Consider the following 130,000-nt stretch of genomic DNA (forward strand, 5'->3'; position numbering starts at 1 on the left):
ATTTTTCTAATTTCTGAGTTACGATTTAATTGTGTCATGTTATGCAAATCATCAACAAAATTCTCACGGATATATGGTGGTAGTTTTCTTTTCAGTTGATTGACCATTATTTCTTTTCACTTATCGAATTCTGTAATCTTACTACCATTTTATTCCACTCATGATAAAAATTAAAAATGGTTTAACTAAAAACGCGAAATCTCGCCAAGGCTACTTTGCTCACACTATACTAAAACTATAACCCTAAACAAATTTGGCGAAACCTTTCAGCTGAGAATAAAAGGAATAAAGTAAATTCTTTCTCGGTTATTCAGTTTGTTCTACGATAATATATTCAAGAAAATATTTTGCATACTGTCCATTCCAACTAAATGCTGCTGTAAAATATGGTAAGTTTAATTAATTTAAGATTAAAAAAAACCCCATATTCTTACAAATTCATACAAAACAATAATTTTTTTTACCTGGTATAACGTTATCCAAGTTTGCTAATCCAGAGTTTTCTGGTGTTAACGCGCTTTCACGATTTCTCAATCAAATCACTTTTTAGAGGGAAATAATGAAAACTAACATTATTTTGAGGAGCTCGAACACTTTCTGTTGCTGAAAGCAATCCAAGACACATCGAATGCGTTAATAAATACTCAGAACAAACTGCCTATGTTTAAGTCAACAGACATACGTGGAACGCAACGTGGCAATGTTTTAGTTTCATTTGCAGTTTTGTAAATCACCGCAAGGTAGCGTATTCGAGCGCTGGAGTTATGAATTGTTCTGATCTGGATATTTTTTTTTAAATTTATATTTTAGCAATGGAAAATACAGTATATTTTTATAATCGAGGATTTTTCGAAATTTATATTTTAAAAATTAAAAATTGTATAAGCATTTAGGTATGTTTATAACTAAAGCACAGCGAATTAAAATATAATTGCAATTACTTATATTTATAGCATTGAAACCTTGCGACTTTATTTGCCACACCTATTACATACACAGGGAATTTTGTAAATCAACAACCCCAAAGCCTGGAGGAAGCAATTTGTTGCTGTCAAAGATTATTCATTCATGATCAAGTCATTCATTGAATCCCTTGTGTCCATCTTGGTATGAAGAAACGTTCCCCTGCTGCTTGGTTCGAACAAGCGCAGAAGAGCGTTACGCTTGACCCAACGCCATTGGTGTACATGTACCCTCTGTAACATGTTAAATTTTACAGAATGAAGGTGAGAGAATGGCCAGTCTGGAAGTAGCAGCACCTATTGAGGTTCAAAACTACTTTAAATATAAAACGTTAGAATTTTTTTTACATAAAAATGAGAAAATCCACAAATTTTTCTTCGAAACTAAAAAAAGGGGGCCCTAGGGGCACGTGTTAATATTCATGGATTGACTTAAAATTTTGCAGGGTTCATTTATTTGTATAATGGAACAAGTTTAGGGGGCGTCGCGTAAAATATCGCGTAATATATATATATATATATATATATATATATATATATATATATATATATATATATATATATATATATATATATATATATATATATATATATATATACAATAAGAAAGATAGGTTGTAAAGATAGAATCGTAATAGGTTGTCGTCTGCGTATTTCTCGTGATGTTAATGGTATGGAAATGATCGGAAATATTATCTCAATGATTTAAAATTTTTAACTGTTGCCATCTAATGTTTGTTAACAAATAAAATATTTGTAATTAATTCAAGCAAGGCTTTTAAAATAACTTTTAATTTTCGCTCTTCACTTTGCTTTTGCAATAATTCAGACATTGGGATGGTCGCCAAGTTTTTCCATGTGTAATTTTGTTTTTGTTGGGAATATTGCTTCCTCGTCAAGCATGGGGAGGGATCAGAAAAAAAAAGAAAAATATAGAAGAAAGTTTCGTGATGGCCACAACATACTAGTTTTCGTTTGTAAAAACCTCGCTGGCGTCTTAAATTCTAATTTATTTAATTTATTTATTTATTATTTTTTGTGATGAAAATTTTCTAGTTGAGGTACTCAATTACTGTTCATTTGAATTTAAAGTTTTTGTACTAGAAATAAAGAACGTTTTCAAATTTTTAAGAGAAAAAAAAAATCTCGTATGTAACGTTGCACTACATTTCGTATAGTTGTACGTCTGATGATGGTGATGGCCTGAGAAATTTTCATTGCATATTGTAATCACTTAAATTGGAAAAGGAAATATACAGGGACCATGGGGATGCAAGGTTTATAAGCCAACTGATCTGCTGCTGGTGCTGTAAAAACAATGCTAGAAACCATATATTATTCCGCAGTGAATTTATTCGGGGTTGAATTCCATTGCTTAGATTAGACAAATTAAAATTGCGCAATAAAATTATTAGGATATCGTCTTTAATTTTAAAAGCTTAAAAAGAAGTCTTGAGAAGTACCCTATTGAAGAAATTCTCCCAATTGCCCGTTTTTCTTGTTAAACATACGGAGTCTTTCAAATAGATATTCAAAGTATTTCAAATGTGGAATGGTCAGTTTTTATACCTCTTCGTAAAGTCCCTGCAATTTGTAAAAAAAAATTCCAAATGCCTGTTGATTGATTTTTTGAAATAGTTGAATTTATTAATTTTTTCCAGTTTCACAATCAACATGTCAATCTACATTAATTTGCGTTCCTGGTTTTCATGAGCAAATCATGCGTTAATAGAAGCGTTTTCGTTGATTCTCTGTGGAGGTGGCAAACAAAAAAAGTCTTCTTAACCAGTGTCCACTTTATTCAAAACTTTTGCCTTTAATTTTTATATCGTTTGACATTGAACGATAGGCATATTATTTCTGCTGACGCTCTCCTTACAATATGTCGTCACAGACATTTTTTTTTTAAATGTTTGCCATAAAACAATAGGATCTAATAGTTGACATAAAAGTTAAAATAGTTGTAAACAATTCTCTGAGTTTAGGAGCGGAGTCAGAACGTTGCATGTATCAACTAAGGTTAGTTTCCAAGGTTTGTCGTCGTCTGTAAGATAGAGTCCTTTACATGGTGCTTGATAGGTTGGCAGGATCATTAACTGTCAAACGACATTTTTAACTATATAGGACCACGAAAATATTCCAAATGAATTCTTATGTGACAAAAATCCGCAGGGATAGTAGGAAGTATATTGTATATTCTACTAAAAGGTGAGACTTGTGTGATCAATCCCGGGATGTCTTCCAACCTCTTGCACTCGTTTTCTTCACAAAATTTCCGTTTTTCACATGCCTCTACTTTTTTTTTTTTTTTTTTTTTTGGCAATTTCTTTCTGAAAGGGTATTTGTGAGCTATATTATTTTATTGCATCGTATTTAAGTGCTTATATGAAATACGGTCATCATGAAGAATAGTTCTCCAAACAACTTTTTTCCCCTCTTCTTTGTCAATTCTTTACTGTCTTTTTTTTTTTTTTTTGCTTTAACTCTTAAATTTGAAAGTATTGTTATTATGTGCAATTACTCTTTCAGTTGAGCATTTTCTAAACTAAATGTACTGAATTGAATTCATTACCAGATGTTTCTCATTTCGATTTTAGTATGAATAAAAAACCTTAAAAGATAGCCCGAAATTCATGCAAAATATACATTTTTTAGAAACACGGATTATTGTCAATGAAATACACCGCCAGTTCAGTCATTTCCAGCCGAAGACTGCAGTTTCGTGCTTATTAGCACTCATCAGCCCGACATAGGAAAGTGACTGAGCTGGAGATGGAAAAACCTCTTAAGGAAGCCAAGAGTGCCAAACAAACTGCCAAACCGCCCATTAATGGGCGGTAATTTACTGAATGCCTTGCCTTCAATCTTCGAGTTGAACCGAACAATTACTTCGGTCACTCGTCTGGTCTGTGCTAATTCTGTATTAGCTACCAGTTTGTTTGGCACTCTTGACTTCCTTAAGAGGTTTTTCCATCTGCAGCTCAGTCACTTTCCTATGCCGGGCTGATGAGTGCTAATAAGCACAAAACTGCAGTCCTCGGCTGGAAATGACTGAACTGGCGGTGTATTTCATGCATTTCTGCTTTAGCCCTGGCTAATGGGCGGTAATTTACTGTATATACGGATTATTATCGTCTATCTGCACTACTTGAATTCAAAAACTAATTTGCCTAAAGCGAATCTCGGTTATATTTCATTTAAATAACTTTTGACAAATGAACATTCTGCGATCCTAAATGGTTTTCAATATCAAAGGCTAACAGAATGCTTTATACCATATTTACTGCAATCATATACACTTCATATACATGTATTGTTTGACCACGGATTGTATGTAATTCGGCAATCTGCCAAGTAAAGACGATTCCATCTGAATGAATCGAGCAGGGGCGAAGGGAAAATAACGTTGGGATTTAACAAAGGGGGGGGGCCTTTGATGCACGAGCTTTATAATGTCACTAATTCCCTTTATTTTATTTTTGAGAATGCATTTATTGTATTCTCAAAAATAAAATAAAGGGAAACAAAAATAGTTACCATGGAAACAACAAAAAGAACATACAATATTTTCATTTCGTTCAGGAACGTAAAAGCAAAACGGTAAGCTGAAAACTTTGTTGTGAATAAATAAATCAATAATAATTTTTGCCGTGAGAATATAGATCAAATATACTTTAGATTTAAAAAATGTTGCTGTGAGCAAATTTTCATTTTTACAAAACTAAGGCTAAATAATAGAGAGGCAAAAGTGCACATTTAAAAGAAACCAACTAACATCCCCATAAACTAATAGATACCTCCATTTCCGCCTGTAAACCAGATATTAGCCTCTCCATGTAATCGATGGTCAGACAGTAAGGCACTCTCATACTCCCACCGCGATTTTTTATTTCACGTGTTCCCATCAGTGAGCTGGTTCCCATACCTCAGCATTCAGTCCGAACAGAGCAGAGCCTTTATCCATTCTGTCACTGCGGACGTGGGGCAATCGAGGCTAGTAGCGAAGACAAATTATTGGTTTAAAAAAATAGTATATGTACAGATATGCAATTATTTATAGCCTATGTCACTCAGTAAGAATGCACCTTTCAGAACCTAAAAGAATTTTTAAATAGTTACAATGGTTCCGGAGATTACCTCGAACATATAAACATACCAAAATCCGCTCTCTTTATAATATTAGTATAGATGTAATCATCTTTGAGTGTCACCCGGTGCGGCCCTCCTCTCCCGCTAGTGGCAGATTGGTTGAAGAAATTGGCCCTGGCATTAGGAAATGTTGCGGCCCCATAGCTCTTATAGATATTCAATTTTACCTAACGATTGGGATATCACTTAAATATGAGGAAATTATTCTTAAAAATTAAATATGTTTCATTTAAATAAAATTTACCAGATAGGAACATTTTCTGCGCTTTAATGGTAAACAAATTGATACAGTATTAGCTAAACCTTATTTTGGAGGAAAATGTAATTGTAATTGTCCATTTAAGTATTTTTTTAATGCCCGGAACCTTGATTCAATATTTCCGTAATGATAACAACGTTTAGCTAGTATGTCCTTTTCTGCAGTCATTAGAAGTGACTCTTAAATTGTCCTATTCTATGGAACTGATCTAGCGATGTTCATTGGTGAAAAGCTAGGGCCGTCTTAGAACGTGATGGATCCCTCGGTACAAACATGCACTACTGGGCCCTATCATACAAATTCCCTTTTTTATACTGGCATATCTTGACGACCCCCAGACTCGATGCGAGGCCAAAAACCGGGTGGGTACGAGTTTGGAAGCCCTTTAATTATTTCAAACGCATGTATCAATACAAAGAGAGAGTGGAGTGTTAGCTTTATGGCTTGTGGGAGTCATTAATTATTAGCAATATAAATTTACCGAAAGATGAATTTTGTGTCAGAAATTTGGGGTTTCAGGGAAGAAGCCGGGGGAAATTTTCGAAATTGTTGTCTTAAAAACTCAATTTTAGACGATATTTAATGGTGTTAGGGGAGCGGAGGTTCAAGGTTTCTCCCGCGGCAATTTTTCGTAAGTAGAAATCCAAAAACAGAATTTTAAATTATTTTAGAGTACGGAAGGGAAAGGGGATCCGGGGGCTCTCCCCCGGAATTAAAAAAAAAAAAATAGCTCTGAAACCGCAGTTTTGAAAGATCTTTGGTGATGTTAAAATAGGAGAGATTGCAAGGCCATCCACCAGAAAATTTTCAAATTGAAGTCTTAAAAACCTTCTTTGGTAAAGACTAAGCCACCGGCAACTACTCGAAAGTTAAGTACCAAAAACGAAATTTTGACCGACCTTCAGTGAAGTTAGAAAAATGAGTTTTCGGCAGGCTCATCCCAGAAAATTTTCAAAATTGAAGCACTAAAAACGAGATTTAAAACGTTCTTTACTGATGATGCCGAGAGAGAGGAGGAGGCGGGGCACTTTCCCCAGAAAATTTTTGATATTGTCAGTTTAAAAACGCAGTTTCAGACGGTTTTTCGGTTTGGGAATGTTAAAAAAATGGAAAGGTTCGAGTACTTCCCCCAGCAAATTTTCGAAACCGGAATTCCATAAACGCAACTGTTGACGATCTTCGATGATGTTATGGCGGAAGTGTTATCGGCTGATCTCTTATAACATTATTCAAAATTGAAGCCCAAAAATTTAACTTTTAGGCGATCTTCGATGATGTTAGAGGGAGGAAAGGTTCTGGAGACCACCGGAATTCTTTCGACATTGAAATCCAAAAGACAAAATCCTAAAGACGAAATGACGGATAGGGTTTATTTCTGGGTCAGTGGTGACGGTGGGAGCGCTATTCTGGGAGCATTTCGAAATCGAAGTCCCAAATGCGCAACTGCAATAGGACATTTTTAATGGCGTTAGGGGAAGGGATGAAGTTCGGGAATTTCTCCTAGGTGTTACTTAGCACTAGAAAGACTGAAAATTGCCATATACCTAAAAAGACTGGAGGGACCAGTGAGGAACCATCCTGATTTTCAAGTAAATTCTAAGTAAAGTTTTCTGGAATGAGTCCATATGCCCTACACATACACTCTAATGACTAAATAAGAACTGAATGCATATTAATTTCTGTGATGTTGTCTCTACCCGAAACAATGTCAAGTGTTAGTTTCTCTTTCGAAGAGCGATTCCTGCAGTTTAACTGGTGGACGGTCAGCTGTATTTCGCATTTAGAATTACATCAAACGGCAAACACAGCAAGATAAAAGTAAAACTGGAATAAATAACACTTTTTTATGCTACAATAAGTAGGAGAAAGGAAAATATTCTCGTTTTGTATTACAAAATACCTCAGGGGCCACTAATCCCATCAGTCTTTCAAGTTTTTAGGTTCAATATTCACGTTTCTATGAGATTAATGACAAAATGATTAAATAAGCAGTCAAATGCAATCATATTATGAAAAGTCAGAAAGTTCATTAGTTAGTTATTGTTCCATTTACTGAACAGTAAACCAAGCGTGGTGTCACACAGGCCCTCTTTCGGCTATCTAGTGACCAAAGTTCCAAAAACGCACTTCTGGGCTAAGTTTGGTGACGTAAAAGGATGGGATAAGCTTTGGGAATCCCTGCACTTTTCCTTCATGACTACGTCCCTGTCTTTTGTTCATTTATTTATGTCATTAATAAGAAATAATGTGGAAAACCCAACAACAGTTTTCTTTTCTGAAAGCATTTGACCTTAGACTTTTCATAGTAAAATTTTCATTTAGAAGCCTAATATTTTATTTGTTTGAAATACAAATGTCAGCAGCGCCAGTAAAAGAACTTTTAAAATGTTGAACTGATGAGGTACTTTAATACGATACCTTGATCTCCCCAACTTTATCTTATTTTAAATGCCACTTCTTTATAACGTTTTGTTTTGCTTTCAATTTTTACATTTAAACACTTAGGATTACTGATATGAATATTTATTGTAACACTACTATTTATTGCATTGTATTTTCAATTTTTTCCTTATTTAAAACATATTTCGGCTCTCCGTGTATTTTTCTCCACTTGGCTGTGATTGATATTTTTTTATTATTAAAAAGGATTAAATTTGTAAATATGTGTACTGCCCTTAAGAAGTTTCCATGTTTCATTAACTTATTTTCTTTTTAAACGGAAGGGCCGCGACCCGAAACCGTGAGTTTGTACAACGTACAGAATACTTTATTTTTTGTCAAAAAATGTTCGGATCGCGACCTTTGCTTTGATAATCTTAACAATGCAGAATCTTTCTTACTCCTCAATGATATTTTAAGATTGCTGTTTTTTTTTTTTTTTTTTTTGTAATTTTAGGGGGGGAAAATAATTTTTGTCACTTTTATTCTTATTGCTATAAACAGGGTCGCAGAGAGCAAAAGCGGGTCCGATGTTATTTTTTTCACAGGGCCCCTTCTGCACTTTTTACCATTAAGATATTTTACCCTCTGCACAAGTTCAATTCCGAGCCGGGCCCTTGTTCTCCAAGCTGACATGACCTCTCGTCGGCCCTTGTTGTAAGTTCCATTGTATAGCAATTGTGAATGGTCAATCTTCTATCTATACATATCTTCTATACATATCTTCTATACATATAATAAAATAAGATGTTTGTGTGTGTGTGTGTGGCGCGCATCCCGGGAAAACGGTAAGGCCTAGAAAGATAAAATTTGGTATACAAGTGTAGTTTTTGCTGAAGTTTTGCACCTCGGGCTTCGATTTTTGATATTTTAATTAGAAAAAAAGTTATTTAATGTTTTATGTGATTTTTAGCACTTTTTAGTACTTTTAACCTCACAGACCCCGAACCAATCGCGCCAGACAAATATTTTTGGTACTATGGTGTCGGAAATTTAATTTTAAATATGATGAACGAAAAATTTTGAAGATAGAGCAATTTTTGTATTTTTTATGAATTTTTGAAAAAACCTTTAATTTGCATGTTTTCCAGGGTTTTATTTTTTTCTAATATCATCCTGCGAAAAGTATCAAAGCCTCATTTCTGAAATTTAAGTTGGTAATAGTAAAAACATTTCTCCCTCTTCAAAAGAAAAAAGTTCTTAAAAATACGCAATAGTTTTTTTTTTTTTACAATTTTTTTAATGCTGAACACATCATGTCCTTTCACGCATCAGTCGAAAAAAGCGTTCTTCAATCATTTATGCCTGTGACGTCACTACTTGAGTTTCGATTCGATATTTACGATGGAATCTTAATCGCAAGCAATGTTAATCTTTTTTTTTTTTTTTTTTTTTACTATATAGCTTACTTCTACATTTTCTGACGTGATGACCACGTGTTTTTTCGGCAACGCTTGCTTTTTTTTCTTTCCTTTTTTTTGTTTTATTTAGGGATTGCATTTATTTCTTCTTCCATCCCCCCCCCCCCCCCAAGCTGGACCGTTCGCTGTATCTATATTACGTTACATTTCATAGTTGTGCGCATTAATTCAATAAAAACAGCGAGATTTTTTTTATCTTTGTCAAACGCTACTTTTTGCACACTACGGGGAGTTTGAGGTTTTTTTTTTTTTTTTTGCTCTACTTAAATTTAAAAAAAAAAAGCGGTTTTTTGAGTGTTCTTTGTTTTTATTAGGAAAAGGGTGAGGAGGTCAAAATAAATAGAGATGGATAAGAAAATGTAGAGATAGATTGTAAAGGTAGATAGCCGCCGAAGGCGCCAATCTTGGCGTAAAAATGTGAATGGCACAAAAAAAAAGATAGAGATGGATTGAGTAATACTGCTGCCAAATTTATTTAAACAACCGCCGAAGGCGGCAAACTTGAAGTAAAAAGGTAAATGACAAGTTAACCAAACAGCCGCCGTAGGTGGCTGCTTGCACATTGGGTGTCAATGTCCCCCTCCCTCCTCCACATACAACATGACTTTGAAAAAACAATGCTTTCACATAAAAGTGGAAGTGCTTTTTGTTATTTTTCGACAAAATTTGCATGAAGAGTACGTCGTTTGTGTCTCCCCTCCCCCTCCTTTAAAAATATTTCAAACGACGAAACTGGAGACAGATCTAGAAAATATTTTATTCAAATTATTAATGATATAGATAGATATAGATTGATTGACAAAGACACGAAATTTATTTAAGCAGCCGCCGAAGACGGCAACATTGACGTAAAAAACGAATGATAATACTGATTTATAGATAAAAACATTGATTAATGTCGTCGCTAATTTGTTTAAGCAGTCGCCGAAGGCGGCACCCCTGAGGTAAAAAGGCGAATGGCGTAAAAAGGCGGACCAGCTGGTCGCCGCAGGCGGCTAGTAATAAAATAAGATGTTTGTGTGTGTGTGTGTGTGTGTGTGTGTGTTTGTGGCGCGCATCCCAGAAAAACGGTAAGGCCCAGAAAGATGAAATTTGGTATACAGGTGCAGTTTTTGCTGAAAAAGTGCACCTCGGGCTTCGATTTTTGATATTTTTATTAGAAAAAAAGTTATTTATTGTTTTATGCGTTTTTTTGCACTTTTTAGTACTTTTTAGCTCACAGACCCCGAACCAATCGCACCACACAAATATTTTTTTTACTATAATGTAGGAAATTTAGTTTTAAATATGATGATTGAAAAAATTTTGAAGATAGAGCAATTTTTGTATTTTTTATTGATTTTTGAAAAAACCTTTATTTTACATTTTTTTGGGTTTAGTTTCTTTCGAAACCCATCCTGCAACAAGTATTGAACCCTCAATTCTAAAATTTTAGTTGGTAATAGTAAAAACATTCCGCCCCCTTTAGAAGAAAAAAGTTTTGAAAAATACGCAATAGTTTTTTTTTTTTACAATTTTTTTAATGGCAGAACACAACGCGCGCTGTTCGCTTGCCGGCTGAGTTCCGAGTTTACCTCATCACGTGATCCAACTGAAATCGTTTACCTTCTCTTCACCTTTTTTTTTTTTTTTTTTCTTTTTGCAAGCGCTACTTTTTGAACACTACGGGGAACAAAGAGCTTTTATTTTTGAGGGCTATTTTGATTAAATAAATAAAGTCCGCGATTTTTTGCATGATCTTCGTTTCTGTTACGAATTGGCGGTTAGGTTAGGTAGATACAGAGATAGATAGAGGTTGAGTGGACAAAAAATGTTTTTGTTTTCGAATTAGTGCTTATATAAATAAAAAAAAGATTGTACTGTCAGGAGGTAGATATGCGCAGATCGTATAGATTGATAAACAAATATAGAGTTCGATATAGCAGATGGACAGCAAGAAAGAGGCATGTCCGTCATTTAAGGAATTTCAACGGGGTGTCAGTGCACCCCTCCCCACACACACCATGACTTTGAAAAAACAATGCTTTCACATAAAAGTGGAAGTGCTTTTTGTTATTTTTCGACAAAATTTGCATGAAGAGTACGTCGTACCCCCTCCTTTAAAAATATTCCAAACGACGGAACTGGAGATAGATCTAGAAAATATTTTATTCAAACTACTAATGATACAGCCACGAAATTTGTTTAAGCAGCCGCCGAAGGCGGCAACATCGGTGTTAAAAGGCGAATGATAATATTGAGAAAAAAGAGAAAAACATTGATTAATACCGTCGCTAAATTGTCTAAGCAGCCGCCGAAGGCGGCAACTCTGGCGCAAAAAGGCGAATGGCGTAAAAAGGCGGACCAGCTGGTCGCCGCAGGCGGCTAGTAATAAAATAAGATGTGTGTGTGTGTGTGTGTGTGTGTGTGTGTGTGTGTGGCGCGCATCCCGGGAAAACGGTAAGGCCTAGAAAGATGAAATTTGGTATACTGGTGCAGTTTTTGCTGAAGATGTGCACCTCGGGCTTCGATTTTTGATATTTTAATTAGAAAAAAAGTTATTTTATGTTTTATGCGTTTTTTTGCACTTTTTAGTATTTTTTACCTCACAGACCCCGAACCAATCGCACCACACAAATATTTTTTGTACTATAGTGTAGAAAATTTAATTTTAAATAGGATGAAGGAAAAAAATTTGAAGATAGAGCAATTTTTGTTTTTTTATAAATTTTTGAAAAAACCTTTATTTCGCATTTTTTCTGGGTTTAGTTTTTTTCGAAACCCATCCTGCAAAACGTCTTGTGCCCTCAATTCCAAAATTTTAGTTGGTAATAGTAAAAACATTCCGCCCCCTTCAGAAGAAAAAAGTTTTTAAAAATACGCAAAAGTTTTTTTTTTTTTACAATTTTTTAAATGCAGAACACGACGCGACCTGTAAGCATTTCCGGCTGAGTTCCGCACTTCCTCATCACGTGACCTAACTGAAATCGTTTGCTTTCTCTTCACTTTTTTTTTTTTTTTTTAACGTTCAGACATTTCTTAGATCTTTATTTTTCCAACTTTTTTTTTTTTCTGGACTGTTTGCTACATTTATTTTTGGTCAAATATTTTTGTGCATTTTAATTCAATAAAAGCGGTGATTTTTTTGAACTTTTGCAAGCGCTGATTTTTGGACACTACAGGGAACATAGAGCCTTTTTTTACGTGTAATTTTAAGTAAATAAATAAAGCCCGCGGTTTTTTAGCATGATTTTTGTAGGGATTGGTGGTTATGTTTGGTAGATAGAAAGATGATATTAAGTGGGCAAAAAATGTTTTTTTTTTTTTTTTTTTTTTTTTTACATATAAAGGATTGTTAATTACTATCAGAGGTAGATATGCTTGGATCGTATAGATAGATAGATAGAGAGAAAGAAAGGTGGACAAATATAGAGGTGGATACAGTAGATGGACAGTAAGAAATAGAGGAACTTCAACGGGGGATCAATAGCCCCCTCCCTCACACACCATGACTTTGAAAAAACAATGCTTTCACATAAAAGTGGAAAGGCTTTTTGTTATTTTCCGACAAAATTTGCATGAACAGTATGCCTTTTGTGCCTCTCCTCCCTCCCCCCCCCCAGGACGTTTTTCCAAGGTAATATCGCTGGTTTTTCTAAACATTCGATTTTGGTTTATCAGACGGACCGCATCGGGACGGGATCAATTTAATCCCAGTCACTTTTTTTTTTTTTTTTTGAATTTCAATAAAATCGATGATTTTTATACTTTTGCAAACTGCAGGTACCACAGAGATACCATTTTTTGTGCTATTTTAAAAAATAAGTAAGCGCGCTTTTTTTTTTTTGCATGATTTTCTTTTTGTTAGGGAATAAGGTTGGAGGTTAGATAAAAATAAATAGAGATAGAAATTGCCATCAAGAGGTAAATTTGCATGGATCTGGAGAATGATATATCTACAGGTCGATAGACACCGAGAGACAGACAGGCCCGTTATTTAAAGAAAAACAACGGGGTGGGGTGGAGGGGGTTTCAAAGCCCCCCCCCCCCGCTATTACGATTTGAAAATATAATTCCTAACGACGGAACTGGAGATATATCTAGAAAATATTTTATTCAAACTACTAATGTTATAGATAGATATAGATTGATTGATACTGCCACGAAATTTATTTAAGCAGCCGCCGAAGGCGGCAACATTGGCGTAAAAAGGCGAATGATAATATTGATACATAAAGAAAAACATTGATTAATACCGTCACTAAATTGTCCAAGCAGCCGCCGAAGTTGGCAATCCTGGCGCAAAAAGGCGGACCAGCTGGTCGCCGAAGGCGGCTAGTTTTAAATACAGTGAAACCTCCCTTAACGGACACTCCCGAATAACGGACACCTCTAATTAACGGACATTTTTGCAAGTCCCAGTCCCTCAATATAGGCCATTCCATGTAATTCACTCTGAATAACGGACACTCCGAATAACGGACAGTTATATCACAAAAAATTTCCCTTGCGACCGTAGCACTTCCGTTTTTTTTTTCTTTTCACAGAATATCTTAGTAACTGCTTGCCTTACAAAGCTTTTCATCCTCCACAACTGATATCCCCCCCCCCCGTCATTTCCTTATCAATGTTTCTTGGAATTAAAAGGGTGGTAATGGGCAGAGGCAGCGATTGGGGCTTAAAAGTTGGAGGCAGAAAAAAAAAAAAGAACTAAAAGACATGGTACTTTTTGCGAACAGCAAAAAATGAAATAGAAAAAAAAAAGTCATACTTTTGTTACGGCTAGTTTTGAGAGTAATAAAGCAGATAAGTGAAAATTGATGTCAGTCTAACAATTAACGTACGTTTTTCTTAAGATTTCAATGAATTTTGTACACAATAACTATTTAAAAGCTAACATAAAAAAGAGGAAACTGGGTGTTTTTTCTAACTGGGGCTCTCGGGAGATGCAATTGAGCGTACCGGCGCCGGTAGTAGTCAGCTGTATGGCGCCGTGGTTTCGTTGGGTTGTTTAATTTTTAGATAAGAAAAAGATTTGCCCACATTCAAGGTCATATTGCCAACTGTCAATCATGCAATAGTGATACTCGAAATAAATAAATTAACCATAAAAAGTAGAGAATTTTCGGAAGTACTGAAATACAGTAAAGAATTGAAAACATTTTTCCTGAGCAAAGGGGACACTGAAGGACTTGCTAAGGTAAATGATTTAAATATTTATATTGAGAAACAGGCTTGTAATGCAAAAAAAAAAAGAGATGTCAAACTGTTTTAACAGATTACTTTAATTGATTAAATGCTTTTTAAGACAAGTGTTTGCTGTCAGTGTACCTTTATTAAGAAAAAACAGATTAATTACACTTGACGTAAAATGTAGTAAACCTTTCGCAATTATTTCGATTGTGTTCTACAAAGTGCACAACAGTCCATTTTGAAAAAGGTAAATTAAGTAGTTCCTCCTAATAGCGGACACCTCCCAATAACGGACAAAACTTCTCGTCCCTTGACTGTCCGCTATTAGGAGGTTTCACTGTAAATTAAGTAGTTCCTCCTAATAGCGGACACCTCCCAATAACGGACAAAACTTCTAGTCCCTTGACTGTCCGCTATTAGGAGGTTTCACTGTATGATGAATGAAAAAAATTTGAAGGTGAGCAATCTTTGTATTTTTTACGAATTTTTGAAAAAACCTTTAATTTGCATTTTTTCCCGGGTTTTACTTTTTTCTAATATCATCCTGCGAGAAGTATCAAAGCCCCATTTCTAAAATTTAAGTTGGTAATAGTAAAAACATTTCGCCCTCTTCAGAAGAAAAAAGTTCTTAAAAATACGCAATAGTTTTTTTTTAACAATTTTTTTTAATGCTGTACACATTATGTCTCTCCACGCATCGGTCGAAAAAAAAAGCGTTCTTCAATCTTTTATGCCTCTGACGTCACTACTTGGATTTCGATTCGATATGAGGCATCGAATCTTAATCGCTAAATTGTTATTGGAGGAACGAATTTTCTTTGCTTTATGTCAAGCTGTGCGTTTAAATTCTTGTGTTTTTTTATTAGCGATGTTCTGAAGTTGGCCATGCTGTGACTTCGTCATTGCTAAAGCTAAGATTTTGATCATAAATATCTTTGATTATTAATATTAAAAACTGAATGCACTTTTTGTTTCATTAATTTTTTTATTTGGTTTCAGTCGATACATTGTTGTTGTAATATAATTCAGCTCTTTTTCTTTTAGCGGTTTGGTACAACAATTTGTTCTATAATGTGAATGAAAGTTTTTTTTTTTTTTTGAATTTCAATCGAATAGGTAGATAGATATACATTGAGTGTACAAAAAATTTTTTTTTTCTGTTCTCGAATTAATACTTTTTTTCTTTGAAAAAAGATTGTTAATTACTATCAGAGGTAAATTTCCATGGATCTAGAGAAAGATTAATCTACAGGTCGATGTACAGCGAGAGTTAGACAGACCCCGTTATTTAAAGAACAACAACGGGGGTTGGGGGGGGGGGGCGCCGCTGCGATTTGAAAACATTGTTAATTACTGTCAGAGGTAGATACGCATAGATCGTATAGATAGATAGATAGACAAATGCAGAGGTCGATATAGTAGATGGAGAGCAAGAGACATGCCCGTTATTTAAGGAACTTCAACGGGGTGTCAATGCCCCTCCCCCACACACACCATGACTTTGAAAAAACAATGTTTTCAAGTAAAAGTGGAAGTGTTTTTTGTTATTTTTCGACAAAATTTGCATGAAGTGCAAGCAGTTTATGTCTCTCCTCCCCCTCCTTTAAAAATATTCCAAACGACGGAACTGGAGATAGATCTAGAAAATATTTTATTTAAATTAATAATGATATAGATATAGACCGATTGATACCGCCACGAAACTTATTTAAGCAGCCGCCGAAGGCAGCAACACTGGCGTAAAAAAGGCAGATGATAATAATGATATATAGAGAAAAACATTGATTAATACCGTCGCTAAATTGTCTAAGCAGCCGCCGAAGACGGCAACCCTGGCGTAAAAAGGCGACCAGCTGGTCCGCCTTTTTACGCCAGGCGGCTAGTCATAAATAAAAGAGTCAAAGACGAAAAGTATTTTAACATTTAAGGACCACTAAGGTTTCCCTCTTTTTTTAATTAATTAATTAATTTTTTTTATTACACCACTAAAAGAACATAGACGGCCTCATTTCAGAAGCTCCCCCACTCTTCTTCGCGACGGCCCTGCCTCCCTCCAGCCACAAGCCCATCTGTAAAAAGAAGCTGGAAAGGATTCCAAACACATAAAAAACATCAAAATTTACATTTTGTTGTTAGTAGAGAGGCCTGAAAGACTTTACTGTTAGTTGATCGGCCCAAAACATGACCGGCCCACCGGGCATGTGCCTGGCCGCCCGCCGCCGCCGGCTGTATCCGCTCTGTCTCCCGCTACCGATTACAAAGTACCTTTTTCAACTCAAGATATGTGAGCTTTTGAATGGAATGCATGACTTCGCATCCATTTACTTTCATCTTTTTGCATTGAAAAAACAGGCTCATTGTAATCTCAAAACTTGTCTTCCATATTTTTCACTAACTTGCGCTTTTAGCACTTCTTTATAATATAACTAGCAGTACCCGCACAGCGATGCCCGTGCTAAAAATGTAATGGAAGTCCGTTGAATAAAAAAACCCGACGCCCCCTCCTCCTCCGATGTGAAATGATCATTTTTCTTTGTATAAAATGCGTGCACACCTTTTCAAAAAAAAAAAAAAAACCTATTAAAGTTTCTTTGGGATTTAAAACTTTTGGTCAAATCATTAAATTAGATTTACAGTTGCTTTAAAACTCTATTTAGCGAGTGAAACGGTTTTTACTGCAATTTAAAATGATTCGCCAATAATAATAATAAAAAAAAAGACATCAAATAATATCTTTCTAATGCAAAAATAGTTCCGCAACTCTATTGTTTATCGCCAAACTCGCCCAGCAACCACGCTATGATAATCCATCTGTCTAACAGGGAAAAAAAACATCCCGTGGAACATTTAAAAATCATCGTCAGAAAAAAAGAAGAGAACGTCGTACATTTCACTCGGATAAAAACAAATCAAAAGTTTCTTTTCTTTCAAAACAAATCGCGAAAACAATGAATTACATTTACGGTTGCTTTGAAACAATAATCCTACACTGAACCCTGCTCAGCGCCTAACGCGCCAGGCGACCACGCTACCGGAACCCAGCCCTTTTGCGAGTGAAGCGGATGTTTTTTCTTTGGCAATAATAAATGATTGGCCAAACAAACAAAAAAGTATAAAATCACATTAACAGTAGCTTTCAAATCTTTATATATTAAGAGCTGTGTTGCTCGGCTTTGCCCGGTCTACCTTGAGAATAAAAATTGCGTCAAGTGACATATATTCAACAATCGGGATTAAATAAAAAAAAAACGCTATGCAAAATTACCCTTCCAAACAATAACGGCAGATATTAAAATACTGTTAAGAAATTAAAATGTGAAAAATGGATTTTAAAAGCGTAACCATGGAAACACGAAATAAAATGAGTTCAAGAAATTAAATGCAAAATAAGGAAAGAAACAATGGATTCAAAAAGCGTAACCGAGGAAACGCGAAAGTAAAATGGTTGACAACCTGAATCAAAATGACATTTTCCGAAATTGATTTAAAAACGCTTGTAACTTTTTTTCCTTTGAAGATAGAAGCTATGTTTTTCGGCCACATGTCAAGGGAGATCTGGAGTAAAAAATGTCGCTTTTTCAAATGGTGTCAAAAAGAAAACTGTGGGATAATTCCTTCACTTTTTATTGATAGATTGAAGAAAGTAGTACATAAATTTTAGCTAAGCCTAAAAAAGTTCGAGCTAAAAACGCAAATTACTCCCGCCGTAATTGAGTTAGAGCATTTAAACAAATTGTTTAGAACGTGGAAAATTCTACCCTTTTGCATATTAATATATAATATTAATATGTGCAAGTAATTTTTCACTCCCATATATGGGAATTTATATGAAATTTGAGCCTAAATTGGAATAAAAAAAGAACTATTTATCGGATTTTTTCGAATTATATCCTATGTCACTCAGTAAGAAAGCACCTTTCATATAGTGGAGGAATTTTTCAAATAGGTGCAGTGGTTCTGGAGATTACTTCCAACATATAAACACACAAAAATCCGCCCTCTCTTTTTATAATACTAGTATAGATGAATTTCTTTCTGGTGCTGGAATCTGTTAATTCGTATCTGGCATGATTTGTTTTTTATACCTTGTATATATTTTGTAAAGCTTAAACAAGCAAGTTCAGTTCAAAAAAAAAAACTTACATCGTGATGCATCGCTACATCGCAATGTAAGGTTGGCGATGCATCACGATGTAGAAATTCCTACATCGCCCAGCCATAAGTAGAACTAAGGATTTCAAGCTGTTGAGAACTAAAGGGTTATTTTCTTTTAAATGATAAAAACTTCTTAAATTACATACATAATTTTAAAAAATATTCAAGAAAACTAAATTAACAAAAACTGCATAGTTGTAAAATTATTACTAAATGAAATACACAAACTGGGAACAGAAAATTATGTTAAGTGTTAAAAAGTCCCCCCTCACCATCCCAATCAACACATTTTAATTCAATAATAAAAATAACAACTGAAAATGAACATAAGAAACTCATGAAATCTTTTAATAATCAATTCCGTAATACCAATTTCTTTTTACAGATGCAAAATTTCCAGCACTAAACATAGGTGCAAATGAAAACTTTTTTTTTGTTTAAAGTAAGTCAAGTAGAATAAAGAAATAGGATAAGAGACATGTATGATTTTAACAATTTACAAAAGCATTGGACGACTAAATCTGACTTTTGTATGCAAATATTTTCACTTGCAACAGTTCCATAATGTACAAATAATAACAAATTTCAACAAATCATTAAAATTATTAATGACACAAATAAGGAAAACAATAAAATAACAAATGCTTATGTATTAGCATAACTTAGTTGGCACAATGCCTTAATGTTTTGACAGCACAGATCCCCCGCAGCTTTTTTCCAAAAAAAAAAAAATGTAGGGGAAAAAAACAAAAAGAGTTCAAAAGCAATACAGTAAGAGAAAGAAAAGGGTTATGTAAAAAGATAGGAAATGAATGATAAACATTTGGAGAAAAAATTGCAAAAGTAAAAATGAATCAAATTTAAAGCAATCAGTTCAACGTTCTAGTTCACTAGCAAATTTTATTGTTAATAAAGTTGTTAATTTTCTTTTCTCTGGCACAGCAAACACAATAACATATATCTTAACTTGTAAGACGTCAGAGAAAGTTGGTAGTTATTAAAGTTTAGATGCAGATGGATTCAAATTTTGGGTACTAGAAACAGTTTACTCGGTCATAAAAACAAAAACACGGGGGTTTTAAGAAATGTCTTACAATGTAAAAATAGCAGGTTCAAGTTAAAACAGCCCTGTACCAGGGTTGCTTTACTGTGTGCAAAGTTAATTCTACAAAAAAAAAAAAAAAACTTTTCATTTCATTTTAATAAAATATTCTGATTTGTATTTAAAAAAAAAGAGAAATTTTTATGAAAATAATCGATTGAATTTCTTTGTTTATCATTCAATCGACCCAATAATGGTCAACTATGAGAAATTTAGTAACAAAATTAAGGTTAAATAACACTAAATTATTGATATTGTAAAAATTTGAATAAGCCAATTAATGGTAGAATGTGCTATACCTTGAAACTTCAAAATATTTGAAACATTTAACTGATGCATTAAAATATAAATTTCAAACACAGTATGAAATTTTTGGCAAAGTATGTTTTCATTGTGGGTATGCTTCTAAAAAGTTAGCAAGGACGTAGTAAGGGAATGTGGAGCAAAATGAAATGATTAAGATGTCTGAGTTTTTTCAAAATGAACAAATCAGAAAATTGTTTTGAACATTACAGTACATAAAGAAAGAACATTGTATTTTATAATAGAACTTTTGTTGAAACAGTATTTTTTATTTTTGGCAACAAATTTGATTCTTCAAAAAAAAGTGGAAAACTTTTTTGTTTCACTTTTTTTTATGGGGCAAAGTGAAAAATAAAATATTTTTCTAATGAAATGTTTTCTATTCGACTATAAAACATATGAAATACACCGCCAGCTCAGTCATTTCCAGCCGAGGACTGCAGTTTCGTGCTTATTAGCACTCATCAGCCCGGCATAGGATAGTGACCGAGCTGGAGATGGAAAACCTCTTAAGGAAGTCAAGAGTGCCAAACAAACTGGTAGCTAATATAGAATTAGTGCTGACCAGATGAGCGACCGAAGCAACGGTTCGGTTCAACCACTGCTTTGGTCGCTTGTCTGGTCAGCATAAACTCTATATTATCTACCAGTTTGTTTGGCACTCTTGGCTTCCTTAAGAGGTTTTCCATCTCCAGCTCAGTCACTATCTATGCCCGGTTGATGAGTGCTAATAAGCACAAAACTGCAGTCCTCGGCTGGAAATGACTGAGCTGGTGGTGTATTTCATGTATTTCTGTTTTAGCCCTGGCTAATGGGTTGTAATTTACTGAATATAAAACATATTTTTGATCAAAATAATCAGTAAATAAAAAGTTGAATGAATTGATGAAAAGATAATGAAACAACAAACAAATAATGAAGAAAAATAAATGAACAAGTAAAAGAGTCACTGAATAAGAAAATAAGTGAATGAATGAATAAATATAGGTGAATTACTAAAAAAAGGAATGCAAATGAATTAATAAACGAAAATGTAAGTGGTTTATATTAAATGATTGAGTGAGTAAATGAAACCAACTATTTCACATTGCCCCATCCACTTTGCCTCGTATGTATTTGACTAACTGTACAATTTATTTAAAATACAAACAAGCTTAATATTAACTAAATTAATACTGCATTGAATACTAGGTCTCAATTAATAGTTAAAATGTTATTAACAAGAACTTTATCATTTTATAGTAACAAAAATAATTTTTGACTTGCACAAAATATTACAATATAAGTACCAATTTTTTTTAATTGCCTCTATTACTAAATGCTTTAATCTTCGACGGTATTTTTTACCTGACTGGAATAGATTACATATGACACTACATAGTTAAACTAACACCAGATAGGTGGAGTTCACCTTTTCACTTTGCCCCACTCTTTCACTTTGCCCCATGTTCCCCAACTTTTAAAAGTTGAATGTTATAAAAATTCAGTTAAAGTTCCAGAGAACTTAATCTTCTCAAATCTATTTTGGAAACCAAACTAAATCCAGCAGCACAACAGCCCCTGGGGGTCAAGGCCTAGACATTCTGGATGGAGCTATAAAAAAAAAAAAAGAATAAACAACATAAAATTTTAAGTGCTGTGCCAAAGGGGAAGAAATATGGAAAAGTAGAGAAAAAAAGGTAAGAGCAAAAACATAGAAACTCTGTGAGGTCTGGCTACATTTGAACTGTTTCTCTTTTTAAATTCAAACAAAAAAGTATAAAAATTAAACAAACCGTTCAAACTGGTAAGTCTTCCAGTACTGACAAGATATGCAAATTACAGTAGGCTCTCTGTTTAACGACGCTCTATTTAACGACTTTCTATATTTAAAGACGGCTTTTCACGGTCCCAGATAGTTCACTAGTGTTAAAAGCATTCTACTTAAGGACGCTTTCTACTTAAGGACGATTTTTTGTGGTTCCTTGAAAGTCGTTAAACAAAGAGCCAACTGTGTAGGCCTTGACAGAATCATGTTATCATGTAGAAGCCCTCGTTAAAATTTTTAAACGAAAAACAGAGCCAAACTGTTTTAGCTGGTACGGTCGCCAGAATTTGTAAGCCTTACCAGGATCATTTCCTTAGGTATAAACTGTCCTTAAAATTCTTAGACAAAAAATGGCTAACTGAAAAGAACTTTACAAACTTGCTCAAGAAACTTGAAACACTTTACTGAGCTACTTACTTAAAAAAATTTACAAACTTGAAAAAAAAAATTTGCTAGAATTGGCAGATTTTTTTAAACCTTACTGGAATTGGTAAAAGTTGGGGCCAGAGTCGTTCTGACAGGAGGTCATGGGAGGACACTGTCACCACCCAAAAAATTCCTTTTCTGCAAACTTTGTTTGACGGTTTGGAAATTTTGAATAGTTATTTTCTTCTTTCTTATGCCTCTCACCGCTTTTCATTAAACGAAGGCATGCGTGCTTGCTCATATTTTATCATTCAGTAAAATTTAGAATTTTTGTTTGATAATTTGAGGACTCTCTCTTCCCCTTTCAAAAACTTTTGCTGGGTGCCCATGACTGGGATAGTAAGTGAGTACCAAATAAAATTCAAAAAACAAGAGAAGTAAAATATATTGCATACACATGCCTCACAGTTACAATCAGCCCCATTTGAAATACAAAAGATTATGACCTCCTCGTATCTAGAGTTTTCATTGTAACAATGTACAATCTTCTTAAGTTTAGTCAACTTATACAGAAAACATTATCCACTTTGACAATGTATTACAAAAAAATAAATAATAATAAAAATACATATTTAACAAACACTTAACTGCAGACAGAGCCCGACTAAGATTTTCGAGGATACTGGGCACAAAATTCCTTTGGTGCACTTTCCCCTTACTTTTACTTTACATTAATATATTTTTTTAATACTCGAGTATTTACAGCATCCCAGCTAAATGTGGTAATGTCTTACATCGCATTATAGTTTAAATTAATGTGTGACATTGTGTCTAACTTATGCCTAGTTGCAATAGAACATAAATATCAAGAATATTTCATTTTTGCATTTAAAATGCAATAAAATATAATATTAAGCCTGGAGTGGCTTTGGGGTTTCTGAAAGAAATTGTAGCTTTAAGTAGATTTTTTTAAAAATACTAATAACTTGCTATAGTGCAATTTCAATTTGTTAAATTTTTTAAAAACTTTAGTTACAGATCTGGTGCCCTCCAAATATTGGTGCCCTGGGTCTGTACCCCATATGCCCATTCCTAAATGGCCCTGACTGCAGAAAAAAAAAACAATTTATAAAATAAAAATTTATAAAATAAGAAAAACAATGTTGCAAACATACTGCATACATTGGATTCAGGTGTACAAGGAACCCCTTCATCAATGGATAAAGATTAGAAATCATGTAATAATTTTACACAAGTCATGAAATACAGAATTTTGCTATTGCTTAAATACTGACATAAAAATAAGGGGGAAATATAATAATGGAATATTTCTGTAATATTTTACTCAAACATTACAGAAATATTCAACTATTATATTATTCCATCACATAAAGTGCAGTTTGGACATAAAATTTAAAATGACTGCACATTTTACCTAAAAGTTTATCATTTTGCAATATAATTTACAGCACATATTGCAATTACATTTGAAAGAACAAAAATGACAAATGAAATAAAAACAATGAAAAAATGCAAAAAAAAAGTGTAGACTGCAAGCTGTCATGAATATGGAAGGGGAAACTATGTATTCACTATTCTTAGAGGTTCGTGAACTTTATGCATAAGCATTGCTCAGTTCAATATACTTTTGTAAAAAAAATGTTACATTTTAATCATGAAATAATCTGCATATGAAGCAGCATGACTAGCTTACACTCATAAAAATGGACTTCTGCATTGTTAACAATATATATGTACATATTGTGAGAATTTATAGCCTCATATTAATTTTATTCATGTAAAATTGAAATAACAAGTCTTTTTTTTTTCATAATATTGACCAAAAAAAAAGTGTTTGAACATGCAATTATGAACATAATTTAAAATAATGAAAAAACATGAAATTTACATACATTGTTTAAAACAGAGGTCTCGCAACTTTTTTTACTCAAGGGACTCATTGCAAATTTTTAAAGGTGAGGCGGGCAACAATCCAACAATAGTAGTTCAAATAGTTTCATTAGCGTTGCCCTCCATACACAGTGACCGATACAAGGAGGGGGACAGGGTGTCATGAACCCCTACATGCCCACAAAAAAACCTGCAAACATAGTTGAATGTTTGCTTGAAAAAATATAAAAAGCTTGTTCAAAACCATGTGAAAAAGATTTTTTTTTAATTCAAAATTTTTTGAGCATTACATGATGGGGTGGATACAAGGAAGGAGGGTTGTCATGCAGATAGCGACCTCCGCCCCCCCCCCCCCAGAATCTGCAAAATTTCATTGTAATTGTATAAGGTTCATTGCATTTGAGTAGTGAAAATGACTGCTTGAAGAAAAAAAAAACCTGAGCGGAACCATAAGAAAAAAGAAATAATTTTTGAATTCCTCTTTTTTTATGGCATAACATGTCATTTGCTATTGATATATAACTTTGCTTGAGAGTCTTTCTACAGCACTGTTTTCAGGTGTCAGAAAACTAAATAAACAAAGAAGTGTCTGCCGCCCGATAGCTTTTATGCAACAAATTTAATGGACGAATATTCCCAGAGCTGTAAGGTATCACTTCAATTGATAAAACATTTGATTTTGTAATTATGTTTTATGTAAAGTTTCTGTAAATTAGTATTCCTTTCTGTTGTGATTTTTAGACAGTTTCATTTTTGTTCGTGCTGAGTTTATTTGTAAATGTGCTATGAATAGTTAATTAGTTTAAATCAGTAATTTGGATTTTGTGTCGTGCAAGAAATGTAAAATTTTAGCTTTGTGTCAGCGCAAAACCTCGTTCACGAGGTAAAGTAAGAAATAACAACGTCAAAAAAGCATAAATTGCAGATTACTGCAGACATGTGTTTCGGCAATTCGTGTTCAATGCAAAAGGTAATGAGCTCATGGACGAAAAGACATCCAACAAAAGCAACGAACTAGATAAGCAAACAGTTTAAAAGATGAAAATAGCGGATTAGCCAAACACCAATGGGAAAATTAAAAATCAATAAAGAACCAATAGGAATGCAAAAAAAAAAAAAAAAAAGGGGGCAGGAGCTCTCTCAGAGGTACAGTAAAGCCCAAAGAAAGAATTCAATTGGGCAAAGATAAAGCAAAGCTTAAAAAAAAAGAAAATGTCAATAACCGTGAACCGCAAGGAAGGAAAAGCTGAATGGAAGAAAAAAAAACAGGAAATAAACAAAATAAAATTTTCGGAAAAGGAAGAAATAAAGATAAATAGAAGAAAAGGGGGAAAAGGTCAACCATGACAAAAAAAGTTAAAAATAAACAAAGCAAGATAGATAAAAATGAATGGGAAAACAAAAAAGTATGATTTTCGTAAATTATTAGATGGAAACTGCTGTAAAAAAACGTGTTTTGTAAGAAAAGGACTACCTATAACAAAAACTGAAGTTTTCGGTCGACAAAATGTTCTTTTTTTGAAAAGTTGAAAAAAAAACTGATGAACCCAAGTCCGATGGAAACAGATTCCGAGTTAATGTATCAGACTCTAAAACTGCGACATTCTGGTTCACCTCCGATTTTTCTACAACTGAAAAGAATCAATCTGTGAGTATTTATCAATATCTGAATTATATTCATAAAATATTTAATTTTTAATATTCGCCGCATTTTTAAGTAAAGTTTTAATAGTTTATTTCTGCATACAAGATACATGTGTCGAATGAAATGCACCTTCTTTACGGAGATATCACTACATAAAATGTAAAAAAAGGGCAGTGACCGTCGTAAGAAGCTATTATCTTAATGTTTATTTTATTGGTGTCTGCCATCTGATCGCTTTTTATGCAACAAATTTATTCAATGAGAGTAATTTGCAAACTATTTCTGGAGTTGCAGGCATCGTTTCAATTAGTTAAACATTTGAGTGTGTAAATATTTTTTCTGCGAAGTCTCTGAATTATTTCTTTCTGATGTGATTTTTAGACAGTTTCGTTTTTGTTCGTGCTGAGTTTATTTGAAAAGGTGCTGTAAATAGTTTAAATCAATGCTTGGGATTTTGTGTTGTACAAGAAATGTAAAATTTTAGTTTCGTATTTGCGTGAAACCTCATTATAAGAGGATTCCTGAAAATTAACCCCTTGGGTTAGACAGGAACTGTACTGAAAAAAGCCGTGTTTTGTCAGAAAGGGACTACCTATCACAAAAACAATGAAGCTTTTGGGTGACAAAACATTGTTGTCTTTTTTTTTTTTGCAATGTTAAAAAAAAAACTGTTGAACCCAAATCCGATGGAAACATATCCCAAGTTACTGCATCAGACTCTGAGACTAGGACGACCACGTGCAAAACCGATTTTTTTACAACCAAAAAGAATCAGCCAGTGAGTATTGATCAATATCTAAATTACATTCATAAAATACAGTGAACTATGTTTAGCACGAAAACGCTTAACATAAAAAATCGGTTTACACAAACTGCGCACTTAAATATAAATCTTTTAACATGAAATTCGTTTAAAATGAAAAAAAATTCCGGTCCTTTCAGCTTCGTGTTAAACGTTTTCCACTGTATTATACTTTTAATTAGATTTTCGCCACATTTTTAAGTGAAGTTTCAATAGTATATTTCTGCATACAAGAAAGATGTGTCATAATCAGATATATGAATGAAATGAACCTTCTTTAAGGAGATATCAGTACATAAAATATAAAAAAGAGCAAAGACCATTGTAAGAAGCTATTATCTTAATATTTATTTTATTATAATTAATGTGCAATAACTTTTTAGTTACGTCAGTTAGTTATTGTTTAATCACAACTTTTATGCTATACAATTCTTCATTTCAGGCCCAGATCTATAATCCATCTGTGTTCCACTACAAATATCAATGAGCCCTATAAGTTTTTTCAACTCGTATCTGAGATGCCCATTTTATTCAAAGTCGCTATGTAAATTTGAACGGGATTAAAACTTTTTTAGCACAAATTCTAAGTTCACCGTTAGAACAGAAAATATCATACTATCCCTTCACGGCTTTTACAAGGGGAATCAGAGAGGTCAAACCAAGTGATTTACTTTAATTATTATTTTAATTACATGTAAACCAAATTAAAGAAAATTGCCTTACATGAGACTACATAATCTATGGTTGACGTTTCAGAAAATTTGAGGCTAACAACGCATTCTAAAACCTGAATAATATTTTGAAAAAAAAAACTTTAAAAATGGCGATTTCAATAATTTTTGTATGCAATTTTGAATTTTTTACAGTGGAGAGGGGATTTTCTCATAGTTTTTGAAAATTTCAGAGTGTCTTCAAAAAATTTTACTTGAGTCCACTCTCACTCCCTAGTCATGATCCCTCCCCCCCCCAAAAAAAAAATAAATAAATAAAATAAAATCCTTTATCCGCCCATACTCATACATCCACAACTTTTTTTTTTGAATAAGCGCTCAGTAACATGGGTGCAGCCAGCTTTCACGTTAGGGAGAGGCAAGCCAAGGTCCAACATGATGACAGCTTTAGCTACCTCCTTATGCCAAAAGATAGATACCAAAAGTTATAAGTCTATAAAAGTTTCAGGCTGTCTTTGAATCAGAAGAGGGGCAGAGGTGGATTCGGAAAATTTTCCAAATTGAAGTCTTAGAAACGCAATTTTAGTCAATCTTTGGTGGTGTTGCAGATGCTCGGGGGAATTGATTTCACAGTCCAACTGAAGAGAAATTTCCAAAATTCACATTTTTTGGCAAATTTAGCAAATTGAAGGGATAGAGGGGTTGTGATTCCCTCCCCCAATTATTTTTCAAAAATGAAATCAACTTTAAGTTATCTTCGGAGACGTCAAAGGCTTTCCCCCCTTGAAAATTAGTTTTAGAATTTGTGATCCTACAGAAATGAAAATTCAGATGTTCTCTTTGGAAACTTTTTGGAAATGAAGTCTTTTACTCTTATGTTGAGACCATCAGGAAGGGCTTGGCAACTATTCCCCGAAATCGTTAGAAATTCGTCCAGAATTTTTTTGAAATTGAAGTCTCAGAAATGCAATTTTAAACTGTCTTTCTTATAAGTTGGAGACCCCTGGTTCAAAAAATAAGTTTTCTCGAAAAAAGTGACCACTTATTTTTTTAAGCCCACCAACCAAAGTTCCTAATTTTTATTTTAAGGACCAATGAGCTCTTTCTTATGTTATTGAATTAGCGATTCGGAAATACTAAAATATTCCGTGAATTTTTAACAAATTTTATCAGAATTTTGCAATAAGAAAAACGGGCTGATTCTTTAAAATTTAAAAGCAGGGCCGTATACATGGGAGGGGAGTCTTAGAGTGTCGTCGTCGTCCTCCCCCCCCCCCCAAAAAAAAAGTTTGGTTTTGACATTTAAATGTTTGTTTATATTTAAAAATTTCCAAAAAATATTGTTCCAAAACTCAAATGTCTTTCATATGTATATTAATTGCATAAAACGCTTTCATAATAGATAACCCCGACGACTTGAATATTAGCACAAATAGCGGAAAGTTTTGCATGAAAGATTTTAAACCCTTCCCAAAATTATTTTCTGGTTACGGCCCTGTTTAAAAGTGATCTCAAATAGAGACAACTGGAAAGAGAGTAAGGAAATATTACTTATGTTGCAAAGATTACAATAAAATATTTATCAACTTATTTCTAGAAATTAAATAACCTTTCGAAATTAAACCTAAACTGAAACAGTAAACTTTTAATATTAATTTTATAATTATGTTATTACATATTGCAATAAGAAATACACTGCTTTTATATATAATTCCATTAAAAGCTGGAAATTTTCAAATTATACCCCTTCAACCTGGCAATCAGGTTCCATTAATTTTATGTTGTTCAATGAGGGAAACTTTACTTTAGAAAGAAGCTTTTCTGTCATTAACTCAAATTTTCTTTCCAATATTTAAAATTGTTAGAAACAAGGCTTTATCACGTTTGACATGATAAACAGAATTATTGTATATCCTTAAGGCCATAGCAGGGATTGGAGTGGAAAGATGAAAGAAATAAGGACATAACTTTGACAAAATTTTAGAACAACTCGAATATTAACAGACACAAACACCGCTACTTTGAGCAGATGTTTTATTTTTATCAACTGCATTATAGATCAATTCTCAACCCCGAGAAAAAGCCATGTAGGGTTATTGCTCCCCTTTCCTGTTTTAAAAAATGCTATAATATGTTCCTAAAGTCTGAAAATAAAAATTAATAAGTAGAACAAGTTATTTTTATAAGAATTTCAAACCCTGATTTTTTTTAAAGCAGATAGTTATGAAATGAGATGACCAACCGACAGATGTAGTATAACTAGATGTACAACGTCATAGCAACAGCCACTGGCGGCAATTGGACGTTGGGAACTTGAAGTAAATGGGCAAAAAGCATAGCCAACCCACTGAGCCGCAACGCTTTTTGCATCTTATCAGGTGATTGCAAAAATTGCTTGCACACATACATTTTTTGGTTGCTTGCTTGTCTACAAGAAAGGCTTGATTGCCCATGGAGCTGTTTTTTATTGTACTACATCTATGAGATAAACCAATAATTCTGGTAAATCTAAGGTTATCTTCCCGTCCAAGGCAGATGAAAACCAAGACACACATAGAACCTTAAAAGACTGTCTTTCTAAACCACTTGCACTCTGAAAAAAATTCACACATGCCAAGTACAAAATCAGCCAGAAAAATTCTGGATAGACCACAGCCTGTAAGATTAGAAATAATACTTCCAGGGAAAATTGCTTTACGAAACAGTTTTATGACTCTTTGAAGTGAGAGAGCACAGGGCAATTGCTCATGCAGTAACCAAGCTCAGCCAGATGATTTCATTCTAGAAATTTCTAGAAGTAGCCTGTCATCTTGCAATCAAAATCTAAATTTACACTCAACGGCAAGATGCAAATGATAAAAATTTAAAATGAAATTTGAAAAATAAAAACGATTTTCTTCTCCACATACTTGCAGAGCATCGTACCATCAACAATAAAATAATGATACCAAACTGAAATTATTGCTTCAATGATCAAAAACAGCAACAGTAAGAAATTATAACACAACCAATCCATTTCTGATATGGAGCTGTAAAATGTCTATTTCACAAAATCGACGACACCGTCGGCTCAAATGAAGTAAACATAGAAGATTCTTTATGGTAGAAATTATTTCTTGATACTGTGTATGAAATTCCAGCATAGAGTCACAGCGATGAACACTTCATCACTCCAATAAATCTAAAAGCAAAAACATAGTTTCATTATTTCAATAAAAGTTAAAAAGTGTAAGAGTGACAAACACTGCCATGGGAAGGTAAAGGGAGCACAGATCTGCAGAAATGAGTTTTTGAGATATTTGAAGAAACATGTTTTGGATTCCAACACTAACAATAGGGAAATGTTAGAATTTTAAGATTTTTTCTGCTTTATTTTCAGTGGAAACTAAATAAGGAAGACAGTACAATAAAGTTAAAGAACAATAGATGACTTAAGTACAATTTAAAAAAAAATTAAAAAGTTGCAGATACTGCACTTTACTTTCCCACAGCAGAATAATTGTCAGTAGTGGACAAATCTGTTTGTTCTGAGAGTGAAAAAAAAGTGAGTAACATCATTTTGAAGTCAGTCTTTATCACTACCATCAAATCTAACAGCTACAAGAAATTTTAGTAGAGCATTGATTAATGCTAAAAACATTTTTCCCCCCTCAATTACTTATCAAGAATCTAAAAGTAAGAAAGAAATCATTGATTTTAAGCAAATGTAATATTTTCTGAGATTTTATCAATTCTAAGAAGGTGGTAGAAGTATAAGATATTAACCGGTTCATTAAATATTTTAGTAGGACACTGATTATTATCAACGAAAGCTTTGATAATGGCCACTGAAGTACACCTTCAGTACATACAGGAAATTGAGTTATACACCAGCCCACTGCATGCAGATTATGCAAGCCACCGTAGGCTGCGAGGCTGATACTGCGCCACAGGTAGCATGAAGGAAACAAAGTCCCCAATGTATACCGCTAAAGGCAGTGTACACCAGCCTGTTATAGACAGTTTGCATGAGCTGCTAAAAGCAGCTAGTATACTAGATATATATGTATCAGCAGTGTTTGAGAAATTCCCTAAAAAATCAATGTGCCAGAAAGAAAAGTAAGGAGCCAGTTTTTATCTTTCAAAACTTCTAAATTAGATTGTAATTGTAATATGATTTAGTGGTTTAGATCATTGAGTAAAAAATTAACAATATCTGTATATGAAAATATTAAGGTACAATATTCCTCAAAAAAATAACACTATTATTGAAGGAGATGGTGCTTATAAATAATTAAAACATTTATTTAAAACTAATAATGAATTTTAAAAAATACCCATAGGTATGTGTTTAAAAAAAAAATAAGAATCATGGTTTTTCATCCTTCAGAAAGTAGCCAGGATTTAAATTTTCAATTCCTGAAATTCACTGACATAAGTATGTTTAGTCTTTACTAATAATAAAGCTGAAAGTCTCTCTGTCTGTCAGGATCTCTGTGACGCGCATAGCGCCTAGATCGTTTGGCCGATTTTCATGAAATTTGGCAAAGTTAGTTTATAGCATGGGGGTGTGCACCTCAAAGCGATTTTTCAAAAATTCGATGTGATTCTTTTTCTATTCCAATTTTAAGAACAAAATTGTCATAAGATGGATGAGTAAATTACGAAATTATCATACCGTGGAACCGTAACATGGGCACAGGTCAATTGACAAGAAAATTCACCATACATTATTTGTAAATGTACAGGCGAACCATAAGACCTTTGAATTTTCTATTACGGGCAAAGCCATGCGGGTACCACTAGTGGAAAATAAAAGTGCCAAAGCTGACTTCACATATATTGTCAAGTTTTTTTTAAAATCTTTTTTTATTTCATTTAGTACATTAATGGGTGCAAATGGTCACAAAACAATCCTAATCAATTCTCATCTATTTTGGTTTAAACCCTTAGAGTGGTCAGAAGATTCTTGTGCCTAAACTTTTGTTGAAATTATATTTACTGGAATGACAATAAACGACACTTGGAACAATAGGAAAAAATAACACAAAAAATTTGTTTTTAGATTAGATTTCAACAGAGCGCCGAGTAGCACTCTCTGCATCACGATTTAAGCTATAAATATACAAGTAAATAAATTCTTCTGGAGTTTTTAATGGTTGGAAAGCTTTTTGCCTTGTCTTCAAGCGAGAGGGACCACATAATAATGGTGCAGTTGAAGCTACTGCTAAAAGTATATGGGTATCGTAAAACATCTCATCCTCAAACTTTTAGCAACCACAGCGGAAAATATAGGCAACCCGGTGACTAGCTCATTCCAAATTATTCATATCGAATCCATTTAAAAATGGCTTAATTTATTTCAAAGCACTGAGAGAAATTTTAAAAACAAAAGCTGGTCTCACTTTTCATTGAGAAATGAGTGAGTATGAAACCATGAAATTCACTAAAAGAATGTGTAGCAGTCAACAAGAATGATGATTAAAAATGAATGAACTTACCACAGATTTTCGACTCAAGAAAAAAAAGAAACAGTAATCCACTGGATTACGTCTCAATGAGTCTACTGCGCTCCTCATCTAAATTCCGTCTGTGGATTCGGGGAGAGGAGGCACCGCCGATGATGGGCAAGTTCCTGGATCTGGACATCATCCTTTCAAAACCACTTGAACTAAAACAAATCAGACAAATTTCATAAAAATTTGCCTTCTGGGTACGTACACTATTTGCAGACTAAAATTTAGCACTTTTAAGGATTTCCCAATACTCTTCGAGGCAAAAATCAAGAATGAGAAACTAGTGTCATAGCGAGAAATTTTTAGGGGGGGGGGGGGGGTCATATGAAATTTTTCAAAATTAAAGGCCAAAAAGCCCAACTTTTAGGCACTTGCATGTGTGTTCATAGACATAATTTTGCTGCTTGGGGGGGGGGGGGTCACCCTATTCCTCCTCTCATTGTCTATGCCACTGTGGGGAACAAATAAAATAAACAAAACTTAATCAAATAAACATTACACTACAAGTCAGAAAGATAGATTTAAAACTTTAACTACCAGTATTCTAACAATAATGAAAGAACTTTATATTTGACACTAAAAAATATTAGATAGAATTGATATGCTGAGATAAAACATGAAAAATATAACTGAAACCTTAGTTATAAAGAAACTTTAAAAAAAAAATCAGTAAAACAGATTTTGGTGAGGCAGGTAAGACTATTTTGTTTATCTTCGAGAGACCAATTTTTAAAGGTACACATAAAATGTGAAACTTCAACTACCTCCACTAATATTACAAATGTGAAAGTGAATTCGTATGTTACACTTTCAAACTTGAACTACTCGACTAATCAACCCGTGATTTTGCATACTCCTTGTCAGAAGAACAGAAAAAGACACCTTATCCAGAGAAAAAAGTATTAAGATTTCTATTCTAATTTTAAAGAATATGACAAATTTGAGAGCATGTCATGGAAGAAATGTCATAAGTCTTCAATTTTTTTTCAGTATATAAAAGATCTAAAAAATTTTATACAATGAGCTTTATCCCCAAGTTTGAGAAATAATTGGATTAAAGTTTTTTATTTATTTATTCATTTAACTTTTTTTTTATTGACTTAAATAACGAAGTGTTTTTCCACAAGCCATGTAGTCATTTTGTCGCCAAAAGGATGTACTTTACTGAAAAGTAACGCATGAATATTCTTTTTTAATTTCATCCAAGAGTCAGCATAAACTACTGTTTTGTGCCTTTCCAAAAAAATTAGCTCACTGTGTTGTGTGCAATAGATTCAATGTAATTTGGAATTTAATTGCAACCATTTAGAAAACTCAAAAAAAAAAGTTGCTTTTACAGAATTATTATTTAAGTTCTGCAACTGTAACCTATTGAGAACAAGTAGTTTATTAATAGAAATATAAAGTATGAGCTTTGTTCAGAACTTATAACAGCTAAAATCTAGAGAAAATTTTTACCACTGAGTTTTCTCAACAATTTACATGCAACACGCATGCTACACAAAAGCTAATGAGATTAAACTCACAAAAATTGCAGAATGTATTACCAAAAAAAAAGAACTCTATGCTCCCAAAATTTCAGGGATCCAGTACAAATAAATTTTCTGCAAGTTTAGCCTAAACATGGCAATTTGCTTCACAAAGCTGTCCCTCCATTTTGGAGCCCTTTATTTCAGGGATCCCCTTGGGATTTGGATCCAGGAAACTGAAAATTTGCATAGGTTAGTTTGAAAGACAAGGATATATATCTGTGAAAGTTCATCAAAAATGAAAATGGTTGGGTGGGGTGATTTGAAAAATTAGATCAGTTGACATTTAATGACTCATAAGCAAATGTTTAGCACTTTAGTTACCATAGTGATACGTTAAAATTATGAAATAATTTTTTTAGTAATTTAGATAAAAATATAAATAAAACAAGTTTTAAAGAAGCTTTTTGAACTCCAAGTGAATTGATTATTTCAGAAAGGGCGTAAGTCCTACGAAAATCCATTGGACTTACACCCTTTCTGAAATAATCGATTCAAGTATGTTTTTCAGTTTAGAATGAACTAAATTAAATAAGGAAATAATCCATTCGATTAAAAATGCAGGATTGCACTTAAAAACATGTAAATTTTTATTTCTCCTTCAAGGATGCTAAAGAAATCCATTATTCAATTTTTGCATGCCTTAGCCATAGCTCCTTAAAAAATTCCATGTAAAAATTCAACATTTGCCAAAATTTCAGGTTTGTAGCTAAATATTTCCTCATTGCTAAATGCAATTTACAAATTTAATCACAACTTTTTATTTTGGTGTAGCTGTTATACCTGGATAGTAGGGTGGGCCGAAATAAGCCGAAAAAAAAAAATTTTTTTTTCAAAATCAATTTTTGGATAGCACACAAAAGTTGCGTAGTGAGCTAGTTAGCACTAACAAAAAATTTCTTGGATTATTAAAAAATATCTAGCTGGTGCTATTTGACACTAAAAAACCGAAAAAAAAAGAGAAATAAATTTTTGTCGAAATTTTTTTTAAAAAACTAAATTAAAAACATTTTGCTGGAATGCACGGAAAATGTTATACAATGAGCCAGTTCGAGTCCATAAAATGTTTCATTGATTTTAATGAGTATTTAACCGCTCCTTTCCAACATCAAAAAGTGGAGGAAAATGAAAAAATATTGAATTTCTTTAAAAGCCAATGTGAAAATTATTTTTCAAAATTAAATCATAGACGAATTAATTAAATAGCACTATTAATCATAGTAATTATTATCACACAATAGTATCATACATTTTCAGACATATGTTCCACTGTAAAGGTCTTTTGAGATATGTCTCAAGTAAACGAATTACTCCACCTTTCCATCCCGTATTTACATTTGTTCCGTCACATCCAATAACCGATAAGTTAAGCAAGCTCATATTATACTTTTTTGCAAAGCCTATAATACCTTGTGAAATTTCTTTTGCACTTTCACCAACTGTTAGTGATAAATGACCGATGTACTTGCTACCTGGTTCTTCTATCAGTGCTACATGTGCTTCAGATGCTAATTTTTGATGGCCTTTTTTTTTTTTTTTTTTTGAAGGGTGTCATCTTTGCGGCCGTCAAAATACAAACTCTTTATAGCTGCCCCTTTAACTGCTCTTAAATCCCTTTCTCTTAGCTCGCTCCTTTTTTTATCTACTTCCCTACTTACTTTGTTTTTATCAACTATATATTTCTGTTTTGTTTAGGAGAAACTAAGTCGAAATCAGTGAGAACTGCTGTAGCAATTTTAGCCACTGCTTTATTTGAAGCGCCAGTTAGATTTGCTGCTAAGCTGTATGAGGCATAGAAAGTCTCATTTGACTTGTCGTTGTTGATGGCACATCAGTTCGCTTACGTTTTCTTGAAAGCGGATAATTCAATTTAAAACCGTCATCTGTATTTTCTGTGCTTTCTCCTGATTCAAGGTCTGCTTCAGGTTCATTTAATGTAAGATGACTTTCTAAACCCTCAATCCACTTGTGCTGGGTACTGATATGTCTTTCTTATCCAAAGTAATACTTGTTTCAATTTTCTGGCATCTTTTTTCTCTTTTTCGTAGTTTCTGGGTTGTTACCTTATCCACTTTTCCAATAGCCATTTTTCTTACTGTCCTTTGATCAATTAGAAATTGTTTTCTCTATCAGGGACTTTTGCTTTTTTTCTGCAATTGCACGAATATAAATCTGCGCATTTGCAGGCACAAATGTCAAACAAAGTCGTAGCCTCTGCTTTAAATTTGCCTAGCTTTGATTGTAAAAGTTGTGTCTTTATATTCTTAGCATTTTTTGCTGCGCTATTATGTTTAGAATAATAAGATAAAATCATGGTAATCATTCTCCTTATCAAAACGGGAAGGGAAGCACGCTCCCAAATATCAATAACTTTTTTTGCAACTACAGCGGCCACACTTGCAGAAGACTGCTTACTTCCTTCTCCCTTTATTTGCATTCTAGTGATTTGATAACATCTGATAATATCCTCATATGTTGGAAGAAATAAAGCGTCGGGAGAAGACAAATCTTTTCCAGGTCCAAATAGAACACTACTTGTGCTTGCTCGCGTTACTTTCTTTTTCGCCCGTTTCTCCATATATCATGTTGTATACCAAAACAAAGATAATAATGCAATGACATTCGAATTTCTCTTTAACACGTTCTGCAGTGAACAATCGAATGCATAGAATTTCGTTCTGACTGAAGCGCAGAGAGCAGCTGGCTGGGAAACTTTTCTTTCCCCAAAGATGGACATTGGACACAAGAGAGGACCCCTTTAATTGCTTAACTCCCAGCTGTGGAGGTGTAGAATTACAGCGTCATAAAGTCAAGAGGAAGAAATGGCTTGAGAAAAAGAAGAATATTTGCGTTGAATTCATTGGCCAGTTTAAAGGACTTCAGAGGATTCACATTTTTTTAATACTCAAGGGTCAAACATATATAAAATAGTTATAAAATAATCTTAAGAATAATAGAAGCAGTTGAGCACCGTTGATTATCCAGGAGAAACAATTGGAACCGAAGATTAAAAAATTAGCATCTTATGTAACTATTTTTTATTTGAGTGCATGCATTTTTTAAAATTGGCATACAAATGTTGCATAAATTGGTTGAATTTTCACTGTTTTTTCTCAGTAACGTATTGCGTAACATTTCACTATTTACTTATTTTGAAACTTTTTTTTTTTTTTTTTCACTTTTCCCATGTTTCAGTCTTAAAGGAGTGTAGCTAAATATTCTACGAAATGTATAAAAGTCTTTGAGGATTTCAACTAATTCACTGACAGATACTTCTAATGTTTGCTGAAACTAGCTTCAAACTTTTATTTTTGACTCCCCCCCCCCCTTTTTCTTTTTGAAAAAAAGTGCATTTTTGCCCGTTTTTTCAGTTTTTCAAGGTCAAATAGCGCCGGCTAAATATTAAACAAATTCAGCAAAATTTTTTATGGGTAATAGCGGATCCATATACCAACTTTTCCGTACTATCCAAAAACAGATTTCCAAAAAAAGTTTTTTCGGCCCACCCTACTGGATAGTTTTGTCTTTATCTTCTGTTGGAGATTAAGGATGATTTTCAAAGGCATTGACATATTAGGTTCGACACAATTTTTAAAAAAAAATTATTATAAACATTAAAACTTTCTTAGGTTCAAATTCCTCACTAATTATAGCTTTCTAACTAGGTGATTATTTGTGAGTTGATTTGCTTAGATTTTAGAAATTCCAAAACAATTATTGGCAAGTCACCCTGTTTCTCATGAGTGTTACCTTTATAAAACATTCTGTAATTTCTTTTGTAAAAATAAATAATCAAACCAATCTTGATTAAATTATCTGAAATACTCAGTAATAAGTAAAATGGAAATATATTTACTTATTCAAAACATTTTAAGTATATTTGTATAATTTTTTTCTCGTGAGTGTTACTTTGTTTCCTAAATAAAGGGTAAAGTTTACAATAAAAATATAGTAAATTGAGCATTAAATATTTTCATTGCAATTACCATTTATAGCTAAAAAAATTTCAACAATGAAACCAATTTTCAAAACTTAAAGAAAAAGTTTATTAATACGAAAACACTCATGAGAGATGGAACACTCATGACAGATGGACTCATGCAGTAATTCATTGCAGAGTTATAGCTTTAATTCCTCTACAATATGTAGTTATTTGAATACCATATTGTCGCCTCAGAGCAACACTAAGACATCTAATCCCAGGAATAATACTAAGATATCCTACTGTTACTCTCAAGCAACGATATCGTAGGAATTCTAGTTTTTCCTGAACAACGCACAAATTTCATTTTTGCAAAAATTAGCTTTGTGTCAGTGTTCACTCTTCAGTTTTTAATAAATGTGAATTTATTATATATATGCATGTGAAAAAATATAACTCTGTGATAAAGGTCTAAGTTAAAGGTAACGCAATATCCATAACTATATATCTACTTATCATTTGGGACTCTTATCATGAATGTTACTCCCTTCTCATGAATGTTACCTGTTTAAGTAACGCTCATGAGATTTTAGAAGAATTCTTAGCTAGAATAAATTCTATCGGTGTTTTTGAAAATGTAATTAGGTCTCTTGTTTCCTCTACAAAAAATACACTACTGCATAACTATATTTCTATGCTTAAAAAATATTACAAAAAATGGGTAACACTCATGAGAGATGATTAAAATACGCTTAACATTGAATTGCACATTTTAATATACAACAAATAAGAAATAAATATATCCATTTTTAGAATTACATATGCTATGAAAAAACAAATCTGGCTTCCCTAACATAGTTACTAACTACAATAAAAAAATATTTTGAACGTAAAAAATATTTCCCCGGGGAAACACTCATGAGTTGTACTTAAGGACACAAACTGCATTGAAATTTTAAAATGTTAGAGAAGCAGTTTAGTAAAATCAATTTCAACTGTGTTTAACTAAAAAACACACTCCTGTTTGTGAAAATTGCAATACCATGAAGGAAGCATCATAGTTGAATGAAATTTAATACACAGTTAAGTGGTAATAGTACAAATAAATGATTACATTTTCAAACCAGACAAACAATAAAAAGAGATAGAAATTAGTATTTTGTGTGGCACCACGCACCGCAATAAGAACTGCTACACGACTCTGTATGGAGTGAAACAAAGTTTGAATATCTGCCTGCGGAAGAGTATTCCATATTGTTTGTATGCACAACCAAAGTTCGTCTGTCGAAGCAACAGGACGAAGATCACGAGCGAGACGCCGCCCAACGAAATCCCACACATGTTCAATCGGTGACATATCCAAGGAATATGCAGGTCAAGGAAGAAGCTGTACCTGCTGCGAATCAAGGTAGTATTTGACAGTCCTGGCGACACGTGGACGGCACTATCCTGCTGGAATACAGCCCCTGGCAATTCTTGCAGGAAAGGAATAGCTTGGGGCTGTAAAACTTTGTTTATGTATCGGGTACTGTACAAATTGCCCACAATTCGTAGCAATTGTGATTGTCCATGATATGCTATGGCACCCCAGACCATAACTCCGGATGTTCGTCCACTGCGGCGTTTGATAATGCACTCCGCAATGTGCCGTTCATGGGCATAGCGCCTGACACGAAAATTCGGCCATCATGGTGCCACAAATTGAAGCGGGATTCGTCAAAAAAGACGACCTGCTGCCAATCAGCAGGCCAGCTCCTATGCACATTGGCCCATTGTAGCCACAGGCGGCGATGGTTTTGCATGAGAGGAATCCTGTATAAAGGAATCCTTGCACGCAGCCCATGCTGCAGCAGACGTCTCCGAATTGATGAAGCGCACAATGAAACACCTGTAGCTGTTGGCATCTGTGCTGGCAATTGTCTAGAAGAAGCTGTGTGGTTCGTCAGCGCCATACGCACCAACCCTCGTCCATCCACTGCTTCCAAACACGCATGATTGTGCTGCTGTTATGCTGTACACGAGCTGCTACTGCACGATAAGACAATCCAGCTTCTTGGAGATCGACGTTTAAACTCCAAAATTTGTTCAAATTTCGCTTTCTTTCATCGAAGGGGCATAGTAAAGATTCAGTTAACGTTTACTCTAGCATATAACCACCGATAATCATACACGCCTCGCTACAGCCGTCTATTTATATTTCCGGTTCGATACGCCGTTCATAGGGCGCTGCTCAAGCATGCGCTACCGGTCTGCAATTCTAATCATTTGCATATCATGCCCTACTTTACATTTCCTTCAACTTTAAGTGCACTCGCATAAGTCCTTCTTGGTGTTGCAATTTTCACAAACAGGAGTGTATTACTTCGTTCTTTACTGCACAAAAATAAAAAAGCTGCTTGAAAGCATACAAATAAGATAAAGTTTATGCAAACTTTTGAGTCAGGACAAAGAAATTTCCATTACTACCTAACTAAAGTAATAGAAAAGGCTTATACATTAACAACCATGAAAAACGGTACTGAATGCAATGAATTTAATGTAAAACAATGCTTCGTAGTCAATGCTTCTGCAATGCCAAAAAAAAAAATTATCAACATTAAATCGAACGGAAAAAGTCAGAACACCAAACCGTCAATCGTTCTAAAAATCACCCCTAAACAAAAATGCTAAAAAATGAGTGGGAGTTAAGGTTTACTCACAGCAGTTGGAGAATGTCTTTTCTTTTTTCTTTTAAATCAAGAATCTTATCTAGTTCAGATTTTCCGCCACTAAAGAATTAAAAAAATACTATTACTTTCAATTACAGCAGCATAGGTTTTTAATGCTGCTGTCATCTCTTTTGCTTTGTGCTTAAAAGCCAAGTTAATGACTTTAATTTTTAATGCAAGACATTTTTAGCTTTCTCTCCTTCCATAAATGTTATGAAATTTGGCGGTTCTTAACATGACTCATAAGACAATCACATTTCAAATTCCACTTAACTTTCTACAGTAATATTTACTCAGGAGCATACAAAATAAAAGATACAGAAAGTTTAACTACAGGGGATGAAAATTAGAAAAATTAAAAAATAAGTTAAATAAAATAAATAAAAGCTACACTGCTTTATCCCAGTTATTTTAAATACTGTATACTTGGGCATTGCAAATACATTTGAATAAAGTACAAAAAAAAAAAAAAGCACAGCAAGTTTGCATTTTGATCAAGTTTTTTTTTTTTCCCCAAATGATTTTAATCACCACTGCTTTAGTAACAACTAAATTTTCACAATCAATGTAGATATAACTCTGTAAGAAAATGTTAATTGCATCCAGTCTACATACTTTACATTTTGGTAGCGTGTTACTCATCTGTCAGGTAATCACAGTCAACCCAAAAGAAAGTTTTCATTCTCAATCTTGCTTTAGTGTACTTCCTTTTAAAGGGTTCACACTAGCGTGTGGAACTGCTCGATTCCCGCAATATTTTCCCAAATCCTACTCAACAAAAATCAACTCGGAAATCAAAAATCCTTTTGAACTTAGTTCACCACAAAAATTCCACTTAATATTTTAGTCAAGGCTGGAAATCCCATCTTGGATTCTCCCTAGCACAAACTTTCTGCCTTAGATAATTTATTTTTCATTATTTTATTAATATAAGAGTTAAAAAGAAAGGATAATAAATAAATTTAAGTTGTTTTAAACTTTAAATCACAAAAATTTTGAAGTAGGATACACATCATGAAATCACAATGTCCATCAGATTATAAATATTATAATATATAAGACATACCATTTTTGGTGTTTTAATGGGACAAAACATCTTCTAACGTTGCTGAAGAGTTTCATTCAGTTGCAATCACTTATGTCCAACAATAATGGAATAATGATATGAATGTCTAGGTTGACTGCTATATTATGAATAGAGTCATTCAGAGTAACTGAGCTGCAATTTCTCTATTTTAAACTGTCCTACTCATATTCTGATAGTTAAATTGTTCCTGTCGGTGTAAAATAGAAGAAACACTTCTAAACTATTGTATAGTTGCTTAAAATTAAGAAATATTAACTAATATATCCATCTAAAATGAATTATTAGTATGGCACAAAGCTATCGTGCCATTTAGGGTATCTTTGAGCTATGTTGAAAATGAGACGCAAATTTTTGCCTTCGGGGACATTCATAAATAATGTCATGCTTTGAGGGGGGATAGATGCTGTGAAATTGTGAGCTTAGGAAAAGGGGGGAGGTTGTAACAAGAAATGAGACATCACACATTTTGGTTGAAATTAAAATATCTTTTATAACAATGTTTGTGTAATGTAGAGTGACATGTGACAAGAGAAGGAGACAAGGTGTAAGTAGGCAAGGTGAAGAATGACATTTTTTGGGGGAGGGGGCAAAAAGGTTGAAAAAAGTGGGACAACACCAATGGACAGCCCCTTTCAAGCTTAATCAAAATCTTCCAACAAAAATAACTGCAAATCATGGTTTGTGGAATAAAAGATATGGTAACATACTTGTTGAGACTTTCGGCTTCTTCGATGCTCTCTGGTAGCTGCCTGTTATGTGTTTCGGGAAGAGCTAGGGCCAAGAATCCAGAAATGATGGAAGCAGCACCAAAAATGATCATTGGTAGTGGACTGTACAATTTCCTCTGAAATAAAACAAATAGTACTGTGAAAGTTTGCAACCGTTTAGCAAAACTTTTAGTACCGAAAGGAAAAAGTTTATGTGTCATCATTCATAGATTTTTTATAATGCACACATTAAGACAATATGTTTTGGATTTTTTCCGATTTTGGAATTACATACTTCTTCTAACCAACGAACCAGTGAAAATTTGTGAAAAATTTTGTGGAACAATAACTTTTTTTTAGAAAAAAAAAAACTTTGCTAGGTATCAAAGAACTGTTACATCAGTAGTTAGTTGTTACTTAACAATCCTTATATATTATTTCTGTTGCCAGTTTTTCATTCCTACGCGGGATTTTCCTCATTTCTTTATCGATTTCTTTGTCTTATCCCTCATTTTAAAGCTTATCATGCTGGCTAATGATGAAAAATCGACCCATGGTCTATAAATAGTTTGTTCTGTCAAAAAGAAACCTGTTTTAAAGCACCGTACTGAGATTTTCGATTAAATTTATAAGTTTAACTTGCGCTATGCCTGTCAATTGAACCCCTTTTAATGCTTAACAAGTGGATATACACCGCATCCCATGTTTTTTCTCAGAAAATGTTTTATGATTTTTTGAAAGTGACCTTATCGCCCATGGCATGCATGTAAAATGAAAATGTCTAACAGTTTCACTCACTGAAATTCTGATTACATTAATGCTAAATAGATAGGATAATAGTGTACTTTATCAGCAACAACTAAAATCTTACTGACTTTTATTAATATACGTGTAGCAAACCACTTTTGATGACCCAGTCAATTCGTCTTTGTGTGTGACAGTGTGTAATTATAGAACAGCCTTTGGTGACCATCTGACTTTGTTATATAAATAAATTTTTCTGCTAATTAGGGCGTAAATTGCTATGGGAACTGATCTTCCATACTTCCTCGTTTACTTCACTCAAATTTTTGTATTTTTGATCGAATTCAGATCACTTAAGCATTAGGGGGGTTTGCAAATAACTGTGCTGTGAGGTAATGACCACGAAATAGTAGTGACGGCAAATTGTGCATCATAGCTTGCAACAGTGGTTAACATAAAGGGTCAAAAAGAAAATTACATACAATCGAATTGATGCTTATAGTAATAAACAAAGTAAAACTGTTTTGGTATTTTCCAGGGATGATGTTTTACTTCATTTGGAAAAAATTAAAGAGACTAAGGCTCCGAGACTAGATAATATTTATCCAAAAATTTTAGTAGAATGTGCAGAGGAATTAGCAGATGTAATTGTAAATATTTTCAATGCTTCTTATAACTCGGGGACAGTGCCAGAGGATTGGAAGTTGGCTAACATTACACCACTCTTCAAGAAAGGGTCTAAAAACAGTGTGGGAAATTATAGACCTGTGAGTCTAACTTCGATGGTTTGCAAAATTTTTGAAACATTGATAAAAATTAAGATAAAATTTTTTTTAGAGACTAATAATCTATCGAGTAGTTTTCAGTACGGTTTCAGGAAAGGTAAATCTTGTGCAACTAATTTATTACATTTCTATGACAAAGTTACCATGACTTTAAACAATAAGAAGCCTGTAGATGTTGTTTACATTGATTTTCAAAGAGCTTTCGATAAAGTACCGCATGTTGCTCTACTTAGCAAATTAGCTGATATAGGAATAGGAGGGAAAACTTTCATTTGAGTAAAAAAACTAGCTGACCAGAAGGAAACAAAGGGTAATGTACGGGGAAATTATTCTAAATGGAGTGAGGTTTTAAGCGGGGTTCCTCAGGAATGAGTGTTAGGGCCTGTTTTGTTCATTGTTTTTATGAATGATATTCATAAAAGTATTTCTGGGAACATGAATTGTTTTGCTTATGATGTCAAAGTTATGGGGATTGTAGAAAATGAAGAACAAACAAATCAGCTGCAAGAGGAACTAGATCATATTACAGAGTGGTCTGATAACTGGGGTACGGCTGTTAATGTTGGGAAATGTCAAGTCAGAGCCGGCCTTAGCACATGCAGGGCTCGATTGGAGAAATCTGGCGGGGCCCCTTACAGAATGGTCGTACTAATTCAAGAAGAGCCGACCGATTTATTTGATTCAGGCAAGGATTCGAAACTGCCTCAATCAGTCTTCTTTCAAATTTCTATATCACGTTTGATTTTTACTTTTTTTATTTCTTAAGAAACGAATGAATGAATGGCCACAAAAATAACAATCTCTCACAGGTAATTGCGCAATTGCGGGGTCGAGGCCGAACTCACTGTGGCACCAGAAGTGAACTTACAGTCAAAGAACTGACAGAGAATCAAAAGGAACACTCTAGTGTAGCAGCAAAATGTCTTGTCGGTAATAATTGTTTAGTTAAGTGTTGTGATTTCATTTGTAGCTGTGTGTTAGTTTGTGTGTTAATAGAATAAATTACTTAGTTAATTAATGGCATTAGTGATTTACCACTATTACATAACTAATATTTGGATTACCAAGTGTTGTTACAGAATGGTTTCAAAGGAGTTTCAAGCACCTGGGAATAAAAGGAAGTTGGACACAGGAATGAAAAGGTGAACTTTTGCTTTTCCTTTTGAATTATAATTTGGTCCGACAAAATTATAATTTTGTTGAATGATAGCCCTCACCCAAATCGTCACCACTGAATCAGAACATTATCCAGCAAATGCTTTAGGGCTCAAAAAGACCTTGTCATAGATTCGTTTAATAAATTGAAAGATGCTAACCATTTCATTAATGAAAGGAGCAATAATTCCTCCAAAACGGGCACACATGCTGCTGATTCCTATGCCTGTACTCCTCAACACTGTCGGGTAGATTTCTGCAGAATAGATGTAGATGATAGCAAACGAAGCAGCAATTGCACTTTTTCCCAAAATAGCCAGCAATGTAGAAATCCAGGAGAGAGCTAGAAGTAAATTTATTTTATGGTTGCATGTTTTAAGAAATTGCATACTGTGTCAAAATTAAAAGAACAAAAAATGGCATATCAATCTATTTTCCTTCACTCACAGGAGCTCAAATTCAAATTATTGTGTGGATGAGAAATACCTCTTCCAAATATGTATTTGAAAAGGATCACAACATTTTAGGAAGAAAAGAAAGTAACACTATACATTTTTTTCTTTGATAAAAAAAAAAATGCATTCCTAAATGCATTAAACCAGGAGAAATAATGTTTACAATGGAAAAAATAATGATTTTCTTAAAAGCTACCTGTCCTGTTTCTATAATTGTTGTCACCAATACATTAGGTAAATAAATTACATGATTTGTAACTTTTTTTTTAATCTTTAAACAAAATTTGCGTTGGCTTTTTATTTTTGAAGTTGTATAATGTACATCAGACTTATGATTCATTTGTAAATACTGCAATCTACTTTCCATATTTAAGAATGCGTGATTTTAATTTTACTTTTTTATTCATAGTAGATAGCTATGATTGTGAGGAACTTAATTTGGAAGAATTTATTCTTGGTTATTTGTAATTAATAATGTCTGAACTATCACAGAAAATTATTTCTTAGATTATTTATACCAAGAGCCATTTACGTATTCTATTTTTTATGATAGTTAAAGATTTTCAAACAATTCATAAAATCAGTGGCGGCTCGTGCCTTGAAAAAGTGAGGGGCCTGGATCATGGGTGCATTTGCAGCCCCCCCCCTTAAATTTATTTTAAACACAGTAAAAGCTACAAAATATTTAATCTAATAAGTAAGTCACAAACGATATTAATTGCATTCATGCTGTGTAAAATAAACAACATACAGGCAGGGTAACGAATTCTTCGGTCTCGGCGAATTCTGCTGTAAATATTGAGGATCTATGCATTGGTGTTGAGGAAAACACACACACACAGATAATCCGCGGCAGCATATAAATCGCACCTCATTAATTTTACTTTTTTAACAGACAATCCATAGATTACACGCAGAAAAATACGGTACAATCCATTGTTTTACATTTCAAGACCATACGCAAAAAAAAAGGATAATAAATACAAAAGTTATAAATTTTTGTCTAAAAAAAGTGAGGGGGCCGGGGCTCTTCTGGCCCCTCCCACGAGCCGTCACTGCATAAAATCTTCATGATTTTCCAGAAATAAAATAGTTTTTCTTACAAAATTGTAATAAAAACCAAATAGGTTTAAATTTAAAAAAAAATGTTTTTTTTTGGAGGGATAGTTTTAAACAGTTTTTATACCAAGTCTGCCTACAGGGAATTTAAGGTCAGATTTCACATTTATATTGCATGTGGATGGTCTGGTGGAGTTTTGCTATTGATAGCCTTTTGGCTTCTAATAACATAGACGAACCCCTAGCTTTATTTTATATGGGTATGAGCTTCCATTTTATTCTTTTGCAGTGTAGCAGTTGGTGCGTTTGCACCAGTGCTTTTAGCACTTATACATTCTTTAGTTTGTAGTATTACAATTTTTTGATTTTTCAACCATAAGATGAAGTTCCCACTCTACTGATGAGTACTGGCTCCATCACATTAACTTTAGTTTTCTATTTTAATTTGTCTTGCTACGTTAATTTTGGTTAATTTTAAACTGATTGTTTCTTTCAAACGCATTTACTTAGCTTAGTTGGTTGGCTGACTGGCTGCTTTAGCGCATCTTTAAGCTTTGGGTCTTTTTGTAACTTTCTAAATGCTTTTATATTTATTATATACATAAGAGTATATAGTATATACACGTATCGACTTATCTATATCTGTATAGACAAACCTCAAATGGTGTGTATGAACCTGCCTACTTGAGTAAATATGTGTACACCTGAGTACACGCATGTGTATACTTGTCTACGTGTATATACATGTCAATTGTATATCTATGCTACTGAGTATAAACAAGTAGATCGATTCCCTGTTTCTAGGGAGGGGAAAATTAGTAACATAACTAAACCAACAATATTTACCTCTGAACGCCTCCAATACACATTGTATTTTCAAGAGAAAGGTAGAGAGGTGTTTGAAAAATGAAAAAGATACGGGAGGATATTTAAAAAAAAAAGAGAAGAACTTTCATGGTTTTACTTCTGCTTTTCTGGAGAGTTTAAATAACAAGTGATGCAGTAACATAGTCAATGAACATACATGGAAGGATCCAAAAGTAATGAGCCTCTGTTATACTGACGCATGCCCACCCTGCAGCTCGCTCTGCTTGACAGCGACGGTAGTGGGGGTTGTTGACTTTACAGCACTATGCAGGTCAGTTGTCTCCCAGCCTTCGAAGCAGTACCATCAGCTTTAACAGTAACCCCTATAAGGTTTTACGTGACACGGCGATATGGAAAGTTTGTCAGAGCAACACAAAGCAATTAAATTTTACTTGCGTTTTCCTTCCCAAACATTCGCAATGCTTCAACAGGCGTTTGGGATTGAGTATCTGTCCTATTGGAAAGTCGAAATGTGGCATGAGGCCTTTTGTAAGGTTGAGAAGTGGTGACTGACGAACTCCAGTCTGAATGCCTGTCGTCGGGCCATACTGACGTGAATATGAAAGGAGTTCTTGAACACAGACTGGAGTTTGAGTCTCTACCACGTAGCAAAATACCTGGACTTATCGGAGACCACATTGGAGCATTGTTACAGAGGAGTTGAACATGCGGAAAGTCTACGTGAAACTTGTGCCGGGGTTTTTGACTGAAGAAGGTCCAAGTCAACGTTCCTGTGGTGCTTCAGCCTTCCTACAGTTCTGACTTCTTGTTTCCATTATTAAAATCAGCACTGAAAAGAAAACACTTAGACTCCATCGAGGACATCCAAGCACATGTCAAGGCAGCCCTTGTAGATATCGGAGAACAGGATTTCAGGGATGCCTTTGAGTCATGGAAAAGCCACCTACAAAAGTGCAGTTGCAGAAGGAACCTATTTTGAAAACTATTATTGTATTTAAGGGAATAAGCGCCGCATTGTAATATATTCTCAAAGAAAAAAAAAATTTAATGCATGTCCCGCATTGTAATATATTCTCAAAGAAGAAAAAATTTTTAATGTATGCACCGCATCCTCCAAAAGCACGCACCCAACATTAAAAAACTTAAAAGTGCAATCAGTAATAAAGAAAACTGAATTAAATGTAAATAAAAATATTTTTTTTATTTTTTGTTAGTATTTTTAATTAACAATGATGAAATATTTTTAAAAATTCCCATTTTGCACTTCTTGCCTTCAGCATCCCTTGATTGGCCATCACTTTTGATGGTTAATTTATCCGATTTCCAACGGCAAACGCATCTCTCATCAGTGCCAAACTCTCTGGCAGTAAGTCAATTTAGAATTGTTTCTGCTTTATTACTTTAAACTTAAAGGTTGCAGTATAATTTCTCAATCGCTTAGGAGCCATTTCAAAAGCAACTCTGCGAAAAAGTTCCCTAAAAAAGATAAGCCAAGAACGCACGAAAGACTAGGTTGCTTGACTACCCCGATCAACCTACTTTTGTGAGAGGGTTGGTAAATTCCCTTTACAAAACTGGATATTCATCCCCCTCCCTTATCAGTATTTTTGCTTACAATGCTCCTCTCCCTGACCCCTTTGCTCTGATGAGATAAGGCTTGCTCGCCCACAAAGGATCAGCGTTTTTCTCCTCAGTGAAACACGTGCAATCGCTGACTCACCTTCCCTCCCCCTTCTTTGCTTTACTTGTTGCCCAAAGTCGAAGGATTTGTAAAAAGAAAGAAAATGATGTGGTGCCATCTATTAGCAGCGTGTTTAACTTTTTTTGAAAAACTTGAAAATATAAAAAAAAGACTATGCGCCGCACCCATTATATGCGCCTCACCGGCAATTTTTTTAATTTTTTTCTTGCATGCGCCGCGACGTTATTCCCTGAAAACATGGTAGTCAGTTGTATCAAACAACTTAATAAATATGTCTTTTTAAACGAAGGCTCATTACTTTTGAATCCTACCATGTACATAATTTCTCACATTTTAGGGAAGGAGGGTCATGCTAAAGAATTACCCCCCCCCCCCCCACCCCTGAACGAACCTACGGTTTGCGTATGAAAAATTTCTTAAACTGCTTGGGGGTCAATAAAAAGCACCAAATTGGGCAAGAATGAGGCACTTAATCGGGGATAAACGTTACAAATCAATTTCATAAGCAGTGAAACAAAGTAGTAGTTCAAATATTTACTTTTAAAAATAATTAAAGAATTGAAAAGATACTGTAATTCTTCACATTTTATGCATAAAGTGTTTGAACACAATGTGGACTAATACTGTTGTTGATGGTTTGGGGGGGGGGGGGTCATGACCACCATGACCTTCCCCTTGTCATGATCCACACATGATTTGAGAACAAAAAAACTTTTTCAGTCAATAAAAATGTGGACTTTATGCTTTAAATCAAAGATTTATTTAGAACTCATACTTTCTGTATATTTTGTTTTCATTGCTTTCTGGTCCACTTTACTTCTCTTCACTTTTGAAAAATGTTCTTTTTTCCCAACCTACAAATTTTTTGCTGTTATTTTCTTTTTTCAAAACTCTATAGTAGTTTTGCAACTAATTCAATTAAGAAAAAAAAGAAAGCCTTTTTATATATTTTTTTTTAAGTTAGAAACTGTTTATTAACCAAGATGTGTTTATACACTGGTCTACCCTATATTGAAAGTTATTTAAAATTTGTACATTACTAAATATTTCTAAAAACTATTGCAGTTTCAACATACCTTTAGGCACAAATATGGTTCCAATACAAGACACTCCACCAAAAACCATCACAGCACACAGAACTTTTCTTCGGCCGCAGTAATAGAGTGCCCAGGTGGCCAGAAGTACAGCAGGAATTTCCACAGCCGCCAAAATTGCAAAATTCCCGTAGGTGCTCCCGCTCAAATGAGAAGCACTTAGGGACAGTCCATAATAAACCATTGCATTTACAATCCTTAAAGAAAACATCACTTTAGATTTAAAACTTTATTTTTTTATTTATTTATTTTAATGTTATGAAAAAGCAATAAACCTGGGAAAGGGGGGGGGGGCATAGCCATAATGAGAGAACATTTTTTACTCCTTTCAACAGAAAGGAGCTAAACAACAATAGCAATGGAATTATAGTGAAGAACGTCATCAACTTTTGCTCCTATAAACTTACGATTCACAGACTATAATTAATTTTACTTAACAAAAAATTTGTATTTAAAAAATATTGTCTAAAATTTTATTAAACATGATTATATTTGAAGTATGGTCTGTCACTGAATTTCCAACAGCTGTGGGGAACTATAGTTATATGATTTATGACAATTTTTGTTCTTTAAATCTGTTACTCAAGAAACAAAATTCCCTCTGATGACACAGCAGGAGAGGGTTTAACCCCAAGATGCTGGACACAGTATTTTTATTTCTCTCTCTCACACACACATAATTTTCTTTCATCTAAATAGCCAGTGGCAGATTCAGACTATGTGCTTAGAAGGGCAACTTCTTTAGAATTGTGTTTTTCAGGGAGTAAAGTATGAAATCATTCATCAAAAATGAGCTAACCATAAAGCTTAGGTTTTTACAACTTATCCTCTGTTTTACAATAACTTTTACTGAAAAATTATATACATTTAAAATTTTGCAAAGTTATCTATTAGTCATAGTTCTCACATAATTTAAAAACCCTTTTGTTCATTGTTGTAGCAAAAAGTGCCTAAATTAAATATTAACTGCATTGGCTATTAGACATAATTGATAACTTTACAACATATCAAAAGCCTGCTTTAACTGGCTTGAGTTCCAAAAGGTTGCTGAAAAAGCTATATTTAAAATGTTTTATAATTTCTTGTCCAAGTTAGTTATAATGCTTTAAAAAATGGTGATACAAGTCTGACTAGAATACAGAGAAAAAAGGCACAGGTGATGATTTCTGGATTTGGCAAAATGATTGAGCACATTAATAGAGTCAATCGCAATGTAATGATTTATGTGCAAAGAAAGCTTCACCTCCCAACACGAGTCTCTTTTGCACCACAGTTGACCAAGCTAGAGCCGCTATATATACAGGTCGACGCATCAGCTTGAGTTTAGCCATTTTGGATCAGATTTTTCATTGTTGCAAAGCTAGGGTACCAGAGCAAAGTTTCAAATTTTCCAAAATTAGCCAAAAATAATACTTTATTCAATAAACAATTCGGGCCGCTAATAACTGCTTGCGGAGGGAAATCACCAAACGCGATAATTTCCCAGAAAAGACAACCACTCAAACCCGCTTCGATTAAAATGGTTCAACTTAAGTGGATGCGTCGGCTTGTATATATAGGGGCCTTAGACCTAGCCAAGTTCTTAAAAAGTAACAAACATTATTTGTTGGTAAAGTACATACAATTTGATGGAGAGTAAGAATGGTAGGGTATGGTAGTAAGAATGGTCTTTATCACAAACATTTAATGCTTCTATTGCATGAAAAGGTCTTGAGACATTCTTTTAGTGAGATCCCTTCTTTCAGACTCAATTTACACACTTATTACAGTCAAACCCCGATTTAACGAATTCACAGGAACCGAAACTTTTATACTTTAAATTGGGGTTATTCGTAATAGTGGGGTGTGAAATTAAAAAAAATAATAATAATAAAAAAAGCACCAACCTTGTCTAAAAACCTCTAATAACTAACTGTGCAAAAATATCCATAATTAGAAAGTTGACACTTTTTTTTAGCATTCCACGACTTATTACACGCTAGTTAATTTGAAATTTTAAACTACTGAGTAATAGATGTTTGGACAATTTCCTTGATATTTTAATCGAAATAGTTCTCTTGCGACTTTGCGGGGAGAAGAAAATACTGTGTCTTTTGCAGCCAGCTGCCTGCGATATGTTTTTACAGTTTTCAGGCCATGTAAAGCACTTGAAAAAGTAACAGTTTTAATGGGAGTTTCACTATTACTTTCAGCATCAGAATTGCTTTTTGTTGGTTGCCTCCTCGTTCTCGCTCGTCAAAAATTCTTTTTCTGCTTTGGACAAAATAGATATAACGTTTGGAAAACAATCCAATATTTTCCAACTGAAATGAACAAAAAACTTTTTTGGCTGTTAAAATAATTTGTTATTTTGGGGTTTTTTATTTGGTAAATAGGGGTTTTTGCCTTCATTTTAGTCGGAAAAAAAGCAAAATTCGCTAAATTACAAACTTTGTTAAATAGAGGTTTGTTAAATTGGGGTCCGACTGTATCTTTAAAAAAAAAATTTCTGATGAGGTACTTGCTAATTTTATTCATATTTGTCACACCTACGATCGACTGAGGAAGTATTAACAGTATTTGAAAAGCATCCAGGATGTCTTTTTCGAAAATCTTCTTTTTATATCTTCATACATGTTGTCAATAGTGGCATTCATGTTGATTGTTGATAGTCTGTAATATTCTTGTGGATTTTTGCTGGAATGATTCTGTCTTTTCCTCTGGTAGCCATAAGTTCTGGGCTTTTTCAGCTCAAGCTTAAGAGTGTTGGTCTTATCGCAAAAAAAATCTTCAAAGAAATTTTTTATGAATTACTCTGAAATTGAGCTAATATATATTATTCAGCTTAATATTGTTTTAAAAAATTCCAGTAATAACGGCTGCATTGCTAAATTTAAGTTTTTAAAAAATAATTTTAAAATATAGAAATAAAATACAATAATAGAAGGGGGGGGGGAATCCCTTTAAGTGAACATTTCATCAAATACTCTTAACTATGATAATTTCTAAAACTATTTTCCATTAGACTAAATGGAACCTAATGGATCTTCCTCCCATATTTCTTTCACTCTATTATGTTTAATTTGAAGACTTCTTTTCGCATAAAAGAGTTTTACAGGGTTCATACTCTATTTGAATGAAAAAAAACCATGACTTTTCGAAGACATTTTCACGACTTTGTAAAAATTTTCATTATCTTATTACATGAAGAGAATAGTATTACTTAATGTCAAATGCGCCATTTTTTTTTTCATTACTAAGTTTTAATAAATTTGTTTCAAAAGCTGCCTTCTAGTGTCATGTAATTCTTATATTAAAAAAAGCCTCTGGAGGGAAAGGACGCTGCGCTGACGCTAGTCTCCTAAAATTTAGTTGGAAGGAGGGGGGGGATGCCGTTAAGTTGCACGAGAGCATTTTTTCTCTCTCATGCAAACTGATAAAGCAAGATACTGCATAAAAGAAGGAAGTTCTTTTTTCTTCTATTTTTCGCTGGAATTTTGTGCATGAAATGATAAAAAAAAGTTTCATAAGCTTCGACTAAAAAGTTCCGACTTGAATGGCTCCTGTTTTCGGAGAAAAAGGGGTGTGAACCCTCTTATCGGTACTGGTTAGCCCCAGAACATCGTAAAGGAGTAGAAAAAATGCTTGCCACGAAAGCAGTGCTGAGCAAAAGCTTACCAGACACAGAAAAATAAAACGAAACTCGACTAATTTACTGTCTGCTAAAGAGGAGTGAAATACATTATACGCCGATCTCAAGGGTCTGGGGATTCAGAAACTATTCGCTAACGTGGGAGTGTCCATTGAGGGAGGTTTAACTGTACTATTTCAAAATATACATTTTATTTATTTGGTATTGAGCTAAACGCTGGAAAGATGCAGTGTTTGTTTCAAGCGATTATGTTCATCACAATCAATTTGTTATGTTCGTCACAATGACAACTAATTGTTTAAATAACTCCATAAAAATTTAGCATTTTAAATGTACCGTAGGTAGCTCTCGGGGAGAGGATAAAGCAAAAGTTTTCTTTTTATTTATTTATTTTTTTCCCCCAATGGGGCTGCGGTAGAGGCAAATTCCTTTTGCAGACCTAGTGTGATCCCACGTCACAGCAACCACTCTTTCACGTGACACCACAATCGGTTGGATGCCCTTGCCGTGAGAATTTATGCAGTGGCCCCCCACTAGATGGAGGTACCTGGGCTCTATTTGATGCAAACCAGCACTAGGAATTTAATTTTGCCAATAGATACTCCATGCCAAACTAGTACTCAAGGGATCTTTTATATGCCGCATAATCATACGACATGGATGCTGTCGGTTTTCTGCATCTTGAAAATCCTCCAACGAGAGCCAGGACCGAACCCGCGCCTTTGGGGGTATGAGATCAGCGTCTAATCACTACACCAATCTGTCGGTTAAATTTTCTTTCTTTAGTCCCTATAAAAAGTGTGGAAGAGAAAATACGACGTTTCGTAACAAATGTAACAGGCCGTTCAACACAGAATTCAAATTAGGCTCAACAAGAAAAAAATAAAATTCAATTAAACAAATTAAAGAAACTGAAATCCCAAAATATAAGCAATAACTGAAAAAAAAAATATTTACATAAAATGTATGCTAAAAAAATTACAGTTCAGGTTTCTTGAATGCTTTTTAGTTAAAATTTACACCGTGGTTTTGAAGATCTTCAAGCAGAAATTCTATGCAGGGCATCCATCTTGAAAAATGTTTTACTAGATTTGAAAATTAGGAATGTTATCTCTAAAATGATGGATGAAACATTGATATTGATTGAGTTTGAAATTTTAGCCCACAGGTTGACTTTTTCGTGGAATGACCCTAACACAGAAAGATATCGACAGCTTTTAAATTATGGTAAGAAGAGTTTTTTCAGCAAGTACAGCTTTGAAATTCCTCAGTTCAGGTTACCACTTTGCTCATTGATACATGGTCATATTAACACTTATTATCCTGTATATTGCATGATTATATCGACAGGAATAAGTTTTTTTTTTTTTTAGATAAAATAGTCATCTTTGCTTGAGAACCAATTCAGAATTACAGAAAAAAATAAGCAGCATATTACAGAAACCTTATTTGCTTTTTGTCCAACGATTTATTTATTTATTTTGTATTTATTTTTTAACGCAAAGAAGTGTGAAGCTCGTTTGTTAGATCTAATGCTTGCTGGAGAGTATGTATATATATATATATAAAAGAGGAGATTTTTTACACTTTTCACTATTCCCAAAAATATTACTTGGCAGCATAGATTTGTTGCAACATTTAAATTCAAATTCTTCTATCAATCTAAATTACTAAACTTCAGTCACTAAAATAAGCAAGGGAATTAGTTGCTCACTACTACTTATACATATATATTTTAATGTTATATTTTGTTGTTATGTTTATCAAGTGCAATATTTGAGTTATGTTAAAAGTAATTTATTTCTTATGAACTTCTCAAGAATTCCTTCTAAATTTGAAAATAATTTTAATTCACAGTACAAACAAATTCCATGGACTGATTGACATTATCGACAGTTGAAAACAAAATTGGAAGAAATTCATGCATAAACTCAAAACAAAATTTAAATTTAAAGCTTTTAGAAATTTTTTAGGTCTTTAAACAAAATGGAAATCCTTTCGAAAAACCCTTAATTTTTCAGAGCAAATAGCCTTTTTAAAATCCATTGAAATTGTACAGGTTCATACACTTGTGGTTAAAAAAAAATTCAGTGACTTTTCCAGGTTTTCCAGGTTGTTTTTTTTTTTTAAAGAAAATTCCAGGTTACTCGCTTCATTCAAAATTAAGTTTAAATAGCAATATTTTCAAAATAATTAAAATTGTTTAAAGTAGCAATGCGGAAGAATTGAAACTTTTCTCCTTAGATTTAAAAAAAAAATCTTAGATTTGTTTTCTTTCCCAAATTTTAAGTTTTTAAACGCTTGGTTCAAAATTGTTTTAATTGGTTTACTAATTGTTGAAAACAAAGTGCTTTCAACTTATTTTAGCGTTTTTTCGATGTTATGTGTCATGCGTAATATTAGCCTTTTGCTGTAGTCGTGCAGCAATCTTTTAGCATCTGCTTTTGGTCTTTTGATTCACAATACTTATTTTTATTTTCTTATTAGTATGTAACACAAAACATATTGAGCAAAATACAAAGCTATTTTTCAGTATAAATATGATTAACTTGTTGCATCGCTCGCCATACCATGCATAATAACAAAAATCAACATCCACCGATTATAGGCCAATGCCAAAAATCTTTTTTTTTTTTTCTTTCGCTTATTAAAGAATGCTTCCATTAAAATTTTTCTTTTCTAGAAAATAATTAATTTTTAAAAATTCATAATTTGTTGCACATTTTATGTTACTTTCAATTGTTTACATAGAGATAAACATCCAATTCTGTTATTGGAAGTTTACGTCTACTTCCATCATGCAAACGACCAAATATGGCGAATAAGTAAAAACTTAAGATAATAAGTAGATTTTTGAATTTGTAGCATAAAAGTAGTTATAAATAATTAATAATCCTTAAAAAACTACAGTTAAGACGAAATAGTCAGTTTTTAGCACATAAGGGTCTAATTAGAATTTTAAAAAAATGTTCTGAAGATAAATTTTTGCATTTTTCAAGAAAATAATTATTAATTATTCGAAAAAAAAAAGCACATTTTGCGTTTGTTTTCAATACTTTGCATAGCAATAAACATCCAATGCCGTTTTTGGGAACTTAGGCACTTAAAAAGTCTTGTGTACTTCCATCTTGGGAATGGACCAAATATGGCGGCTGCGCCCCCCCCCCCCCCCCCCCAAAAAAAAAAAGAAGTAACTTTTTGATTTTATAGCATAAAAACAATTTAAAAATAATAAATCTTCATGGAACTACAATTCAATTGAAAAGTTTTAGTCACAAATTGCATCCAATGCAATGAAGATAAGATTAAGTTTTACGAACAAAATTTTCCATTTCTCAAGAAAATTATTTAAAATAATAATAATAATAAAACAATTTTCAGCACATTTTGTGATACTTTCATTAATTTGCAATTAAAGAAAACAACCAATTATGCTTTTGAAAACTTAGGCATTTAAGGATCGTGTTAACTTCTATCTTGTGAGTCACCAAAGATGGTGACTATGTTTCACACGCAGCATAAAATACTTTCCGATTAAAAAAAACGATTTTCCCAGATCCCCTCACCCCCATTTTCAGGCTTGTGCTTCCTAAGCAGTAAATTGTCCTCTTCCCTGTTGAGTTTGTGCACAATTCCTATTCCCCCGAGGAATTATTTTCTTGAGAACTATTGAGAGTCAAAAATGGCGGCTGCAAAGGTTTTTTTTCGGTCGCCACTTTTTTAATTGCCAGTTTCATTTTACCTCAAAATTTTTACAATTTAGGAAAAATAGATAAAACGGAAGATTAGATCTCATAAAACAAAATTCCCTGGGAAAAAATTGGAAAAAAAATTTGGGGGGCAAATTTGAAAAATTCCCTGACATTTTTAGCTGTTCAGGGTTCATACACTTTTGGTTAAAAAAAGTTCCCTGACTTTTCCAGGTTTTCCAGGTTGTTTTTTAGAAAATTCCAGGTTACTCGCTTCATTAAAAATTTAAGTTTAAATAGTAATATTTTCAAAATAATTAAAATTGTTTAAAGTAGCAATGCAGAAGAACTGAAACTTCTCCCCCTTAGATTTAAAAAAAAAAAAAAAAAACCTTGGATTTTTTTTCCTTTGTTTTCTCTGTCAAAATTTTAAGTCTTTTTTAAAACATTTTGTTTAAAATTGTTTTAATTTGTTTACTATTTGTTGAAAACAGAGTACTTTCAACTTATTTTAGCGTTTTTTTTTTTTGATGTCACGCGTAATATTATAGCGTTTTGCTGTACGTCCTGCAGCAACCTTTTAGCATCCACTTTTGGTTTACAATACTTTTTATTTTCTTATAAGTAGGTTACACAAAACATATTGAGCAGAATGCAAAGCTAAATTTTAGTATAAATATGGTTAACTTGTTGCATCAATTTGCATACCATGTAATGCATAGTAACAAAAATCAACATCCGCCGACCATAGGCCAATGCCAATAATCTTTTTTTTTTTTTTTTTTTTTCACATATTAAAGGATGCTTACATTAAAATTTCAAATTTTCTTTTCCAGAAAGTATTAGTTAATTTTCAAAAATTCACAACTTTTTGCACATTTTAATGATATTTTCAATGTTACTCATTGATATAAACATCCAATTCTGTTTCTGGAAGTTTAAGTCTACTTCCATTGTGCAAACGATCAAATATGGCGACAAAGTGAAAAATTTAAAATAATATGTAGATTTTTGGATTTGTAGTATAAAAGTAGTAATAAATAATTAATAATCCTTAAAAGGATACAATAAAAGCAAAATAGTCAGTATTTAGCACATAAGAGTCTAAATCAATTAAAACAAAAAAATGTTATGAAGATTAAATTTTGCATTTTTCCAGAAAATAATTACAAATTATCCGGAAAAAAAGGCACAATTTGTGTTGTTTTCAATAGTTTGCATTGCAATTAACATTCAATGCCGTTTTCGGGAACTTAGGCACTTAAAAAGTCTTGTGTACTTCCATCTTGGGAATGACCAAATATGGCGGCTATGCCCAAAAATAAGAAATAACTTTTTTAATTTGTCGCATGAAGACAATTAAAAAATAATTAATCTTCATGAAACTACAATTCATTGAAAAGTTTTTATCACATTTGCGTCCGAGGCAGTGAGGATAAGATTAAGTTTTAAGAACAAAATTTTTCATTTCTCAAGAAAATTATTTTAAATAACAATAGAAAAACAATTTGTAGACCATTTTTTGTTATTTTCATCAGTTTTCAATTAAAGAAAACATCCAATTCTGCTTTGTTTTTAGAAACTTAGGCATTTTAGGATCGTATCTACATCCATCTTGTGAATGACCAAAGATGGCGACTACGTTTCACACGTAGCTGAAATGATTTTCCGATCAAAAAAAAAAAAAAAACTATTTTCCCCGATCGACCTTCCCCATCTACAGGTTGTGCTTCCGAAGCAGTAAATTGTCTTCTCTCCTTTTGAGTTTGTGCATAATTGCTGTTCACCTGATTTTTTTTCCCTTGGGAACTACTGAGAGCCAAAAACGGCAGCTGCTGAAGATTTTTTGGGTCGCCACTTTTTTCATTGCTTTAAAATTGTTACAATTTTTTTTAAATACATCGATAAAAATGAAGATTAGATCTCATAAAACCAAATTCCCTGGGAAAAAATTGGGAAAAGAAAAATTTTGGGGACACATTTGGAAAATTCCCTGACATTTTTGACTATGTCATTTTCCATGATAATTTCAAGTTTTCCCGGAGCGTACGAACCCTGAACCGAATAGAATGTTGTGGCAACCCATCTAAAACTTTAGGCAGTAGAAAGAAATGCGTTCCCCTCACTGACTCCATGCAAGAAAATCTTCGCTCTTTTGGCGAATTTTTCGTTGTGAAAAAAAAACGTTCATTTCTCGATCGCAGTTTTTAAGTGCCAGCGTCGGTTTAGATAAAAATTTGCAATTTTTTTTGTGAAATCACAATAAAAACGAAGACTAGATCTCATGGTACTTAATTCCTTGGGGGAAAAAATGGAAAAAAAATTTTTGGAGGACAAATTTTGAAAACTCCCTGACTTTTCCCTGACATTTTTGACAGTGTCATTTTCCCTGACAATTCCCGGTTTTCCCGGAATTCCCGGAGCGTACGAACCCTGCTGTTTCATTTTCCCTGACAATTTCAGGTTTTCCTGGAGCGTACGAACCCTGTGTTAGCTCCCTGTAGCTTGCTGCAATTTCGAGGCTGACACTTGATACATTTGCATTGAGTACTTGCACCTGCTGGCTAGCCATAGATGTCATTTAAAGGAAAATTCCAAGGGGTTTAACTAGTGAGAGTTTAAAATGCCTTGGTAAATTGAAAACTTGTAAAGTATGGCATTAAGATCAGCCATAAGTCAGTAAGTTACAAATACTATACATTATAAGATTTTTAAATAGCAGCAATTTTTTTAACACGAGTTTGCATGATATCGTGCAATTTCCTCACATAAAAGTCAGCTTGATTTTTTGAATATTAAAAAACCAGTAAGAAACAATGGAATCATTGCACAAGTAAATATGGAACAACATTGCAGAAAACACTTACCAGCTGGAAGAAAATATTAATTTTTAAGAAATCAGAAAACCATGGAAGGGGGGGGGGGGGAGGTGGAAGAGAGAAAGTGCACTTACCAATTGAAAAATATATTCATTGACCACTTTCTTATCACAGGCGTTTTGACTAAACTCATAGGTCCAACTGACTGTTGTCTTTCATCTTGCTCAAAATCAATGTTGCTCTGTAACAGAAAATATCAATCTAAGCACATATTTTTGAGAAACTATCATCATTTCAATGGTCAGGGGTCTGTCCAGGATTTTTCACAAGGTCCGTTTTTTGTGAGAAATCAAATAATTTTGTGAAAAATGGATTAATTTTGTGAAAAATCAAATAATTTCGCAAAAAAAAAAGTTAAAACAAAATTTAGGAATTTAGAGATGGCACAAACTGCATCATTTAAATTTAAAGCTGAGTGTTTTCCTGTTCTATGTTGAGAATATCATTCGGGGTGTTTTTCTAGTATTTGGCGAGCGGGGGGCAGCGGCATTACTGTCTCAAGTATTAATATTTATCTACCATTCTACATTATGTTAAATTTTACTAGAAATATTTGTGTACGGTATGTAAAATAATTGTAACAAAAAAAAAAAAAAGACAAGGAGGGTTCAGCATTTAACTTTTTGACCCAAGACACTCTTAAAAAGCACAGAATTTTGTTTAAAACTTATAAATTCCGTGATTTTAACAAAAATAAAAAAGAGATTTCATTTGTTTACCTCTTAACAAAGCATACTAAAAATAAAAAATTCGAAAAATCGGATTTCCATAGCGGATGCAAAGAGATCGCAATTGTCGAAGTGAAGGTATCAATAGTATAAAAACGGCTTCTAAAAGAAATATTTTTAATAAAATTATTGTAAAATTGCATTTTAGAGATATATGATTTTATGATAAACGTATCATTAATATCTGTGAACACAGTTGAAGCAAGAAAAAAAACTAAACCATCGATTCAGCATTTTAATTTTTGACTCATAAAAGAAAATGAAATTTTACATTAAAAACTTGAAATAAGCGTTTTAACAAAAATAAATAGACTTTTCATTTATTTGCATCCTAATAAAGCAAAGTTAGCTTGAAAAAAGAACAAAATATGATTTTGGTATTGGAGTTAAAAGATTGCATTTTTCAAAATGTAGACATCTAAAGAACAAAAAACGGTAAGTAAAAGAGCTTATTTTACCAGAGTTAATCATCCTTGTTAGCATCTAAAAATCAAACCCATATAATTTTTTCAAAATAACAGTTAAACATCCCACCGCACTGTAAAAATGCAAATATTGACAAGCTGGTAAAATGAGAATATTTTCTAATCAAGTCGTTATAAAAATATTATAAAAATTTAACGCCAGACGCTATTTTCAGCTGTTAATTTCTTTCCAAGAAACAAACAACAAGCATTATATTTATTTGGCAGTAGCAATTATTTATCGCTTGCAGGAGCATCAAAAGAGTGCCGATTTTTTTCTTTGCAAAATTAGCAGATTTTGTACAAGCTGATCCCTCTAATTTGACTTTAAGGAAATATGCAGTATTTTGCTTTTAGATTTGCTCTTTCAATAAACAATTTGTGAATGATCCGCTCTTGTTTATCAGAATTTTGTGAAGGGTCCATTTTGGTTGATCGGGATTTTGTGAAAGGTCCGTTTTGGTTGATCGGATTTTTGTGAAGGGTCCGTTAACGGACCCAAATATCCTCTGGCCAGACCCCTGATGTTACACAGGGCGAGTTTGATCCAATCTGCCATACGAAAGGAGGCGATAGAAGAACCCAAGCAGAGTAAAGAATCACCCATTATCGTGCCCAATCCTGAACCGTAACCGAGTTATGGTAGATATAAGGAAAATGAGTATTCAAAGGAAAATGAGTAAAACAAAATTTTGAGAAAACGACCGATTTCTGAGATTCTTGTAGGACCTATGCACAAAATAAGTACATATTTGAAAAGAGCAGACTAAATCCTAAAAAATGACTTTTTCCATCAAGATAGTCACAATTTACAGTGAGCTACAAGCATTGAAACATTGGGCGCACTCAGAACTGAAATAGTACCAAAGTTTTCAATCGACATTTTCAAAAACAACCACAAGAGCTACAATTGGTCAAATAAACTAAAAACAGATCCGTTTCACTAGCTTTCAGATGATACAACAACAAATCATACTGGGCTTCAAGTTCAGCAGAAATTCAGGCTTTTGTTTGAAACCGTGTAAAAATCAGCATTCATTAAAAAAGGAAAACCAGCGAACAGTCGCACTTTTCTGTAATAAACTTTCTGTCTCACGTAAGCATATTGCTTTCTTTGTTTCAGAAAATGATATTTTTTACCAAAATAATAGTTTTAATATTTTATTGAGTGAAAAAACTCAAGAGATAACAATAAGTAGAAATAAAAGAAGCATTACTTTCCCGTGCTTTTCACAAAGGGAAAATTAATTAAAAAGTTACACTAACATCAATGAGTACATTTTAATCAATCTTTAAAATTTTCAATAGATGCTAAAATTGGTTGCCATTGAAAATTGTAGTAGTGAAAATGTATATTTTGAAATTGTAGTTATAAAAACACAATTTTAGACATTAATTGGGAAGGTTCAGTGGCTTCGATTGGAACATTTCAGTGGTTCCTCCCTATCAAAGTATCAAAAAAGTAACTGTAGATACTCTTCTGTTATGTAACGGAGAGTGGGCGAGTTCAGGGACTCTCTCCCGAAACATTTTTAAAATAGTTGTTCTAAAAACGCAGTTTTAAACTTTCTGTGGTAATGTTAGGTAGAGAAGAGATTCGAGAGGTGTCCCTCGGACAATTTTCGAGATTAAAGTCTTAAAATTGCGATTTCAGGCTATCTATGGTTAAAGGACAGGCATTTTTCAGAAATTGAAGCTCTAAAATCGCACATGTAGCTAACCTTCGTGATGTTGAAAAAAAAATTTCGGAAGCTCTGCCCAGAATTTTTCTTTGAGAAAAAAAATTAACATTTTTTAAAAATTTCTCTGAAAATCAAATTTAAGACGATCTTTAATGATTTTGATGAGAGTGGTGGAAGGGAGAGGGGCGTTCCACTTAAATCTTCGAACTGCTGATTAAGAAACGCAATTTTGATAGATCTTTGGTAATGTTAGTGGAAGAAGAAGTTTGGTGGCATCCCCCGGTAATTTTTCGAAATTTAAACTCCAAAAAGGCATTTGCAGATTTGTCTTTGATTGTGTTAAGAAGAGGAAAGGTTCAGGGGCTTTCCACATAAATTTTTTGAAATTACAGTTCAGGAAACTCAGTTTTAGATGACTTTTAATGGCAAAGAGGGCGTTTTTTGGGCGTTACAGTGGAGGAGCTCTCCTGTAAGTTTACCGAAATTGAAGTCGCATATCCAAAAATGATGGGTCAGACACAAATTCACTACGGCAAACATTTTTTCGGAAATCCTCAAAATTGATTCAGCTATTCAGCACACATCGAAATTCAGAACTTGAAAACTTTCACGAATCTAATAATTCCTTCTATAACATATCAGGTACAGAAGAAAATAAAATGATTTAAGAAAAATAATTAAAATACCTTAAGAACAAACTGTTCTACTTCCGACAGTGGAACCTAATATCATTGAAAGTTCTATAAAAATCAACCAATGATAACTTGAAAGAACAGTCAATTTGAAAATGGTAAAAAAAAAACGAGAGTAAAGTGAAATGAAAAATTCTACATAAACTTAAGCTAATTTATAAAGAAAGTGTATTAATTTTCAAGTGGTGGGCTAAAATATATGTTACAGTGAAACCTGTATAAGTTGACCACTTGCGGTGCACTACTTTAGTGGTCAACTTATAAAGGTTGAATTATATGATTTTGATCTGATTCTGTGCCTGAAAATAGCAGTCAACTTAGACTGGTGGTCAACTTAACAGATTTTACTGTATTCGAAAACTTCAAAATTGGTTTTAAACAATTGTTTTGGTGCAAATGAATCCATGAAAGACTAGAGCATAGTGGTCAAAATTCTTACAAACAATAAATAACAGGGGAAAAAACAATTTAAAAACTTTTTATTTTAGCTATTTTTGACCTCCTTCACATCACTGTTACACATATTCCTCATACAGAATTGTGTTACTTCCAGAAAATCTATATAAATAAGACACAAAAATATATGTTCATATATCTATACATGTTTCCACACAAATCGAAATTAGGTCGGAACTTGACCAAATTTGACAGGAAGATACTTGGGCACCCGAGTAAAGAAGTACCAAAAAATTCGAATTTTAGTATTAGGACCTTAAATAGCATTAAGACTCTTTCTACCCAAAATAATTATCCGATCGGTTCAAATTTAGTCTCATTCGAAAGTCGGCTAAAATACCCCTGAAGTAGATTTACTTTCCTTGGATTTCAAAACCACCAACAAAGCTGTAAACTCAACAGGAGAAAAGTTGTACGCATTTTTAACCCGTTCGAACCCAGCGGCACGCCGCCGTGACAGAACGATTCCTGTCTTATTTTCCCAGCGGCACGTTACCCGCGACGCTCTCTTGTCGACGCTTACATTCCAGCGGCACGTGGGCGCGTTTTCAAAACGGAACGATTTATTTGAATTTTTAAATGATAATAGATGGCGCTAAATGGTTGTAACTTTCATCATACTCGAGTCACATGGTATTTGACCTTCATGTAGGCGTTAGTTTTAGTTTCGCGCTGTCTGATAGGTTAGGAGGATAGATTTATTAATGTAAACAAACCGGGAGTTCTGGCTCTTTAAACTGACAGTTAAAAGGACGCCAGCGCGTTTTGTTTATTGCTTTGCTTTTTTCGAATGCAGTAATGAAATAACTATATCTAGCTGACTAATACATGAGAGAGGGAGGGAATTGAATATTTCTCAAAGTGCTTAGCAGAGGTCTGAAGATTTATGGCTCGTTAGAAGCGCACTTTTGATTTGGAAGTACATGTTAATTTCGGTTTCTTTTCTGCTTTCGCTTCTTTCTTATTCATTTCTTTCATTTGCTGAACTTCGATTATTGAATCCAGATGGCTAAGATGGGAGAAGGGGTTCTTCAGGGTGTATTTTGTGGGATTTTTGAGGCATGTGCAAGAGATGTAGTTAGTTCAATTTTGTTAGCCATGGCTAAAAGACCGAGATATTTAACGGAGAGTGAAATTAGTAAAATTATGAATGAAAGTGATTCCGAAACTAGCGAAGATAGTGACTGTGATATAGGAAATTATAGTGGTTCAGAAGGTTCATCTTCCTCAGAAACTGAAGGATATGATTATGATGAAGAGGTTGCAGGCGATGCTTGCTCTGAGCCTGCCACTAATTGGTCTTCAGAGATAAAACAAATTCCGCAAATTGACTTTTCGGTGAGAACTGGACCAAATTTTACCACTGCGCAGCCAGTGACTGAACTGGATTGTTTTAACCTTTTCTTTGATGAGAGACTTTTAGATATCATCGTCAATGAAACAAATGCTTTTGCTCAGAAAATAATCGAGAAAAAGCAAAGTGAATCTGAACCCTCAACTAGCTGTCTTATCAAGCCTTTTCAGAACATAACAGTGGATGAACTTATGATATTTCTCTCATTAGTAATTCTAATGAGTATCATCCGAAAACCTAACTTAAAAATGTATTTTTCTACAAATACAATGCTTTTAACACCATTTTTTAGCATGGCTATGGCAAGAAACAGATTCCTAGACATTTTGAGATTCCTGCATTTTAATTCCGATGCCGAAGCGAAAAAACTGAAGAAAATCAAGCCAGTACTAACTGCACTAATAGAAAATTTCAAGTCCATACTTACGCCTGAAAGAAACATATGCATTGATGAAACTCTGTTTGGTTGGAAAGGACGTTTAAGTTTTCGTCAGTATATACCATCTAAAAGAGCGAGATATGGAATAAAAATATATAAATTGTGTGAATCGCAGACAGGATACATATGGAACTGTTGTGTTTACACTGGAAAGGATACTGAGATCATTCAAACTGCAGGTCTCTATGGTGAGAGGGTTGTGAAAACACTTTTATCAGATCTGTTGGGAAAAGGATACAACTTATATTTAGACAGATTTTTTGTGTCCCCAAACCTTGCTTCATATCTGCATGAAAACAACACAAACATGTGTGGGACTGTCATGCGAAACAGAAAAGGAATGCCGAAAATCATTCCTGATGTAAAAAAAAATGAAACTGTTGTGATGCAGAAAAATTGTGTGAACTTATTTGCATTTAAGGACAAAAAGAAAACTGTTTTAATGCTGTCAACTGCTCATGACAATGTTATTGTGCCAGTCGGCAAGAAAGACAGAAAGACTGGAGAGGACATTTCAAAGCCATTGTGTGTTGTTGAATACAATCAAAACATGGGAGGCGTTGACTGCGGTGATTCAGTCATTCACCATTATCCTGCTTTCAGAAAAACAGTTAAATGGTATAAAAAACTGTTTTTTGGATTTTTAGATATGGCACTTCTAAACGCAAACATTATATATTCGAAAGTAAAAGGAGAAAAACTATCAGCTTTGGAATTCAGAACTAGAATTGTTCATCAAATAACTGATAAGTTTAGCAAACCGAAGACTCATAAGATAGCTCCAAAATCACCGGACACTCAACCTTTCCGATTATCCGGTAGACATTTTCCGAAAATTTACATTGATGGAAAAGGTAACAAAGCTAGAAGACGATGCGTCGTTTGCGCAAAAAACAAAAAGTCAAGGCAAACTTCGTACTATGAGTGCAAAATATGCAACGTAGGACTGTGTGTCGATCCTTGTTTTGAACTATACCACACGCAGCAGAATTTTTAAAATTAAGTTCATAAAGACTAGTAAAGCACAGGTTTTTTTCATTCTGATTTCAATGGTATTTGTTCATATGTTTATTTGCGTATCGTATCCTTTATTTTTGTGTGCATACAGAAGGTTAGTGTTTTGCATATTTATTTCTTTTATTTTAGTGTTATACCTTTGGTGTTAATAAATATTAAGTAGTTATACATTATTTACATATCCTATAAATTTGGAGTATTTATATTGAAATTCTGATTTTATATGATTTTTTTAGGAAAATTAGGCTTAACAGCTCAAAGTGCGTGGGCCCGTGGCGACGTTCCATTGCGGAGCGTTCGGTCCCGTGAGTGCGTTTTGTTTTCCGCGCGCTGGTCCTCAAGGGGTTAAGTAAAGGAACACCAAAATCAAATCGGAAATTTATCGTCTACTGCGTGCTCAGTTTTAATTATCGTCAATAAAATCATTGAGAAGAAAGCTCTGTTGCCATTTTTTTTCTCGACAGTGAACAAATAAAATTTTTGCTTTTGTTTTGAGGTTTTTTCTATAATCGGGGGATTTAAAATTTTTCCTTTCTGGTTATTTTTCTATGATCTGTTGGGAAATGTTACAGATTTTTTTTTTTTTTTTTGTTCAAGCCTGATTGTTAAACACACACCACTTGACATAACTTTTATTTTTAAATTAAATCTTGCAAAGCTGGGTGACACAGCTAATTTATAATAAATTAAAGAAATCAAATCGTCTGTCCGGCTTTGCAATGGACACGGACTCCATCCGGTCTTTGATGATCCCTTTATTGAAAAAGAGACATGCCTAAAAAATTTCGAAATGAGTACCTAGAAAAATTATTTTTTATGCATGTATTTCTCGTTGAATAAGTTTATACATTTTTTTCCTTCCAAAAATAAAAAATTTCATGTTTTAAATAAAAAAAATTCTGGAAAAAAAAATCCCTCCCCCACCCAAAAAACAAATTTTTTTTGATGGTGCAACTTGTGCCATACCCCCCCCCCCCCCCCACCCCCTGTGCGCACCCCTGGCTCAGGTTCCAACTAGAAATATGAAATCAATTCAAATGATTTTTTTTTTTTTTTTTTTTTGCAATTGAATCGGTAGTTTGAAGAAGGGAAGAAGTTAATTGTGTTGGAGCTTGTTCCCTTCTTCAAATTACTGATTCAATTAAAAACATGAAGATTTAAAGATCTAAGAATTATACATACATATTCAGCAGCTCTCAGCAAATGCTCTGGAATAGTAACTTTATTCCACTTTGCAGCCTTTAGAATGGTATTTTTGGCTTTCCTGTGTTTCCCCTTTGAAATAAGCCACCTTACCGATTCTGGTAACAACCTGTAAAATAGAAATCACAAAGAACTCAAAATTATTTTATATGTAATAACTAGCACAGGTGCAGGAAGAAATTCCACAAGGGGGTTTCAAGCAAAAAAATACCACACTCTGATGTCTATAGATGCAGTTACACTTTCATTTTAATTTTAAATGGACTTATACACACTTAAACTTATTAGACGCCAAAAAATATAAATATCCTTAAAAAAATGAGAAGCACTTTAATTTTCATCATAAAAATGGAATTTTAAACCTTAAAGGAGGGGTAAGGACCCAGCCTCGGCTATATACAGTAAAGATGCATTGAAATTACTTAAAACCATGCCGGATTTAAAGGGGAGCAAACCAGGGCCCTAGCCTCGGGCAGTAATTTGACCCGATTTCTAAGTCAGTTTTAGTTGCAACACGATACAAAAATTCTTATAATTTGTTTCATTATAAAGGCAAAGGGATAAGAATATACTTCTTGGAGAGCTGATGGATTTCCATTTTAATATTCAATTGTACTAAAAACTAGATTTTTTTTTTTTATTTTGAAAAAAATACAGATGAAATGTTTTAGAATAATAAAAGTTTTATGAAATGTAAAGATAACAAAATATTTTCTAGCCAGGTTATTTATAAATTAATAAAAAAAAGATTCTCAGAATTATGTTGAATAATTTGTTCAAATTGCTACTTTTTTTTTTCCACATGAAAAACTATTTCAACAGTTAGTTAGTAGTCCAGCATTACATATTAGAAAAAATAACCTCCAAACCTTAAACCAAGCATGGAAAAAATATATGTATGCTCACAATCGTTAAATACTTACCAATAATACACAAGCATAACAGCTGCTGGTACAGAAATCGCCAATTCCAGAATCTTCCACTGTCTGACAAAATAAGCCACCAGAGCCAAGATCAATTCTCCAATCGCAAAAATAATCTGCATAATATTGGCACAAATGAGACGCTTTGAAGGGCCAATAAACTCAACAGCTGAAAACCAAACACTAAATAATTAATGAAATAAAAAAGTTTTAATGTACCATGTTTTTAAAATGAATTCAAAAGTATAAAAAATTTCGCTAAGCTTCATGTAGATTTAAAGCGCCATAAAGTTTAAAAATTTCTAACAGATTATCTAAAAAATTTGTGATTGAGAGTTTTTAATAGCTATCAAAATACTTGTGAGCTTTAAAAGGAAAAATATAGGCTCAAGCAACAAAAATGTCATGCATTTATAATTTACAAATACAAATGTGACGACCAGCAACAGGCACTGGGCCCAGCTAGGCTGGTCCTAGTCAATTAATTAGTCCCCAATGAAGATCAATGGCCCTCTTAAAGCTATCCACTCCCTTGCTCATTACCGCCTCTTCCGGTAAGCTATTCCAAGTGCCCACCACCCTGCTAAAGTAGTAGTTTTTCCTGATTTCCAAGTTAGCCTGAGATTTAAATAGCTTAAAACAATGACCCCTTGTCCTGCTTTCCCCGCAAAAATTTAATCCATTTACATCTTTCATTTTGATAAATTTAAATAACTGAATCATGTCCAGTCTGACTCTCCTTTGCTCCAGGCTATACATGTTAAGCCTATTAAGTCTGGTATCATAATCTAAATCTGAGAGTCCCCTTACTAATTTAGTTACCCTTCTTTGAACCCTTTCCAATACAAAAATATCTTTCTTCAGATAAGGCGACCAAAACTGAACAGCATACTCCAAATGAGGTCTTACTAAACTCCTATATAAAGGCAGAAGAACTTTCTTAGATTTGTTTGAAATAGATCTATCGATGAACCCAAGCATTTTGTTGGCTTTGTTACTAGCAATACTGCACTGTTGACTAAACTTGAAGTCCTGATTTATAAAGACACCCAGATCCATAACATTTTCTGCCTGATTTATGACTGAACCCTGTAAACGATATCTCATACGCTTATTTCCATGACCTAAGTGTAGCACTTGACATTTCCCTACATTAACTGCCATACCCCATTTATCTGCCCACTTAGTAATATGATCTAAATCCTCTTGCAGCTGTTTTACTTGTTCTTCATTTTCGACAATCCCCATAACTTTTACATCGTCAGCAAAACAATTCATGCTTCCAGAAATATTTTCATTGATGTCATTCATAAATATAATAAACAAAAGAGGCCCTAAAACTGATCCCTGAGGAACCCCACTTAAAACATCACTCCAATTAGAATGATTTCCTCTCACAACTACTCTTTGCTTCCTACCAGTAAGCCAATTTCTAACCCAAAGTAAAGTTTTTCCTCCTATAACAATATTTAACTAACAATTTTATCGCTCTGCAAATAGCATAAACTGAGATCAAGTTTTTTCATTGATAGCTTTTCCTTACACTTATAGTTATGTAGTACATGTGTCCCATGTTTTTCCTTTTAAAGCTCACAAGTATTTTGATAGTTATTAAAATCTCACAATAACAAATTTTTCAGATAATCTGTACGAAATTCTAAAACTGTACAGACATCCCTTGTATAACACGGTACAGTAGACTCCCGATTATCCGCGAGCGGTTTATCTGCGGGGTGGATTATCCGCGAATCAATCAACAGTTTTAATTTGAGGTATGTAAAATAACGAAGTTTTATCTTTTATAACAACTCTTATTTTTAAATCAGTGGGTCTTTGTATGTTCTGATTGCCAGTTTTCGTTTCTATGTTCTATTAAGCTGAAATTTCAGCTATTATAAAATGACCTTATTATTTGGTTTCGATATAACACGGTACACATTGACATGATTTATGATATTAACATGATTAATTAGGTTAAAAAAGATTAAATAACCATTTTTAAAAAAGTCTCATATAACACGGTTTTGATACTACACGGAACGAATTAACCGTGTTAAACGAGGGACGCCTGTATAGGGATTTGAATCTACATGAGAAGCTGAGAGAAACTATTTTATTCTTTTTAGTTCATTTTAAAAACATTGTACATTAAAACGTTTTTATTTCATTAATTATTTTCTGCTTTTTAGTAATGCATGTCTAAAATGTTCTTTTTGATTTTTAATACTTCAATCAGACAGTTAAATTGACGATGACGGAGTTTGGTAAATTGAAGAAATAAATGCATTTATTTCTCTGCAAAGGAACTCTATATTTTCCTGCATTTACATTGAAAGATCACCAGTTTGTAATATCCCTTGCATACACAAATTGCTATTATTATGTATACTAGAAAATTGCCTGTCAAGGTATAGCACATGAAAATTGCTTCTACATTTGAACAAAGCCATTGCCTGTTTGGTGATATTTTGATAGTTGCCTAACGCTAGTGGATGAATCTTAAACTCCAGTAGGTAACTTTCGTTGCTGACCATTTTTACATTTCCTCATTCCCCTGAAATGAGTCTTACCAGTAAAACAGTTATCTGATCAAGTTCAGCCTTGTCACAATAAAGCCTTTCTCAGCATGATAAACATTATCAAAACATATTATCAAATTATCATGCTGTGGCTCGAGTTTCATTATTGAATCTTGCTCGTTGCTAGATCATTGACTACTACATATATATATATATATATATATATATATATATATATATATATATATATATATACAGGGTCCATTACGAAAGTAATGAGCATTTACTGGTAAAATATATTTATTGATCGTAATTTGTACAAATGTTCAATTTCTTCAAAATACATTCCTCCTGCATCAATACACTTGCGGAGACGTGTTTGCCACCCCTGAAAGGCACCCTGAAACTCCTTGATGGGAATGCCTCTCAGGAAAGTTGTAACATGGTGTTGGATGCTTTCCAAGGTTACCCAATGTTTTCCTTTCATCTCTCTCTTCAGTCGAGGAAACAAAAAGAAGTCACATGGAGCTAAGTCGAAACTGTAAGGGGGTGAGGGATCATCAGGGTGTTGCTCCAGGCCAGAAGCTCCCGGTCCTCTTTGAACACCTTGTGCCACTTTTCAGAACGTGATCTTGAAATGCAATCGTCCTTGAAGGCTCCTTGCAGCATCTGGAATGTTTCGGTTGCATTTTTTCCAAGCCTCATGCAAAACTTTATGGCGTATCGTTGTTCAAGCGAACGCTCCATCTCGTTACGTTACAAAAGTTGAAAACACACTTCAAGCGGAGGCACGTATCGCCGCTCACACTGCTCGAACTCAACTGACGATTGGATGCATTGAAAGGGAATATCCCCCATAACATTTCCCAGCTGGTTTTACCATGCTGCCATCTATCGTCGCATCACAATAACATTATGCTCATTACTTTCATAATGAACCCTGTATATATGAGGTAGTGAGAAGCAAAGGGATGCGAGTGGCAAAATTAAAAATTTGGATATAACCAGTACAAAAGGTAGGTGAACCCTTCCTCTGTCTTAGGGCAAGAGATAGTACTAGTAGCCCTAGTAGGTGCTGCTCTACAGCATGATTTAGAAAAAAACAATGAAAGCCTACCTAGGACGTAATCTTTATACAGTGAAACCTCTCTGAGCAGCCACCGGTCTTAAGCGGCCACCCCTCAAAATAACCACTTTTTTTGCGGCACAGATTTTATAGCCCATAGACTTAATGTTAAAAACACCCCTAACAACGGCCACCCAACCCTTCTGAACGGCTGCCGAGCGGATGCGCCCATTCCATTTTTCAGGAATATCTATTCACTTTCTGTTTTTAAACTGCAGCTTTTTAGTTCAAAGAGGAGAATTCTTATTGGCTTCTAACAAATTCCAATAATTTTGGAGTAAAAATGTCACTTATGTTTTTTTTATTAGTTGGTCAGTGTGTATGTGTAATCTGGGTTGCAAACAACACTATCGGAGATCATTTTATGAATCTCGAACTACGTATTGAAATTCTGAGCAATATGAATGTGGAAAATCGGCGAGAGAATTAGAGTAAGATTTTCAATTCTTCCCAGCACGAAATAGCAATGGAGTACTTTGATAATTACACTGCCAACTGAGAAACATTTTCTGGCTAACGAGTCAGCGAAAATAAGCGTTTTAAAATCAAATTTAATATTAGTTTGGGATTGACTTAAATTAATTAATCAGTTTGCTGTGTGTATTACTATTTTGAGCAAAAACATTTTTATGCCTTTCACGGCACTAATTCGACCTCTGACAATCAATTTACTAATACATTTTGTAATCATGAGCAAACTAAACTTTCAACTAAAGTGATTTTGGGGATAACAAATGAAGTCATCGAAAATTCAGATGCAATAACAAATAAATTTGTTAGAGCAATTTGTCATTTTGAATAGAAAAACAATTGAATTGCAACAAGCAACATTTTGAATTCGATTTTGAAAACAATTCTTGGAGAAGATTGAAAATTTAAGTCACAAATTGTATACTTTCTTCAAAACATGTAAACAATAATTAAATAATATGCTATTTCATTTTAAGAACGGTCTCAAACTTCACTCTATGTATTAGACTTGCTTATATTGTGTATTATAGAATTATAATGCAACTGTGACGAAAACCCTTTAAAGCAGCCACCCCCACTCAACGGCAGAAATTTTGCGGAACGGAGGTGTGGCCGCTCAAGGAGGTTTCATTGTACATGTTTTACTCAAAACTTGAGAATGTCCACTTACATCCCTTTGCTTCTAACTGCCTCATATAAGGATTGCTTTAAAAAATGTCGGCACGTTTTAATAAAAGCATGGTTCAACAATGACCGTGATAACTAATGAATTTTCAATTGAAGGCTTACCCACATTTTAGCATGAAATTACTTAAAACATTTATAATTCATGTTCTAGTTACCTTGAAATATTAGAAATTTTTTTATCTGATACAGAATAATTAGGGTTTCTATGAATACTTAACATTAATTTGCATGAGCATTTTTTCTTCCTCATATTAATGGAATTATGCAAAAAAGTTTGATTAAAATTGGAATAAATTTATAATTAATTATTTAATTTGAAAAGAGAGTACTGGGTTTGAGGTTGCATACAAAATTTTAAAAGAATCTGATTACAGGAAGTGAGTGAAAACTGAGTTGCAAGATTCCATCTGACCCGACAAGAACCAAACCAAGGTAATAATAAATTTAAAAAAGCAAATAAACATCAAAATTAATTTAACCAGTCTATTTCTTTGCGTATTTCTACACAGAAAAAAATAATCAGTACTTAAGAAATGAAAATGATTTCTTTCAAGCAGAAAGAAAAATAATTTGGTGGCTGTTATCTAGCATTGAAAGCTGAAATCTTTTCTTTTTTTTTCAGAGATAACGGCTCATTGTAATCCTGAAACACATGTGTAACTTTTTTTCTGTGCCACATTAACATTGTATCAATGCAATAAATCCCTTTCATTACACACATTTTGAAACAATTTGAGGCAAATATTTTTAAAGAAATGTTTGTGCTGGGAAGCTAGTGATCTGGTGAATCGAAACACCAGTACATAAAAAAAATAAAATTCCAATTAAAAATGACACAACAAAAGATATTTAGTGACACAACAAAAAATATTTAGTAACTATTATCCAGCTATATTAAAAATGAAGTAAAACACCTCATTTAGAAGTGCAACTTATTTTAAAAATTCACACCTCCTTCCCTTTATAAATGAATAATACTTTTAGTCCACCTATTATATTAATTTAATGCTGTAAAATAAACTTTTTTTTTTTTTTGTTCAGTACGTACTATTATTCAGCATGTACTATCATCGTTACGTTTAGTTGAAATATAATGCTGCCTTTCATTTAAGGGACCTCAACACTCTACATTTCACCTAATAACTTCCTTTACTCCCTTACATAATATTAAATGCAAAAGAATAAAGCAATTGCACAGGAAAACTGTAGCAGTAACATTGAATTTTATAGAGCAAAAATTTAAATCAATTCAAAAATCAAAAAAGGACAAATGTTTTTTAACTTAACCTAATTTCTGCCAGCCTGAACTGTAAAATCAATTTATGCATAAGTAGCTTTCTTCGGTAAGTAACTTAAGTTTAAGTTTCCGTCTGAATCAAACTACGAAAAAAACAATATTTTTTAGATTTGGCAAACATAATTACATAACATTGTTAGGCACATAGTTAGCTAAAAATACTATATTTGAAAAAAAGAAAATGCTAATCCTAGTCTGAGTTATTATAAATAATTATACAGTTTGCTCTCCAGTAAATATTACTGGGACATCATCCTCCATCTAAAGTAAAGTTTCATATTTTTTCAGTGATTCAATAAAAATTCCAGGATAATTTCAGCATTTTTTTTTTTTTTTTGAATCAAAAAACTACATTTAAAACATAAAGAGACCCTAAAAAAAATAAATACCTTTTTTTCTGCTGTCTCCTATCAAAGTTTTTATAATCTGAAATTGTTTGCATGTCAAAACTCAGGCATGTTATGAAAAAGTATCAACAAATCCTCATGTTACTCACTTAAAACCTTTAAACAACTTAAAACTTAGTCTCGGCTTTTTTTTTTTTTTTTTTTTTTAATTTTTTATCTTATTATTAAAACTAAAAGAAAAACCAGAAAATTACATGGGAAACAAGATATACTTTTAACAAGACATTTTTACAAGGGATAGCATATTTCAGTAGTAATTATGGTGTATTTAAATGGAGGGAGAAAACTCTGAAAAAGCAAAGTTTTAAATTTGATTCAAGCTCCACTATGATCAGTTAACAAATCTATTTATCAGTAGCAAGCCAAATACCTAAAATATATCCAGTCTGAAACAGACCACTCACTGCAGCAGCAGTCACAAAACGCAGCAAAGAAAATATCTGGAAGCTAGGTGCAAATGATGTTCCTATAGAGGATGCTAACATGATCAGAGAAGCAGACATCATCACATTTTTGCGGCCAAACCTGTGAATGAGGAGAGTTAGTTAAGTATGTATTGGGGCATCAGTAAGTTTCACATTTTTAAGGAGACTTATATTTAATGGAAATTTATTCATTTAATTTGAGGTTCTCAGACAAAATTTTAAAATACAATTAATGTATCAATAGAAAAATGAATGCTTTATTTTTATGCCGTCTCTTATTTCCTGCACATAAACAAATTTGAGTATTTAAAAAAGAAACTTACTTGTCAGCAATCATGCCAAATCCTGCAGATCCAAAAAGCACGCCGCACATGAAAATTGAGCTTGACAATGTAGCTTTCTTGCTCTTCTTACACACTATGTTGAACTGAAATAAAAATTTTAATCAATAAACAAATCATGGTTACATTAATAAAGACAACCAATAATTTTCATTAAAAGTAAAACATTACATTACAATTGTGATTCATTTGATGGAAAGACATCTCATCAATTAAAAAAATGCCTTTTACTTTGACACAATATTTTTACTTAGACAATATTTTCATTCAAACATTTCATAAACAACTAAAATCATTTACTTTTCTTTTAATACCACTCCAACACCACTGCGAGGAATTTTAGAACTCTGGTTGCAAAATGTCAAATCATTTTACAAGACCAAGGCTTTACATAATCGATCTCTACAAGACAAGTGAATATTTGGACAACTTGTAGAGGGTTTCTCACACAAAAAATTCCAAATACTTTTTTATTAAATTACTACATGCATGTTAAAGAAATTTTATAATTGCAAAAAACTTCCTATATTCAGATTGTAACAGGAAGTCACACATATACACTATATGACCAAAAATATTGGGATACTTTCAAAAAATCATTTTTAAGGATTTCTCAAGAAATAAGAGACTAATTGCTTTGTAACTTTTTTCATATAAAAGGCATGCTCCAGCTGTCATTTTCCAATAAAGGTTATACCACCATTGTGCTTCGGGGATGAGTAACAAATTGAAGAAAACAAAAATTCAAACAAAAATGCTTTTTGATCATAATTCATTGTAAATAGCTTAAGAATAAGCTGTAAGTTTCAGAAATTAGTTAGCTTACTATGTACAGTTATTTTATATACTTTTGAGAAATAATCATTGATATTCACAAAGATATAAGCATTCCTTTCAAAACTACAAACTTTATTTGAAGGTATTTGGCTCATAACATGCCAAGTTTTTCATCAAAGCTTACCAAACTTTCAGAAAACTTGCAACTTTTTATTCAATGAAGGTTACCTCTGACAGTACTGTTTCTTCAAACTCAGAATGATCCCAGACAAAAGATTCACAAGACACTGTTCTATTCTTATCAAATGCTGCCGGTGCACAATACTCCTGACTGGAAATAGTCTCGTACCTCTCACAGGGACTTGGTGCTTGATTCCCATATTCATTAGTGACATTAGGAATAGCGAACTGAACAAATTGTTCAAAATATTCAGTTGAATTATTATCACAGTTTGGAATAAAACACCTGAAAACGGAAAATATATAAAATTTTTATCAAAACATAAACTGCAGGCATTTTAGCATTTGGAACATCATCACATAAATCCACATAATTGAAGTTAAAATAGATGTAATTAGGGCTCTAAAAAACCTTTTTTTTTTTGGAAAAAAAAATTTAAAAAAAATCTTTTTTTTTTTTTTTTTTGGTTTAAACCAGGTCTTTAAACCGAGTGTATTCAGTTTAAACTCTAATTCTAAGAATAACGATTTTATTTTGGGAAATTCATGCATATTTAATGATTTAATTGCTAATGAACATTTAATATTCACATTTGTAATTAATTACTTGATGATTAATTAAGTAATTAAAAGTAAAATCCTGTAAATTCATTTCCTCATGAGAAGCATTTTCTATAGGAGAAATATTGTTTGAAAATCTTTAACTGCTAAAAAAGTACATGAATTTAATAAATAGAACTTGGCACATATGAATGATCAAAAAAAAAATTATTGTGAAAGTTAAGACATAGTTGTAAATAACCAAGAATAAAATTGTGTAAATCAATTTCCTCATAATTACTGCTTTCTACAATAAATATATAAATAAAAATGTAATTAAAATCAAGGTAGAAAGTAGTTTGCAGTATCTACAAATGAATCACACAAGTCTGATGTACATTACCCAATTTTAAAAATCAAAAGACCAACATATTTTTTTTAAGGATAAAAAAAGTTAGTTTACATAATGTATCATTGAGAGGACTTATACAAAGAGCATAAATGAAATAGTGAGAAGTAAAGAGATGTAAGTGGACATTTTCAAGTTTTGAATAAAACATTTTTATTTTAACACACGTAAAAATACTGTCTTGGACTTGACTTAATTCTCTGAATGCCTAGTGGCGCATGAGGCCGCTAGCGTGGCATTCCAACCCAACCAGTTTAATGCCGCCTCCCTGGCACTCCCCCAGCTTGGCCAACCAAAGGCTTTTCTTTTTTTTTTTGTATGGCTATCTGACACCAGGTTAGCTTTGGACGTCTGCGCTTTCTCTTGCCATCAGGGGCCACGTGCATAGGCGGATTTAGGAATGAGTTCCTGGGGGGGGGGGGCAGGATTTTTTTTTTTTTTTTTGAGCAATATCAGTTGTAATCAAGTCTGGATTTATATATAGACTTAATATGGCCCTCAGCTGTTTCAGCTTTTTGGTATCTTTTGTAGAGACGTACCGAGTAGCACTTTGGCCGAGTAGCCGAGTACCGAGTACTTGGCCTTTTACTACTCGGTCGAGTACCGAGTTACCGAGTACTCGGCCTTTCACTACTCGGCCGAGTTACCAAGTACCAATTATGTTTTATGAAGAACCACCGACACACATGTGATGAATTTTGAACTTATTGGAATAGTAGTATAGACCTCCTTGTCCATATAATAGTTTTTAAAACTAAATTCCTGCTGAAATTCAATTTACGCATTATATAAACAATTTTGTTTGTGTCAAAAATTTTACAAAAAAGTTATTTTTAAAATTAAAAATAAATAAATAAAAGGTATGATTAATCAAGTTGGAATTAAAACAAATTTATACCAATCAATTATAGTTTTAGTCCACCAAACATAAATAATTTTAATATTACAAATGTGCAGGAACACTGCAGACATGTGTTTCTGTACCCCCCCCCCCCCCCCCCGTTACAAGGAACGTCTTTTTCAGTGCATAACATGTGAGCTAAAGAATGTAAAGACATTGACTTTTGTCAGATGCCTTTAAATCCACGAGCTCCCATGTTGTGCATTGAAAAAGGAATTCCTTGTAATGCCAAAACACGTGTCTGCAGTGTTCCTGCACTGTGCTTTTAACGTTATTTTATTTCCTTTTATTTTTTAAGCAAACGTATTTTCATAATTTTTTATAACTAATTTTTGTTTGTAACAAAAATCCATTTTTAATATGAAAATTCCATATTTTCTATACTTTTTTTTTTGCATAATTTTACATAAATAAGTTTTATCAACTTTGGGGACATTAAAATAAAGATTTATTCCATTGAAGCATTACAAACTTCATTATTCTCAAAATTTAAAATTTGACTTATAAATTTTAATTTTAAATGATTGCAGAATATAATGCTTGCTCTTTTTTCTATAAATTTTAGTATCTGCCTTGGACAATATTCAATTTTTTGCAACTACTCGGTATTGGCCGAGTATCTGATCAGAATTTGGCCGAGTACCGAGTACTCGGCAAATTGGCCGAGTACCGAGTAGTTACCGAGTACTCGGTACGTCTCTAATCTTTTGTAGACCCAGACAACTTTTCTGTCGGTGCAAAAAAGGCCAAAGTGCACCCCCCCCCCCACTATGTTTTATATATATGGTACATGATGGGAAAGGGTGTCCCTTTTAAGTAGAGAATATGCCCAATTAGATATACCAAGTAGAATATATCCAATTTTAGGGTGCCCGGGGGTTTCTCCCTTGTAGGAATTTTTGTAAAATAGATATAAAATTCTGCATTTTGAAGCCTTTTGCAACTTGAACCACTAAGATCTCTGAAAAAAATAGCAATATACTCTTTTGTCAATTATGATAATACACAATAAAAAATTGTTTTTAGATGGACAAATCAGTGACAGCAGTCCTCAGAGAGAAAAAGCGAGGGAGAAGATAAGTTTATGTTTTGTTATTTGCTTACATTGGGCTGTCTGTTCAATTCAATTAGTTTTTGGTCAAGCCTTTAACCCACCCACAAATACAACAATAAATTAAATACAAAATGATCAAAAGTAAAAAATGCTTTTAAAAAAATGGTGTACCGATTTAGAAAATAGATAACAGGAGAGTACCATGCTGCCCATTTGGACAATTCATAATTTATGCACTTGATAAGAAATTAAATTGAAGCACCTTTTGCTTAGGAATTTCAAAGACTCATCTAATTTGTTTCAAGGACTCCAGAACGATTAAAATTATTTAATTACAAGCAGTGCAGAAAACGAAAAGGAATAGAGATGGTTTTTTTTCCCCCCGTGCTGAACAGATTAACAATATGCAGTAGAAGTAAGATAGAAGCAAGCAATACAAAAGAATTTCGAAAATACTGCACTGCATTTGGTATTAAATAAACAGCAAGATGTGAAATATGTGAGTCCCAAAAATTTATCTCAAGTACTATGTTACAAAAATGTGAGAACCATGATTTTTACATTTTTGACGTTGGATGAGGCAAGGAACTGAATTTAACATATCTTGGGATTTATTCATCTACCGTCTATCCCCTCCCATTTGTTATAAATGTTTAAATTTATAGTTTGTATCCCTACTTTTCCAAAATTTTCAAAGTTTTCAAGCACTTTAAAATAAAATTTATTTTTCCAAATCCTTCCAACTTTTTTTTTTTTTTTTGGTAAGGAACAAATCATGAAATTTTCTGGAGTTGGGGGTCTTCAATAAAGCGGGTGTCCTAAGCTATATAGCTTGTTTAGTTTATAGGCAAATCTGCTTTTTTTAAATCTTTGTTTAAGTTTCTAATTTGTTGAAATAATCCTTGATTATTTTAAGTATTGCAACTGAATATAGCTCGTTCAGTCGATATTTTCACTTATATACTTGTCCTAATAGCTTAGTCATTTTCAACACATTTCAGTATCCCAATGACAGCTTTACTACTTGTAATATATTGTACGGATTTCTCCCCCTCCCCCCACCCCCCAGAAAAGGCAGGTGCTATTCTCTTCATTTTCGCTTCTGAACTATTCAAAAAAGAAGAAAAATCATGAATTTTTTTCTTTTAAGAATTTGGAAGGTTTATTGTTACTATGTATAAAGTCCTGCCAGGATTGGGGGGGCATTGCGCCCCTTCGCCCCTCCATAAATCTGCCCATGTCCACATGAGAGCAGTTCTTGTTGGGTCTGTTTGCCTGCACTCTGAGAACATGTCCTATCCATTATTGGCTTGTAATTTGTATGTTTGTAAAAGTCTGTATTCAATATTTTATTTGGCCTGTTTAAAATTTTTCTCAGGCTTTTAGTTTGAAAGGCATTAAGCTCTTTTTCTTGCTGTCAAGTTAACTTCTATGCATTGGTGCCATAGAGTAGGACTGCTCTAAATGTTGAATTGAAAATTTGTATTTTGGGTTTTGTGGTTTAGATACTGTCCTAGGTAGGCTTTCATTGAATTTTTTTTATAAATCATGCTATACAGCAGCACTTACCAGGGCTATTAGCACTATCATCTCTTGTCCCAAGACAGAAGAGAGGTTCCCCTACTACTTGTACTGGTTATTTCCAAATTTTTAATTTTACCATTGACATCCCTTTGCTTCTTACTGCCTCAAATAGGCTTTAAAAACAGCATTTATGTTTTTCATTGTAGATATTATTTCTCCTGATTTAATGCGTTTAGAGACAATTTCTTTTTTTTTTTTGAAAAATCATTTCAACTAACACCCTTGAAAAAAAAACAAGTTCTGAAGTTTTTTTCCCAATCCTAAATGTATTCCTTATTTTTTGCAATACAAATCCAAATGATGAACCTATCCTCTTAATACGTCTGAATAATAAAGACATTTTATTACTAAAAATTAATGTTTACTTATTCTTCTACCATTCATTACATCATCCTTTTATTATATTGGGATTAAAAAAGTTCTTTAAAAGGCTCTTATAAAAATTTGTTATAAGAGCACAGAGTTACACACTTTTTTTTTTAATTGACTTTATCGTCTATCGTGGATGTCAAAGTGTGTGAAATTTCTGTTTCTTTTTTTCTTGTCATTTAAATACTCTATACAGTCTAGATTACAGTTTAGATGTCAAGTGCTACATTTAGGGCATGGAAATAAGTGTACAAGTTATTATTTGCAAGGTTCAATCATTAGTCAGGCAGACAAAGTTACTGATCTGGGGGTCCTAATAAGTCAGGATTTAAAGTTTAGCCAACAGTGCAGCATTGCTAGCAACAAAGCCAATAAGATGCTTGGGTTTATCAATAGATCTATTTCAAATAAATCTAAAGAAGTTCTTCTGCCCTTATATAGAAGTTTGGTAAGACCCCATTTGGAGTATGCTATTCAGTTTTGGTCTCCTTATCTTAAGAAAGACATTAATGTATTGGAAAGGGTTCAAAGGCGGGCTACAAGGTTAATAAGTGGACTTTCCCACTTAGATTATGATTCCAGGCTTAGAAGGCTAAAAATGTACAGTCTTGAGCAAAGAAGAGACAAAGGGGACATGATTCAGCTGTTTAAATTTATTAAAACGAAAGATGTTACGGGGCTAAAGTTTAGCACTGAAAACAGGACAAGGGGTCATTGTTTTAAGCTATTTAAATCTCAGGCTAACATGGATATTAGGAAAAATTATTATTTTAGCAGGGTAGTGGAACCTTGGAACAGCTTACCGGAAGAGGTGGTAATGAGCAAAGGAGTAGACAGTTTTAAGAGGGCCATTGATCTTCACTGGGGATTGTAAATTGACTAGGACCAGTCTAGTTGGGCCCAGAGCCTGTTGCTGGTCGTCACTTTTGTATTTGTATTTGTATTTGTTTCATGTACACAACAGATTGCTTAAATGATACGTGATTTATCTCTACAAAACTTAAGTAATGAAGCAAATTAGGTAGTAAAATGAAGTAATGGCTGAAATATGCTTTTTGGGCTATTTTGAAATGTAAAGGGAGATGAAAGAAAAATAAATGAAAAAATAAAGATTATAAACGGATATAGAAGTGGAGGGAAGCGTCCGTTAGGTTGAAAAAAAAAATGAAAGTAGAATTTTCACGTCACACACTCTTAGTTTTCCTTGTAGGTCAAAACAATTGTAAAAAAAGTTTTATATACAATACCGTATGTTCGGGATTAAGTGCCGCACCCGGTGTAAGCACTGCATTGAAATATATTTTCCAGGGAAAAAAATATTTAATGTATGCGCCGCACCCGGCATAAGCACCACACCAGCCATATGGCCAAACCCAACGTTAAACAACTTAAAAGCACAATTAGTAGTAAAGAAAAAGCTGGAATGAAATGCAAATGAAAAAAATATTTTTAATTAACGAAACTATATATACTTCGCTGCAAATATAATTTTCTTACCTTGGAAAGAGACATTCGTTGGTTATCCAGAATAAAGGAGGCGGACCCTTCTCAATGCCTCGCCAATGTCAAACTCTCTGGCTCAAGTGGCACAAAAATATTGTTTGATGTAGAAACGACGTAGGTCGACGTTCGAATATCGAGCGACAACAGATAAGGTTCTTGAAACACATTAAAGTATATTTTTTTGCCGACTTGATTTAAAAAGTCATCTTTACTGCTTCTTTCAACGTTTGAAATCAATTAATCATTATAAAAAGCGTTTACATAGTAACATCGTTATTTATATGGAAATCAGAAGAAAAATAGAAAATTACAAACATCGAAAAACGTTGTTTTATGTTAGAAAAAAATATTGAAACAAGAACTTTTTTTGATGTGACTGACCTATTTTTCCTACATTAATCATGATGTTGTGCTAACTACCGGCAGCAGGATGATATAGTGCCATCTATTGGCAGTGTTTTCAACGTTTTTTAAAAAATTCCCGAAAATATGGTAACTTGCACCACGGTAACCAGACCTGACTTGCACCTGAAAGTTTGAACCAGCGCTGTGTACTAGGATGAATAGAAAAAAATTTTTTGGAAGTTCACAATTTCATGTTGATAAAACGTTGCCCATATAGTCCCAAATTTACCATAAAAATAGCTTTTCAAATTAAAAAACATTTAGGTGTCCAGCAAAACGCTTAAAATTTAAAAAAAATTTCCAAAAAATTGATTTTTTATTTATCTCTTAAAAAATTACATGGTACATTTAAATAAAATATGAAGTTCAAAAATTATTAACAAACACATTTTAAAATCAACATTTGCAAAAGAATAATAAAAAAATAATATAGAGTGAAGCAACGTTTATATGTTTCTCTTTTATACTTATGTTTTTATCAATTATACGTTTTTTTAAGTTGGTCCCTGCAGAGTCTAATACACGTTAACCTATACCTATTACAGGTTTTTTCATCTGTATGCTACTTTCATTGTCCCTTAAAAAAGTATAAACAGTGCTTCATTGTATTTAAAATGAAAAATTTAACTAAAAATTGAAAACATCCATATTTTGAATATTCAGGGGTTGATCCAGACCTAAATTTGGTCCGCTTTGCGCCCCTTCACAAAATTCTGCATCGTAAAAGGGCCCCATTAACGAAATTTCACGTTGTAAAAGCGGTGTCTTCACAAAATTCCGCATAGTAAAACAGCTCATTCACAAAACTTCACATCATAAATAATAGGGTTGATCAGGGATGATCTTTTATTCTTCTTTTTACCGGAAAGCTTCTTAGATACTTCACCATTTCAGCTATGTGTGAAACACAGTCGCCATATTTGGTCATACACAAAATGGATTCAGACAAGGTGCTTAAGTGCCTGAAGTTTATAAGAACAAAGCAGAGTTGGATGTTTATTTAATTGCAAAAAAATAAAGATAACGCACTGTGCTGTAAGTCTTTTTTTTGGGGGGGGGGGAGAGGATTATTTTAAATAGTTTTCGTGGGAAATGAAATACGTTATGTTTTAAAATTTCATCTCATCCTCATTGATTTTCACGCTGATTGAGCAAAAAACAACATTTCAACTAAATTCTGGTTTCATGAGAATTTTTTAAGTTCAAAAACGGAATTGGAAGTTTATTGCAATGCGAAGTAGTGAAAACATACCACAAAAAGCTCCGGAATTTCTCTTTCTTCTTTTTTTTTTTTGATAACTCTTCTTTTCTTGAAAAATTCAAAATTTCAGACCCCAAAGTGTTTTTTTGAGGGGGAAAAAGTAAGAAATAAGGAATCAAAAATTAAAAAAGTAGGAAAAGTAGGAAAAAAAATCACTTAAAAAAGCAGGAAAAAATAGGAAGAATATGACTACACACACGTCAAGACGACTGACAATCATTAATATGAAAAATAAACTGGTGGGAACAAAGATATTAATTACAAAAATATGAAAATAAAATCTAAACAAAAAAACACCTTTCACCAATACAATAATAAAATTTTTAAGTGTGAAAAAATAAAATGCAATATATCAATCACAAAAAAAAAATAAATAAATAAATAGTAATAATAATAATAAAACTCCTATTTTGGTGCAATAAAACCATTTTTGTTAAAGATTTGTTTTGTCAAAAACGAAAACATTCTTTGGAGAGCATCCATTTATCATTTAAAAATACTAACACTTTCAGCTCCTGTTATCATAAACTATGATACAAAAGCAAAACAAATATTAAATTTGTTTTAGTTAAAAATAATCATGTATTCTTGCATAAACAGAGGCAGATGTTTAAATTTGAAAAAAAAAAGGAAAACGACTAAAAATGCAGAACTAAAATAAATGTGTTCTTAACCCATTAATGCCTAGCGTCCCTTTTTAGGGACGGTCCAAAAATTGTGTCTCAATTTCCCAAAAGTAAACATTTCAACTCAATAATTGTGTTCATTTATTACTTTAGTATTGTTTCAATTCGTTACTAGCAGACGGCAGCACATAATCGTTATAAAGTGTGTTCTGTAACCATTTTGTTATGATCTTCGTGAAGAATTTCATTGTTCACAATGTCAAGAACAAAAAAGTAAGTTTTCAAAATTTTTAACAAGTAAATCAATTTGTATTTGATACATATGTTACTTTTGATCAATATTTCAGTTTACCTTTTCTTGCATTTTTGTAGGTTTTAAAAATTTTATGGATTTTATAGCAATTTAAGAGCGTCCCTAAAAAAGGACGCTAGGCAGTAAAGGCTGCATTGTTGAATCGTTGCTAGTTTCTTGCTTAGAATGCATAATTGGCCTCAAAAGAAGTTATTAAATGTTTTTAGACTAAAAAATAGGCAATATGTTTTATTTTTAAAAATTAAAAAGACTAATTAATAATAAAACTACCTTTTTTAAAGATATTTCAGTAACAATTTTTTCTGCAATTTCGAAAAATACTTAGGTAAATTTGAAAAGCTAACTGTTTCAAAAATTAACTTCTTTGAAACCTGAGTTATTTTTTGACATTAATAATTTTCAGTAACTCATTGAGATTTTCTCATTGTTTTGTCTGACTGTTGAAGAAGCCTTAGCACTTCTGGAACAGCTCTCTGATGATGAAGAATTCAAGGAGGCTGATATATGCATTTGTCCACCTTCACAAGTTAGTGAAATTACTGACGAATACAGTGGGCCGGACGACTCAGTTGATGTTAATCAATTATCAGTCAACAGTTGAAATCTTCTGCTACAATGACCATTAGAAAAGTTATTCAGGGTAAGGTAGAATGTGTTGGAGATGGTCAGTCAAGTGACAGTGATGATGTTGAGCAGCATCTTCCAAGCAAACGCAGAAAAATTTAAAAAAAAATACAGAAAGAAATTGGGTTAAGAAAGATATATCCATCAATAAAAAATAATAATAATGTATGGAATGTGGAAACACGAAGCTTTTTGAATGTTGAATGGACACCAGTGTCAATATTTGAAGAGTTTTTTACAGATGAAATACTGGATGAATTTGTTTTTCAGAGCACCCTCTATGCTCGACAAAAAAATAATACATCCTCTTCTGTAACGCGAGAGGAGCTGCGTTTATTCTTGGCTATCCTATTAACAAGTGGATATGCATGCTTGCCCCAGCGGAGACTCTACTGGAGTCCATCAACTGATGTCAACAACACAGCAATTAGTTCTGCAATGAGTAGAAATCGATTTGAGCAAATTATGCAGTATTTACATTTTACTGACACCAAACTCAACAAAAATGACAAAGTCGGGAAGTTTTTTTTTTTTTTTTCAAGTATTAAATCGTCGGCAAAAAAAATATTTGTCGTTGAAAAAGCATGTACCCTCTGATGCCTAGCGTCCCTTTTTAGGGACAATTTTTCTGTTATTAATAAAACATTTATTTTTTGCATTAGATTTTTTTAATTATTTTTCCTGTCTATTAAACACTATTTGCAACCCGTAAACAAAAAATCTTTGAAAAAAAAAATGTCAGGCATTAATGGGTTAAATATGGGACATAAAATTTATAGTAAAATAATAGAACTAAATAAATAACGAAATAAGTCAACTAAAGGGTTTGTACTATGTTATGCATTTTTAGCATTCAACATACATTTTTGTTTCATGGGGGTCAATTTCTCCCCTCCCTGGCTTTGGAAGATTAATGCTTAGCTATACAAGTTTGTGCAGTTTTTGTTGTTTTCAGATAAAATTTGCATTCAGTATACATCCTTTGCTAACCACCTACGGGGGGGGGGGGGGGGGGGGGAGGGCATCAATGTGACGGGCCAATTCTAATTTTAATCAAGCAATAAAAACGAATACTGTTTTAATGGTTTGATGATTTTTACCTCCTTCTTGTTCCAAAATGTGTCACAAAAAAAAGGAAACATCCATGCATGGTAAACATAACCTTCTTATTCAAAGATAAAGATCAGTTACTAATGTTTCTCTGTGCATAAAAGGGAAAGCACGCAGTTCCTCTGTCTTCACCATACAACAAAAATATTTATTCGGAAATTGTTCACGAAATTGAGAGTAAGGGGGAAGCGCCTGGCATCAAATGCCTGCATAAATCTTTCTCTCCCCCCCCCCCCCTTGATCATGCGCACTAAGTACAATAACTTACAGTAGATATGCCGCATTGCTGCACTCCGAAAAGAGTAAGAGTCTGTCAAAAGAATTTTAAATGCTCAGAAATTTTGCATTGCCATAAACACAGTAGATAAAAATGATGAGCAACTCCTCTATATTGATGATATATCAGAGTAGAAAATATCCATTAAAAAGAAAAAAAAATGCATATTAGTTTGTGGCTCTATCCCCCAACTTTTAAAAATGTGAAGAAATAAAAACAAAATATCGCATTTAAGTTGATTTCCGATTTTTCTCCAAAAATTCGAAACGTTTTGCCTATTCAGGTTTTGCCGTTTTTTTTTTTTTTTTTTTTGCAAATACACTCTTTGCAAGGAAAGAAAATGAAATTTTATAAATTTTATAATTATGTTTACAATTTAGAATGAACAATAATCATATTTATGTAGGATAAAAGTTAGTTTCCCCGATTATTTTTGAAGTGGCCCGTTTTTGTGAATTTTTGTTAACTGTCGCTTTTATTTTGTACTAACATCAATAAAATATGTACAGTGCACAAGTTTTTCATTTTTTGCTTCCTTATGTTCCTTTTAAGGTTTTACATTGCCTTTTTGTTTAAATAGAGCTCAATTTCACTTGTAATGATACAAAAAATTGGCGAATAGGAAATTCGGTTTTTCCCGCATTTTTTGAATAGTCGGCCGTTTACTTTAATTAAAGCGTCTGATTGACAGGTAAATAATATATAATTGCATCAGAATGCGCCAGTATCTAATTTTTTTTTAGTTTCGTTAATACAGTAGGACTGAAGTCAGGGCGGCAAAAAGAAAAGTCGATCATAAACGCCTCAACGGCAAAAAAGTCACGAAAATTTGACTTTTAAATACGCAAACGCCGCCGCAGCAGCGTTCCTTAGAGAAATTAATGTAGTCAGTCAATGAAAAGCTCAGGATCTGCTTGCTTCTTTTGCTTTTCAAAATTGAAACATGTAGAAAATTATCGGTGTGGCATTGTAAAAATAAGAATCAATGCACAATTAGAAGTGCTATACTAAAGAAAGAAAAATAGGAAAAAAAAGGGAAAAGTAGGAAAATAAGGAGAGAGCTCACAAAAGTAGGAAAAATAGGAACTCTTCGGTGTCTGAAAATTTTATCCTTCAAATTTTGTCTATAGAATACTTTATCTTCATTGCTTTATACACTAAAGTGCTAAAAACTGACTATTTCATTTAAATTGAAGTTTTCATGGAATTTTTAACTAGGCGGAGGTGGGGTACGTTGGACCGCATGGCATGTTGGACCGGTCTCAATTATTTTATTACTATTAATATATTTTATTTTATGACCAACAAATAGCACCTATGGTCCTGCAAATTCTATAATGAAACCACATGGTACAGTTATATTGAACAAATTTTATTCCAGAAAGTGTAATTTCAATAGTCCTGAGTAATTTTCAGAGAGCTGTAATTTTTTTTATGGTTTTCATCAAGATTGTGGGGGAAAAAAATTGAACCCCTTTCTAAAAGTAAGTTCCTTTAGTTCAATATAAGCCTAACTGGCATTTTTTTCATTTTTTATCAAAAAGGAAAAAATTATGACATTACTTTTTCAGACCAAGAAGGTGGGGTAGGTAGGTCCATTCTTTGTGGGGCACGTTGGACTCAACCAACCTACCCCACATAATTTAAAAACTTTTTTTGCTCTTAAATCTCAATAATTAAAACAATATTTTATGATTTTTCTTTTGAGTTTTAAAAAATAGTTGTGTACTAATGATAATAATGAATGCTTATTGCTGTTTTTAAATAAAGATGATTTATCAAAAATTCAATTTAATATGCTATATTGATCTTTAAACTAAATATTTTTCACTCTACACACAACAGAGAATAAAGTAGTTATAAAGTTTAAAAGTCTTTATCACTAAAATTATAACAAATGTTGCTTGAGTTATGCTGTCCAACGTATTCCACCTGTGGGGCACATTGGTCCACCTTACAAGGTTCTATTAAAAAATTAATATAAAAAAAAGATTATCAATTCAACACTTCCAAAAAAAATCTGCGGGGTTGAGAAGTGTTTAGTGAAAGTTATTGTAGAAAATCGAACTGATCATTAAATTTTTTTGACGAGATAAAAAATGATAAGTAAAAAAATGGACCAATGTACCCCACCTCCCCTTATCTATAATTACTTTTGTGTGCAACAAATTCAAAAATCTATTATCTTTAATTTCTTTGCATAGTCACCATGTTTGGCTATCCGCAAGATCGAGTAGACCTTAAGTTACCCAAGTTTACTACAAAAACGGAATTAGACGCTTATCTCAACGCTAACTATTGAAAAATAACATAAAATGTAAACCTTTTATTTTAAGTTAATTAACAGGGGTCTGTCCAGGGTTTTTCACAGGGTCCGTTTTTTGTGAAAAATCAAATATTTTTTTGAAAAACAAAATTTTTTTGTGAAAAATCAAAAAAAAAAATAAATAATAAATTTATGAAAGATTGTTTTTTTTTTTTTTTTTTGTAAAATAAAATTATTTTGTAAAAACGAAAAATTTAAATTTATAAACATTAATAAATGCGTTTGGGGGAGGGGGAGGCTCATGGAGCAAACTACATCATTGAAATAATTTGTTGGAAGTTTTGCAGTATTTTTTGTCTTTTCTAGGGCATTTTCGAAGGTTATCATAGCAATAGGGAGGTATCATTCTCCAGCGGATGGTCAACCTAGATGTATCAGTATCTATATACCGTTCCACATCTTGTTAAATTGTACTAGAAATTTTTTCTGAAGATTTTGTATAAAGAGTAAAATCATAAAATAATTGGAAAAAAAAAAAAATCAGGCAGTTGTTCAGTATTTAGCTTTTTGGCGCATGAAATTTTTACAGAGCACGAAATTTCGTTTTAAATTTGTAATTTTAACAAAAATAAGTATAAATTTTATTTGTTTACCTCTGAATAAAGCGTAGTAAGCATTTTAAAAAAATGCAAAAAATTCCATTCCTATAGCGGATGCAAAAAGATTGAAATTTTTGAAGTGAAGGCATCAAAAGTATAAGAACGGAATATAAAAGAATTTATATTAGTAAAATCTTTTCAAATTGCATATTAAAGGTTAATGATAAACATATTGATAATGTCTATCGACATAGTTGAAGCAAAAATAAAATTAAACCATCGAACCGTCTTGACACTTTTAAAAGAACACGAAATTCTGCTTAAACTAATGATTTCACTAAAAATAATGAGAATTTTTATTTATTTGCCTCGTAACAAAGCTTAGTTAGCATGAAAAATGAGTAAGATTTGATTGTCATACCGGATGCAAAGAGATCGCGTTTTTCAAAATGAAGGCATCAAGAGTGAAAAACAGCAAATAAAAGAGTTTATTTAAGTAAAACATTTTAGAATTGCATTTTAAAAGGTTTACATGATGAATATTATTGATAACCACCGACATTTTCGCCGAAGAAGAAGCTAGAAAAGAAAAAAAAAAAGGAGGTGGGGTAATGTAAAACAATGGACAATACCAGATTCCCGATACGGACATAGGAAAAAAATACAGGAATTCCGGTTTATAACCGATACACGAGCACCCCTGTTAGCATAAAAAATTCAAAACTAATATAATTTCTTCTTAAGATAACGTTAAAACATCACACCATAAAAGCACAAAAATTGCCAAGCTGGAAAATGTTAGGAATATTTTCCAAGTCCCTGTGAAAGGTTTACTAGACGTTTATTTTATTTAGCGTTAATGTTAATTTTATAGTTGGTAACCATATCTGAAGCGATCACATTTCTTCCCCAACCTATAGCTATTCTATTTGTTAGCAGTATTAAGTTCAATTCGCTGATATGTGTTATTATTGTTTAGATTGAGAGCAGAGGGAGAAAGGTGCTGAGGCAGCAATATCAATATGCAGAGGCCATAACATTTTCAGAAAAATCTATAACAACAACATCGTTGCAGGCTATTTTTATTCTGCTGTGATAAAAGAAACAGTAAGCATCACAGAAATATGCAGACATTTCTTTTGAAAAATTAGCCGTTATTTTGATTTTAAATTTGCTTTTACAGTAAATGATTTGTGAAAGATCCTTTTTTGTTGATTAGAATTTTGTGAAAGGTCCGTTTTGGTGGATCGGAATTTTGTGAAGGGTCCGTTTTGGGTAATCGTATTTTTGTGAAGGGTCCGTTTTGAGTGATCGTATTTTTGCGAAGGATCCGTTAATGGACCCAAATTTCCCCTGGCCAGACCCCTGATTAATTTCCTGAAAAATAACATTTTATCTGTACAAAATTACATTTGATCCTCATTGCTTTGCTATGAACTAAAAAAAAAAAATATTTCATCTAAAATGCAGTTTCCTGCCAACTTCTCATTTATTTATTTATTTTGAAACAATTCAAAAATCTATTTTAACTTGCATTTTCCAAAATGCATGCTTTTGTAAATAAATAGGTATGAACTAATTCTCTTTTAGAATGTGCAAGGTTATATTTATTTATTTATTATTTTGGAAGTAGTAAAAACTAACACCCTCTTCCCTCTCTTTTCATATTTCAAAACGTGATGACAGTGGTCGCCACTAAGTTTTTTAAGTCTAGTTTATTTTAAACAAAGGAAGAATGTGTCGCTAATACTTTGAAAGGGCAATTTTGCTTTTAAGACCAAATATTTCTAAACTGAATACATATATTTTACTGGGTGTCCTTAAAAGTCATGGATTTCAACTATGATCGAATTTGGTACTGAAAAGTCAGGGTTTTCAGCAAAAAATGCTCTTCAAAAAGTATATCAGAATTTTTTCTGAGAAAAAAAAAACATTGTTATACTAACGATGTTTCATACATTTAAATTTTTACCTGAAAAAACTTTCTTCCAGGAAAGAAAAAGAAAGTCACTATAATTTCTTTTTCACAAAAATAAAGAAAATTCACAAAAATATTTTGCTTTTCCACAAAATGAGGACCCAAAAAAATAAAACCTGGATCAACCCCTGGTACAATTTGGGAGACTTAAATACTGCAAGAGATCGAAAATTTCTATTTAACTCTAATTATTGACTTAACTGTTTGTATTTTTCAGCTTGATAACTTCTTAAAATTTACTTTACATTTCTTTTACCCATAGAAAAAATTCTATTTTTTGAAGAAAATTACAAATTTCAAGCCTCCTGCCCTGGACACCTAAATATTTTTTAATTTGGATAAATATTTTTACGGTATACGGACAAAGTTTCATCAACATTAAATTTCGTACTTCCAAAAAAAAGTTTTTTGCAATTCGATTTGGCCTAGTACACAGCTGGTTCACACTTTCAGGCGCAAGTTGACATGGGTTAACATTAATCAAATTGAATGAAACTTTTTCTGCAATTGTTTCGACTTAAGAAAAAATATAAAAGGGTGTGCAATTTGAAAAGTCGACTTTCTTTTTGGGGGGGTAGGGGGGGGACACCCCACATCCGTGGGTGGGTTTCAACCCCGGCTCTTTGTGATAATAACCCAGCGCTTTAGCCCCTGAGCCAAAAGGACCTCAAGGTATGTGGGCAAAGTTAGGTTATGTGCTCTTTGATATAGTCACATTATAAATAAAACAGGTAACAAAATGATAAAGAGAAGTCGTTTTGTTTGAAAAAAATATTAAGCAAATTAGAAACTTTCAGGAGCTGAAGAAACAAAATGTACACAAGCGATTAAAAAAAAAAAAAAAAAAAAAAACATGAGTTATAATTAAATAACAGTAATGTCATAAAACATAACTCAGTTATTTAAGCACAAAGATAAGTTATTCAAGCTCTCAAAAAAAGAAAATCCAATAAAACCCCACTCCAAAACTAACAAAAATTTAACGTGATTGTTTGCAAATTTTGCAATGCATAAATTGTAGTAAATTGAATTGCTTGTAAATAAAAAGATTCTCGAAAGATGTAAAAAAAAGGACTTACCTATGTTTAGGCTCACTCATTAGAAAAACATTAGCAAGCATATGAATGCCTACAAATATTTGCACTAAACACGCTAAAAAATATACAAATATTTGGAATTTTCCAAAATGTCCTAAATGCTCGAGTACTTTGGTAAAATCCATCGCTAAAAGAATTAAGCTCAACAGGACGGCAGAGAGTAATGCTAACAATGCTTTAAAACAAAGGAAACAATAGATATTTATCAGCTTATCACTATTTTTTTCATCATTTGAAAGTTGATTAAAGAACCTATTTTCGGTATTACGTTCATTGTTTACTATCGACTTCACAAAAAAAAATATATATATATAGGTATATGTATACATATATATATGTATATATTAAGTATGTGTAACAAATTCTGCAAGTAATTGATAGTTTGATATTGCATAAGGAATAAACAATATCATGTATCTTCGAACATATTTAAATAATTAAAACACTGACGGCCAACACAAACAGACGTTTGACTGTCTGCTTAAATTGCGATTCCGCAACTACTTCGTCCCCCCGCCCCCCTCCCTTTAAATATTTCATGACAACAGGCTAAATTCCTACGTTACTGAATGAAAAAACAAAAACTCTGTGCTTCTAATTCCTATTTTATGCGGAAATTTTGTTCAACTAATAACTGTGAGTGAGTATCAAGTGATAACATAAATTGCTAAAAGAGCGTTAGTTATTAGAATTCCGAAAATGGCAGCTTAAAATGATGAAGGTGAAATTATGATCGTTTGAGATGAGACGAAAATGCCTCTTTCTAGGCAGCACAGTAGAGATCATTAAAAACATTTGTTTGCACTTGTAAAATAAACATAGAAATATGTAAAATGTAGCGGTATTTATGTTTGCAGAATCACATATGACGTCAAATTGATAGCGCAACGATACGTTGTTGAAAAACTAACTAAAATTGAATTTGAAGTGTAGGGGTGCCAGGAAAATAACTTTCTCGTAAATAAACAAAAAATAATAATTAAGGGTTATTTTCGGCTCACGGCATCTCAGTTCCTTCACTTGTTTGCAATTTTTAATTATTTTTTTAGGAACTTTCTCTTAGCACTAGCCCTTTCCGAAATTTTTTTCTGGCCAAGCTTTTTAAATTAGAAATCAGGCCTTGCCTCTAACCTAGACCAGTATTGTCTGTCACGGTAAGATATGAAATAAAAAAAATAATAATAATTTGAACTCTGAAATTTTGAATTCAAATTATGTTATTCGCAATCACGTGGGCTGTTACGTGTGTACAGTTGTGTGTGTAGGCGCACGCGCGTGTTGTGTAGGCTTGCATGTGTGCATAGAACTGTGTGTATGCACGTAGGCGTGTATGTGTGAGAGCGTGCAAGTGTGTAGGACATGGACGCTTTCGAGTAGGAGAAGCGAATCCCGGGGGACAGTGCTCAGTACCAGAGGAGCCGTGCCTGCAGAGGACGGTGGTGCTGCGGCCCTGGTCTAAGCTGAAAAATCAGCGTAACGTCAAGGACGGTCAAGTAAGAACAATAAGCAATCGTGATTGCTCAAAAAAAAAACTATTTTTTTTATTCGGAAGCTATTTATGAAAGAGCATTTTTTGCTTACTTTCATACAGTTAGTTTAAGTACATGCGTATGCCACTTATTGAGAAATTGCTTTTCACTCACGAAGAATTTCGTATTTTGCACGCAACATTGTATCTTAGTTTGGTAGTTCAATTTTCATCGACGATGAGCGAGAGGGTCAGTTTTCTTAGAAAATAGATTAAGCGTTAGAAAATACCTAAATATTTTAACTCTGTAATTGACCAATAGATGGCAATACCAGCTACAGATATTTAAATAGACTTCTGAGAGGCGCCGTGCAGCGATGTTCTGAAAAATCTTATCAGAAGCACGACTAATCAACAATATTCGAATAAAGAAACAAATAAAATAAATTTCTTTACAGAGTCTAAAATGTTTCATTGAAAACACTTCAACATCAAAAAAACTCAGGAAACTTTTAAGTTATAGATGCAATAATTATCAACTTGATTATTTTGAAAAAACATAGTACAAAAAAACAATATTAAAACTTTGAACTATGAGTGTATACTTAAAATATTTTTTTAACAAATAAAAATTATACAACATCTTTGACTTAATTTTGTATTCTTATTTTCTTTACTTAAGGAGGAAGCTCTATTTTATAAGCAGGACAGTAATATTATTGAAACAGTTTCATAGGTGCAGCAATCCCCCAAAAATAAAACGAGAGCCTCTGTAAAGGGAAAAAGAATTTAGAATGTTGTCTTCCAGCCCTTTCATTTGGGGGAGGGAGGTCAATTCCCACCCCTAGCTTAGGGATATTAATGTATTTACAAATAAGTCTGCGTGTTTTTTGGTACAATTTATATTGAATATATACCCTTTGGCCCAGCTGAGTGCCAGATTTAGGGGGAGCAAGCCAGGGCCATTGCTCCAGGTGACAAATGATTCCATTTTTGTGCTTTTTTTTGTAACCTATGGAAAAATTTCAAAGAAGCTATGTAAGAGTGGCAGTTTCAAGTTTTTACCACAACTCTGAAAAACATAGATACAAGCATGGGCGGATTTATGGGGGGCAGAGGGGGGCATTGCCCCCCCAGTCTTGGGAGGACTTTATATAGTAACAACACATCTTCCAAAAATTTAAAAAAGAAATCATTATATTTTGTTTTTGAATAGTTCAGAAGAGCATTGGTAGATTTATAAGGGGCAATGCCCCCCAGTTTTGGGAGGAGTTTATACAGTGTATACAGTGTGTTCAACTTATACACTTTCAGTGTGGAGTTTATACAGTGTGTTCAACTTATCTTGCAAAAGTTATAAGAAAAAAAAACATGATTTTTCCTTTTTTGTATAGTTCCATTAAAATGAAGAGATAATAGCCAATGTCCTTTTCTGAAGGGAGAAAAGAAAAAGAAAAAAACCGAACATTAAATACAAATAGCACAGCTGTCACTGAGGTACTGAAAATTGGTCTAAATTCACTATTTTGAACTGAAAACCATTTCGGCAAGTATATAAATGAAAATATAGGCTAAACGAGCTATGCATTCAGCTGCAACACTTATAATAATTGACGTTGGGGACCCTCCCTTCCCCCTCCTCAATTTGCGCTAACAAAACGATCTATTCATTATGATTTGTTTTCTCTTTTCAGAATGTTTATTTTTAATTTGCGTGATTTCAAAAACTAGATGTTTTGGGTTGTTACAGACGAAAGATTTTGAAGAACTTTCTGGATTCACACATTCAAATGAAATTGGCTGATTTGAAATGTATGCTATTGCAAAAGAAGTACATAGCTAAAAGGTTTTTGTACAGAAAAATACTATCAAATGTAACAGTTAACACCATACTCAACGAATGTATGTAACAATGAAACAAAAAACTGAAAAAATTGTCCAACCATTGAACAAACAGAACGTAAAATCACTGTAAACAATACGTTAATATTTTAGGGGGGGGGATGCGAATCTCAATCCCTAGCAGTTCAAAACTAAATTTCTGATTTTCCAGAATCATACATAGTAAGGAAAACGTCTGAATAAAAGAAAAAGTGAGGGAGATATATTTCCGGCATGAAAGTTTTTCACAATATTGTAAGATCGCATTATTACCTGTTGAAATGTTTTTATAACTGTGTTTTCTTTATTTTTTAAAGTAAAAAAATTGTATATATGAAACTAATAGTTAGAACTGTACTTCATACGCTTGGAAAATTTTCGGCTTGTCTTTTTTTTTTTTTTTTTTTTGAGAAAGAAAAGCAAATACTATCGCAAACTTAATAAATTTCAGTTATCTGAACGTTCTGATTAATTGAATCTTTTTAAGAGGGAAAGTATTATTTTCCTTACTTTCTAAATACTGTTTAAATTAAGGTAAGTCATAATCATCTAAGTCTAAATGAGACAGTTATTGTCATTATTGAAATCTGAGTAATTCAGTCATCAAAAGTTTTGGAAAAATTTGCTGAAATTCGATAAAAACCGATAAAAACCTTACACAGATTGGTAAAATTGTAAAAATCCTTTAACTGTAAAAACTGATGAATTTTCGTTAAAATTACAAAAAATCAAACAAAAATCTGCAGGTAAGAGTGAATTACATGCAGGGCCAGATTTGCCTAAGATAAAAAAGCTATAGCTTAGGGCCCCTGCTTTGAAGTGGGCCCCTAACTCCCAAAAAATTGTGATTCGTTCCTTAAAAAAATGGAAAGTGCTTGAAAAACTAATTTCATTTTCAAGTACTTGAAAACCTTGAATATTTGGAAACGTGTGGCTACAAACCTTAAATTTTAAAATTTCAAACAAATTGTAGGGCGAGGAATGCCAAAATGTGTTAAATTCAGCTCCATGCTACATCCTGCAACAAAAATGTAAAAAGCATGGCTCTCGCATTTGTAACATATTACTCGAAATAAATTTTTGTGACTCACATGCTTCATATCTTGCTATTTATTTAATCCTGAATGCAGAATTTTGGAAATTCTTTTGTATTGATTGCTTTTATCTTACTTTTACTGCATATTGTTAATCTGTTTAGCCCGGGAAAAAAATTATACATCACCCCTATTGCTTTTCGCTTTCTGCACTACTTATAATTAAAAAAACGTTGTAATGAGAAATTAAAGTTTATTTTTTCTTTTAAACTTAAAATAACCGTTTCTTACAAAGTTTGAACAATACTGTACAACTGTATAATCTACTACTCAATTTCAGAGACTGGAAAGTGCAAATTATTCATAGGTTCCAAAATCCCTGAAAAGAATTGGCGCAGTATAGCCTACCAGGGCTCTTAAGCCAAAAACCCAATCTAACCAAACAAACCTTGAAAATAATTAGACAAGTCTTTGAAACTCCTAAGCAAAGTGTGCTTCAATTTTATTTCTTATCAGTAGTATAAATTAAGAATTGTACAAATGGGTAGTATGTTCTTCTCTTGATACCTATTCTCTAAATCTGTGCATCATTTCTTTTAAAGTATTAACTTGCATCACAAAGCACTTTTAAAGCATAAAAAGAAAAAATATATATATTTGCCTATTATTTTCAATTAACCCTTATAAGACTTCAAAATGCAGAATTTTATATCCATTTTACATAATTTCCTCCGGGGGAGTAACCCAGGGCCCCCTAAAATTGGAGATATTCTACATCCCACTTAAAAGGGAGCCCTGCGTCACTCTCTTAATACCAGCTCCCTCTCTTTTAAGGTCAATTCAAAAAGGACAGCATAATTTCACACAGTAATGAAAACGACACATAAAAAAGTAGGCCTTATGCATCACAGAAAACAGATAAAAACATGGGAGAGATGGTCGGGGCGGGCAATTAAAAATGTTGCTCTAAAAAAAAAAAAAAAAATCCTGCCCCCCCCAGGAACTCAGTCCTAAATCCGCCTATGGATACAAGATTGCAGTCTAAAAAAATTTGAGATGACAAGCCTCCTGTAAAGTTTTAATGCCACAGTTTACACCATAACAATAATTTCTAAAGCAGGTATGATCGCCGACCAAACTGACAAGGGGCCTGCCGTGGCTCTCGGCAACCCTGAGGTTCAGTAGCACTTTGCTCTACTTCTTTAAAAAGCATAGTCAGGCCCTGTTTTTGGCAAAATGTAAAATACAAGACATATATTTTAAATTTTAACCTATTTCAGAACTCTATACAAAGTTTCTTAACTAATCATTATAATATTCCTATAAAATTGCATAAACCAGGGTTTTCCAAAGTGGGTGCTGCAGGAAGAGGTGAGGGGGGCCATGAAATGTCCATAGTATCAATAGATATAATAGAGGTAGACTAAGATGAAAAATTCTAATAGTTCAAAGATTGCCATGAATTGGAAAACTTAAGGAATCACTGACATAGATTAATCTATAATCATCCATTACCACCATATTGTAATAATCTGACTTTTTTTTAATTAAAAATTGCGTTTCTAGCCATAGAGCTAGTGCATCAAAAAAGTGAAGTATAACAGAAATACAGAGGAGGAGAAGGTGGATGGTACCCTTTAGCCAGCCTTTTTTTACTTTTGGAAAGTAGGGATGGATTTTACAGTCCCTTAAAAATGTTCTTCTCTAAAAATCAGGACAGAAAACGACAATAATAGGGACGACAACAGGGAGACAACTTGATCTCTCAGGAAACTTGTTCCAGTCTCAATTCTCTATCAAATGGTTATGACTACATTCGGACTATTCTGCTCCGGTGACCAAAAGGAGTATGTATTGTTGTTAAGTCTTATTTAACTTTAGTGAATGCTGCACATTTAAAATATAAGTAAGTCAAAACTGATTTTTAACCAACTTCAAAAAAGAGGTAGTTATCAGTTTATACTGTGAGCATGATTTTTTTTAGCTCACAGAGTCTCACTTAGTTAACTGATTTCGATGATTTTTTTAATGTATAAAAGATGGTCTAACTTAGGTCAGAGCATCAGCTCCGTAACAGAGTTGTTGGATTGACCATATTGGTTCTTCAGAAAAAAAGTGACGGGTAAAAATCTGCGAATCTCATGTAAACTCCCTATTAACCCCTTCAGACCTGGTGTCCGGTATACTGGACAACCACTTTAAACAGCTGCTAATCATTTAATAATTTAAATTAGTTGATTTTTTTTTTTTTTTTTTTTTTTTTTTGTAGTTGAATTTTTACATTCTGCTTATTATAAAATGTGAAATAATTTTTTGTTGTGGGATTGACAACACTGACATAGAAGGATTGAGAGATAGAGATTGGCTCATTTTTCCAACCATGGATTGTCATCTGAAAAGGAAGGTTTTTTTCCTATTTTTTTTAAAAATATATAATCTTTAATTAATCATTTCAAACGCTTATATTATATTAGCAAAAATACCTGGCGTTGCCTGGGTTAGCAATAATTATGAGAAACAATCGTTACTTGCATTTGTTTTCTGTTTTAAGTGAAAGAACTTAAAACACACCTTTTTAACGTGAGGTAAAATCTAGCTTCTTCCTTACTCATAAAACTAAAGTAGCAGTAAGTAAAAAGAGCAAAATAGTATTCATTTAGAAACGAAAACACGAAATTTAAGCGTATACAAATTTGAAGAATTACCGAAATATGAAATTAAACTTCACATGTTTAAAAAGATTTATCAGTTACTTATTTTTTTTTACATGGTGTCTTACCTTCTCTGTATGTCTATTAAAAAACGAACTGTTTAAAAAATGTAGGTGCGTGCCCGTGATCCCCTTTAACTTGCTTTAGTTATTTTGGAAAATTTCAATTATTGTGGGTTCTTGGTGCGACTTAAAATGTTACCGACTTGTTTTGGGATACCTTGGATAATGCTCCCCCTCCTTACTTTGTAAAACGGTATGTTACTAATTTTTGTTAAAGAGATATTGTCGTCATATGCTAAGATACTTTTGCTCACCATAAAATGGCTCTAAACAATTTCATCCGAAATGTTTCCAAAATAAGTAGTAAAATTTGGCGATGGTTTGAATTTGTGCACAAAGTCACATTAATGGAAGTTTTTGTGCTGTTTATGGATTTGCCTAATTTAGTTGCTGGATTATTTTACAGTAAAAAAAGTTTTTAAAGATTCTTTGATTGACGATATTTTCTTTGCATGGTGAAAGCTGACAAACATTATTACGTAGTCTTTGAATTCAAAAACCGCGACAGTGGAAAAAACTGCCAAATGCATCCGCTACTGAAATCTTTCTGCATAAATTTTGGCGAGGTTTCTGCTGTTATATTGGAAAATGATTAAAAAATCCAATCAGCACAATTAATAAAAAAAAAACATTAATTACACTAAAGTTCCGTTTAGATGGAAAATAATCAGCCAAATCTAGTTATTATTAGCCGATCTTGGGGAAAAAACGTTACTTTAAGATTTGACTTGAGAAAAGTCTCAAACAGTCAGACGAAACACAAAAACATTCAACAATTCTATCTATGAACTGGGAGTTGAGATTATACACTAAATAATGAATTGGGTTGAGGAAAGCCTTCGAACATGGAACAAAAAAAGCTCATAACTCGTTTCTCATACAACTTAGAACTTTCTAACAGATGCCATCTTCAGCAGAAAAATAAGCGCTTTCGATGGAGACATAATTTTAATATGTGCACGTATTTTTTCACCGTCATATTGGGGCATTTATGCGAAAATTTGGACAAATTAGAATAAAAAAGGAACTATCAATCGGATTTTTTTCGAACTGGTCTACAAACCTTCCCAGTACCAAAAAGAACAAACGGTGAAAGTTTCAGCCAAATCTGCCGGGTACTTTCTGAGATCTTAGGGAACAAATTTACCAAACTCCATTTTTATATATATAGATTTTATAATTGTTTGTAGAATATTTTATAATGAAGTTTGTTTGGTGTTTTATAGTTTTTGTATATGAAATATTGATTTTAAAATATAAGTTTGAAATATTGGACATGCCGTAACTCTTTTAATTCTTCTTCTATAAACTCAAAATTTTGTTTATAAGATACCCTTTACCACAGTACACTGTGTACCAAATATCAACATTTTTGGTCAAATATTTCATAATTCCGACTGAAGGAGTTAAATGATTAAATGTGAAATTCATAGTAGAAAAAATTGGTTGCCATAAAACAGTAATATTACTAGTAGTCATAATGAGTGTTTTAAATGAAGGCTTCTTTGAAGCAAACAGTAGTATTTTAGTTTTTAATTTAAAATTGGGGGAAAAAAATTTTCAGATATCTCTTGCTCTTCAAAGGAAACAACAAATGGCCAGTTTCGGTGGGCTCAGAGCCTGTATCTAATCGTCACTTTATTACTTTCCTTTTTTTCTCTTCAACTAAGTCAAAAAAGTTCTGCAACTTCATTCAAATGTAATACATATAAATATGAAATTAGAATTTCAACCAGGAAAAGTTTTCAAATAATTATTCACTAACTTTTGAATCAGCAACAACATTATAATAAAATCACAATAGTACCTTGACGAATATTTGGGAGATATATCCATGGGAGTTAAAAAAATGCTAGAAGGTATATGCATTCCCCCAAAGATTTGGGCAATGCCGGCTAAAAGCATCACATAACATTGGAATTTTCCAAAATGTCCCAAATAATCTAAAATTATATCAAAATCCATGCTTTATTGCGAGTCACCCAACGGACTGCACGATGGAAACCGGGAAATACCCTCCTTGTTTATTTATGTCTTTATAAAACTTGTGCACATGCTCCACGGGCACGGGTATGCCCACCTGGTATGCCTTATTCCCCAAGCCCGTCTTTCCACTTTTCTGTCTCCTGTTTCGTTCCGGCCAGCCAATTACCAACGAGAAAGGAAGAGAACGAAAAACGGATATCGAAACTTCTTTTAAAAATCTGGCAGTAACACTCCAAGAGTACAGATAAAGTGGAGAACAGTAATCAGAGAATTAAGACATAAAAATGATACTGCCATTCTTTTCCCATAATCTAAAAAATCTTGACGAAGATAAGTAGAAAGATAAAATATATTGTGCATTGATATGCACACACAAAGAAAACGCATTTCAAAGGGAAGAAGCATGTTTCTGTTTAGCTCACCTCCTCATTTCTGATTTCTTTAAGCACATTAAAATATCTATCAGGGCCGTGGTAGCCTGATCGGTAGGGCATTGGACTCGGGGCCGGAGGGGCTCCGGTTCGATCCCCGCTGGTCGAAGACCCACCGTCGTCATTAAAGGGGACTGGGCGACGTTAAATATGCTCGTGGTCTCAATGTCCTCCAAGTGAAACGATACCTCTGGGGGTGCTAGTACCAGGTAGCTATTAGCTCTTGGACTAGTTCTAAATTCTCATTAACTGTTCGATCCGGTGATGGTGCTGCCATCTATCGGTATATAAAATAATGGAGGCAAGGCACTAGTATGCAGACCTCGACATAAAATACAGTTGAAGTCAGTTGTGACTCTTGAATAGAAAAATAGAAAATATCTATCGTGGAAAATCGCGATTTTCAGAAAGAAACGCTCATAAGCCATGGAAACTGGCGGATGTAGCTCAGAGCCCAATAAGTTTCTTTTTTTTTTTTTTTTAAGTTATATAACATACACTGGGGTGTCCAGTGACGAGTCGATTTTTCCCAGGTGCCCCGAATCCTGAACCATATGCTAGAGGGGGGAGCAGCCCTTCCCTAAGAAGAGACCTATCCCCATAACTCTTATTCATCCCCCTAATGTCACAAACGATAATTTTAAATGACCTATGCGGCAGTTTTTTTTCCCCCCACTCGAACATGGTGCGCACCTTCGCTCTTTTTTTTCCCCTACTTAAACCTGTACGCCCACGCTTTTTTTTTCTGCTGCCTTGAACCTGTGAGCCATTTTCTTTTGGGAGGGCTTTGGGGGGGCTCGAACCTGTGCGCCCTCGCTTTTTTGCACCCTCGATCCTGATTCAGGGCGTCTGGACCCTCCCCGAAATGAGTAAAAGAAAACTCGAAAATAAACTCTCCATTTTTACAAAAAAAAATTCTGCTTTTAAAATACAGGAGAACTGGAATTTGAGTACATACAGTTTCATATATATTTCCTACTCTTTGTGTTAACCCCTTAACAATCGGATAATTTTCAAGAAAACGGTCATAAAAGTGTCTATTGTTTTTTTATTTAAGAAAATGATATAAAAATAAGTGTATGAACAACATGTGCATTCATTTTCAATATTTTTAGATTGAAATTTTAAAAAAATTTAAAATTTTATGAAAAGTCAACAGTAGGCAAGCCCAAGCAAGCAGCGAAAATTTAAGAAATACGTCTTTTATACAAAAATAATTTTATTAATATTTTGTGTAATATGAGTAAAGATAAGTAAATTTTTCTTGTGTGGTAAATTTCAAGGCTTGAGATACACAGACCAACGTCACAATCTGGTAAGTTAGAAGTTAGAACCTAATTTCCTTTCCTCATATCTGCAATTACATTTGAAATGGACTGGTGCTGCCATCTAGTGTATAATGAGAGAAATAAAATGTATTCCGGGCGAAATAAATGAATTGGTTTTAATAGTTCCGTCGCGTTAATATTGCACACCCCAGCCCCAGCACGGCATAGACACGGGAGCGAGCGGGAAGGGGTTGAGAAAATCAACTTTTTAAACATACCTTTTCCCCCCTATTATCATTTTCAAAAGTTTAATATTTTACGAAAAATCGATGTTACAACAAAATGCACTTACAGCAGTGTTGAATCTAGAGCGAAGCCAGCCGGGATTGTAGCTTCCTGGGAAGAAGCAACTTCAAAGTAACAACACCGTGGTCTGAGTACTTTTGATTAAAGAGAATTGGAATTAAAACATTTTAAAACCCACAACTGTTAGTTTGTCAGAAGATTTTAAGCAAAGTCGGATTTGATGAGGACAGCTGTTATTGAGCTGGGTTCTTCTCTTTTTTTATTTTTACTTTAATAGTAAAAATAAAGAAGTCTTTTTATATTTTTACTTATAATTACATCCTTGCCCCAATGAAATCCTGGTAACGCCACTGGTCCATGTCCCTCAGAATCAACTTTATTTATACCCTGTGCTTAATTCTCTCGACTTCACAAAATCTTCTTCAGACATCCAGCCCGATATTCATTTCAATTTTGACGTCTTGAGTTCAAATTATGTTTTTTGCAATTATAATTGCGATAGGAGCCATTTGGCAGAAACAAGAAAACCCAAATAGTTAAGTCCGATATTGTAATTGCTATGCAAAAAACTTACTCGGAATTCAAGATGTCAAAATTTGAATGAATTCTAGAGGTGAATTGTTTTGGGTTTTATTTTAAACATGTGGACAGTAGAGTGAGTGATGTCTGCCCTTTGGGTTTGATCCTGCCGCAGGAGTCAAGTTAAGTTATGTGCTCGCTGAGTGAACATCACATTACTCTCTCCCAGGGCCATAGACAGGAAGGGGACCGTCGCGACAAATCCCCCCCCCCCCTCCCCCGAAATTCTAGGACACAAACTTTTTACTCCTTCCCTTTTTTAAGTTTTTCCTTCTACACTCAAAAAAAAAAAAAAGAAAGAAAGAAAAGAAACAACCAAGACTCGCCCCTTCACTTTGACACTTCTTTCCTTCAGTCAGACCCCTTCTCTAACCCCCCCCCCCCCCCACACACACACAAAAAAAATACGCAGTGGACAGGGGTCATTGTTTGAAATGGGTAATGTCGTAGACTGGTTCATCTTCCATTTTCTCTTTCAAAAGTAAAGGGGGATTGGGGTTTCCTCTGTCCTCTGATGGACCATCAAGTTTCGTTGTGGGTTGAATGTTTCATTGATTTCACCGCCGAAACACCCCCTCAAAATAGCTTTTTAGCATTTGGTATCATCGCTTTGTGCGTTTGGTAAATGCCGACTCTTTACTCATTGTCAATATTTCACTTTTCAGGATAAAGCATATATAGTTGACTACTGATAAATTTCATGTTCATACATATTTAAAAGTATTTAATCAGGTATGTGGTTGATCTGTAGATATATTTTTTGGGGGAGGGGGCGGGGTATTTCAAGTATATTTTTGGTTCAAGAATTATCAATACATTCATGTAAAACAAACATTTTAAATGCAACTATAGTTTACGACTGAAAACAGCTACGAGAAATGCGACGAAAGAAGAGCGATTGACGGCTCACTTTATTAAGTGTATTTCGGGATATTCCGGTTTGTCCCAAAAAAGTAGTAGAAAAATTTTCTAAAAGTTCTCGTTGCATGCTTTTATAATAAGTTAATAAAAAAGTTATTTTAAACTAATTTTTTATTACTTTTAGTTTTATTTTGCAAACCGCAAATAAACGCAACTTTGAACCCTATTCCCCCTCCCCTGGACTACTAGTCTGGAACCACACTTGCCTCTGACCATGTCCCCCCCCCCCGAAAAAAATTCCTGGCTATGGCCTTGCTCCCTCCTAAGTGATGGATCAGGGAAATAAAATTGGGGAGATTTCTGTCAGATAGGGCACCTGCTGATGCTGAGCAAAAGGCAATGGCACTTGCAGTTGGGTGCTTGAGAGAGTGATGCAGAAACGATTGCAGAGAAGAATGAAATGCCCATATGTATGAGAGTTCCTTTTCTTGCAGCTCATACCACCATCTGCTGTGTTGCAGGGTCACCAATATGTGGTGCACAAATGTGGACAGTAGAGTGAGTGATGCATATCTGTGACGGGGTTTGATCCACGGAACTTTGTGATGGAAACCTAGTGCCTCAAAGTCAAAAGGACCTCATGGCTCTGGGCATGTTGAGTTATACAAATACAAATGTGACGACCAGCAACAGGCTCTGGGCCCAGCTAGACTGGTCCTAGTCAATTTACAATCCCCAGTGAAGATCAATGGCCCTCTTAAAACTGTCTACTCCTTTGCTCATTACCACCTCTTCCGGTAAGCTGTTCCAAGGTTCCACTACCCTGCTAAAATAATAATTTTTCCTAATATCCATGTTAGCCTGAGATTTAAATAGCTTAAAACAATGACCCCTTGTCCTGTTTTCAGTGCTAAACTTTAGCCCCGTAACATCTTTCGTTTTAATAAATTTAAACAGCTGAATCATGTCCCCTCGGTCTCTTCTTTGCTCAAGACTGTACATTTTTAGCCTTCTAAACCTGGAATTATAGTCTAAGTGGGAAAGTCCACTTATTAGCCTTGTAGCCCGCCTTTGAACCCTTTCCAATACATTAATGTCTTTCTTAAGATAAGGAGACCAAAACTGAACAGCATACTCCAAATGGGGTCTTACCAAACTTCTATATAAGGGCAGAAGAACTTCTTTAGATTTATTTGAAATAGATCTATTGATAAACCCAAGCATCTTATTAGCTTTGTTGCTAGCAATGCTGCACTGTTGGCTAAACTTTAAATCCTGACTTATTAGGACCCCCAGATCAGTAACTTTGTCTGCCTGACTAATGACTGAACCTTGCAAATAATAACTTGTACACTTATTTTCATGCCCTAAATGTAGCACTTGACCAACAACATGACCCAACATTAACAGCCATACCCCATTTATCAGCCCACTCCGTAATATGATCTAGATCCTCTTGCAGCTGATTTGCTTGTTCTTCATTTTCTACAGTCCCCATAACTTTGACATCATCAGCAAAACAATTCATGTTCCCAGAAATATTTTTGTGAATATCGTTCATAAAGACAATGAACAAAACAGGCCCTAACACTGATCCTTGAGGAACCCCGCTTAAGACCTCACTCCAATTAGAATAATTTCCCCTTACAACTACTCTTTGTTTCCTTCCGGTCAGCCAATTTTTTACCCAAATGAAAGTTTTCCCTCCTATTCCTATATCAGCTAATTTGCTAAGTAGAGCAACATGCGGTACCTTATCGAAAGCTTTTTGAAAATCAATGTAAACAACATCTACATGCTTCTTATTGTCCAAAGCCATGGTAACTTAGTCATAGAAATGTAATAAATTAGTTGCACAAGATTTACCTTTCCTAAAACCATACTGAAAACTAGTCAATAGATTATTAGTCTCTAGAAAATTTACTATCTTAATTTTCATCAATGTTTCAAAAATTTTGCAAACCACCGAAGTTAGACTCACAGGTCTATAATTTCCCGCACTCCCTTTAGACCCTTTCTTGAAGAGCGGTGTAATGTTAGCCAGCTTCCAGTCCTCTGGCACTGTCCCCGAATTATAAGAAGCATTGAAAATGTTTGCGATTACATCTGCTAATTCCTCTGCACATTCAACTAAAATTTTCGGATAAATATTATCTGGCCCCGGAGCCTTAGTCTCTTCAATTTTTTTCAAATGAAGTAAAACGTCATCCCTGGAAAATACAAAGTCCTCAAGCTGTACTATAGCTTGTGTCTTGTTGGTGTCAACTGTTGAGATACAATTATCGTTAAAAACACTCGAAAAAAAGTTATTAAGAACATTAGCAATATCACTATCGTCCTGAATTAAAATTCCGTGCTCATCAACCAGTGGCCCAATATGACTATTTCGAACTTTCCCCGAATTAATGTATGCAAAAAACCTCTTGGGATTCCTGTTTATGTTATGTGCCAGTCTTTGCTCCAACTCTCTTTTCTGAATCCGTACCAAATACTTAAATTTACGCCTTGCCTTACAATATTGGAGCCTATCTGCACTGTGACCTGTTTCTCTAAACCTATGAAAAGCAGCTTGCTTGTAATTTAGAGCGTCTTTAGTTTCCCCTGAGAACCACATTGGCCAAATTTTAGTGTTGACACACTTTCTCCTAAAAGGAACATGATCCCTAACCGTATTCGCTAGATTTTCCTTAAACTCTGCCCACTGAAGATTCACATCGCTATTGTCCAATCCAGAAGAAAAAACTGCTTTCAAACTCTGCCGAAGTGCCACAAAGTCAGTATTTCTGAAATTGGGCACAAACCTAAAATTCTCTACTTTGTGCATATCAAATTTAATCCCAAACCTAATACTGTTGTGGTCACTATCTCCAATGTGTTCCCCTACACATAACCCCTGAACAGAGCCTTCCATGTCGCAGAAAACTAGATCTAAAATCGCGTCCTGTCGAGTACCCTGAGTTATAATTTGATCTAAGAAACAGTCACCAATTACTTTCAAAAAATCCTCATCTCTGCTATTACTATGGTAAAAATTATTCCAATCAATTCCTGAAAAATTAAAATCTCCCATTATGATGACTGACCCCTTGCTAGAAATGTCACTAATAATACTAAACATCTGTTCGTCTTGACCCTGGCTTAAGTTGGGTGGCCTATAAATATTCCCCAAACGTAGTTTTTTGCCCTTATTACTAATCAACTATGTGCTCTTTGAGTGTATGCCACATTACAACCTCCCCCCCCCCCTAATGATGGAGCAGGGAAGTGAGAGAGCAATACTTCTATCAGATAGGGAGCCTGCTGCTGCAACTGTTGTTGCTGTTGCACAGCAAAAGGCGTATTTAGCACCCAAAGTGGGGTGCATGAGAGAGCAACGCAAGAAGCTGTTGCAACGAGGAATGAAGTGCTCTTAAAGAATGATAGTTCCTATTGTTGCAGTACATTATGCCATCTGCTGTGTTCAGGGTCAGATTTAAGCATGGGTCCAGGCCTGCAAATTGTTTTATTAAAAATCAGCTGAAATAACAAATTTTTTTGGAACTAATTCAGCTCTATCTTTGAAAAATATTTACAACATTCTTCTTTGAACTGTGAAAAAAACATAATGCATTCTGGAAAGTTTACTTTTAGTTTTTTTACTTCATCAAAAACCAATACCTAAAATTTACATAGTGGTCAGTGGTGACTTTGTTTGTTCTAAGTTCCCTTCAGAGCAGAAAGGCAGCAGCATTGTGAGACGTGGCTCTAGACCCAGACCCGTCTAGAGCGCATGTGCGAGCAAGACATTTGTTATTTAGCGATGACCTGCTCTAATCAGGAACCAAGCAAAAGCATACAACCAACTTTTGAAACAGCTCGTTTTTCTTGAAACAATTCATTGCATTGTTTTGGGACTTCAACAACATGTTAGCGAGAAAATACAGTCCCATCAAATCAACCTGTAATCTGTTTTAATTCTGTACAATTCAACAAACTTGTGGATGCGCTATATATTTTATTACGGCAACTCAGAAGATATTAAATAATGTCAATACTGTTCTTGGGATAGAGTGTAAGTGTCCTGAAGACATTAAATGATAAAGGAATAGGAAGAAATACTTAGATGAATCAGATTCATCTGAACATGAAGATGGGGAGATGAAAAAAACAAAAAAAAAACAAATACGTTGCTTACAAGAAAGATATGGAATAATCATTGATAAACTTTATTTAACCAAAAGGATTGCTGTGTGCATAGTTTCTAAACAGGCTTTTATTTTTATTAAATCTATGCAACTTAGATGTCGAAGAAATACCAGCAGCAACTGCCTCGCTGCAAGAATTCTACATAATAGCTGCAGTTGAAGGTTCCTCATTGGTGTCTGTATCTAAAAGGATTCTTGTCTGATGAAAAGTCAGATAGTGCTGAAGAAATATCCCTATCAGTGGCACACAAGGGGAGAGTCCAGGGAGTCGGGACCCCTCCCATCACCCTTGAGTTTTTTTTGATTGACTATAATCTAATGTATGTAGCACATAAAATAATCACAAGCAAAGGTAACAATTTCAAATTTAACAAATGAAGAAATAAAATGTATTTCCTCTTTTTCTTCCTCTGAACAATCGAACTGTATGACAACAAAGTGTTCAATAATTATGATTTTGCTTCACTGTTTTTATTTTTAATTATGAGAAAAGTAAATACAGGTACATTCATTTTTGTGTTTTCTGGTATTTTAATTAAGTACTAGCAGTATCCGCACAGCAATGCCCCTGCTAAAGGAGGTCAATTAAATACAAAAAACAGATGCCCTCCCCCTCCCACTGACGTGAAATGATCATTTTTCTTTAACTAAAATGCGTTCACACCTTTTCAAAAAAACCTATTAAAGTTTCTTTGTAATTTAAAACCATTCACCTAAACATTTAGATTTATTGTTGCTTTAATACTTAAAATAATCCTTCAACTGTATTAGTTCATCGCTTAATGCGCCAAGCAACCATGCTACCGTAACCCTGCCCTTTAGCAAGTAAAGCGGGTTTTTTCTGCAATTTAAAATGTCTCACCAAATAAACAAAAAAATACATAAAAAAGAATCTTACAAATGTAAAATAATTCCGCAACTCTATTGTTTATTACCAAGTGACCACGCTACCATAACCCAGCTGTTAGCAAGCGAAGCAAACTCTGAAGGATTAGCTATCAAATCTGTCCAAATAAAAAAGAAAAAAATGTCCCGTGAGACATTCAAATATCGTCGTCAGATGAAAGAAAAAGTAGTATATTGCATTTGGTCAAAAACAAATCAAATGTTTCTTTGGATTTCAAAGTGATTTGCCAAAACATTAAGTTACACATACATTACTTTAAAATTTAAAATAATCCTCAAACTATTGCTATCGCCGAACTCGCCAAGTAACCACGCTACCGGGACCTAACCCTGTGGTGAGTGAAGCGGGTGTTTTTTTTTTTTTTCAATTAAATTTGTTGCGCCAAATAAACAAAAAAAAGGAACCAAATTACATTAAAAGTAGCTTTCAAAAGTAAATAACAAATCTATTGTTTACTGCTCAACTCGCCATGTGACCCCACCACTGTAACCCTGCTGATTAGCGAATGACGCAAACTCCAATTGATTAGCGATCTGATCAAAGAAAAAAAAATCCCTTGATTAAAAGGAATCCCCCCTCTGATGTAAAATAATCATTTTCTTTTTCTAAAATGCGTAAACACCCTTTAAAATCCTACAAAAACATTTCTTGCAATTTAAATATTTTGCCAAATAAACAAAAAAGACATTAAATTACATTAAGAATAGCTTTCAAATTGTGAAATAATCCTGCTATTCTATTATATTTATCGTCACACGACCGCGCAACAATAACCCACCCAAATAGCGAGCGAAGCGAACTCCGACTGATTAGCGATCCAATCTTTCTAACGATAATGTTTAAACGAAAGTTCCCTAGCAGAAAAACAACTTAATTAAAAAACATAGTACATCTAAGGCAAAAAAGAAATCCCATACCTTGTAAAATGTAAGAAATTTTAAAAAATATACAGTAAAACCCCTCTAATGCAAACACTAACGGGACAAATTTTTTTGTCCATAATAGAGAGGTGTCCGGAGGACAGGGGTTCAATAATGGAATCAGGGAATCAAAAATTGTCCGCATAAGAGGGGTGTCCACACTTGAGGGCTGTCCGTTAGGAGGAGTTTTACTGTACTTACATCGTTGTCATGTTTGCTCTGTCTTTTCTAATTTCTTTTTTAACGGAACGTTCGCATTTATTTATGACTCGATATATTCATTTAACAAATAATTTTACATGTTACAGGATCATGGTCTATTTGGCGAATTACTTTAATTGGGTTTTTCTTTTGGCAGGCATTTTTGCTTTAAATGGCTTGGTTTAATAATTTGGAAAATTACTTTTCATTTTATTAGTCTTGTTTCTTGTTTAAAAAAAAAGTATGGGGAGAAAATAATGCATGGTTCTGCCAAATGAGTAGATTCTACATAGATTTAATCAAACATGTTAACAATAAGCTAAACAAAAACAATCTCTAAGATTATGTGCCGTAACGTACATGTAACGGAAAAATCCGTGTATCTGATATAATAACGGTGACAGTTTAAAAAGAGCATCGACTGCCCTTTAAAATCTTTGTCTGGAATAGTTTTGAAAATATTCATTGGACACCCTTCAATTTATCCTCATTCACCCTTTCAAATAAGAGAAGTATTCCTCAATATCGCCATTAAAACAAACATATCATTCACCCTTAAAAATAACATTAACAAAACTAGTTAGAGTTAGATTTTCTTAAAGATTACACAACTATTAAAATCGTACAAGAAAGCATCGACTTACAAAAACCTAATCAAAGGGAAATATTATGAATTTTAAATGCCTTGCAACAGACAAATTCCCAATGCATTAAAAACCGATTGCAAGAAATTTTACTTCTAGATACTCAAGCTAGAAATGGCAACAAATAATATTGTTCAGCTTTTTTTCAAGCTAAAATTAATCTTGCGCAAAAAATGGAGGAAGAAATTTCGTTTTGAAATAAATTAATTTTTACTTCAAATGCTTATACCTTTTTTTGTAGTCATTTTTCAAGCCCTGCGGCTTTAGTACTTGCCGATAATTTTGAAATGATTATTTTTTAATGGGCTTTCCAACTGTACAAAAACAAAAAAATTGAACCATTTTTTGGCATAGACGTATGCTCAAGAGGACGTAAAATTGGGTTTTTAATTAATGTCTCTGTTAATTAGCGTCCTACGTGGTTGAGGCTGGGATATTCGTGACCCTTGTAAAATTTTGAATTTTTTAATACCTGGTTTGACACTGAACTCAATGCCATTCTTGAGAATGTTACATATGAGTGTGCAACGTTCCCCATCCCTTTTCATCCACTTAAAATTGAAATGTCCCAAAATCCTGTCTTAGCACGTGTTTCCATTATAAAATAAACCTATATTCCAAATTTCAATTTTCTAGCCTCGGTAGTTTTGGCTGTGTGTTGATTTTCAGTCACGACAAGCTATTTTATATATACAGATTTGTTATTAATAAATTAATTTTATTAACTAACGCTAAGTAATAATTCAATAATTTTTTTAATGTTTTTTATTTCTGACAATCAATAAAATCAAAAGAATATGTTTGGATGCGTCAGTGGCGTATATATGTTTTTGTTTTGGAGGGGGCCCATTTTACCAAGATTAGCTCCACCCCTCTACAATTTTTTTTTTTGGTAATTTCAATCTATTTTTTTTTTTTTTTTTTTGAGGAGAGGGGGGGGGGGGAGCAACAGTGCCCTCATTTTTTTCGAGTTGGGGGCAAGGACTTCATACTGTCCTTCAGTGGTGCAACCAAGAAATAGTTTTAGGAGGGTACTGTTTAAATATTCTCACTTCTGGTGAGGTGGAGGTGAAGGGGGGTTCTCCCCCGATAATTTTTTGGAATTGTAGTCCTAAGAACGCAGTTTTAGACGGTCTCTGGTGATGTACGGGGAGGAAAATTCGAAAGGACTTATGCGGAAATTTTTAGAAATTGAAATCTTAAAAACCCTATTATAGGCTATTTTTGTTGACGTTATTCTAATGAAAAAATTGAACTTTTTGAAGTTGCCCCCCGATTGATTTTTTTGAAAAATAGAGCCAAATTCATCACCTTTCCGCCCAATTTTTCGAAATTGAAGTTCTCAAAATGCAGTTTCAGACTAACTTCGATCATGTTTTGTGCAAGGCGGTTCTGGGGTCCTAAAAAACGAAGATTTAAAGAGACATTCAGTTATACTAGGTGGAGGGATTTATACACTCTCCACCTTAAATTTTTCGAAATTGTAGTTTTTTCAATTTTAGATTTCATACGGGAGAGTCGGACCCTCGTCCGAAATTTTTTCATTATTGAAGTCTTAGCGTGACTGTGAATCATATTTGGTAATGTTAGGGGTTAGAACAATTTTCAGAATTGAAGCTCCATAAAAGCAATCTTACACTATTTTGATGCTTTCAGAAGGCAAAGCATTTGGTAACTATCCCGGAGATTTTTCAACATTGAAAACCTGAAAATGAGGTTTGAGAAGCTTTTTGATGGTTTTAGTGGGGGGGGGGGGGCTTGGAAAGTAGCATTTTGAAGACTTTCTTTTTTTAGACCTACTGGGAAGAAGAAGAAAATTGGTGCGGGGGAGGGGTAAAAAGAAACAGGAAGTGTTGGACGTAATTACCTGATAAACAGTCAGTAACTTTTGAAAAATTTTATTTTAAAGTTCTTTTCAAAAGCGATTCAGATTCTTTGCCAACATTAGGCAATCTTTGGAAATTAAGAATTAATTTAAGAAAACTCCCCTGAAAGGTAAAACGCAATTTTAGGTCATCTTTGGAGACGTTTAGACGGGGGGTCTGGCCAGAGGATATTTGGGTCCGTTAACGGACCCTTCACAAAAATCCGATCAACCAAAACGGACCTTTCACAAAATCCCGATCAAACAAAACGGACTCTTCACAAAATTTTGATAAACAAGATCGGATCTGTCACAAATTGTTTATTGAAAGAGCACATCTGAAAGCAAAATAACGCATATTTCTGTGTATAAACCGATAATTTTTGGAACCTTTTTTAAAGTCAAATTAGAGGAAATTAGCTAATACAAAATCGGCTAATTTTGAAAAAAAAAAAATCGGCACTCTTGCGATGCTCCTGCAAGCGATAGATAATTGCTACTGCCAAATAAATATAATGGTCGTTTGTTTTATCACAGCTAATTAGCGGCGGTGTTGTAAACTTTTCTGAAAAGGCATTGGTAAGCACTTTTCTCCGCTCATGATTTAATAAACAATAATAATATATATCTGCAAAATGAACTTAGAACTGCAAAGGAATAGTAAGGATGAGGAAAAAATATGATCGCTTCAGATAGGGTTACCAACTTCAAAATTATCACCACTTAGCGTCTGGCGTTGAACCTTTATAATGACTTGATTAGGAAATATTCTCATCATTTTGCCAGCTTGTCAATATTTGCGTTTTTTACGGTGCAATGTTTAATTGTTATTTTGGAAGAAAATTATATGGGTTTTGATTTTTCGATGCTAACAAGGATGATTAACTTTAAATAAACTCTTTTAATTACCGTTTTTTTATCTTTAGATGTCTACATTTTGAAAAATGCAATCTTTCAACATCCAATATGAGAATCATATTTTGTTCCTTTTTCAAGCTAACTTCGCTTTATTAGCATTCAAATAAATGAAAAGTCTCTTTATTTCTGTTAGAACTCTCATTTCAAGTTTTTAAAGCAAAATTCCATTTTCTGTTATGAGTCAAAAATTAAAATGCTGAATAGATGGTTTATTTTATTTTATTTTTTGGGTCAACTGTGTCCACAGATATTAATGATATGTTTATCATAGGACTCTAAAATGCAATTTTAAAATAATTTTATCAAAAGCATTTCTTTTACAAGCCGTTTTTATACTTTTGATGCCTTCACTTTGAGAATTGCGATCTCTTTGCATCCGCTATGGGAATCCGATTTTACGAAATTTTGATGATTTTTACGCTTTGTTAAGAGGTAAACAATTGAAATATCTTTTTATTTTTGTTAAAATCACGGAATTTATAAGTTTTAAACGAAATTCTTTGCTTTTTAAGAATGTCTTGGGTCAAAAAGTTGAATGCTGAACCCTATTCTGAATTTTATTTTACTTATTCATATTTTTGTTACAATTATTTTAAGTACTGTACAAAAATATATCTAGTATAGTTTAACATAATGAATGTAGAACGGTAGATAAATATTGATACTTGAAGCAGCGATGCCCCCCCCCCCCCCCCCCCGCCAAATTTCAGAAAAAAAAATCCAGAATGATTTTATCGACGTAGAAGAGGAAAACACTCAACTTTAAGTTTAATTGATGCCGTTTGTGCCATCTCTAAATTCAAAAAAATTTTTTTGACAATTTTTTTTTTTTTTTTTTTTTTTTTTGCAAAATTTTTTGATTTTTCACAAAATTAATTCATTTTTCACAAAATTATTTGATTTTTCACAAAAAACGGACCCTGTGAAAAATCCTGGACAAACCCCTGGTTTAGAGGTAAGGAGCGCGGTTAGGGATCTCTTCTTCTTGACTATTTTTGGTAGTAACTTTAGTGAAAGAGGGTTGGTTCCGGACCCTCCCACAGAAATGTTTTGAAAATGATGTCAGAAAAACGTCTAAATGAATGCAGTTTTAAAACACCAATTTCAATTATTACTCCAACCGAACAACTAAAACTTATTTTAAATTTCTTGCAGGGGACTAGAGTTAATGAGAGAAACATTTTGACAACCCTTCTTTTCAGACTAGCTAGGGAAAAAAATGTGGGGGGGGGGGGTGAAAGAAAGAGAAGGGAACTTAAAATTGCTAAGCAATAAGCTGCATCTGTTAAAAAACTTTTAAGTTTTCTTTTTGAAAGAATTGAGATTTTTTGGCAACATTATTTTCTTTTCTTTTTGTTAAAATAACTCGCTTTCTCAAGACATGTTCTCTTCTTGAGTAAGGGGTACGGATTCTTTAACCCCTTCTAAACACCATATCCTGGTGCCATCTAACGCAGGGTTCCCAAACTTTAACGATTCGCGGCACCCTTTGAAGAATTAGAATTTTCTCACTGCATCCTAGTCTAGTTTTATATACATACATTTTTGTTAACGAGCACACTTCGCGGCACCCCTCACCTCTTCCTCCAGCACCCAGTTAAGAAATCTCTGATCTAATGAATTAAAATTATTGTTATCACTATCATATTTCTTTTTGAGCCTAACAGCTTGGAAATTATTTGTGAGCGCAACTAAAACCATAAATAACTACCTTTATTTAAATTTTTTCCAGATTTTGGAGGGGGCCCAGGCCTCCTCAGTCCCTCCCTTATGTACGCATTTGTACGCATGTTGGAATATGAATGAATGAGAACACCCTGAGAATGGTGGACCTTCAATCCTGGACCCCCTCTTTTGAAAAATTTGTGTGCGGCACTAATCTCTATCAAAATTATATCAATTTATTATAACAAAAAATGAACAGAAGTTGTACCCAAACATAAGCATTTGTCTTAAAGTGTTTATCTTAAAGCAACCCTTAAATGTACACTAGCGACTCAGCTGAAAGATCCTTTTCTACTTTCTAGGATAAAAAAATTATTTGGGTTTATCAGAAAGAAAACAAAATTTAGATAATTTGGCTATAGAAAAGTACTTTACTGTTAAACTAGAATTTAACAAGGCCATTGATGCGTTTGCTATTGATTAAGCAAGATGCAGACTTCAATGACCAACAGTGTGTATCATAATTCTGTAACATCGTTTTCTTTCGTTATGTTCTGCGTTTGTGGAAAGTAATCTTTAGCATGTACAAAAAAATTCTGATTTGAAATTTGAAGAATAAAAATCAACCTGCAAGCAATCATTTTTCAAATTCTAAGAAAAAAAAAATTGCCATAGAACTGTCGGTGACACTCTGCAGGAAAATTAATTGCTGTTTTTTTTTTCAAAGTTCATTTGGAAAGAAAAATACCTGTTTTCATGTAAACATGCATTTTTGCAGGATTGAGAAAAGCTTGTTAAACCGCCACCCTCAAGTTCCGCCAACTTTCAGCCCGTCACTAAGGTTGGTGGTTTAACGATGCTCGGCAGTACATACATACTGCAGGATTTTAATATTATAAGAGATTATAGATGGAAAATTTTAGATTTCAGCTATTTGCATGTCATCGCAATCAGGATTGGTTTCATTTTATTCTCAGACATATGCTAGGAAAAGCATGATAACAGTGCAACCTGTAAAATAACAACCTGTGCAATTTGTAAAGTTGCAAAAATCTGAAATTTCAAGGACTGGCAAATTGTATAATTGTTAGCCTAGCTGAAAGCATAACCAACGTATTTTCCAACAAAATCTTTGGAGCCATAGTTTTTGAACATTTAACACACACCTGAATCGTTACATGATCAAAATGGTTCAAGCAATATGTTTCAAAAAAGAAATTAAGAAAAGAAATATAGAAACCCAAAATATCGATTCCAGCTCATTATTCTTTCCCATCTAATATCACTTTCTAACTGATACTGATCTAACTTTTTGATGTAGAGTACCAACATTTTTTTGTACACCCAACGCAACTTTCAAATACCTTTCTTTAAATTGATTCAGTCATAGCACACAAGGACAGTAAGAAAAATCTCACAGAATTTTGACATTTATGCTTAAGAAATTCGTGTATAAGATTAGATTTCTCTAGAAAACAGTTCATAAAAACCTTTATAATCATACAATTGAATTTTATTAAAAATATTTTAAGTTTTAAAGCTCTTTTGGAATAAAACAATTTATAAAAAATACTTATTTTATGAAAAGTTAAAAAGTTAATGATTTTAAATCAAAAGCAGAATTTTACACATTTAAAAATTTTATTTAAAAACCATGGAATATAAATTATAAATTTAAAAACTATGTAAGAACACAGAAAATACATTTGACTTCTTTTCTTAATACATCTCCGAAAAGCAAACTGTTTGGAGTTATAAAAGCATATTGGAAACAATAATAAAGGGTGGAAGATGACACAAATATTAAAGTAAAGTAAGACAAACAACGTTAAAAAAAGCACAAATTTGCCAATTACAGCAGACACGTGTTTTGGCGTTACAAGGAACGCCTTTTTCAATGGAAAAAGTAATGAGCTTATGGATGAAAAGACATCCGATAAAAGCCAAGAGCAGATAAGCATGCAGCTTAAAAGATAAAAACAGCGGATTAGCCAAACATCAATGAGAAAATTATAAACCGATCAGGAACCAATAGGAATGCAAGCAAAGGCCAAGAGCTTTCTCTTAGGTACGAAACCCAGAAAGAAAGAATTCAATTGGACAAAGATTAAGCCGAAGCTTAAACAAAAAGAAAAGAAAAGGCCGGTAACCGTGAACGGCAAGGAAGGAAAAACTGAATTGGAAAAAAAAACCACGAAATAAAATAAACAGAAACAAAAATATTTGAAAAAAGGAAAAATAAAGATAAATAGAAGAAAATTGGGGGGGGGGATGTCAACAAGACAAAAAAGGGAAAAATAAACAAAGGAATGTAGATAAAAAGAATGGGGGGAAAAAGGGGGAATGGGGAAAGGACAGTATTAAAGATATGGGAGCCAAATGTTGGAAAAATATGGAACTGCTTTAAGATCATTAACTAAGTTAGAACTGTTCCTCAAAATATGAAAAGATTCCCAAAAGTCAAGATCTGATGAATTGGGGCATTTTTGGATAATTTGATAAGAGTTAAAATCAAAAGAGTGATTCGAATCCCAACAATGTTGAGCAATACTAGACTTATTTAATTGGTGTTTTTTCACATAATTTTGATGCTCTTTCAAGCGAATTTTTAAAGCACGCCGAGTCTGTCCAATATAGGCAAGTTTACAACTACAATTAATTCTATAAATTCCACAACAATTAAGAGGGTGAATTGGATCTTTAAGAGAAGAGAAAGACAGTTTATTAATAGGAGAGAACACCAACTGGAATTGGAAACGTTTTAGAATCTTAGCAACCTGATAGCTTACAGATGGAAAGAATGGCAAAACAACCAAATTCTTTCTGATGAAGGTTCGGTTAAGAACATTAGTTTGGGATTTATTTGAAATTATTTTATAAATGGAATCAATCAAAGTTGGCGGATAGTCTCTATCAATTGCCACAGCTTTAAGATAATTAAGTTCCACTTTAAGAAGTTCCGACGAAGAACAAATATTAATTGCGCGATAAACAAAAGAATTGAAAGCAGAATATTTTTGATTTGGAGGATGAGACGATAGTCTATGAGGAGGTAAAGAAACAGCAAAAGGTTTGCGATAAACAGTAGTTTCAAAACCAATTTCAGTACGAGAAACAAGTACATCGAGAAATGAAATGCAATTATTTCGTTCTTTCTCACAAGAAAACTGAATATGAGGATCAATGGAGTTTAAAATAGATAAAACCTCATCACTCTCAAACTGATTCTGGTTCATTAGAACAAAACAATCATCAACATACCGAACATAAAATTGAAACTGCAGTTTTTGGAACAGCTTAACCTCAAAATAATGCATGTAAATATCACTAAGAATGGGGCTAAGTGGGTTTCCCACAGCCAGACCATCTAACATAATAATTACAATTTCAACTAAAGAAATAAATGCTCGCTAAAAGTTAAACAAGGGGTATGGGGATCATCTATTCAAAATATTGTCTTTCCGGTAAATGAACTTAAAATTTTGTAAACCATCAACGAAAAAAAATAAAAAACATAAAATATGACTGAATACAGGCACGTACTTAAACATATATTTCACATTTTATTTTAAAAACATGGAATGTAAAAAAATATTTAGCTTTAGGGAGAGAATGGAATGTACAATAGTTACAAAGAGAAAATTAGGAACAGGCACAAGAAAAGATTTTAGTTCCACGTGATATCTTCTTCAGATAAATGAGTCTTGAAGTCTTGCAAAGATCGAAGTAGTTTACGTCGAGTTGATAAAGATGGTTTGCTAGATGCAGTTCTGACGTTTGGAATAATAAACTTTTGCTGACTTCCCTGTTGGTTGTGCTTCTTGTCCTTTTCCTATAAAAATTGCAATTTAGGGTTGTCACCAACAAAGAAAGATTAGGGTTTCAAAAAGACTGCCAGATCATCTATTTTTCCAAACCAATGCAAATCTTAACACTAGAGTTACGGTAGTCTTTATACACCTAGAAATATGGCAAGGGTCATTTTGAACCACCAAGAAGAAATCTGCATAGAAAGCTGCATAATGTTATATATATTTCAAAAATAGTTAAAAATGAACATATTTTGCATATGAACATAAAAAGTTTAAAATGCCCATAAAATAATTAGTGCTGTTTCAGTAACGTTTCAGAAAATAGAGGCTAATACTTCCTTTTACGTACAAAAACATTGTGAATGATTCAAACTCTCGTAATATTTTCCAATGTTTTTCAAAATGACACCTTTCTATGCTTCTAGGTATAACCCTATAGTTTGGGTTTAAGAAAACACAATTTTTCTGAAAACTTGATATTATTACACAGTACAATGATTTAGAAAAAGTTACAGAAGCATTACATCTTATGAAAGCACCGATGAGCAGTTAGCAAAAAAAGTGTGCTTGGGGATTAAAATGACCCTTTCCGTAATTCTAGTGTTAAAACTGTCGCCTTTACCCTTCTTCCTTCAAGTTTCAATAAACACAGAAATAAGGTAAATTTGCAGCCCTGACCTCCTCCCAAAGTTGCCTGTGGCTTGCTCTCCCTAAACCTGGAATGGCAAAAAGGCCACCTTGGTTATGATTCTACACTCAAAAAACATCAAATGCTAGTTAAGTGCTTAAAAAATAATTGTAATAATTTATGCACACCAGTTGAGCAGCGAAGGGAGCTTGGGGTCAACCCAGTGGCGTAGCTACAGTGTTTGCCGCCCGGGGCGGTTCCTCAATTTGCCGCCCTTTCGTTGAGAAATAGCTAATACACAAAACCGTCAAATGTGTTCAAATTAAAACTAGAAATTTAATTGAAGAAAAAATAAGATCTTATTATTCTCTATGTAATTTAAAAGAAAAAAAGGGGGAGGGGAATAAGGACCACACTTGGAGAAAATTGCTAAATTTAAGTCAAAAACCGTAATGTTAGTAAAGTTATTAAAAAGGGCGCATTGGATTTGCTCTCTATTTTTTTTTTTTTTAAATTAGTCTTTTTTAGTGTTTTTTGTTGACGTTAAAGGGATCGTTGGGCAATGAAAGAAAATTTTACGAAATTTTAAAATACAGCTAAGGCTACTTAGAAGAAGTCAAGGAAATCGGGAATGGTCGGATACTCAATACGAAAATAAGCTCTGAAATATGTAATTTCAGGCTATCTTTGGTAACGCAATAGCTTGCGTATTCGAACGCAGTTGTAGGCGTTATGGGAGAGAGGGGTTCTGAGGTTTCTTACTGAAATGTTTTTTAAATTGAAATCTATTTTAAGGGCATCTTTGGTGGTTTGGTTGAAAGGGGAAGGTTTGGGTTCTTTCTTTGGAAATTTTTCGACACCGAAGTCTCAAAAACGCAATTCTAGGCTGTCTTTGGTGACGTTGAGAGGTTCCTTAATCGCTCAAAAAATGTTGTGAAGCCAAGCGGTTCTCTCCTGAAAAATTTCCGTAATTGACGTCCGACTTTTGGCTTTGTTTTATAATGTTAGGAAGAAGAGGGGACAGAGAGAGCTTTCTCTCTAAAAATCATTCTTAAAGCTGAAGTTCATTTTAGACTATCTATCAGAAGGAAGGGTTAGCTAGCTCTACTACTCACGCAAATTTCTAAGAAAGAAAATTTTGGCCTTTTTTGACGACGTAGGGAAAAAGGATGAAGAGTTCTTCCCTCGGAAATTTTTCAAAATTGAAGTTTTAAAAACGCAGTTTTAATCTTTGGAGACGTTAGGGGAGAGAAGGAGGACAACTAAGATATCTGTCTCGAAAAAATTCCAAAATTAAAGTCCTGAAAACGTATTTTAGGTCTGCCCAGAAATTTTCCAACATTGAGATTCAAAAACGTATTTCTAAACTACTTTTGGTGATATCAGGAAAAAGGATAAGATATTAAAGTGGGGGTGAGAGAATTTCCCAACTGGAATTATTTGAAACTGAATACTTGAAAACGCATTTTAGACTATGTTTGAATAAGTTGAGGATCCAACCCATATGTTAAAAAATGAAATTCGCTTACCTTCCCTCGGGATCAGATTAACATGTGATCTAAAATTGTCGGATAGATTATCTACTCTCAAAAGCGAGAAAATGGTAATCCCTTATACTTCTTTACTTCTTTTGAAAAAGAGAACTCTTGTAAATAGTGGGAAAACAAAGCAAACTCTGAAGCATATAAAGTGTGATGAGCAATAAATTGTTTCGTGAAACATTTTACAGCTCCTCCTCCTCTTTTTCTTATTCTTATCATTTTCCTGAAGTAAAAAAAGGGAAATTTTTGCTTCACGAGCAGTATTTCAAGAAACTCTAAACTTAAAATCCTGTATTAGCTTTTTCTTATAGGGTCATTCCACGTCAATTCAACCAAGCCATGACACCCACCGACTCGGATTTTGATGAAACTTGGTAAGTTTAGTCCTTTAATGTGCAAAAGTATCCACATCAATTTTTTCTTCTCAATCTGCTTTAGTTTTTATTTTACAGCCAGTCAAAATTTTGAATTTTTCGTATTTTCCAAACTATGACGATTCTGCTCGTTGATTGAAAATAATTTGTATTTCATTTATTTTTCAGCCAATTTTTATGGAAATTTACAGTAATATTAATGAAAGTATGAGGATTTGAGAAAGAAATATAAAAAAATTCTAACAAATATTTTAAAAGTAGAAAAAAATTATTTTCATAATTTTTTTTTCTAAAAGTATGAAATACGTTAAAGTCAATATCAACCAAAGGGAATATGATAATCAAAAAACTTTTTTTTTCCTGATGATCTTAGATGTTTGTTCTGCCATTTAAAAAAATAAAATTAAAGGCTTTTTCAGTTCTTTATATTTTTAGCTTAAAAATATATCTGCTTCATTGTTTTTTTTTAAATTATTATTTTATTTTTTTATTTATTTATTTTCCCACACTATTATCAAAAAATGAATGTATTTAAAAACATAAATATCTCAATAATTTGCACATGAAATACTCTTAATTTTTATTTTAATCACAAAAATGCTATTTTTTTTTTACAAATTTCATTACATAGTACACTAGTGCAGCCAGAAATACCTTCTGGGGGTTTTTTTTTTTGGACCAAAAATACCTACTGGAAGGGGGTTTTGAACCAAAAATACCTTCTGAAATGGGTTTTTTGATTAACAATACCTTCCGAAGGGGATTTCTTGATCAAAAATATCTTCTGAAAGGGAATTTTTTCATCAAAACAATCCTTTCATATGCAGAAACTACTGTATTAGAATATGCATATATGTTAAAACCAATGCCTTTCGGAAAATCTTAAAAGTGTGTTCTGCCATTTAAAAAAATATAATTAATGGCTATTCCATTTCTTTTTATGTATGTATATATTTAAAACAAAACAGTGGCGTAGCTAGACCCAACTTTCGGGGGGGGGGGGTTACTTCTTTTATATATATATATATATATATATATATATATATATATATATATATATATATATATATATATTGTAACGGATTCGGTGCGACTTCCACTTTCTTGAAATGAAGACACAGTTCTTGATAAAAACACAGGAAATTTATTTACACTATGTACAGGAAAGATCTTCAACAACTGCTAAATTATTCATCAGCAATTAAGCAATTATCACACAACACCGTAAACTCAACGTTTACACACGTATTTACTTCCAAATACGAAAACAACACAGCGAAATGCCTCGCTATAAACAGAGCAAAATGCTCTCAGTTCGAAATATCAATCGAAACTAACTGTTTATCCATCGCTAACGGCTTAAATACACCGAAAAGAAATTTCTCAAATATTCCACACGCTTCTGTAAAGTAGTAGACCGTTATCAATGAAAAGAAAGAAAATAGGGGTCGTATAATTTAGCCGAATGAAAAAGGGGTTGTATATTCATTACGGGAAACTATTTACAGGTTACGTTCCTACAATAATTACTATTTACAGAATTTGTAACATTGCCCCCTTCCTAAGGACTGCACGTCCCGGGCAGTACAATCCCCAGAAAGGGTGTCAAACTTCTATCACAAGTTTACAAATATACACATTAATTAATAACTAACAGATACAGAAAACACAATAATAACAAGAAATATTACTAAACATTAAAAGCAAAAATTATCTACAACTTTTATGTTATCAACCATGGTTGTTTACGTAATACTCATGAACTATGGCCATAGTATGGGGCTAACCGATCATAATGTACAACCCTAGGTTTTGCATTAGGTGATTTTTGGATCCTCACTACGACGTCATTCAGTCGGTTAAGGACTTTGTAGGGTCCATCCCAATGCGACTGCAATTTGGGTGACAGACCTTTCCGTCGGATGGGATTCCATAACCAAACCTTGTCGCCTTCGTTGAATTCATGTCCAGTAGACCTTGTGTCGTATCTGGTCTTCATCTTCTCCGCCGCGATGTTGATTCGCTCTCGTGCGAAGTTATGAACGTCTTCCAACCGGGCCTGGAGATCCTGGATGTACTCCTCAGGCGATGAAGGCGCATCCGGAGGACGACCGAAGACGAGATCACAAGGTAGCCGAAGCTCTCGTCCGAAGAGCATCTGAGATGGGGCATATCCGGTAGTCTCGTGGACAGCACTGCGGTAGGCCAGCAGGAACAGAGGTAGCTTCTTGTCCCAATCCTGTTGATTTCTGGATACCATAAGTGAGAGATTATTCAGGATTGTGCGGTTAAATCTCTCCACCATGCCGTCCGATTGTGGGTGTAGTGGTGTTGTCCTAGTTTTCTCAATTCCGAAAATTTGACATAGGTCCTTAAACACAGCAGAGATGAAATTCCTCCCTTGATCGGAATGAATCTGCAAAGGTGTTCCGTATCTCGAGATCCAATGTTGGACTAGAGTCTCTGCTACGGTAGTAGCCTCTTGATCTGGAATGGGATATGCTTCCTGCCATTTGGTGAAGTAGTCGATGGAAACAAGAATGTATTTGTTCCCATCAGCAGTTCTTGGTAGAGGACCCAGGATGTCGATCCCAATTCGTTCGAAAGGAGCTCCAACGTTGTACAGATGTAGCTTCCTTCTGCTTCTCTTCTTCGGTCCTTTACGAGCAGCACAGGCGTCACAAGAATGGCACCACTTCTCCACGTCATCCTTCGCCTTGCTCCAGAAGAAGCGCTCCCGAACTTTATTGAGAGTTTTCAAGACACCAAAATGTCCTCCAGTCGCACTACTATGTATTTCTTTCAGAACATCTGAAATCCTGGATCGAGGAAGTAGTAACTGCCACCTAGATGTCTTGCCGTCGTCAGATTCCCATTTCCGGTGTAGCACGCCGTTCCATAAATGGAGTGAGTTCCATAAAGCCCAGTATCTTTTTGTTGCAGGACTGAAGATGGAAACGTCCTGCCAGCTAGGGCGTCGACTGTCACTTTCCATGAACTCTAAAATTGGTTTTATGTCGGGATCTTCAAGTTGATCTTTTCGAACTTGGTCATCACTCCATGGATCAGGTTCTGATGATGTTGGAGTCACTGTCACCTGATAGGCGGTAGGGCTAGTCGTTCCATACTGTTTCTCGATTCGGGAACAATAGTGGCAGTTCTCAGGACAGGGTCTCCTTGATAAAGCGTCAGCATTACCGTGAGATAACTCTTTTCGATGCTTGATCTCCATGTCATATTCCTGGAGCCGCTGTATCCATCTGGCTATCTGGCCTTCTGGATTCTTGAAGTTCAAAAGCCAAGTTAACGAGGCATGATCTGTCCGAAGCAGAAATTTTCGGCCGTAGAGGTAATGATGGAAGTGTTCTACAGCTTTCACTATGGCCAGTAACTCCTTTCTGGTGACGCAGTAATTTCGCTCCGACTTTGACAAGCATTTGCTCCAGTAAGCGATGACATGTTCATTTCCGTCAATTTCTTGGGATAAAACAGCTCCAATTCCCTGGTTGCTCGCATCAGTGTCCAGGATGAAGGATTTTTCAGGCTGAGGATAGGCGAGGATAGGCGTTGATGTTAAAGCCTCCTTCAGTCGTAGAAATGCATCTTCGCATTCTTTGGACCATTCAAACTTTTGCTTGCTCTCCGTCAGCTTATGCAAAGGTCGTGCAGTGTTGGAAAAACCCTTCACAAACTTCCTGTAGTACGTGCAGAGCCCCAGGAAACTTCGCAACTGATGGATGTTTTCGGGACGACTCCAACTCCTGACCGCAGATACCTTCTCTGGATCGGTTTGTACACCCTCAGAAGAGATGATGTGACCAAGGTAGTTCACTTCCCGGCGGAACAAATTACATTTGGACGGGCTTAACTTCAGATTGGCTTCCTTAAGCTTTTGCAGCACCTTCCTAAGATTTGCCAGATGTTCTTCGAAGCTGCGTCCCACGATGATGATATCGTCTAAGTAGACCAGACAGGATTCGTAAGAGAGTCCTCTTAACACTGTCTCCATGAGACGCTCGAACGTAGCTGGTGCATTGCAGAGGCCGAAGGGCATCACTTTAAACTGCCATAAGCCTTGTCCAGTTGTAAACGCTGTCTTCTCTCGGTCCTCAGGGTGTATCTCAACCTGCCAGTAGCCGCTCTTCAAGTCCAGGGTCGAAAACCACTTGTGTCCGGAAAGAGTGTCCAAGGTATCGTCTATCCGTGGAAGAGGGTAACTGTCTTTCTTGGTGATTTCATTCAGTCGTCGGTAATCGACACAAAATCTGGTGGAGCCATCTTTCTTTCGGACCAAGACGATGGGAGAGGCCCAAGGACTGGATGAAGGTTCGATTACATCATTCTCCTTCATCTCTTTCAGGAGGGTTTCAACCTCTTCCTTCTTAGCGAACGGTAGTCGTCTTGGATGCTGTTTAATAGGGGGGTGTTCTCCAGTGTAAATCCTATGCTGCGTTAAATTCGTACGGCCAACATCCTCCGATGTAGATGAAAACAGATGCTTGAAGTCGTCCACCAATTGTTCCGCAGCAGTTCTTTGATCTTAAGATAATGGCGCACTCCCAATTAACTTCGATGTCAAGGACTCAGAAGACACATTTTCGGGGGAATTGATTCTTCTAATGATGCAGTTTACTTGAGTACAAGTTGCTAACACTTCACCTTTCCGAATATTCCTTGGCCTTTCACTCACGTTGGCGACTCTTACAGGAATTACATCCTTAGAAAGGTCCACAAGCGTAGATGCTACCAGCACTCCTTTTAGGTAATTGCTTAGGTTAGGGTATTCAATGATTCCAAATCGAAAGCTATTGCTTTCTGCAAGGGAGCCAGGTATTAATGATTCTGACCTTGAGGGAATCGATATATCTGTTTGGGCTATTATTTGATGAGCGGATTTTACATCACTTTCTGCAGGGAAAACGGCTATGTCTTCTCTCATCGAGTGCAGCTCATTAGTCTTGAAGTCGAGAGTGAAGTCATATTTCTTCAAAAAGTCCAATCCGAGAATGAAGGGGTCC

At 33.6% G+C, this 130,000-nt stretch overlaps 2 protein-coding genes across 2 annotated transcripts in view; both read right to left on the bottom strand.

The window, feature by feature from the left end:
- Positions 1–27,523: 27,523 nt before the first annotated feature.
- On the bottom strand, positions 27,524–103,858 carry LOC129224099 (organic cation transporter protein-like). The gene is made up of 12 exons (XM_054858546.1): positions 103,701–103,858; positions 77,870–78,107; positions 76,847–76,950; positions 76,469–76,623; positions 69,592–69,760; positions 68,648–68,777; positions 60,708–60,814; positions 50,417–50,631; positions 45,458–45,639; positions 42,613–42,749; positions 32,645–32,814; positions 27,524–30,345 (listed from the first exon to the last, which is right to left on the bottom strand). Exons 1-11 carry the CDS (start codon positions 103,856–103,858, stop codon positions 32,691–32,693), a joined length of 1,719 nt encoding a protein of 572 aa, XP_054714521.1. The 3' UTR covers positions 27,524–30,345; positions 32,645–32,690.
- Positions 103,859–122,219: 18,361 nt separating this feature from the next.
- The window catches only part of LOC129224936 (centrosomal protein of 57 kDa-like), a 71,474-nt gene continuing 63,693 nt past the window's right edge, over positions 122,220–130,000 (bottom strand). The window contains exon 7 of the mRNA XM_054859516.1: positions 122,220–122,459. Coding sequence (XP_054715491.1) covers positions 122,295–122,459 — 165 coding nt within the window. The 3' untranslated portion in view covers positions 122,220–122,294. The remainder of the gene's footprint in view (positions 122,460–130,000) is intronic.

This window comes from Uloborus diversus, chromosome 1 (genome assembly GCF_026930045.1).
Source record: "Uloborus diversus isolate 005 chromosome 1, Udiv.v.3.1, whole genome shotgun sequence".
Classification (NCBI taxonomy): domain Eukaryota; kingdom Metazoa; phylum Arthropoda; class Arachnida; order Araneae; family Uloboridae; genus Uloborus; species Uloborus diversus.

What these genes read in the sequence shown, in the direction of transcription:
- LOC129224099 (XM_054858546.1), bottom strand. Translation starts at nt 103,858, where the DNA reads ATGGATTTTGATATAATTTTAGATTATTTGGGACATTTTGGAAAATTC. An exon ending in TCTCCCAAATATTCGTCAAG is followed by an intron (nt 78,108 to 103,700) that starts GTACTATTGTGA and finishes TTCCGTTTTCAG; the next exon opens with GTGTTTTATTCCAAACTGTG. An exon ending in AAGAAACAGTACTGTCAGAG is followed by an intron (nt 76,951 to 77,869) that starts GTAACCTTCATT and finishes TTTTTATTTCAG; the next exon opens with TTCAACATAGTGTGTAAGAA.